This window comes from Apus apus, chromosome 2 (assembly GCF_020740795.1).
Source record: "Apus apus isolate bApuApu2 chromosome 2, bApuApu2.pri.cur, whole genome shotgun sequence".
In the NCBI taxonomy this organism is placed as follows: domain Eukaryota; kingdom Metazoa; phylum Chordata; class Aves; order Apodiformes; family Apodidae; genus Apus; species Apus apus.
In genome coordinates, this window is record NC_067283.1 from 29935734 (window position 1) to 30079912 (window position 144179).

Genomic DNA, 144179 nt, shown 5'->3' on the forward strand with positions numbered 1-144179 from the left:
CACATTTCTTGCTTGCTCTTTCTTTCACTCAGCTCTATCTATCATACTACCCAGTCCAATTAATCTCTGAAGTTTTTGGAGATACTTTCTTTTTTTCTCCTGAACAGCTTATTAAACAAAGGCTCAATAATGTAAGAACGCATCCCTTCCCGATGTTTATTCCCTTTCATCATTTCAATAGGTCCAACAGAATAACCCTTTATACTTGCTCTAAATCTGGAAAAATGGTTGAACAGTCTCTTGTTGGTTTTGGCTGATGGCGTCATTAGCTGCTAGATGCCTTTTTCCTGCTAAAGGAAAGACTTTTCGAAGTGGATCAAGGTAGAAGGTTTATCCAAGATTAAAAGCCTAAATTTGAAAACATGGCTTTGTTTTGTCCACAGACAGATTAAGTACTGAAAGACCCAAAAAAGCCAGAGCTGCTTAGGACTTTTACAAAAAACATTTTCAGTTTTGTATGAAATCACTGTAGAGAGACCAGAATTATTTAAAAAGGATTATTTATTAAACATATTTCTTTACAAAGTACAATCAATGGTTTGCATTAAATTTTGGGGTTTGGTATTTGCCTGTATGTACACAAAAGCTTAAACAGAAAATGTGTCTTGATTTTACACATGGGACACAATACTGAGTTACTTTCATATTTTGATTTCTACCAACATAAGCAGTTGATAATAAGTTTTAGTTTATCTGCTGGTTGGTTTTGATTTGTTTTGTTTTGTTTTTAACTGAAGATGAAGCAACAACATTTCTGCAGAGTGTCAGTGTTTATCTATGTACTCAATTATGACAAAGTAGAAATGAATAATCCTTTGGGAAGTTTCCACTGAGCATGAGTGGAACATGACATTTTTGCCAGGTTACTGGACTATCCTTATGATCCTAAAAATCAGTTTTTGCAGTTACAAGATAAGAAGAATTGAGGAGCTAGGTAAGTTTAATAATACCCTATTAGCAGCAGTTGATAGTAAATGCAACGTAAGGTTTGTTTTGTCTGTCATACAAGGATGTGTCCTAGCAGACACGATTGTATTGTTCTCTACTTGAACAAACTTGAACAAACATGTCTGCCTGTATTGTATGTCTGGAACAACAAAACAAAAATAAAGAGACAAAAAAGCCTTTTATTGTCATGAGAGACTATTGCCATCAGCTAATATGAATGCATTGCTAAAATTAGTGAAGACAGGAAAATGCTGTAAGGTAAATATATACAGAGTTAAAATACATTTCTTATCCACTAGATAGTGATTTTGTGGCACTGTGGTTTTCAGAATATAACATCTGTTGAGAGCAATGTAATTTTCAGTGCAAGCTAAAGCAAAAATACCTGCCTGCTGTCATAAACATGACAAGCAAATCTGGAATGTTCAAAGTAAGTTAGTCTTCCACTTCTCCACTCTTGAGGCACCTTTAAGACATGGCACTTACTGTAAACCATCTAAAAAATCATGAAAAGCACGACACAATAAGCCTGAATTTTCCATAACAACTTTAAAAATCACTGCCAGAGTCACTTGCATACGTAAACGATGCTTGTGTAAGGCTTGCCAGCAAAGCATCTTTCCTGAGAACGGGGCTGGGGGACTCTCTGTGTATCATAAGTGTGCGTGCTCAGAGCTGTGATCGCTGTCGTGGCTGTCGTCGTTCACTAGTGAGTCCCCCGTGTGCTGGAGACCAGCTGCGCCAATGCCGGAGAGCTCGGAGGGGAGCAGTGTGCCCTTTTTCACATTCACCAGTTCCTTCTCCCGGGCTGCTGCCCCTTGCTGGCCCCCTTTTACCCGCTTCCATTTCATTCGCCTGTTCTGGAACCACACTTTTACCTTCACAGAAGAAAGAAAAACAGAAAACAAAGATGAGGTTGTTGAAGGTAATAATCGTCTTTCTAACTGTAGCCACAGCACTTGAGTTATTTATTTATCTATTTATTTACTTTTTCATGAGCAACACACTGCCTTTCTGTCTGTATCATAAAACACTCAAGCAAGCCTTCTCTGAGGAGCAGGTGATCCAGTTTTGGATAGGACTTGAACTGGGGGATGTGAGGTTAGTGACTGCAAAGGAGAGAAGGGGGTTACTGCAAGAAGGCAGCAGGGCTGTCTAGCTACAACAGTTAGCTTCACAGGAAGATCTTCAGGCTCTTTAGAAAACATTGAAAAGCTTACATAGTCCTGGAAAATGTATTAGTGCCATTTCACAGGCAGTAAAACAGAGGCAAAATGGTTCCCATCAACAGACTGCACAGAAGAGCCAACCTTTTGTGTAATAGAGATCCCTGTCTTGTGGTAGGGACCCAAAGTGCTGCCTCCTGTGCTTTTAATTACCCTTCAAAGGAGGGTAGTTACTCTGGAAAGCAACTTGCACAGAAAAGTTTGCATTGCTTTCTACCAGTTTACTTCTTTAAACTGGTGGCAAGTTTCAGGTGGAGCACTTCAAAAGCTCCTTTTTTTTTTTTTTTTTTTTTTTTTAAACTGGCTGAAGTATCTCAAAGATACTACTTACTATCAAAAGTTAAGACTTTCCCACCTATGTAATAAATTTATTTAAGTGATCCTAGCTGACTGATGCTTAATTCTACTACATTTCATCATAGATCCTGGTCGAATTTTTCAGACAAATAAATACCCCCAAAGCTAGAGAGCTAGGCATTTATAAATTTGAGTCAAAATTAGCAAATAATTTCAGATGAGAATGGGAAAGAAATTCACAGCATGAAAGATTAAAAATTTATTTGTATTTAAGTCACGTTAAACCCCAAGATTTAGTCCAGCTGAAACGCATTTCCCCTCCTCCCCTTCTCTGTACAGAAATGTATGAGGAGGAAGTAAACCTAAATTATTTGCACAGTTCTAAAGTACCAGCACAACAAACCACAAGGACCTTTTTTTTAATAGCCAAAAGAAAGGATTAAAAAAAGGAGATGTGCATAGCATCTGTCAAATATATTAGACCAAATTAAAAGCTGATTTCTAATAAAATATTGTCACTGAAAACAAAATTACTAGAAGATTGCTAGATTTCATACACTTAGGATTAATGTTGCTAAAAAACTTCCTGTGTGTGTCTTTGTGCAGCTCTTCCCATGAAGGTTCCACAGAAAAATAAACGTCTGCAGCTCTTCACTTGGAAAGAAAGCAAGAAAGCTTGCAATGTTGGTGTATCCTTTGCCGTGTTTAATGGAATGTGTTTCAGAGTTTTAAAAGAAACAGCAAGGAACAGGCACAGCAGGAGATATTGTACAACATGAGTAGCAGAGCCACAAAAATGCTGTTTTGCTGAATCTGACTTATACATCCAGGAAACATCACATAGTTTAACCTTTACCATCACTCTGAATTGTACATTAAAATTTTACTACAATTGAACTGATAGTTAATGTCACTATCTGTGTGGTCATATGTGGGAAGAGAGGTGTATAATTTTTTTGTACTCTATATTCCTGTTAAAGCCAATGTGAGTCATTAAAACCAATCACCTGGGAACAGAGCAAATTTGTTCCAGGTCAGTTAGAAGGCTCAAAGCACAGCACATCCTTCCCCTTAGCCAACTCATCAAAGCCAAAGAACCTGGCTTGTAAAGTGAAATGAGTGTAAAGGGGAAAGTATTTATTACTGGCTGCTGTGATGTTGGGAATTACCGTACTCAGGTCACGTATCAGAAGTGTCCATGGAAACAGTGTCTTCAGAAGGGTACAGCATCAGTACAGCATTGGCAGCTTTCTGGGGGAAGTTGTCATGTTGTTTATTTTTGGTATTTGAGACAATGAAGTTTCTCTTGCAAAAGACACTACTCTACTGTTGCCAAAAAATTGCAGTAGAGGCAGCTGCAGTCATAATCTAAACATCAAAAATAATATACTTTGGATTCAACCCAGTACCGCAGAATATTATCACTCTTCTGAAATAAGGGCCAAGAAAAAAATTACAAGACTAAAGTGATGTTTAAAAGATCTAAGCAACACTCCGGATATTTTGATGTCCTTGAACATTCATAGAATAAGTCACAGCACTGAAAGCCTAAAACTAAATAAATAACGCGTACAAAAAGTGGTTTCAACAAAAATTACAATGATGCATTTGAAATAAAAATTTCAATGCACAGCCTGCATTCAAACTACTTTAACTGACTGGAACAAGAGAGATCCAGGCAAACCACCCTGCAGACGCATCCCTTTCTTTTTTGGATACTTGAGAAACTGAAGCTAATACTCCTACAGTCATTGTCAGAAACTGTTCTGCCTGGGACAGGCATTAGCAGGATGATCACTGCCTGGTTTCTGGAGGGGCTTATTTCTGTTCTCTCACAGACAGAGCTAAACTCTCACGTCTGACCATTTGACTTTTTTAACTCCAATTTATTTTTTTTTTGTCTTCTATTTTTTCTTACAATACTTTGTTGCTTCTGCTTTTTAGAATTCAGGTCACTTTACAGATCCACAGTTGAGAGAAGTCTCTCTCCATGAGCATTAAATCTAAAGTACCTCTTTGTTCAGATGTCCTGCCTTTAGACTAGCTCATCTGATCATGCCCTGAAATGCCTTTACCGAGAATGAGTCTAGGTCAGCATCTGTATATTAATTGATATAAATTAAAGGATAATGATTTTCCCTTTTTAAGAATAAGAGCAAGATATATTTATAAGTGCCTCAGAGGATCCAGCATGCAACACTGTGTCTGCACATGACCTACTATATGGGAAAAATGGCATTTAAAGGAAGTAGAGTCAAAGATACCCCAGCTACATTTGCATGCACTCTCTTGAGTGTAGGGGAAAGAGAGAAACCCTGGTGCTCCCATAGAAGACTATATACTATTGACTGGCATGTAGCCTGACAGTCAAGTTTCCCATAAAGAGAAAACAGCAAGAATTTAAAAAAGGGGAAAGAAAAGGTAAAAAAACCCAAACAAACAACAACTTTAGGCTTTTTTTATTAATGTCTTCAAATAATCTGCCAAAAGAATATCAAGTAAGGTAATTCTTTATCTGGTATGACATATTATTTTCAAAAGTGTGAAATCAATTATAGTAAAGTTTAATATTAAAAAAAAAAATAGTTTATTTGTATGACATTTGGTGCATTACATTTGGTGCAAGAGAGGGTCTCTTACATGAAGGCATATGTTTATTATTATTTATATATATTTCTTCGTGTTCTCCATTATAAAGTACTGAAATCAACTTTTGATCTGATTCAAAGTACACTAATGTCAGTGTGAGTTTTTCATCAAGTTCAATAGAGTCTAGATGAAGTCTTTAATGCTCATGTGATAGTAATATGAGACAGGTCCTCCACTTGTTATTTCCTCTAGAGATCAATTTTAGGTACTGGAATTCTGACCTGCCTTTGGAGTTGAAGAGTCCATCATGGAGGGTATAGTTGTTACGGAGAGATAATCCATCTGTATTTTAGTAATGCGAAGGAAGTGAAGCAAACTTTATGTGAAGCACTTCAGAGTGCCTGTTTATCTGGATTTGTGGAAAACTGTGCAAGTGTCCCCCAAAACATGCATCAGAACAAAAAGGAAAGGGGAGAAAGAAAGAGAAGAACGAACAAGAGGGAGAAAAAGCAAGAGTGAAAGGAGAGAATGACTAAAAGAAAAATAAATGAAAAATTAAAATGAAAATAAAGGAAAAAAAGCCCTTACTGAGGTGAACTTGAAAAATTCTTGAACTTTTTTCCAGTGAAAGAGCTAACTTGTGCCATTTACAACTTTTGCAGAAACTAAATCCTTTTAAAGTAGATTGAAGATGTACTATTACAAACTTGATACTGTAGGATTCATTAATATTTTTATGTTGTTTTTCAAGTCTAAGTTAGCTCCAGCAGAAGCTGAGAGTGCTCACTACTTCCCAGCGTCAGGTCCTGATTGCCCATTATTTGTTAAAATATACTCCCTCTTCTCCACCCTCTGACCAGTACAACTTAACTGTATAGAGCAAGCATCTGTATGTACAGAAAACAAAGGAAGTGGAGGGAAATGAACTATATTAAAGATGATGGTAGCATTAACAGCTGTTTCTAAATCAGCACTTATAAGCCAATCTATTGAGCACATCTGCTTACTGGCACGAAAGCAGTTTCTTTTCCCTTAGTCAACAAGTTGTTTAGCATCTGCATCCCCACGTCTGATGATTAGACTGTTACTTAAGATGCGACTAAATGATTTCACATCTCCTCATGTACAAGATAAATGTTTTTGCTGTGACCAATTTATTTTAAGGTCTGCTCTATAGGAATCATGGGAGGAGATTAAAAAAGAGGAGGTTAACATTGTTAGTGTCTACATTACTAAAGTAATAATTATACATTTATAATGTATAGGCCTTACTAGGCTTAAAGGACAAATTATTTGCTTTCTCACATGTATATCTTTAATACAACTTCATGCTGTTGATGTGGACATCAACACTTCATTTGGGTTCTAAATTATCATATCATCTAAATGTCTGATTTAATACTCCTTCGTCAGCAGAGCACTTCAGTCACATTGCCTTTAAGAATAATTGACTTCTAGCACACTCTGTAGAACGCAGATGCTTCCTTTTGACATGGGATTTTAGCATTCTGTACCTACAGAGAAAAGCTAAACAGATACCTTCTATAATTCATGAGTATTTCTTTTTTTGTCTAAAAAATTAAAGCATGACTGAATTCAAACTACCTTAGTTACACCATCTGCTCTCTGTCTTCTTTTAAGAATAAATAAATTTTTCTTTTAAAAAAGCTGTTTTTTGAAATTAAAGATTCTTTCCTAAAATTAGGCTTTCTGTTCCAGGTTTTAGTGGCACGAGTCCCAAAGGAGATTAAAATTTGAGGCATGACATCTTGCAAACTTTAAAAATTAGAAACAAGAGTGCTGTGCCAGTTGAAATTGTTATTTTGCTATAAGGGATGCATATTTCTAAGAATGAGACTTTGAAGTCAGTATCCCAAATTCCATTTTTTATTACACCTAAATGATGTGTCAGGAAGACTAAATCACCAAGCCTTTTAAGTGTTCCGCCCCTGGTCAGCCGCTGTCCATTTTCTTGTATTATTATTATTATTATTTTTAACCTGTTAATTTACTTTCCTCTAAAGCAGACAAACGTATGGATAACAAAAATAACCCTGAATTTTCAAAATTTAAAAAAATTAATTTGAAAGTTTGCTTCTCAGCTTTCTTTGGCTCTGGAAATGTTCCTGTTATTTTTAGATAATATACTTATGCTGCCAAGGTTTAAGGAAAGCCAAACTCCTGAACTTTACAGAAATCACTGGTGTTACACAGCTGAAACGTACCTTTTTCACATATATAGAGATAGTATTTTTTGATAAGTTATTCAGCAAACTTTTAGAAGCAAATAGGAATGTACAAACAGTAAAGTTTCTTTTCCTGTTCTAGACTATTAATAAATGCAAGGGTTGGAAAATCAAATCTCTCCATTTAAAATATTTACAGAAAACATAGTCAGAGTTATTAGTTCATTTCAGTAACTAAAGATGACATGAGATTTTAAATAGTTCAGCTGGATTTCAGTCATGCTGGATACATGGGAGAGTAAGTTCAGGCAGTTTTATTCAATTAAACTTAATTTTCTTCCTTGTATGATTTAAAGGAATTCCAATTTCTATTCCAAAAAAAACCCTCTGAAAAATCTTAAATATATTTTTAACTTAAACCCAGTTTAAATAAATCTGAGTATTAAATGTCTTCTTAGGTATTATAAAATAGTACGAAAATATATTAATTGGAAAAAGTATACTTTTCTTTGGAAATTAATGAGTGGTACCAGAACCTTCTGATTAAAATTACTGAAGTCACCTGCTCACTGATGTAAAGCAATTTACACTGTGTTACATTACAGGACCTTGCACTGAATGCACACAAGAACTTTGCAGCAGCTGTTAAGAAAAAAAGGAGGTTTTGGCAGGTGCACAAAGGACAGCTGGAGCTTTTGGCACCCAGGAAGGTGTAGGAGGGAGTTCTGGTTTTTCATTACACAGAAGTCAGTTGAGGTTTGGGTACTACTTAGGTGATACATTCTCCTTTCTACCTCCCACGTTTAGACAGGGATGGAATAGACATTATATTTCAGAAGAAAACAGTGATAGAAGTATTTCATTCCAGTGTCAGAAGTCTTTCAGAGCACTCTGTTTACTTCCCTCTACTCCATCCAAAGAACTGACACCTTCTCCACCAGTGCTCTTTGGAATTAATTTTGTGGTCAAACCGCAAACCATGCCTTTTCAAAACCTCTCTTAACAAGGTTTCAGAGTCAACATACCTTAAGCAGAATGGGACACGCTATTTCAGGTTCTTTCCTCCCATTAGCACATTGTACATAATATAAGGCAGTATTTTTTATAAAATTAGTCTCTCTTTTTTGTCCAGATGAAAAGAAAGGCAGTCTGTGAGGTTGCTGCTGGAACTCCCTCTACCTTATTCTCCTATAATATATCCTATTAGAGTCTACCTTCACACGTCTTTGCATATATATATAAATCTACCAAAGAAACACATAGTGGAAAACTAATTTGTGGGCTAATCTTTGTCTCCTTTGTACAGGCATTTACTGGCATGAATTACTCACCTGTAGAATATTTATTTAATGGAAAAAAAAAAATCTAACATGCATCATTTTGCAGTCATTTTGCACATTGTGAAAATTGAAAGATGATGGGTAATCAAGACTGGCTTTTGGCTGCGTTGATGCTTTTCTCTGCTATTACTTTAGTTTCAAAGGAGTCAAATGCCAAGAAGCAGGACCTGACAGAAATCAACCTCCGACTAGTAGGGCAAGAAAATAATCTAGAGCTCTATAGCTATGGAAGCCATCTCCGTGCCCAAGAAAGAAGCTCTTTCACTTGTATTCATGTAAGCTAGTTGAATAGTTCATAACTTCAAATCTAGAAGGACCTTTTTGCCTTCCAAAACATGCCAGTCCTGAGTCTTTTGATGATAAACTAGCCCCAGAAACAGTATCCAATTTTAAAGCTAGTAAGTCTGAAGAAAGTGCAGCTGTTTTCAGCAAGGTCTGCCCTGAGGAGAAGGAACTAGTGAAAGCAGAAAGAGATTCTCAGTTTTTCAGTGCCCTGCATAAAAAAAAACTCCTCTATTCAACAGTTTCCTCTGCACCTCTCCAACACCATTTGTTCCTCACTGATTTCTTCTCTCTGTTTTTTAAAGTGACTACAAATGACAAACCTAAGAAGTTCCTATCTCTTTAAACAGGTGGCAGGAGAAACCACACGTTTCTTGACTTGCATCTAAGAAAGAGTAGGCATAGGGGATGACAGAGCCTTACTCACTTTGTAAAAGCAGCCATATAAGCTGCTAATATTTCTGTCTATGTCGCATACACTTCTTTGAACAGGCAGAGGTTTCTCCCCACCCAGAACTCCATAGAGTTTCTCTGCAGGTGTAGGTCCACTCACAACTAAAAGCCTGAGGCACTTGGATATTTGCATGTGCAATTGTTTGTTTGAATCTTACTGCAAAAGTAAATACACTGTTTGAGGTTTTCCGTGTACTTTTTTAAAAAACAATTTTGATTGAACAGATCAAAATTAAGCATGAGTTACAATTAAGTTTGCCAGGAGCATTCTTTCCTAAGAAAGAAGAAACTGAGTTAGCACAGCAATTCTTACTGCTGGTATTTATATTGCTCAAGACACATATAAAAGTACTGTTGAGTTTTATTTTATTAAGAGTGTTGCTTTAAATAAAACAAATAATCCAAAGGATTTTAAGCCACACACGCTCATTATTATAGTGTGTATAGAGAACTCTTAACACATGGAAGCTTGGAATGAGCAGCTGCCTTTCAGAGAAGACATGACAGCCAATAAATCAGATAGATATGGCCAAGCTTGTCCCATCAATCCATTCTTTGATTTTGTTTGTATTCAGGTGAATAATTCCCCCATCTAACCTTAGAATTCTAGCTTCCTAAAGTATGATGCTAGTCATGCTTTGTGATATATGGAGAGACAATGACTCTTCGAGAGGTGGTTCAGAACAAAAACCCAGCAAGGAACATTGAACTCTCTGTTTCTCACCCAGGTGATTAAGGGGAGCTAATCTTACCTTACTGATCAAGTCTAAAAAATCCCTGGATTAGGCTCCTGAGCTCTGTGATGCTGAAAAGGATTTGAATAACATCACTTGTGATGCAGGAGAAAGGTTACACAGTCTGGAGGAAACTTTTCTAAAGGAAAACCTAATTTATTATTTGTAAAGTTGTAAGAATGCAGTGCTACAGTGTGGGCTATGGCCCCATTGCCCTAGTAACTATACCAGTTTTGCCCAAATGCATTTAAATGATAAGGTTGCCTGCTTCTCTTTCTGATAGGAAAAGGCATTACGAAGCTTCTTGCTTTGCCACTAATCCCATTTGGTTCCACATACATGGAATACAGATGCAAAAGCACACTTTATTTCGATAAAATTTTGTCCTTTGTCTATGCAAAATCAATGGATTCAGGCCTTTTATAAATAATCGGTAGCTTCTGGGTGGGGGTTGGAAATTAAACTTAAGAAGAAGTAAACCTCATTGCCATCAGCAGAATTTAATCTGACTAGGTGGGATTTTCCGTTTATGTTGGCAAACAGAAGCATTACATATTTGGACTATTTATTCCGGTAACCTTAGCTAGCCTGCAGAACTGCAACATTACTCTTTTGATTAGCTCCATGCAAAAAGATCTTGTGAGGTGGAAAGATCTCCTACTCTTTCTATATTTGGCAGGACCAACTCCATAAAAATGTCCATTTTGCCACGCCTCTGATACCCCACTGCAGCTGCTTCCTCTCCTCATTCCACAGTGAGATATTAAAAAGTTTGCATGGAACCTTCTCCAAGTTTATCTGGATGTACAAAAAAGCCAAGAATGCGCTTGTCAAGGTTACAAATACCTAGGGAGCTAAGATAGTTTTTAGTCTAACTGGCTCTTCAAAATATAATAGAGGCCTGCCAGCTGAAAATTATTAACTGCTGGCTGAGCAGGGATTGTGAGTGCACTCTGTAAGAGATGGAGCAGGAATTATATGTACCTATATGGCTGGAATTCTTACAATACCATAATAGAGCCATCCTACCACCAGATGTGCTTATAATGCTCTCAAAGTGCACTCTTAGTATCTAGGCAATTGAGGCACTTATTCCATTTCATCCTCCAGTCTTGTAACTCAGGTTTTCTTTTTAGGGAGTGATAGGATTACTTCCTTCTTCTGATCCATATGTTGTGAGGGTTTTTTTTTCATTATTATTTTTGTGAAATAGCCTTCCATGAGCCGTTTGTGTTTGAACTGATCTTGTAAGCTGTTTCAAAAGTCAAATGGAGCCTTACTTTGATGACTGTAGAAAACTTTAATACCCTTATATAGCTTTTTAAATATGGCCAGACATATGGTTTTTTCTACATCTTGTTTAAATGCCAGAAAGGTAATTATGAAGTGTTAGTTGGTCAGTGCCTCTTTTAAGCTTTAGCGTATGGTTGGAATTATCACTATAGTCAAGAGGCAGATAGAGCTTTCTTAAGATAATAGGCTCTGTGATTTATCTCACATCTTGGGAAATAACCAAAAGTTGTAACTTCAGGTTGACCCAACAATGTTTTCCCCAGATTTTTTTTTCCCCCAGGAAAACTGTTCTAGAAATAGCAATTTTCTAAAAAATGCTACCTCAGTGGAGACTGGTTGCTTTGCAATTCCATCTATAATTTAAGTCAGTCATAATAATTTTAGAGAAAGGACTAGTTTTGTTGCATGTGTTTAAGACAGGTATCAAATATGATCTTTTCTGTTGGAAGAGTCAGATAAACTAGTAACAGTAATAAATAAGCAAATAAGTGCTGTTATCCCTCTATCATTCTGCTAATGATGGAAAGACAGATCCTGAATATGAGTTCAGTATCTTAACTGGAAAAAAAAGAAATATTAGTGTCACACCAGGGTCACTATGAAGTATTTTTTCTTAAAGTCACTAAAGAAATACTGATGTAAAAAAAGTATGCAAGAAGAGTCAAGTCTTGATTTACTGGATTCAGCTTCTGAAGACTTGCCATATATTATGGAAGACACACCCAGTTCCATGACTATTTACACAATTTTTCCATCAAAGCAATATATTTGAGCTCAAAAAGACGCATTTCTAATTGACAACATTGGAAGTGGTATCATTACTTGGCTTAGTATGAGTCAGAAAGTGAAAAATATGTCCAGAATTTCCTCTTAATTTTCTTTTTGGTTTTGATTAACAATACAGCCTTTATGTTACCGTGTGTTTTTTCACTCAGACCTTTTTATTGTGGCAAGAAACAGAACTGGCCCCTATCAAGGTAAAAATCCTACTGTTTTCCTTTTCTAAGCAAGGGTGGCTTTAAGCGTGTGGGAAGGAAGGAAGGAAGGAAGGAAGGAAGGAAGGAAGGAAGGAAGGAAGGAAGGAAGGAAGGAAGGAAGGAAGGAAGGAAGGAAGGAAGGAAGGAAGGAAGGAAGGAAGGAAGGAAGGAAGGAAGGAAGGAAGGAAGGAAGGAAGGAAGGAAGGAAGGAAGGAAGGAAGGAAGGAAGGAAGGAAGGAAGGAAGGACCTTATCGCTAGAAGTTTGATTGCACTCTGTGATAATCTGGGGAAGCAGAGAATAATTAGATTACATAATGCTTAGAACCAACATTATGTGGCAACTAGAAAAAGCAAGTGCTCTCATGACTTTAATGGTTCTCTGCACTTGTGTAGCACAGGCTGCCTTTTCTTCTCCAGAGACCATAGTCAATATTTATTTGTCCTTTTTCAGCATATTAACTGTTTTTATTTTAACTGCTTCCTTTTGAATAATGAACTGTCACTTCATTTAATTGCATTATTCAACCCAATCTTTGAGGAAAGGAATAAAGAATTTACCAAGGGCAATAGTTAAATTCCAGGCCAAATCCGCCATTATTAAATAAGAGGATATGTTTTCTGAATTCAGCTGATTCCACTCATATTGGCCAGCAGATATTTTTTAAAATTTATGTATAATTATTCAGTTTCACACCAACTCTTACTTTGTCACTGAGACAAGAATTCATTCCTTCTTCCCTTAGCTGTCAAAATCAGGTGTGGAAGTTAAGTTAATTGTCTCAGCTTACCTTAGTCAGTGGAAATGAAAAAGACAAAATTTTTTATACAAAATGATGTGCTTTACAAATATAGAAGACATATTTCAGTAACTGAAAACTACCCCAGTGAAATATGGCAATGTGTTTAAGTCAAACGAGAAATTACTGACTTCTTGACAACTTGGAAGGGACGGGCATTCTCTAGTAGCCTTCAAAGAAAAAAAGTGTTTCATTTGCTTCTGTGTGTAAATGTGTGTTTGTATGTACAGAAAAAGCTGTATTTTCACTGAGACATTTACTTATAGCAGGTGCTAATGAAACTCAAGAAAACTGCAAAGCTTCTCATATCTAGATTTTACAAATTGTGGTGCTATTTTGATACCTTCCCTCAAATATATCATAATCTTATGGATTGTATCAATAGCAATCCCTCTATCTAATATTGATTCCTGAAGGAGGGATGACTATCAGTGGGCAGAAACCTTTCAGTTTTAATGATAAAACTGTGGGTAATATTTAATCAGATTTGGTATCATTTAGTTCAGTATTCTAAATGTTTTTACCAAAACACAGTTTTAAATGTGTATGTCAATGTAATTATTCTTTGAAGTTGTGACTTTACTACCTATTTAGTGTGTTGGGATGAGATCCTAAAACACTTCAGTACATGATTAACATGAATATTTCCATTAGAAATCAATGTGACAACATGCATGATGAAACTTGAGCACATGCAGAAGTGTTTCCTGAACCAGGGTTTTGTGAGCAGGAAACCAACAACAGCAGTAAGAAATTCCATCATCTCCTCTGCTTTCAGAGCGCAGGGTAAGGTAAAGTGGTTAAAAATGCTTGTATTCCAGTTTAGCTGGTGTTCCCATTCTTGCTGCCATCTGGAAACAGGATGTTCAGAAACTCTGGACAAATGGCAACTGCATATATTTCATATACTAAAACAAGATGCTCATATTTGTTGCATGCAGCCAAATCAACTGCTTGTGCATGCAGTATTTGGGACCTACCCCTTCTTCAGCCATTAGTGTGGACAGATAGAAAATAGGTGCACCAGTTTAACAGACATTTTACTCGTGCTTTTATCTTCCATCTCTGCCTACTAGGTGAAACTAATCTGGAGCTGGCATGTATAAAAATATAAATTACTTGAAAAGCAGAAATAAAATAAACATATATATTTTTTCTAGAAACGTTCATTCTGATATATCAACATATCTACTGCTACCACAAACAAGAGCTCCCTTGTGAGGAGCTACTAACCACTTGTAAATATTGAGCAAGCATTTAAAGTCCATACCTGTCTTTCAGTGAGGTCAAGGTTTACTGCTATCTCATATCGCCTCAGCCTGGTCAAATAGTTATGATGAGCAAATTCTGCTTCTAGCTCTCTGATTTGCTCCTTGGTGAAAGCTGTCCTTTCCTTTCTGGGTTTACTGTTGACCTCTGACTTGTAGTTTCCTTCTTGGGAATCTGAAAAAAAAGAGAAAAAATTTAGAAATTGAAGTAATGGCAAGTGTTCCTAAATAGGAAACACACCCAGAGATAACAACATGCTCAAGTTACATTCTCCAAACTTTCTTCTTGGAAGCACACCCTTGCTTTCATACCTATGGATTCTTCACTGTAAATCTGGAAAGCAACAGTAGTTCTGACAGATGTGAGCTGCTGCTTCCATTCACACCCATCAAACTTCTGCTTAAAACCTTCCAGTGTTTCATTTCCTAACAGTTCTCAGTAGGATTTCTGCAAAACTTTGACTCCCCACTTCTGGCAACTCTCATCCAACTAGTACAGGATGTGTATCATCTGATTAGTGTCTTAATGAGTAATACTTCAAGAATCTCTCTCTCCTATCATTTCACTAATGCCTTAAGCCAAAGCTGTATTTTAAGGAATACCCTTTAAGGTTTAGTCCAGTTACACTTACAGGGAAAAGCAAAAGAAAAAGCATAGGAAATTCAACACACATCAAAAAGAGATTGGTGAGCACATCCCATGTGATAATGAGATCTCCTCCTTCTCATGCCATGGTACAGGTAGGGAGGTCATGCCATAGCTGGCATCAGTGTAGGAAATTTGCTACTACTACAGCTCATTACCTAGGGAAAAGTTTGGTCACAATCAGATGAGCTTTGCTGAAAGTTTCATTATCACCCTCCTGGTTTCCTTTTAATTTCAGAAACAAATACATACGGTCCTGAACCAAACTACTGAACGCAGTGACAGTCATTCTGTTGCTGTCAGTGAAGTCTGTTAAAATATATGAAAAGAGATCAAACTGTAAAAAAAACAGAAAAACAAAACAAAAACCAAACCAACCAACCAAATTAAAAAAAAAAAAAAAAAAAAGACCAGACATTTATAAGCTTGGGTATGATACAACACCTATAAATCCAAAATTAGCAGGACATCAGTAGGAGTATCATTAGTCAAATTCTGGCCTCATGAACCATCTTAAAAATGTCACAGAATAACTCACACTTCAGCTGGTGATTTAAATAGAAACCTGCATCAACATCCAAATGAACAGGCCTGCAAGAAATTGCTCCCTGGGACTCTGTCAGATGAATCATCGACATGCCTGAGACTATCCAACTGGCCAGTGAGTCTGGTTTCAAAACTACAGTCAACTATCTACATTTTATAAAGGTATAAAAATGTTTTCACTTTTTGTCAGTTACTCTGTTGCTTGGAAGGGAACTTTTTTTTTTAATGAGAATTGTTAATGCTTGACTCAGTGCTGCAGTCATTAATTCAAAATGTTTTAAAGCTAATGGCTTAAAACTACCAAACTTCTTAACTTGCACTGACATAACACCCAGAACTCTTCTTCAGATGTGCAGGTTGTTCAGATGTGCTTCAGGTGTACTGTGGGTTGTATGACTGAGTGTATCCACCAAAGTTGTTGAGTGGGTTTGAGAGCTGTTCAGCCATAATTGGAATAAAGATTTCCTAGGAGAGGATCCCATTACATTGCCCACCCTAGGGACTGCAGTGCGGGGCCAAAGTCCATTATCCAAACTCAACACAGAAAACTTGACAGATCAAAATCACATTGAGCCTAAAAGTTCACATTTCTTCCTTCATACCGGTTGGTGAACTACAGTCATTGTAACTTTTCTCCATATTTTTCCATTGTAGAAATATGCACATTGCTTTTCTTCCTTGAAATTTCCTCATCTGCCACCTCATTATAAGGTCCCAATACTATGTAGATGACCTGAACTTAAAGACTTAAACCCCTATGTCAGCATTCCAATGAATCACTGAAGAGAGGTATCTGAATAATTATTCTTAGTACTCAGACTTACTGTTCTTAAACCACCAGATGTGCTTCATAGGTGTTTTAAAGCAGGTGGGTATCCATACTCCTTAACTGCAGTAGGACACAGAAGTGCACTTAGTGCAAGTCATTGCTTAAGCCCAATAACTGTCTTGGTAAACCTGTGCTTGTGTGAGGACATGAGTCAAAAAGTCTTCCCAAGTCAGTACTTGCTGTAAGAAAGATCCACAGCTCACTGGTTTCCAAACAAAATATTGTAACCTTAAATAAAAGTAATGCACCTACAGATGACAATGACACCCTATTGAAAAAGAAATACTAGAAATTAAGATGTAAGCAGGGAAATGAAACAGAATGTGGGTTCAAGGGTGTAAAACTTTGGTAGTTACTGCTATCATGAGTGGTCAAAGGGAAAACCTTCAGGAATACCCATCCTAACAGCTCTCAGGATACTGATCTCTGTAAGTGAGCAAGACCAATAAGACAAGCAATTTTTCCATGAGGAAAACAGAATTACTGTACAGCCAGTAAAACCGTAAGGAGCCAAGTCATTGTTCAAGTTAACACTCATGTTTCTGAGTTCCCAATTTACAGATGCACTTAGTACCTACATTCCAGGTTCCTGGGATACTGATATAAGGAAAGGGAAAAAAAGTAGCATTTGTCCTTCATCTTTGCCAGCACAGAGGATGCTAGCAATTTTAGCCCACACAGATTCTGTGTGAATATAGGCATGATTGGACAATTGGTTATTTAGGCATTTCTGCCATTGCTGGATACTACATTTAAGTCAATGCTGGATTATAAGTGCCTGGCAGCCACAGTTTTGTTAGCAGTATGATTTCATAAGGGAAAAGCCTGGGGGTTTTATTTCTTTGTTGTGAATGTAATTGAATGCATTTTTTATAGCCAAGATACTCTGAAAAAAAAACAAACCCCGATATATTCAAATATTGCTGAAAGCAGAGTTTGGGAAGTTATGCAGAAGCCTGAGACAGGTAGACAGAAAACTGACTTGCTGTCAATACTGAGTTTCAAGCAATAGAACAACTGTAATCCTAGGAAATATCTTTCAGCAAAGATCTGGCCAGCAAGACAAGGTATTTTGCTTAATGCATTTGAGATATTTAAAATATATCTAAAAAGAAGCTTAGATAGATGCCAGTTAGGTGAACAGTGGTTAAGAACTCTTACTGTCATTTGACTTTTTCAGCTACAGTGTTGCTCTGGTTCATGCACAGACTGCCCATTTTATTTCCCATTGACATCATGTTATTTGGATAGTAATTTTTGGAAATGTCACTTCCATAAATTTGGGGGGGGTTAATTTCCAAAGCAGTAAATCTAGCAGTAAATCTATTAGTGGTAAATCTATTTTCAGATTGCTTCTTTTTAACAGTGTCTACAGAGCCAGGATTGGGAGCTTCCATCACTTTCTGACCTTCAGGTCTCTGTATCACCTGACTAACTTCTCTTTGGTGGGTGGGAGACTTGGAAGAGATTTTTGGCAGAACTCATGTCAGCCTACATCTGTTTTGCAGCTGTTGCAATTAAGACAAGAAAAAAGTCTCAACAACCTTAGTTCTTCTGCTGGCTACATCTTAAGCCAAATGGTAGGTGTAGAGGCAGAGAACAAAGCCTAGGGGGATCTAAGTTACACTCCTTGACTCTCAAAAGGCACATATAAAATATATACAGATGGTACAAACCACTTGATGAAAAATGCAGCAATCTATATTGTCTGTCTTCTGCCATCTCCCAGGCACATTCTGGCACACTCTCAAAAGATGTAGCCTACATGAAGGTATTAGTACCTTATCAGTCTCTCTTTTGTAAACTTTTGTTCTTTGGATGTCAAGTAATGTGGCAGTTAAATGCTGCTTTGAAGGATGCAGGTCATACCTCTTTCTCAGAACTGTTTTTAGCAATTTTCAAAAATTCCAGACAGCATCATTAATATCTCCTGTTAGACAAAGACACTCTTGGTAGTTGATGTAGAAGGTACAATTTGGAAAGACGGTCTAAGTTATAAATTACTGTTCTACAGATCATTTGGAGTCTTAGATTTTTCCTGAGTTTAAAAATAGCTCATTTAAAACAAACAAACAAACAAACAAAAACAACAACAAAAAACCAAAACCCAAAAAACACACAACAAACAAAATAGTTACTCATCACACTATTCCCTACCCTTAAAAGTTACTTCTACTTCACCTTAAGAAAAAAACTTGCTGTTAACCCTAACATGTGCATTGTCTTGCCTAAATTTGTGTTCCCTTCTGTCTACATCATAGCAAGCAAACACAGAATCTAATTCCATTGTGTAGAATATAAAAAGTGGTCATTTTAATATTTTAACTTTTGATACATGCCTAGCGGGAAAAAGGACAGCTCACAGAATAGGGAAAAGAGACTGGTCAGATGTTCCAAGACACAAAGATCTGCTGCTGAGTAGGTAGGGTCAGAGTCACAGGCAAAATAAGCAAGAAGCACCTGCAACTTTTTCTTGATGAATGCAACAAATGATCATAGAATCACAGAACTATTCAGGTTGGAAAAGTCCCTTGGGATGACCGAGTCCAACCATCATCCCTGCTCTACAAAGTTCTCCCCTAAACCATATCCACCAACACCACATCCAAACGACCCTTGAACACATCCAGGGATGGTTACTCAACCACCTCCCTGGGCAACCTATTCCAGTGTCTAACCACTCTTTCTGTGATTTTTTTTTTCCTAATGTCTAGTCTAAACCTCCCCTGTTGCAGCTTGAAGCCATTCCCTCTTGTTCTGTCACTAATTACCTGTGAAAAGAGACCAGCACCAGCCTCTCTACAATGACCTTTCAGGTAGCTGTAGAGACTGATGAGGTCTCCCCTCAGCCTCCTCTTCCTCAAATTAAACATTTCCAGCTCCTCCAAGCGTTCTTCATAAGATTTATTCTCTAGGCCCTTCGCCAGCTTCATTGCCCTCCTCTGTACTGTAGCATCTCAGTATCTCTCTTGAATCGAGATGCCCAAAACTGGATGCAATACTCCAGGTGTGGCCTCACCAGTGCCAAGTACAGGGGGACAATCACGTCTCTACTTCTGCTGGTCACACTATTTCTAATACAAGCCAGGATGCCATTGGCTTTCTTGGCCACCTGGGCACATGATGTACCTTCATTTCTCAGATGGAAATGAACTTTCAGTTACTACCTACCATGTAAGACCCCAAACAAGGAAAAAAAAAAAAAGTCAGATTGGTAGTGCTCTATTAGAAGTTGCAAATTATTTTTAGATCCTGAGAGTGAGTAGTGACAATCACTAACAATTTGTGATTAAAAGGCTGTTGGGATTTCACCCCAATGATTGTTATTCAACACCTAGGTTTTCAACTTTGACTCACATCTTGCAACACTTATTCTCAGAAAGTCCCTACTATGAACAAACTGCTTCTAAACTTATATATAAATCTATAGTGAAGCTGGATAGATTAAATGGTTTTAATTGCATACCTTCCTGTAAATGATGTTCAAGTGTTTGTAGACAGCAGCTACTGTTTTTTATTTACTTTATAAATTTTACTTACTTACTTTACAATTAAGTAGTCTCTACAAAGAAATCAATGTTACTTGTTACTTGTTACTTTGCTGGTTTAATGTTGTGAGAAAGAACATTGCTTTCAAACTTAATTCCTCCACATTTGTTTACATCAATAACATGTAAACAAGAGCTTCTAAACATTAATAGGACACAACAATGATATGCAATGATATGTGTTTCAAAGCAAAATGTCTTTTTTTTTTTCCCTTTCAATTATTAGCAATATGAATTTAAGGAAAAATACTTTAGTATTAGGGGAATAATCTAGAAAAGGAACATTAATCTGAAATAGAAGTATGAAGAAAATAAGAAAGTTTGTGCTATTATAGTTGTAAAGGGATATTATGAAGGAGAGGACTAGTATACAGCTTAATTCCCTCATCTAATTGTTTCTGATACTTTACAGTTAATTATATTTTCTGACAAAATAAAGTAGTTTACTGAGACACAAGCAAGAACCTGGCATAAAGGTCTCCATATGGTTCCTATTGATTTGCCAGCAAGTACATGTGAGAACAAGATTGAACCAGAAATAGTCACTTTCAAACATTTTTGACATTTAATAGAGAATGCCATGCAGTTTTTCTATGATATTTGTTTCTATTTTAATTTAAAATTTGCTCAGAATTCATATGTAAACTTAGCCTATGTTCAAAATAGTGTCCACTGCTTTATAGGATCCTAATTTAAATCCTTATTTGCTACTTTTAGTGTATTTTTTGTACCAAAAACATTAGTTTAATCCAGGGCTGTACAAAACTACATAGCTGTGCTTACTTTGATGCACTTTCTCTTACTTGCACTGAGATTGTGCAACCAAATGCTGTAGACTTTAATCTATTTTTGTTTCATCATTTTCCCTCTCTTTGAAGCAATTTAAATAATATTCCCAGAAGATTTTGCTCAACTCCAACTACCATTCCAAATAACTGAACATATTCTGTCTGAGTGCTTCTTTTGAGCGTCATTAAAGTATCTCTGGAGCTGCAATTCACTAAATGTGTTTAGAGAATCCATTCTGAAAATCAGAACAAACATTGTCATTTCCATAATTAAAACTGTGCATGTGCAAATGGGCAAAGCTGCACAGTAGCACAATGCCAAAATTACGTGAATCCTTATTTTCATTCTAATGAAAGCAAACTTTTCTTTGCTTATGGAGTTAACACTTTCTAACCCAGTCTGTGACAATTTACAATTTGAAACAGTCTCATATCCACTCCCAAAAAAAACATGAACTGGCACAGCAAAACCTGTGGGTATTCTGAAACACATTACATACTGTCCTAAACCATTACCTACTAGTTGTTGCCAAGTTTTTTTGCTATTAATGCCTCCTGAAAGTACAAGCCTAGGAATTATACTGCAGAATCAGAAACACTGATTCATAACACTGTGAGTGAATGCTCCAGATTCTTGAAGATACCCATGCTGGAAAAGATGTGTTTCTGCCAGGTCATCTCATCGATCTAACTACATAGCCTGTACATGTCACATCTCTTCCAAACCATGCAAATATGCAAGACAACATTTGAATTCTCTCCTATGGATAGTGACACTAGCTAGCAGACCTTCATGTGGAACATGCTACTCTTGGTCCCAAATGTGTAATTGCAGCTCATGTTAGCAAAGAAGACTTGAAAGACACTTTAAGAAATACCTGAAAATATATCTAAAAAGTCAGCAGTATTTCCATTAAGGGAGCCTCACGGGCTGAATTTTAACACAACTTTCTCCAGTGGGACTTCCAATTCCCATTTGGAGTTCTGGAGAGACATCTTATACATGCAGCATAGAATAACGCACACTAGGTGGTTGTTTGCCTATTTACCAAAGCATTTTTATAATTCACTTTCATGTAGAATAGTTGCTTTAAATGAAAGTGAGAGCTGCCAGTAGCATCTGCCAACAAATTAGCCACAAGTCCTCCTGGATAAGAGTTAACCTTCAAAATTAAACCAAGAATTTTCCATGTAGAAATCTCTTAGAAAAAAGACATCCAACTGGAAAAAACAGAAACTGAGATACGAGTTTATATAATCGTTCTTTTCTTGAGTCTCACCTCCTAGACATCTCCCACAGAGGCTCTTTTCTACCCAAAGGAAACAAAATATAAGTAAAGAGCAACCAAACCCACCCCAAACACTGAGTGCCTCACCCATCATCAACAGGCTGATGAAAGCCTTTCCCTGTACAGCAGCTCTATTGGAACCCCACGTAGACATTGAAATACTCCTTCTGGCCCTACTTGGTTGTACAGAAATTCTTAGAAAATTTGATTTTTTTTCTGCAAAGATGGTACATGAGAGATCTAAAGCACTATAAAGTGTAGGGAAGAGAAAAGAGCACAACAAATAACTCAGTTAGATAAACACCTCTCAACAAGTCTTATCTCTCTAAAGTGGTGGATCGTAGTTTTCATTTTAGCTTTGTGAAGCAGGAAGACTCTTGTCCTGCCAAAAATACTAGAGCAGTCAACATAGGCAGTGTTCTGGGACTCAGGTTTAGCAAAAGGCCATATTTAATTCAATTCTGAAAAAGGAAAAAAACAAAAATACTTTAGTGATAAAGAGTGCACTCTGGGTGTTTTAATTCTTTTGGCCAGTAAGCTTTTTGAGGTGATGCCTTCTCACAAGTATGTGTAGATCTGCTTGTTTGTCATAGTTAAAATATGGTTGAGGTTGCTCCACTTTATGTGACATAGAATACCAAATACTTAGCTTAAGATATTGCCAGCAAAAATAGAGACAAGGCTAAGGAATGGAAAAATATGTTGCCATGACTTGCTGCTAAGAAATATATGGAGACGTTATACCGATGCTGCATGCATGATCTTGAATGTAAACATCATTAAAGTAGTTGCATTACCTTTTTTGTCTGCAAAGCCAGACTGCCACTGTTAATATTAAGAATCCAAACTACAGTGAGGATGGAAACCTATGTCAAGCAATGTATTTTACAAACCTTGTTTCTGTATTAACTTCGTTATATAAATAGCCAGTAGTTTTATGTGCTTTCAAATTTACATCCGAAGTCTCTTCCATTTAACACAGCGGCATATTCCTGTCACAGGATGAGTGATGTCTGCTTTGCAAATGGCATTCAGCTCTTGCTAATAATTCTGTTGCTTAGTAAGTTCAGACCTTGTGGATACTATTCATCGAATCTGGGAGTAAAACACTTTTAACAATGTGTTACAAACTTGATTACTCCATGTAAAGATCTCAATTATTTAATTTTCAGATATCACTACAATAAATCTTCCTTGTGGATTTCCAAATAACCTTCTAATAACCAATAGTTGTGTTTTATCCGTATGTGAATAGACTTGATGCTTTTTTACACATAGTCACTCTAGTCAGCTTATTCAAAGGTTGTGGAAAGGAAGGTGTAATTTCCAGACTTCCCAGCTGTATAGCCTTATGCTCTTCCTTCCATAGCTGATGTGCTATATATAGACAGTGCCATTGCCCCCACTCCTCACACACAAGACATTACATTAAAAAAAAAAAGGTAAGTACAAACTGGAATCTATGGTAATACTTGTAGATCTTGTAACAGACCGCATAGTCATGCTACAATATGTACCTTCACTAGAGCAAATGGCCCAGAAAAAAGTATGTCATTTGGGCCAGTTTCTAAGGGCAGCCCAAGTTCTTCCCCAGATTACAGTGGGCAAGCTGGGGCAAGCTCAAGAATTTCAGTGGAATTGCTTCTCAGTCACAAGGGTGTCAGAGCCAATTCTGATCCTTTTATAAGTCCCAGCTTACTTTGTATATGATCATGAGAAGTCTTGAGTTGATTAAATAAAAATATTTTCTTAGGCTCCTACGTATGTATTTTCTCAAAATACGCACGCAGAACCTACAGTCAAAATCTTGCTGACTTCTAAGTTTGCTTTAAAAAAAAATTTACTGCAATTGCATGAGCTCCTGTCCGAACAAAGAAATAAATAGTTTGCACGTAAGCCAAAGAATCCAGGATTTTAGTTTTCCATAGTAAGCAATAAAAGTTGAAACACTTACAGAAGTTTAATGCAGTTGGGAGTTTCTTTAGGGCTCCATATTGCCTTACTCACCCATCTTTCCAAAGCAGGTCTTCAGGATACAGTTACACAAAGGAAAATATAAATTGGTACCAACAATTCTACTTTAACTCTTTCTAAGAATTATTTTGCTGCTACAGGAAACAGGAAGCCTTTTAACAGGGGTATTTTTCAGTGTAATTCTTCCATGTGTGTTTCACTGGCTAATATTTTATTTTTTTTTTCCATTAATCATGGAACAGATTTCTTTGGAAATCCTTAATGATGTAGTGAAAAACTTATATATGTTGAACATGTGACAGAAAAAAACAGTGTCTGGAGAAATTCTAACATCCAATATTTCTGCTTAATTCTATGTTACCATGCCCTTTCTCCTTTGTTTTTTGTTGTGGATTTTTTTTTCCTTCCAATCAGTCTGCCTTCAGTGTTTTTACTCTTTCTGAAACCTGTCCTTTTGAACCATTCATAACTGGCCTCTGCAGTGTGCACAGCACCTTGCAGAACTGCAGGATCACAAATCACCTTCCATTTCACAGGCTTAATGAGTGTCTCAGTCCTCATGAGTGATTCCACGTGGTCGCTCCCTGCCTTGGTGGCTGCCCCTGTTGGACGTGGCTCAGCTAGTGTGGCACTACAGCTTTCAGCATGAGGCACAAATGTAATCCCTGACTGGGTCTTTAAGAAATATCATAGATTTCTGTGTAAATGCATATGCCTGCATATGTTTTAGTGACATGTTTTGTAAATCTTATTATCCCTCAGAAAGCATTAAAATGAAGCCAACAGGCCCAGCTGTGCTCGTAACATACCTTAGTAGATATCCAGACTGTTTTGAAGAAAAGAAAAACACACACACACACTCTTACCAAACAGGGTAGCAGTTCTGAGTGTATCCTACTATTTCATTCACAGTTTACTTTACAACATTGTGCTGAAGTGTAACACTAACTATAAAAATGGAAAAACAGTGGAAACTACTTTCCCACATGCAATTAAATGGAATTACCTGTCTTTCAGGGCAAACCAAAATAAAAAGGGTTATAAAATAAAATTTTTCAGATGCTTAAGCTATTTATACCATTGGCTTTCAGACCAACCATGAAAGTTTCATTTTTCACTTAAAGCTATTACTATCTGTTAATACTAGATAGAAAACCTCCTAAAGACTACTTTAGAGGTCCTATCAGCTGTTTTTGACTTACAAGTTCTCCTACTTAGCAGCATGCCACATTTTCCTTTTTTTTGTGTTTTCTCAAAAGATTATCGTTAATGGCAGAATCCATTAAAAACACCCAAAGGATTTGTCATGTTTGAAGCTAACACAATTTCCTCTTTCAAACTATAGTACGATTCTTAAGGGATGAAAAAATGCTCACATAATTAAACAGAAAACCCAAAATAGGTACCTATATTGGCTAAAGGAAATAAATCTGTAAAAGAAATAAAATCTAACTAACATTGCAAGTTTAATTTTTCTGCTAAATCTATTATACTATTAATTTTATAGTCTAGGTAAGCTTTTTGATTAATATTATTTCTTGACTGCTAACTATCAAACTTGTTGTACAGTTGAAGTCTGTGACTCATAATGGAAAGCTTTGCCAGGCTGCAATAAAAAAAAAACAACCATTCAACTTAGATGTGAGCAAAAATCTGCAACACAATTGTTTGTAGTACTTCCTATTATTTGAAGATTAGAGTGCAAGAAAATATTCAACATGCATCTAAGAAGGGAGGTCACTTCAACTACTGGTTCAAGTATAGCTTTTGAGATGGCAAAATTTTATGCCATCCTTGTCTTCTTGTACTGTCCCCTTTTATATTTAAGATAGAAAGAGAGACTATAGTTAAAGTAACTAAGAGGTCAAAGCCTCCTTTAAACCTCTAAAACGATCTGCTGCTTCTGAAGTATTTTATATTCCCTTACATAGTCTTAATTTTTAATTTGGAAAGAGGAAGTGCAGCAGTAAGGGCCTGATTTTGCAAACATGCCAGTCTGTATAGGAAGTTCAGGTCCCAACTGAGCACTTTGAGAACAGACAAATTTAGAAAAAAAGAAAAGAATCACCCAAAACCCAAGAGCATCCAATAATTAAACCACAAGTCCACAGTATGTTAGTCAAATCAAAAGGTCATATTGTCCCCAGCTTAATTTCCAACTCTTTCTCAGTAATGGAAAGACTTTCTGTGATCACTAAAATAATACAAAAGTAGAAGCATTTATTTTCCCATATAAGAGAGGCCATTTGGCACACAAATGTTAAATAATATAGTCTGACTCTTCCATCATTCACCTCACACAACTTGCTGCATATACGCTGGAAAGTAAGGTCTTCCTGGTAAAGTAATGTGCTAGTGAAATAGTCTGACAGTGCACGTCAAAGCATAGTAAATCCTATAAATGTTTTTCAATCCCAGACATTATTTATTTTACTCTTTTTAAACAATGCACATTTTAAATACCTGCTGCTACTGGGATAAAAAAAAAATTAAGAAACATTCATTATAATAGAAGATACAAGTTAAGTACGTAAAACTTTTTTCTCCAGCCTAAAAGCTTTAACACTGGAAACAAATACAAAGATTGTTTAACTATTTTGTAGAACAACCCACATCTGTCCCCACATTCTCTGTTGGTGGTGTCACTGCCACTAATGGCTGGAAGGCTGGAGGTAAAGCATCATCCCCTCTTTTGACTCTGAAAGTATTGAACTCTACCTTTCTAAGAGATCAAAACTGCTGGTTTATTCCTTTGCTCTTCTTCCCATTCATATAATCTAGAGATGAATGCTCTGCAGTAAGAATAGACACAGTAGTTGAGATTATCTGATCACAGAAAAAGGGCAAAACAGAGCAATAAAATTATTAGCATACCTACTGGAGGATGTAGAAGTGTACTCTAAAAAGCAGAGACTTGGAGCAACAATGAAATCCCAGCACATATCCCAGTAACCAGCAATTCCAGGGCTGGACTTCATGAAACAACTATGAATTCTGCATTTGCCAGTGCTAATGGAGTGAGGAGGGAGAAGTAGAAAAATCCCCCCTCTGGACCTCAGAAAAATACTTCCTGAACTCTGGTCTGGCAGCTCAGAAAAAGAGTAGGTAGCAGCTCTGAAAAGGCACAAATTCAGGAGGTATATTAAGAAATGGAATAAAGGTCTGCAGCTTTCCAACAAAATGAGTTATAGCAGTTAGACACAAGCTCTGGGACATTACTCTTTTCAATATAAAACTTGATTCCATCTAATTTTGAACTACTCAGTCACTAAGTTTCCGCCCAATTAAATAAGATGATTGGACATTATACTATTTTTGTCAAGGCTATCTTATTTTAAAATTGCACAGCTTTGAAAAACCTTAATGTCAAGAAAGGAGCTTTTCCAACCCTTTTTTAATCATTGATAGCCACCCTAAATATGGGCCTCTCGCATCCCTGTTCAGGGTCTTGAGACAAAAGGGACGTCTAAGAACGTGGGGCTGTTTGCTTAGCATAACCACCCCTGCAATATACTTGCCAATAGATATTCTGTCCATTGATATAAAAGAAAACCTGAACCATCTGATCTCAGTTGTCTGTCATATGATGAAGTGTCAAGAGGCAGACATAAAGGACTGAACAACTTCATTCCCTCTCTTACCCACTCTTCTGCTGAGAGCTCCTTAGCAACACAGCTCTTTTAGCATTCATCTGCTTGCTGCCTGGTTATTTAAAATGTCCAACTAGCATGACTTGCATCCCCCTTCCTTTCTACAGTCCCTAGTGACTCCAGTCAGTAGAACAAATGTCACCAAGGCTTGGACCTATTGTAGATGCTGGACTGAGCATGCTCTGATACAGCACAGCCTTATAAAAGTGGTACTCGTCCAGTAACTGCACTGGGTTGTTTTACATTGTTGCAGTCTTCTTCAGGAGATTTATAGGCCTCTGGGGCACTGAAAACATGAAGCAATAGCTTATTTTGCAGATGTAAACATGAGTTTCAGTAAATAGTTAATTTATGCTGGTGATAGAGCATTTGGTGGATGTTCCTAGTCATAAACAAGCTTTCTCCATGTTTCAAAACAAAAACAAAAACTGAATATTGACTTTCTCTGTCATCCCAAATCCCAGCTTTCTTCGTAAGCAAAATTGGACCCTGTTCATTTCACAAATCTGAGACTGAATTCAAAAGGAAAGGAGGTTAAAATTTTGACCTGTCAGGGTTATGACTATGCTGAGCTCATATAAAAGATAAAAGCGCATAATATGCTCATATATCTGATGTTTTTTATGCAAGACTGCCCTGTTTCCATTAAACAGCAAAAAGACAGCTACTGTTTAACTGAAGAAACTGATGGAAAATCCTCATTACTATATAAACAGTGGTTTAGGCGTAAAAAGTGTTTAGTTTATGCATCTGTGCATTTAGCCGAACACTAAGCTTTTTCTAAACACAATTTGGTGCCTTCCTACTCCCATATATTTTCACTTTCTTTCTGAAAGCAGGAAATCTGTGTCTTCTCATGCCTTAAAATGTAAACCAAACAAAATTAATGAATTTTGTATCATGTGTTTTACCTAACTCACCAGACTATCCCAGTACATTGCTCCTAGAGTTATAGTTTCCCTTTAAAGTTTGTTTTGTTGTGGGGCTTTTCTACCTTATTTCTAAGAGAGACTTTGGTCTGCCATCACCATAAAAGACCTCATTGGTTATGTCACTTATTTATTCTATTTTAGGATTTAGAATGCTTGCTTATTTGGTGTTCTGTCATTCAGCTGCTTATCCGTATCTAAAGCTGAAGAAACAAATCTCATAATCATGCAATTACAACTGATTGTTCTCATTTCCCCTCCACTTAGCTTTTAAGTCATATCAATAAAAATGGATACATAAGCCATTTTTTTCAGTTACGGCTTCCTTCCCTGATTCCACAAATTTCACCTCTTTCAAGCTTGTCCAGTCCCTATTGAAAATCTCAATATCAACCTCTTTCTCTTTTCATTCACGTTCATAATGTCAGCCCTTCAAGCTCTTGACATAACCAAAATTGTATTGCAGTAACTGCAAGTTAATCCTCAGCTCAGTGAACAAAATAAGAAGGTATTGGTAAGAGAAGACTGAGAACATCAAAAAACCACTGGTCTTTCCTTCTTGGATTGTATCAATGGTAACTAGGTAAGACGTTCAGGTTAACTATCCTCCTTCAATATTAATAAGCATTAATTCACCCATATGTTAACATACAAATCAAACAGGATTATTTGTGTACATGGTGCCCTGTTTGTATATAGGATCTGCCCCCAAAAGCTACTGAATAGATCCACGGTTGCTTTTGTCTATCTTAATACATCAGAAATGCCTTTTAATCAGTAAAAAACTAACTCTGATTTGTTTTTATTTGATTTGCTTTAACTTGCACTGAATGATGATAGAAGCCCATTTCAGACAGTTTGCTGTTACTTGAAATTATTCATAATTAATTCTCAGAGAAGGGACACTAGCAGGACACTAATCCATCACTCTACTGACCCTAAAGGAAAGAAATAAACAAATACTTTTATGTAATACTACTTGGAAAACACTACAGTTCAATCAAAGACTGAAGGATACCTGCCTCAGCTAGAAAGGCTAGTTCTCTAGCTAGGAGGTTATTTGTTTGGTTGAAATCTGTAGAAAGAGCCCAGAAGGTCTTTTTTTGAATGAAGATATGTACACACAAATAGAAAGAGACAGAGAAACTTCCAAATATATTATTCTTTAGTATTAGTGTAGCACTGTTGCTTAAAGGGCCACTTCATTACACTGGACACTGCATACGAAAAAATAAAAGTCTATGCTCTCAAGAGCTGACAAATCAGTTATCGTGTGAATAACTAATGAGGTGAAAATGTTGATCACATCATCCCAGCTATCATCATCCTGGTTATTATCCCAGAGCAACTTTTAAGGTAAGACTGAGAGAAAACATCAGTTGTGAAATCCTTCAACTTAGTCTCCCTATTCATCTTAACAAAAAAAATCAGTTTCTATCTTGAAGAAGACTTTGATCCTTATTTGAGTAAGGTATGGCGATAACTGGCCAGATTTGTACAGTTACATATTGTTTTGCATTTAAATAGTATCATACAAAATTCACATTTAAAATAACAGACCTGGGGGAAAAGAAGGGCAAGGGAGAGTCAGATTGTGTATGATCTAGTCAAAGGTCTGCAGATAGGGCATCGGATGGTGTTAAGGTCACATCTTGCTGAGATTGAACTGCAGAAGCAATGGCAATGCAGTCTGTTTCTCTGAGTTAACACGGTCTTAAGTAGTACAATCCTGAAATTCCTTACAGTATCCTTATGACAAAAAAGTACAATTTATCTTGAAGGTTGAGGGAAATTAAAGAATCATAGGAACAGGTCAAAATATACAGTGTTCTCAATCTTGTGTTTAGCAAAAGGCTAAGGAAAAAAACTAACATTTTGAGGCCTAAGCCAAGAATGAAAGGACAAAAGCAACATGAAAAAGTATATATAGTTCTCACCAAACTTTAGAAGACCTCTGGGAGAAGGTGAGCAAATCTTTTGTGAGAGCTATGGCAACAGATACTCATGTCCACTGAGCTACGTAGTAATTCAGATGCTTTAACATGTAAAACCACCAGCCTTTGTGGGTATAAATCAGCTTATCTTCTACATGACTAATTGGTAACATGCAATGTGGTTTTGATCTATTCCTTTTATAAATGAATAATTCAAACAGATTAAGAGAACCTTATACACAGAAATCTGACCTAAAACTCCAGAACTATATTTAGGAAGCAGGAATACAAGCCACAATCACCCAACATTTTTTTCAAACAATTTATGGAAGTACAGAATTGTCATTGCAAATGCAAGATAAACATTTATGAATAAGAGAGTTATGAAAATCAGTCATTTATTTTTAGACAACTCATACATCAAGTTACCCCAGGGTAAAATCACTTGTCAGTATTTAGACTTTCATCTTTCTAAGCACATTTAGAAAATAGCCATTTCAAAGCTCCCTTTGCACACTGGAGATGTTCAGGGGAACCAACATAAAACTTAGTAAAAGAACACACATAGTTCATTAGTTCAAATCTAGTTCTGAAAATCTGTTTACAAATCACAATCCCACAAAGCCCTCATACAGGATATAAACAATAAGTTGTTTCACAACTCTCAGCAATGTGAGTGCGAAAATAAGTGGTAGAAGGTGCTCAGAAAAGTACACTGCCTTTTGTACCCATTCTTCTAAGGAAAGCGACCTTTCATGATCCACAGAGCTGTTCCACATTAGTAATTTCTCTCCATCTTCTGCTGCTATTGATCATCAAATATATCTATCCCATTTTTAGCTGGTTATTATCACAGACTTTCCTCTCAGATCCAGAACCTTGTGAATCATTATGAATACAATGTCTTGGAATACCTTTTCTTTCTCAAAGCATTCAATATTTCTACAAAAGTATCTAAGAACCAGTAAGGCAATCATGTTGAGATGCCAAAAATTATGTTCAGCTCCTCGTTAACTCTAAATCAATATTAAGAAAATGTAGGAGATGGTAATATTATATCCGGTACAAATCATCACTTGGACATAGCATAGCTGACTCTAGACAGGACCAAAGTACTTGTCTGAAATGCTTCCTTCTCTCTGAAAGCTTTCCACCTCTCCCCCCCTCCTCCTGATGTTAAGACGTGCAGGCAGATGCCCTTGTCACTGCCTGGCCCCTGTGTATTTGCCTGCATTGATTCTCAGTCTGCTGGACTCTCACTCCAGATGATGAAGATTATGCCCCATCCTACCCGAAACAAACCAGGCAGCAATGAGCAGAATTTGCTAACTGATGTAATGCATATGCAGGTATTAAGTCACACATCCTGAAAAAAGTTTGAGTCAGTACATAAACACACAAGTAGTCTGCTTAGCGTGAAGATTCACATGATATTCCTCTTTCCTTTCCTGCTCTGCGTACTGGCTCCCCCTTGAAGTAAAGCATCCACCTTGAGATCTCTCTCAAGCTGTTTAAAGCCCCCTCCAGAAAGAGCTTGAACAACCTGGCACCTTTTTGTCTCCAACATATGACTTTACCATGACAACTTTGTTCCACTGAAACAACTCTCAAACTTAGTAGTGTGAGAGGCTCACAAACATAGAGCCGTGTCTTTTCTGCCACTAAGACTCATCTCCATTCCCATAAGAAGTGTGGCTCCAGAGTTCATGGCTTACAGGAGCAGATACAAAACTCTCTTAACTCTGATTTAATGAGTTATGCACATACACATAACACAAACAAAAGCAGTGTAGTGCACACAGGAAGAAGTCAATTGTTTTCAGCCATATCAATATACAGAATTCATGAACATGACATCTGTGTGTTCCAGTTAAGTACCTTAAAAACTGATTACTATTTCAATTAATCACACACTAGAAGTACTCCACTAGCATAAATTAAAACAGCGAATCAGCCTTGAAAAACTGTCTGTAGCTCTTCATCTGAACAACCCCCAACTTTTTTTTATGCTTATCTGGAACTCGCCCATTCAATTCAAAATTAGGTTTATGTGACTGGATTAATTCTTAGAAAAGAAGTATCTTTGTGACTGGATTTTAAATGTGTGCATGATACTTTTGGGGGTCAATCTTTTGTTGGAAGACAAACAGGAAACTCCCAAGCATTTAACTGTAACAAAACTAGCTATCAAATCAAAGACAGAAGTTTCAAAGTTTTGAGTTCCAGGATTATTTACAATGGCTTGAAGATCTCATTTTAGCACTACCTCATCCTACTACTGGAAAAAAATCTGTTTCTTCTTTGCATTCTTTAAAACTTCAGAGATATTAAATGAATCAACAGGGAAAGTGATCCCTTATTTGCTCAGTAAAATGTAAAAACATTCTTTACAGTTGTCATATAACCAAAATTCCTTGAAGTTCATGTAATGTAGAGCTAAGTGTTTAGTAGCCCTCAAATTTTCCTTCTTCCTGTAGCAAGGTGCTTTAGTAGTTACATAAATAAATCATCAAACGACATAATCCAAGAACCTTTATGCAATTCTTACTCACACATTCTTTAGGGTATACCTGTGCTTATTTAATCTTATGGGTATTTTTCCCTGCTGTTTTTTCAATAGATCAGCTTGAAAGTGGCAAAACCAGAATTCCCATCCATGCAGAAGGCTACATGCTACCTGACTGATACAAAGATACAGGTCTGCAGATGTTTCTCCCTGTGCCATCAGCTTTAAACTCTCCGGGAAACAACAACAACAATAGCAAGAAAAAAACAAACAAAACAACAACAAAAAAGAGAACTGGAGGTGGAAAAAGGAAAAAATAAAGACATTACTAGACTTTGTACTTTCTATGTCATATTTCCTACATCCCTACCAGCTAGATTTGGAACATAATAATTTTAGCAAATTCAACTTTATTATCTCCCCTGTTCTCTCCAGTTCTTCCCACCATTTCATTCTTTGTTCTTAATGATCCCAGATTGTATCTGTGGACCTAAACAGTTGTGTAGTTTCAAAAAAGTATACACCACTGCCTTTTCAGGACTCGAAGCTACCAAAATCACCTTTAAAAATCATCTCTAAGCCCTTTTTCAGAGTGTGCATGGAGTCATTTCAGGATATTTTAGTAAATGCGATTTGGAACCTAATCCCAGTTTTATAAACAAGTAGTGTATTTAGTAGAAATTGAACTGTCATACATATGTCAGACAGATATATGCCTTTCTTTTCCTCCCTTTTGTTGTTACTGACAAAAACACCACTTGCGTGGGATTAAATGTGAGCCAGGAAATATATATTGTCAACTGGAGCCCCAAGTTATTTCCAGAAGTTTTCCAAATTAGATTTAGCATCTGCGAGTGCCATACTCCTTTTGGTTTAGTTTTATACCATTTTACCATGGCTCTGCTTTTCACATCCCCCCATCACTAGAACAATTAATAATGAACACAGAGAATAAGAAAGAAAGGAATAACAGCAGCTCCTTCCCACCCTCAAATTATAAACTCCTGACTCAGGACAGGGTGTGGTGAAGAATATCTCCCTTGCTCCACACAGCACTGTCTTTCTCTCCAGCTTCCTTCAAGCCTAAAGTACCTTCCCACCAAGGAAGATAGAGAGACTTCAGCACTGTGCTGGGAGCATGCAAACACCCAGTCCATGCTAGGAAAGAGACAGATACAAGAATGTCCCCTTAAGTCATGAATGGTAAAAAATATAAATTTTTTAAAAAGTCCAAATTAACTTACAAAACTCAGTATATATGCAAAACATTGGAAAGCAATCTGAATACAAGGTTTAGAATAAGTGGACAGGATACAACTAAGGCCTGTGTTTATGCTTGCAGTGATTACAAGAATAGTTTCTACCCTATCATGAGTTCAAAATGTGAACTATTGAAATTGCTAGCAATAAAAAATAGAGTGGAATGTCAGCACAAGTCTGAAAATAAATCACTTACAAGAATTTGGATAAGAAAAATTAAAATTTTTATTTATAGGACTAAAGAAAAAAAAAAGCAAACACAACCAAAAACCACCAAAACAAACCAACAAAAAAACCCCACAAAGCCTGACTATGGAACCAAATTCAAGATAGAACTTTTACTGAAACTGTAACAACAGCTTTTCAACAAAGAAAAAGCTGACATCAGAAATACTGATGGTAATACTCTTAACAAGCACCAAATTATTCAGAAACAGGTATAAAAAATTGGATGGATAAAGATTTCAGAAAGGTTTATTTATAAACTATTTTTATTTATAAACTGTGTTGTAAAGCTGTCCTATTCAAAAATTCTCATTAGCTTTCCTGGGCCAAGGATCTACCCCTAACAAAGATCCACTAGAGTTTTCTACGAAAAAGTAATCTTTCTTTTATTATTGATTGTTCCTGTCATAAGTTCAGCTTCCATTAGCAGTTTCTTGTAGTTTTCATATTTACAGACATTTGTACAGGACAAAACTCAGCTTTTATTAGGAAGAAATCTTCAAGGTACTTTGCTGAAAATAACTGCACATTTTTAACAGGAACATTTACTGCACTTTTATGAAGATGATAACTATACTAGTTAACCTAAAAATGAGTTACAGAACCTAAACCCAAGATTTTTTTGCTTTCCCAACTATGCTCACCTGTCAGAAGCTTAAATTCCACAATCTTTTTCAGCAGCAGAAATAGTTCAGCACAGAACAATCAGAATGAATTAAGGACTTTACTAGCTTTTCAAGACTAATTTTTCATATTGAGAAGAGGTAAAAGGTAGACTTAAGACACAGATTGTTGGGAAACAGCCTGAAAAGAAATAAATCCCAGCTCAACAGTAAAAAAACCAGCAGATGCAAACTTACAGGTGAAAACACAGACAGGGCACAGAGATGTTCCCTGTGGAATGTAGTGCCAAATGCAGCAAGCAGAGGACCGTCTTGTTCAAAAAGGGAGTCAGAAAAGTGTGAAGGTCACAAATATGGCACCACGCAAACAACAGCTGACACAATGGACGTCATGGACCTAGAAGAGCTTCCTGGACACTTTCAAATTTCCTCTGTCCCTGTGAAACTGGCTTTCTTTAAGTAGTTTCCAAGGGCCTGCAATTCATTTCTTGGCTAGGCAAGCTCACTTTCACTAAACACAGTAATGTGAAGTTTGTTTTAATTCCTGCTGTGTGGAAATCTACTGTACTTTCTAGCAGGTGTGAGAACACTGAGGCTCCTTCAGTTGCAGCTCATTTCCACTTACTAACTATTTTATCTCTGTGGATGAAGCAAAAGTGACTTTTGTGTTTCCTGGCAGTCTGCTGCTTCAAAGAACCTAATAGTGATTTGTTTATTTCGGAGGAAATGGAGACCAGTCAGTGATGACAGATTTATTGGTTAAATGGACATCACAAAAAAAAATAAATTCGTGCAGTACAGGCTGGCTTTAACCACACTATGAGAACTCATAGTAAGAGGTGATATGCATTCCAGAAATCCAGTCCTATTTAATCCACTTCACTCTAATCTGTACATTTATATAGCACCCTTCACACAATTTCCAAGAGCTGTGTACAGAAATGTAATAACCACTGTACTGAAAAATATCCAGGTATACTGATGGCCTACATTTAGACTTGAATATATAGCAAAAGGAGCCAGACTGTTGAATATCTCCTGGCATTGAGTCAGGCAGCAACAGGCAAGAAAAAACTGAGTGTCCAATCTCTTCCAATTAAATTTCAGGATAGAAGAGAATTTCTTAGTTCTTTAGAGAAAATTCACAATATGCCAGTTCACAATATGGCAATTCACAACAGCTCCGTGCGGAGGAGAATTTTACATCAAAGGAATAAAACATGAAACTTTATATGAAGCTTCACTGAGACCTGATATAAATTGTGCAATATGGCTGATCACATATTCCAACAAAAAGGGAAGGCACAGGGTTTTCAGCAGTTGGTAGGTTTGCAATGCATGAAGGTTTGCTCAGAGAACTGCATGGTCTCATGGTGAAAAATAAATGAAAAAAACATCCCAGAGCAAGATACTACCAAATCTGTTGCTATAGTCTTCAAATGCTAATTGGATGTGGTAATTGCTTCTGACAAAGAAGATTACATAGATTTATGGATAACATATAGGAACCTGTGTTGAAAATCCCAGCTAACTCATAACTGCCCACTTTCTATGAGGGTGAGGAATATTGATCAAGGCAAGCACTGAGATCCAGCCAGTCAGCAGGGCATTCCATTTGATCTGGATTCAATTTCAGAAAAATGTCTGGCTGAGGTTGTGCATCAGCCAAACAAACACACCATTTGGAAAGAAGCTGGAATATTTTGTTGAGGCAGAGAAATATATCTGTACATCACCTCTATACATATGGTTGGCTAAAGCACATCTGCCAATAATTGGCTCAAAAAATCATCAAAATTATAAAAATGCCTCTATTTAGGATAATAAAATAAAAAGTGGTACTTATTCTTTGTAGCCACGTACCTGCTCAAAGGTCTTAAAGGTCTTTTCCAACCAGAATGACTCAGATTCAAAATTACCTTGACTGGTAATTCACCCATCCTTAGTAACTGGAATTATCATTGCATTTTTACTCCTTCCACTCCCCAGTCTTGCTTGACATTCCAAATAGTTTAGCTCTGTTTATACATAAGGAACTGTAAACTAGTTTTGCCCATTTTACAAACTGAAGATCTGAAGTATGGAATAAGTATGGCACTGTGTAAAGATTATTGAAATTACTTTGGAGGAAATTAAATTAGTGGATCTACACAGGGATTCCTGTAGGAAGTATAGTCAGGGTAATTTAGCCAAAATAACATACTTTCTTCTAAGCAGGGGCAGTCTGCCTGGCAAAATCATGAGGCTGACCTGTATGTGCTAACTTCCAGCCCTGCAGACTGCTTGGGCACTTCTGGGCAGTGTTCTAGTAGACAAATTCATACAAGAAGTTGATAGTAGATTTGGGAACTCAACTTTTTTCTCCTCAGTTTCTTTCCAGTGTCTTATTTCAAAGCCATCCATTTTCTCTGCTTTTGTCATACAGTGTAGCATGGTGGCTTATTTATTAAAATTTAGCCTTTTAAGCCTACTAATAGCCCCCTTCCTTTAGTAATTACATCTAAATTTTTAGAACACATAATACAATAATGAAATCCAAAGATACTTTTACATCAAATATAGTATCTTATACAGCCCCCAGCACAATAAAAGTTCAAGCTATATTTTTACAGTGTTTGCATTTGTGTGAGAGTCTGTGTGTACAGAATTTATGTGAAATCAAGAGCTAATTTTTACTGTCCTTTTTGAACTATAAGAAGGTGCACTAGATGCCTTGTTTGATTTTGATTTTACTTGACCCTGCAATTACATATATTATGATCATCTGTATATTATCAAACTTGAAGTATAAGTACAATGACTTGAGCAATGCTATCTGCTAGTCTCACTGGAAAAATTTTATAGGACTAGGAGCTTATGTTATAGAAGAAAGTACACAACCCTGGTTTCTTTAAAATACATTATATTTTACTGGATTGCCAATCTAAAGCAAACAGAAGCATGTGAATATACTGCATTTTAAGCAACCACACACTGGTTGAACTCCTTGAAAATGTATTACCAGAGCATCAGATGCCAAAAAGTAGGTCCCCAGTATGAAAGAAACATGAGGGACACACACTTTCTAAAACTCAGGACATGCTGGAGTGGTTGCAACCCTGCAATATTAACAATAAACCTCTTAATTATAAGCAAATCCTTAAAGGATAGAGATGAAGGACAATTCTGGAATAAAACGTTTACCATTAAAGTTCTACAGCCAGGAAGAGATAGGCTAAATCCTAAAAGCTGCCTCAACACAAAAGGATCAGCTTTCAAGAAAGCTGCATACCCGACTGTTACCATTTTAGGCACCTAAATGAGGAACAATGGGGGCTGCTGGGTTCTGAGCTCTTTACAGCATCTGGTCCAAATTCTTTCTTTCCATATGAATCAAAACAAATGTTTAGGCTACCAGCTTTCCATTGCCCTTTCAGTTTAATGCCAGCTTTTCTAGCTTTTAAATTCCTCAGTATAATAAGATGAATAAAAAACTAACTTAGCAAAATGCCCAGTTAGGTACTATTTGCAATATTTTCTTTTTTATTAGTAGCAGACATGAAGTTTGTATAAAGTCACTGTAAAAATGTATCTTTCAAAACAATAAATTTTGGAACAAGATTTTTTTGCTTAGCATGTTTAAAAAAATATGGATCTATCATTCTTGGGTGTCTAAAAATGGTTACAGATTAATTTACAGATTTGAAGACAGTACAGACTGAAAACCAGCATAAAACAAAACACAGTAGCAGAAACAGAAAATTACTGAGTAAATTATAGAAGAAAACAAAAAGAAGTTCACATGATGTTGTGGAAGTAGAACATAAATTGATGTGTGCTGTGCTACACCATGCTTAGGGAAGTTTTAAGGCTACGTAATTCCTGCTGCTCAGGACAAATATGTCTGTCCTACAGCGATGCAGAGCTGCAATGCTCCACAAGAGCCCAGGATACATCAGTGTGCCTGGATCCTGATACATCCTTTGATGGTTGAAAGCTGTGCTAAGTAGTCATGAGAATTTTTAAGTGTTAGAGGGGAACTACTGAGACAGATAGGCAAATGTAACTGCGTGGTAGTGCCATAACTCTGCAACCAAAGCAGATGATGCAGGAAACTTTCACCTTTACCTGATACTAATCCTGGTAAAGTTAAGTCTGTTCCAAGTCCTTTTCCCACTATGGGAAAACTCATTCTGCAGCAATGTGTTAATTCAAACATTTCAGCTTAAGAACACAGAAATATTGCAGGTTTCTCACAGTGAATACTAAACCATTCAACACTTCCAAACAGGTTCATGAATAGGTAGACTCCACTGGACAAAAGTAAAGAACAACTGGTTATCTCATTTTAATTTTACAATACACACAGCAGCAAAGGAAAGGGCAACCAGTGAAAACACAAAACCATGGATGGAAATCTGTGGTTTTTTCCTAGCTGCTTCAAGAAACACATAAACAGAGCAGGCAGGAAATATCTTTACTAATTTACATGAGCAAATTTAATAAAATGTAGGAGATGGAAAGAAACATAAACTCTATTTTCAGCTTTTTTTATACTTAATGAGTGTTCTTCTCATCAGGTTTTCTTTTCCAAATTATATTCAGGTTTAATGTTTCTACAGCTTAGTGATTCTCACATAAATTATTTTATATAAATGATACTACCCTAAATAGCCATTATGCCAAAGTTATCTCCATCCTTCAGTTGTAGAAAGAGCTTTCATTAAGAAACTAAACTGAAAAATTTTTAATGAATGAGTTGAAGATAAAATCAAAGACTTATCCCTAAACTAGCTCATCCTGTGTATAAGAATGCATGAGAATTGCCTTCTAAAGCCGGATGATGAAGAAAAGGGATAAAATACTTATGATTGTAGTGGAGCATTAGACAAGGTTTGGAGTATTTTAAGATGAGTATCAGGCCAAAATTCCTGTGAGATTTATTACACTATGGAGTCTCTTTCCTGGGACTGCTAATGAAGGCAAGCTATTTTTTTCAGTCCAAATAAACATTTAATAAATGAGTACCACACTCACAAACTGTATACATAACCCATTTTGTCATACAGTATTGAAAAAATCAACCCACACTCAAGCCTTTTAGTCATCACTACTTCACTCCATCTGTCGCTTGTCTAATAAAAGAATATTAATATGGATTGCTGTTTGGCAGGGGGTACCTTTCTTCCCTATAAATAGGACTCCTCTAAGTAAACTGTGTGTGACTTTTTAGCAAGGTTTCCTTTCCTTTCCTTTCCTTTTTTTTTTTTTTAACCTGTACTTCTGTCCTAATGGTCACTCCTAGGTCTGCACAGCTAGACAGCCATGTAATTAATTATCTTCTAATTAATTATCTTGTAATTAATTCTCTTAGGGGTTTTGTTCAACCACCATCCACAGTACCGCATGACCATCATCCACATTCCTTATGCTGGAAATAATGGCATCCCTAATGGATACTGCAGAGTTGGTAGTTTAACCTGTTGTAGAGTAGCATGGAGAATAGAGGAGAACAGAGGGGAAGAGAGAGAGATAAGGGTAGTTTTATCCTCTTTTTAAAGGCTGGAAGCAAGGTGAGAAGGGTAGTGATGAAAGTCAGTATGATTATGACAAAAAAAGATTTCAGCTATTACAGTTTTGCAGCTTTTCCTGAAGGGGGGCAGCCTCTTGATCCTTTTTAATATCCTTATTAGTCTCCAGTTCAAGAAGTGTGTGTGAGGACATGTTTAACTCCCATTGAAGTCAATGGTTCTTAAGCATATGCTCAAATTTTTTTCGCAAATCAGGACTTTAATCTGTTCCTTATGTACATTTAGGATTACAGAGAAGTCTTCTGTTTTTGAAGTTGCTGGAAACATCAGCTTGCTGATGGGATGTGGGGGAAGGGAACAGGCCTCCATCATTTTCAGAAGTCTGCAACTTTTTTGTTTGTATTTTTTCTAATTTTGACCAGAAAAGTATCTGTTTACCAATTTTTTTTAGAACTCCCCAAATGCTGTCTATGACATTCTAACATGAGCTGTAGAAATGTGAGTTACTAACAAAACAAGCTTCTAGGTTTTTATTAGTTATAAAGTAAAAAATATTAAGGTTAGCATCTCCTTCATCTATAAAGTTGGTAGAACTCTTACCAGAACTCAAAGAGATTTATTCCTAGCAAGGGGAAAGAAGAGTGGAGACAAAAGCTATAAAACTGTCTCCCTTCTACACTGCAAATGCACCTCAATTCTGGCATCTAGTGCTTTTGGCTATTTCAGTCCTGGAACAGAGCTCTTTTCACTGAGCCTGAAGGCTGGGCCAAACTGTATGGTGATTTCTGTGATATGGAAAAAAGCCCACTGGAGACTACCTGGAAAGCAGCCAATCTTGTGATCTGATCCTCATGTGAATTTATGTCTCCAGAGTTCAGATTTAATATCTTCTGTAATTTTACTATGCAGTCTATTTGCTGATATTACAGTGAAAAACTCTAGATATTGAAAATAACTACAAAGTTGCCAAGCCCAAGAATTCAAAAGATATCAGCAAGACCCCTGTACCTTTTCTCTCTCCCCGCCTGCAGCTCTCTTATCCTGCCCCAAATGCTTTAAAAACATTTAGGAATACAGTAGCACAGTTGTAACCAAGCACTTGTCCAGTCAAATCCAGTGGGCTACCCAGGTCTCTATATGCTGTTGCTTTAGATTTGATACACACATGCATGCACATACTCACAGACAAGACAAATGTATGTTCATGTCCATTAAATCAATGAAATGGCATCACAAAAAAGTACTTTAGTGTTTTCACAATTTTTCTGTAGAAAACTAAAGTGAAAGGACTAATTGCTAATGCTATTTAAAGAGTTTACAGGCCCCTTCAAAATAAGTCTTTATTTCTTTGAAGCACATTCCTTCTGGCACAAGTAATTATTACCTAAAATCTTGGAATTAAAAGAGTGTATTATAAGAAAGATTTTTTTTTTTCTTCATCCATTTGACTTAGTTTCAAATATTCCCTTTTTACACAAGGCTCTGCTCAACACTGGGTACATCACTGGTATTAAATATTAACCATCAGCACTGTCATGTCTGGGTCATGCTGGATTTCCGCTATAGCTGTTTACAGACTCTGCTCTGTGGTGCACACCCTTATGAAGCTGAAACCTCAAGAAGAGACACCACACAAACCACCTTTTTTATTATTTTTTTTTTAATTATTATTTTTTTCTGTTTACTTTCAGCCTTGCACACTCTTCTTACACACCATAAATGCATAGAAGAGCCATGACTGACCTGCAGGTTACCAAAAGTAAGTTCATAGTAGAACAATTTCTGGTTTGGGGATGGTGGGATAATGACAGAATATTGCTTCTGGATGTTTCTTGAGTGTACATGAGTGGTACCAAAGACAGAGAGGCATGTGCATAGAAAAGGGAAAAATACACTTAAGACAGCACAGAGCAAACATTGGGGTAAATAAGAAACAGGGTCCGAAACATCAGCCGTTAGGTAACCTCTTGCAGGGAAACATGTTTAACTCTGAGACAATAAGCTGGAACCAGAAGAATTCTAGGACAGGAATTTCAACAACGTGTGATTGAAAGATAGATCATTTAATCAGCTTTGGTTTTGGCAGGGCTAAAATTGGAGCCAAGAGAGGACCAGGACAGGAAAACAGGATTTGATTTCTACTAAGTAGTGTAAAAGTAATTTCCAAAACAGTTTGAAAACATGTTGGAGAGAGAGGAGATTGATAAAAGCAACTTGCAAACTCTAATGGCAAAATAAGATCTTCTAAACCATAGATCTCACCCTGTTCAGAACAAGCAGCAGCCCATGACCTTGTACTGGGGAAACCAAGGACAAAGTCATTTTGCCTCTGTAAAAAGATTATGCTTATCTCAGGTCTCTTTTCTGAGCATATTTTTCCTACGTCTGTGCATTCTTGTCCTGGAAGGAAAGGAAATGCTGTTTGCTTTTTAAAGAAACTGACTTTACCGCATAAAGTTAAAACTCTTAGGCTTCATGGTGAGCAGAGATATGCAAGATATTAAATGAAATGTCATGGAAGGTGCAAAGGCTGATTAGCAGGACCTTCATTTTGTGCTGCTTGTGCAACACACTACACACATTATCTGGACTTGGTTCAGTTCCCAAACTTGCAAAAATACTCTTCCAGAGGTATTTAGGGAACATATATCCCCAGCCTAATAACTTCTGAACTAGTAAAGTTCCATGTAGGTTCAGAGAACATGCATTTCAGAAGACCTCAGATAAGAGCAGTACTTTTTGCATTTTTAGCTGAGTGTGGATTTCATCTCCACCTTTTGTAATAGGAATTTGCTGATGCATTAACAAGATCCTTTTGATTAATTGGCCAACAATTACGTGTAGCCAGACTCCAATGTATGAGTAGCACTTATCAACATAATCAAGTCAACCATATGATTCAAGGTTAACATAGATGCAGATTTTTGTTTGCATGTGTGTAAATTAAGACCATCAAAGAGTTGTGTAAACACGCTTGAAAAACACAAGGCAAGCCAGAGCCTCCATAAGTAACATTTTTATGGTATTTACCCATATGTTGGGAAACTACAAACATTTCTAAGACACACTCCATCGAGTTGAAGAAATCCATGGCAGAGTAGCAACCAACATGCCTGCGCTTAAGTTTTTCAACATTATACTGTTAATGCCAACAGAATTATACTCAGTAACCTAAGCTCTGACAGGATTGGAGCAACAGAACACAGACTGGCAAGGCACTGAGTGACTTTTGCAGGAAGGAAGGAAATGGCTTTCCCAAGAACTCTGAAGGATTGGGTCATTCTGTAAGTTACATTTCACCAAACATACTTCATAAAGGCTGGACACATTTGGCCACTGTACTTGAAACACAAAATATGTATCCCAAAAAACTGTTTTGGCGTCATGTCTGGCAAAGCTCTGGTGATATGTTTGAAAATACAAAAACATTAAATCTCTGATACTTCTCATGCCAGCAGACTGCAAACTCTATTGGCGCCTTCTCTGCGTGTCTAAATTTTTGTTTGGAACCAGTGAAATAAAGATAGCTTTATAGGATTTGAATACTGTTACATTTCTGTACATAGCCTCAGATTAAAGTAATATAGATGTTTGCCTTGTGAAGTTGTAGCCATGTTCCAGAGTGAAAAAAGCAGAGGTCAGAAGGAATGGAGAAAAAAACTTAAAATACAAAATTAAATCAATGCTGCAGGAAAGTCTGGCAGAATGTTTCTTCATCATATAATAAACCAATCCAAAACGTTTACACCCTTGTTGCCAGGTTTGTCTCCTGTGTATATTCACATCTTTTATTTATTTATTCATAATTTAAGTTGTTCTATTTACTACTTCTAATAATAATATATTGTTTCATAAAAACAAATAATACATTATTTATTGCCACAATAATACAATCTACTAGCAAATAATGAAATTAAAGTTGTAACAATACAAGAAAAGATAATGCTGCGGATTCAAGACACTTCATGGACAACTGCTAATGAAGCCTGCTGTTTTTATCTGGCTCTGCTTCATTGACCCATAACTGCTTCACCTTGCATTGCCTAACACACTAACATTACCTAACAACACTGTTCTGATTAGAGAATCACTGTTGTTCTTAAGTTATTGTAGGTTAACATGTAATGGAAATTTGATTTTAAGGTGAATGGTAGTATATTTAGTTTTGCAATAAAGAAAGTGCTCATTCTGCAAGGATAAATGGAAATTGAAAGGATGTACAAGCATACATTCCTTCAGAAATGGACTTGTGTGAAAAAAGAAAGGGAGGGAGAGGAGCCCGGAGTGAGACCATTGGTGTGTATTGTTCTAATGTCTTTAGGAATGCAAAGGCTTAACACACAGCTGTGGCTTGAGGTCATTTTGGTCCTCCCAAAAGAAGAATATGGGGGGGGGGGGAAAGGGAAAAAAAAAAAAAAGAGCTTGCAACTACTATGTCACTTCTAAGTCAATCAAATCCACAATTCCAAAATGTGAAGTTCTCAGTTCTCCTTACACCCTATGTAAGGCAAGTATGAATTGTGTACTTTTACTTTTAAAGTCTAGTTTAGAAAATATCAATTTGAAAGGACTGAACATGCCTGAGCCCCCATTAGACTGCTGTTTCCTTCTGGCAGAAAATACTGTCTGGCATTCTAAGCACAAAGCTTTACATGAGATCTTTGAGCGGGTGATGTCGCCATAGCTGCCCAGGCTTCCCTTCTCACCGTATTTTCCAGCTCAGTGTACCAAAGCCTTGCAAAATATGCCCTCATGTAGTTCATCCACACATCTGACTGACTTAGGGCGTTTTTCTTCACTAAACCAACTGGTATTTTTGTTAACTTAGGAGACATCTAGTCACTGTTCCTATCATTCTTTTACAAGTAACGAGCACATTTTAACAAGCAGGTTTTGCTTGTCCACATACCCTATGAGGATGGGACCTACAGCATTCTCATATTCTGCACCAGCTGAAGGAAAATGAAAGGCTCGAAAAGCTACTGAGACCCATGTGCCTGAAGAGCCTTACCCACCCTTTAAAAACACCTCCTTCCAAAGAAGCCTCCATGCACACTCATGGTATGTGGCATACTTCTAGAAAATGCCATTTTTTGCTTGGCAGGTAGAAAACCCCACAGCTCATTCAACTCTCTTCAGAGCTACATTGTCAGCCCACATATGTCTAACAGATTTTTTAGTATCTATTTTTAGAAGGACCAAAGTGGGAAACAGTTTTTTCCGCTTGGTAAATTTAAGTGACTAATGCCTCCAATTCACCAAAATGTGTAAACATACACTGAACTTCAGGTGTGTTTGTACCAAAGTAATATGACTACTTTTGCTGTGAAGTCCTGGCTCCAATCAATAGTTACGTTTGACTTCAGCACACCCAAGGTCTCGTTCATCTCCCAACATACAAAGTTAAACGCATACTGGCATAATCGTAGGATCACAGTCTAAAAATTAAAACACACAATGGTGGCAAAGGCTACTGAAGTGCATCTAACACAATTTATGTAAGGCAGCATTTGTTCAGGCTCACTTGCTAAAAATAAAAAATAACATTAGAGATCTGAGAGAATGCAAAAGGAAGAAGGACTTTTAAAAGCCTGCAGTAATCTGTTTCAGTTTTAGTTTTTCATATCCTATTTGCTATAAAATGATGTTCAATCAACCAATTTTTCTCTAGTCCAAGAAGCAGCTTCACAAAAAAAAAAACAACAAAACAAACAACCAACAACAAAAAACCCATAAAAAAAGATTACTTGGCTTCCAATTAGGGTTTCATAATCCACTGGATTTTATTGGTTTAGTAAAACTATGCTCTTCTATGATAAATGAAAGACTTGACTCATTCCTTTGAGACTGCTATTTGGTCAGTTATGTTTCATTTGGTAAAAAGAAAGATATAAGGAAACACAGGCTCAAGTACAAAAAAACTTTTATTTCAAATGACATTTAAGTTTTCGTTTATGTTTTCTTCTGTTTATGTATTTTAAGGGCCTATTTTCCCAGTACTGCAAGGTTTATTCAGCACAGGTCATTCTCAATATGAAGTTCAGACTGCTTTTTTTTTCTTTGTTTTGAGCGAGAATCTCCAGTGATTTCAGAGTGCCTAGAATTGAATTATTACATTCATCATTAAACAACAAAATATCTAGCAGCCAATTTCCAAACATGATTTCTGAGTTTTCTTTTAATGTGTAATTGCCTGCCTATTTAGTAACATGCAGAACTTCCACTCAAGTAAACTACCCCCAAAACTATTTGTAAAATTAATTATTTCATTTGGAAAACAATCTCGAGTTCCAAATAGGAGGTATGTTACTTTCTTCTGTAAGTCCAAGATCTCAAAATGAAGGACGTACTCCCTAATCTACAATGAATATTGCATCTTTAATAACACTGATGTTAACAATTGGATTTTTGACAGCCTGAGTTGTCTATTTATAACACTTAGTAGAAAAATTCAGAAGCAACTTTTCATGGATAACAGTGAACTGTCTACTACTATATTGTATTATGTCAATGATCTGTTTTTCCCACTAAGCATCACTCAGTGGATGCTAGGATGCCGTGATGCAACTCCGCATTTGTGGTATATTATAGATATATATATAAATTTAGCTACTTAATTACATCAATAATTACATTACATACATTAAATTTTTGTCTATAAAAATACTATTTTTAATGGATATGGTTTAGGTATGCTTATCAAAGGACACAGATTTTGTAATAAAAATTCATAAATAACAAGGGCAACAAATGCCAGAAAACTAAGACTGATGGCAGCACAGTGTTTTTAAACAAGCATTCCTTTGCTGTGTTTGCTGCTGGAAGCATGCAAGACAGCGTGTCACAAAAAGCAGAAGCACTAGCACAGCTAACTGGTCTATCTCCTTCTCCCAAGCTAAGCTACATTCGTAGTAACAAGACATGTCTTAAAATCTGATACTACCAAAAATCAGTGGGAGTTTTGTCATCAATACCTTCCAAGTGAAACTTCCCTTAGCGTGTATGTTTATAAAGCTTTTATTTAAAAAAAGTGTTCAGGATCCAAATACATAAAATACATACAAGACTAGACTATGTGCATCCAACACAATTACATCAGGCTTTTTTTTAAATTCAAACTTTCATCCAATACAATCGAAAAGTAGCTACCTGGTTGTCAGAGACCCTGACACTCACCCCAGAAGTCAAATGACTTCTCATGTGCACTTCTGCAGCCACACAAGCTCATGCTGGTAAAGGTGATGCTGAGTCCTGGGAGGAAGGCTTTTTCTGTGGGGTGGCTGTGCACCATCTCACTCCTACCCTGCCACCAGCAATATTTGAGAAATGTTGATGCAGATCTGTAAGTTTTTAAAGCCTACTAAAATAAGCATGAGCGCATGCACACACACACACAAAGCTTTTCATTAAATAAAATCCTACAGTACTTTACAAATGGCAGGAAAGCACTGGTATTGCCATTGTGCAGGCAATGTCTGTTGGGAAACAGACATAAAAGAATAGGGCACAGGCTTGAGACAGATCATAAGGCTGGGTTCAGTGCCCAGCTGTGCACTGATGTAATGAAGTAGCCTCAAGCACTGTTTATCAAACTTCTCTACCACCACACTATTTTAGTTAGAAACCTTATTAGCGACATATGCAAGTATTTATATTTAAAAAATATGACTTTCCTTTTGCATCCTTTCAAGTTGCGTTCTTAAGTGTATTAGAACAAGGACACAGGATAATATAGCAAAAATAAGGATTGAACTCAACCCCTCCATAGCTATGTTTTGCTGATGGATTTAAACTTTGTTCATTCTAGCAGATAAACCCACATTTCTTTTGCTTCCCTTCCAGAGACTGGCACAACTGCTTGGTAGAATACATTGTGCTACTGAAATAAACATGTTACAGTAACCATTCGTACTGCCGGGCAACATCGTATTTGCTGAAAGCAATAACTGGTGAGCCGTATCAGATTATCAGCAGACAGCAGCAAAGGTAATGTAGTCACCTTTCCTTGAATTTTGTGACACTGAGAGCTCAGTACTACTCCGGAGGACTTCAAAGGTACAGCATATCAAGTCATCGTACCTCTAAAGAATGAGTATTTTCAAATTGCAAACTATATGCAGATTAACAGGCTCAATTAAAAAGCACTTCTTAACTAATTAGCATCTCTCAAAAGGGCAACAAGTCTGCAAAAAATTAATAATAAAATCCAGAATCTGATTACTTATTGTGCAAAATATTAGAGAAGCTACACTGGATATGTTAGGAAAAATTTTATCCTAGGATATTAAACCAAACAAAATTAAAATTCAATTTATATATATATAATACTGAATTGGCAATGCTCTGGCAATCTTAATATTTTGTCAATAAATATATGCAATATTAATAAGGCATTTTTCTTTCCCTACCATGCAATAGCAGTTTAAAAATCCAGAAAGGTAACTACAACCGTGATATTTTGAAAAGTCTTAGTGACATTTTCTCCAATAATTGCCAGAACATTTGGATCTTTAATCCCCGTGTGCCATATTTCCTTCTGCATTTGGTTCTAGTACCACATTTCATACTCCTCCAGAGCCCTCAGTGACTTAGCTTTGACGACTGGGATCCTTGATAATGCTTAATACCAAATAAAAAAAAAAGAGTAACGTGAAATTATATTTTTGTGCCAAATATTTAAAACAGAGTAAGAGACTTAAGCTCCAATGACTTAAAAAACCTTGAGAACTTCAGTAGTTGCACCAGAGTCAACAGACCTTCTTGAAAAAACTTTTGGGTTCCAGTGAACCTCTGGATTGTGACCTCAATGTTTCTAAAAAGACAAGCTGTGAGGGCTAGAAGTGTAAATCCTACTGAATTATATATATATGAACAGACAGAAATACATAATTAAAGGCCATACTTCTTTCTGTCTACACTGAATTACTCTTTGGCTATGAGCAAAAAGCTCTAAGAATGTACCAGTAAAATAGTGTTTAAACATTTCTCAGTTCTAGAAAAATTCCTGATTGTATTTCCTGAGAGTAAAAGTGAGCGTATTGCAAATTTTCGTCTATTAAACAAGCCAGCAAGTTGCCCACTAGGTAGCCCAACATTCGCTAAGCACTCAGCCTTAAAAGTTTTCTCATAAAACTATGAAAATTATTCATTGGATTTTGAACTTTTTTCATTTCTGAAAACTACAAAGGTGGGTTTTTGTTGGGTTTTTTTTGTTTGTCTGTTTGTTTTTGTTTGTTTCGTGTGGTTTGGTGTTTTTTTTGTGGAGGTAGATTTTTTTTAATGGTAAGTGATGCTTTGATACTGGATACCAAACAAATTAACTCTTTCCAGAAAAACTACGCTTTATTATGTATTTTTTCTTGCTTCCGTTTACAACGACGCTGAAAAGCACAGACATATTGATGAATCAGTTACAGAGTTCTTTCTGACTACAAGTGTGCAGCTCATTTTTCTTACTGATGTGTTTCAGAAACCAATCAGAAGACCTCAAACCTCATGATTTCACAGTATTTAAAACCATTTATCACAGTGACCTGCCTTTTAGAGACCTTTTCAAACAAGTACATATGATTTATGATATTTAGATATGTTTAAAATAAACTCCCTGAAGATGCAACTTTTTACTGCTTGCATGTTGAGAATAGAAAGGTCATAAAAGATGTTAAAACACTGGAAAAAATACTATTGTGTTATTTTAATGGGATTTCTCAGTGAACAAAACCCAGCAAAACAGCTATTGAAACACTGGATTCCTGAAATGTTTTGTACGTTTATCAGCATTGTTATACTATTATGTGATACTATTGTAAATACAGTCAAAGATATGAATAGTTGATACTTGATAGCCTTTCCTTGGAAATCTGCATCATATAAAAATATGTTTCCATGTCAAACTTGGGGAAAAAAAAAAAAAAGGAAAAAAAAAAAGAAAAAAAGAAGAAGAAAAAAAGCAGGCTTCTCATGCCTGGGGATATGTGTTTAATTACATTTGCTATGACTGTAATCATCTTTACTTATATATTTATCTATCACAATTAAATGTTTGAATAGCTGTAGTTCTTAGAAGAACTCCTTCAACAGTACTCAGCCTCCCCCTGGTCTTTTCAGTATGGTGCAGATACTGTTTTCACCATAGCATTTTAGGCTTCCTTAAGGCTACCAGATTCACTTTCTTTTCGCATTTCTTAGTAAACCTAGATTACACTTTCATACAGGCATTAATATGCTTTGCTCCTCACTGAAGTTTTAAAAAACCTGGACCTGAGTAAGCCATCTCAGAGAAACACAGTAGTAATTTTGCATTTGATGTGTTCTGCGTCTTCTGAAAGTCAAAATCTACGCTGTGAAGAACAGAAATAAAATGGCCTCAAAAGTCACAGGCAAGTAATGAGAAGGGGAGGCATTAGAGAAATAAAAAATATTCAATTTAGAATAATTCGTACCACTAAGCAGCAAAGCACTCCAAGAATATGCTTTTTATGCACTCAGCATGGTTTTCATCCGCACCTCATTAGCACACAGATAATTCTGACCATTAGTGCACTTTAAAATAAGCGATTTTCTTTATAACCTATCCTGAAATTTAGTATCGTCTTTTCACTCCTACATCCTTGACGTACGCGGAGCTGAGTTACAAAGGCAAGGATGCAGATGCCATTATTCACTGCAAAATGTTAACATCTAAAGATTTGTGTGCATCTCTCCTCAACTCGCAGGCTAGTTTCCTGACCCACTTCTGGGCCTACACAGATTGAAAGGAGTGTTCTGAAGATAGTGAGAGAGTGACTACAAAACCTGGAGACACTGACAGCTGTAGCATGCAGAGGTCGTTGACTAAGTAAGCAGCGTTTCCCTGTCCTTTGCAACAAGAACAGATGAAAATTTCACCCTGTTCTTTAGCAGCCTATTGAATATCTTCAAAGAGAACTTCCCAAACTGCTTAAAACCTGGTTTAGGACAAAAGAAAAGTCAGTTTAAAAAACTACCATGAAAGCATGTTTCACCTTGCTTTGTCAATCCCAAACAAAAGTATAACAGCTTAGTGCAAAATATTTCTGTCCTCCCATTCCCCTACAATATGTGAATTCCAGGGGAAAAGAGCAAGCATAGGGACAAACAAACAGTCCATCATTCAAAATTTTGCTCACCCTCTGGATTTTTGTTTATAATTTTAAAAGATTACACTCCCGCCATCACAACAAATAAGTAAAATGGGGTATTTCTGCTGGTACATTTTCAGAGCATCTGTATGGCTGAGCAAGTTACTGGTTCGGGAAATAAATGATACAAGGAACTTTCACATTTCACTTTTTTTAAACTACCTATAAACTCAGCTTTATGAATCAATGTTCCTGATGTTAAACATTCAGAAATAAAAGCGGAGTAGGGCAAGAAAGGGATAGCCTAAGGTTAATTCAGCTCTGAAACGCGGAACAGATTCAGTGCTCAAGAACACACTGAACATTCGGGTGGCTTGAAGTGATATGCTTAAGAAGAGGAAATATATCTGTAAATAAGCAAGAGCATTAATAATTGTCTCAGAATGCTGGCACTGAAACTGAAACAGTCTTTCTTCACTTCTTAGTTATTTACTATTAGGATTTTATACAAATGCCTATTGAAGTCGTTCCAAGTGTGATGAATATGTCTCCAAAAAGTGGGGAAGGCATGGATGAAATACTTTCAAGTATAGTAATTTGTTTAAAAAACAGATTAATGAGAAATAAAGGTGATGATTTAAAATCAAATTAGGTGCAATTATGGATGACAAACACAGAAACGCAGTGACTTAAATATAGTTCTTGCTGCCATACATTAGAAGGGGATTAAATATCTAGCACCAGATTTCAGGATTAATAAAGGGGTGGGGTTAAATGCTCAGTCCAAAAACTCAGGCTTTTCCTGAAGAAAAAAACAAAGATACAGCAGCTACTCAGTCATTGTCAAAAGATGCCTGTTTTCAGTTTGAGAGATTCACAATTGTGTGAAAGACCATAATATTTTTTTCTTGGAGAAAAAGAGCGGGAAATATTTACCTGCCTTGATCTTCAGAAAGTCTTAGAAAGTGAGGTTCAGAGTACAGCGCAAGATAAGCTTAACTGTGGCTAAAGGCTCAAACCCTTGTACACAGAATCCAGTGGAAGACTGCAGTCACTTCAGGGTAAGGTTTGGGACATTCCCCAGTGGTGTTTTTTTCATTTGCATTGCAAGATGAAATAAACAGAAAGTGATATAGATACTTCCCTGATAGTGAAAGGGGCCAATTTCCTTTTTTCCTTCAGCTTTAAATAGACTGACAAATACAACAAATCCTTACACCAACAGGCATCCAGTTATTTTCCCAGTAGTAATGGGAACTCGAATTTTAATAGTGTGCATACACCTCACTAAATCAAGTAAATCATTTTATCTCATAAAATGTCATGAAGATGCAACAGTAGATTTGGACACGAGTGTTTTAACTCACTACGGCTTTTAATCTTGGAAAAGTTTTCAGCCTTTATACCAGCTGCACAAGATGAAATTCAGTTAAACCCATTCTGAATTACTGAAAATGTTTCTTAACGTAACAGCCAATGAAAAAAACGATGGTATTCTTGAAGGATATTTTTAAAAATAGTTTCTGTTGCTTACCACTTTTACCAAGCTCACAACATTTTGAATGAAAGAGGTCACAATTTCAGCTGTGAAGTTCATTACTATCTGGGAAAGCCTTTCACTTTCTCTTCCTCGATAAGAAACAATTTGCTACGCCTGCTCTTGAGTTTTCAAACTGTTGAGCCTTCTCTTTTTCACGTGCCTCCTGCCTGTCTCACTATAATTTTTATGACCCCCAGGCTTATGTGTGCCCTAACGGAAGCGCCATCAGTCGCCTTGCCGAGTGGCTATTGTCAGAGCGGGACTTTGACAGGCTTTGCCCTTTTAAGAAGCAGAGATTATGACAAGTTCTTGTGCACGCTCGGCGATGCCAAATTACTGTCCTGTAATATCTGCGGGTCTACATGTTTTTATGCTCGCCTTCAAGTAAGAATTGCAGTGATTTTAAAAGTCAGACAGCTCTTTCCTTCCCTCCGCCCCCGCCACCAGCAAACTGAAGTGAAGCAGCTTTCTAAAACCCCCAGTCGCCCGTTTGCTTTACAGACTCCAAATTTTGCCTCATCCACGTTGCGGAGTTGATGCAGGCGCACTCGAATCCTTCAGGGCAGGAAGGCACCAGCTGCTCTCCCTAATCCCTTCTTCCAAGGCAAAGTTTCCAAGAGCTGTGCGCTCGCCTCGGACCCGCAGTCAGCTCCGCGGCTAAGGGGCGGGGGGGAAGGAGCGCGCTGGATTCTCAGTTTTGAAGCAGAGGTGGCGTACGGGGCATGGGGAGGGGGACGCGGGACCAGATGCTAAAATCCTCACGAAAACTACAAACGTTTCTCTCCTTAACTGTAGGAAACTCATCCCCCACCACCGCCACCTTGATTTCATGCTCTGTCACGTGCTGGATTATTACTTTTTCTTCCACCCCCCCCCCCACCCCCCGCCGTAGCCCTAATAAAGCTCGATTTAGTGATGGAGATCCCGAGAGCGCAGTTGAGGGAAGGAGTGACCCCGCAGCCCGGTGTCAGCGGGCAGCGAGAGGAGCGCGGCGGCGGCCAGACCCAGGCCGGGCTGGGACCAGCTCACCCGAGCCCACCCGAGCCCTGCCCAGCCGCGGAGGGGACCCGGGCCCGGCAGTGCAGCTCCCTCCGGCACCCTCCGCCCGGGGGTCCCGCCCCGCAGGGGAAAGCGTGAGCCGTTACCTGAGCTGTCGCTTTTCCTTTTGCCCGACCTCTTCTCCGTTTCCACCGGGGACAGAGCCTGCCTGCCATAGTCCCCTGGTGCACACGCTGCCCCCGTGGGGGTGTTCGTGCCCAGGCTGGAAGAGTTTGAACACAGGACGGGGGGGCTGCTGCCCAGCTCCGGGGGTCCTCCTGAGTCGGGCTGAAGACAGAGACTGTGCCTGGCCGCGGCGGGAGGAGACGACATCTGAGGAATGTGCCAGTTCGTCTGCAAAGCCTGGTGCTGCTGTTGCTGGTGGTGGTGGTGGTGGTGATGGTGATGGTGGTGGTGCCCCCTATGATGCTGGCTGGCAAACATGCCCTCCTCGTTGGGGTATCCCGCTATTATGCAAGAGGAAGAAGAAGAAGACAGATCAGGGTAGGACATGTGGTCAGATCTTCCATGCAGGGCAAGAGAAGACTGGGAGAAAGGGTGCAAGCTCTGCGCAGTGGCATGGGGGCTGCGCAGGCAGCCAAAGAGTGTGTGATCCATGGCATGCAAGTCTCAGGTTCCAGGCAGGAGAGTTTAGGAAAGATCCAACTTCACCACCCTTTGTCAACTTTCACTGTAAACAGATCGGGCTTGGGAATTTTTTTTCCAAAACGGCAAAGACAGATTTTGCAGCAGGCAGCTGAGCTCAAATAATCCCAGGTCTTTAGCCCTAGTGGCCAGTCTCCGCTGCATAAGCACTCGGACCTAGATGAGCCTTTCTCAGAGCTGCTCAGATGTCAAGAAGTGGGAGAGGTCGAAGCCAATAGAAGGTGGTCCCAGAGAACTGCTTGAAGGGGGAAACAGCTCCGAGAGGTTATAAATACAGTAGTGTGTAATGTGAGCTGGGGGCTGGCTTAGCAACACAGCACTGACCACATGCAAACTCCCTCCAAAACGCCAGCGCCGTCCCCGCGCCGAGCCGCTCCGTCAGCGGGCGGCAGCGCTGCGCGCCCGCGCCCCAGGCGCCCGGGCAGTGGCGGGGGGGCGGCTCCGCGGGGGCGCAGCCCGCCTCTCCCTACCCGCGGGCGGGCCGCGGGAAGCACGCCTCCCCTCCGCGACTCCCGGCGGAGCTGCCCCGGGGCCGCCCGCGCCCCTCCTGGCCGGTCGGAGGAGGGGAAAAGGCGGGGGGCTGAGGTGCCCCCGCAGCTACGCGGCTCCGCAGGCCCATCACCGCCCCGTCGGGGCAGACAGGGCTGCTCGGGGGGCCGCCACCCCCACGGGAAGCGGGCCGGCGGCGCAATAAAGATGTGAAGCGAAATCCGCGGGGCTTACTGGGGATGGCGGGCGGGCTTGCGGGGGCTTCCACTGCCCCTTTCTCCCGGGGGCCGGGGAGCGCAGGGCAGCACCTCACCTGCGCGCCCAGGTGGGAGGGCGCAGCGCAGCCCAGCGCGCAGGCGGCCGCGGCGGAGTGCGGAGCTGCGCGGGTCGGGGCCGGCCGCCGCCATCCCACTCTCAGAGTTGCTGGACGTTCACCCCCTGCGTCCGCACCCACCACCCCAGCTCCGGGGATGCGCCGCGGCGCTGCCCTGTCCCCAGCCCGCACCTAACGGTGTCACTCAACATCAGGGCGCGGGTTCGGCAAGGAAACCACCGGAGCTCACCGGGAGAGCAAATCCGGTCGAAGAAAGACAAGTTTCCCTCCTTGCCCCATGCCCCTTCTAAACAAGTATTCACATAATTTTATCTCCTGTATCTTCATTTTCTTCGTTGCGGTCTTTAGTGGCTCAAGAGGGACAACCTAGAGACTCTGGCCTTGGCTTTCTTTTTCATAACATGCATGCAGTGGAATTAGCAGTAGCCACGAAAGCGGCTGTTAACTGGTTTAAATTAGGATAGAGCATTTATTGATCACTGACCAAAGAGGTGCCCACTACGGAAACGTTTTTTATCTCAACTTCTTCCTCGACCTGTCTCCTCATCCTTGTCCAAATCCAAATTAAAAAAAGATAATAAAAGGAAAACACACTGCGATCTTGCAATTAAGTCTTAATTCTTGGGTCCGTGTGCGAAAGATAAAATGAATTTCAATTGCCATTGGAAAAAAATCAGGAATTGTAAGAGATTTGCAAGAGCTAGTTTTTTAAACGGAAATTGAGTCCTATTTTGTGGGAAATTAGTTTTGCAGACTTTCTGAAAAAAAAAAAATCTAAAACTTTTGTTCAGCAGCTGCTCCACTTTTCCCTGCAGTTTCAGACTGAGCTGGAACCTGCAGCAGTCTTTCGACGGTAAGATTTCCCCCCTTTTCTGACATCTAATGCTTTTTTAAAATTGTCTTTAGATTTAACTGTAACAATGTGGTCTTTAAAAAGAGAGTGGTGTCCAAAGCAGAAATTGCTGCCTCCGTGCACTGTTCAAAACTTGGTATTTCTTCAGAATAAAGGAAATATACAGTTACAACACTGATGAAATATTTTGTGCTTTTCATTGTGTTTATCGTTTCAATATGTGCTCTAATATTAAAAGAGAGGAGTACAAAGAAAACTCAATGGCTGAACCCCTCTTGGGGTTGCTAACTCGCCGGGCTGCGAGCACAGGGCTGCTGGGGTCCCTCAGAAACAGCGCAGTGCCACGAAGCGGGACAGTGCCCGGCGCGGTGCCCTGGCCCGTGTCTCCCTGTCGGCGGCGGCCCGAGGGCTGCGGGGGCGGGCGGCGGGGCCGGAGCAGCGGCCCCAGGTGCGAGCGCGGGGAGCGGCGGGGCGGGCCCCCAGCGGCGGCTGCGCTCCCCTCCGCACGGCTCCGCTGCCCTCCTCACCGCTTCCCTCGCCACAGCAGCGCACCGCTCCACTCCGCGGTCCACAACCTGCTGCTGTCTGTCCGCCCGTCCCGGCCGCGGGGGCGAGAAGCCGTCGGGGGGGCCGGGGCCGGAGCCCGAGCCGGATGGGGCAGGAATGCCTGGACCCCTCCTGCAAGGGCCGCCGCCGCTGGAGCCCTGACACCGCCACAGATGCGAAGGGGCCGGGGAAGTCCCAAACGCAAGCCAGTGTAAAAATGCCTTTTTTTAATTGTAGGGGATGGCCGCACAGGATTTAGAAGAAAAAAAAGAAAAAAGAAAAGAAAAAAAAGTGAAATAAGTGAAGCACAATGAAGAAAGTGAGAGGGTGCGAGGGGGAGGGAGAAAGATTAAGTTTCCAAGAGAAATAAGAGACGGAGCCAAATAGCACTTTTTGGGGAGAGGTAGGAGAGGCTACAAAAGGTGAAGAAAAAAACCAATGCACTACCAAAATTATAATGGCACGGAGAAGTGTTTGTCATAAGCTTCGTAATCAAATCTGAATATTCGGGGCTGTGCTTCCTTGTGCTCTTGAGTCCTCTAATACCTACATCAAGTGTTCCTATTACTTCTTTAATAGGAGGTTTTAAGCACGCAAGAACTGGAAATACAAATCTCAGAAGAGCTTTATGCTTTCATTTGAAACTATATAAGGAGAATGCAAATACAGGCAACTAACATTAAGGCAAATAACTTCAAAAGCTTGATGAAATTATTCCGTTTCTGTGAGGAGTTATCAAGTAACTATGGCTATGTGATACCATCCTGTGTAAAAATCTGTAACTTTTCAGCTAAAAAAAGCTTCAGTGCAAAGCTTCTCAGTGAAATAATCGCTAAAGAAAGTGTAAGCAGTTATTATCTCTCAACATTAATGACTGAATTCTTTCAGAGTGTGCGTTAGGCATACATGTGGTACAAAAGCGTAACTTAAATCAATGCCAGCAAGTTTGCCCAAAGCTTATAACAGCAAGTGAAAAAATAGAATGTTTTAAATATATAAGAACAGTAAACCGTTTAACTCATAAAAACATCTGGAGCCAACACGGGTAGGAAGGAACATCATTTATATTTTCATGTATGGGTTAATATTTGCATTTGCTTTGTGTTTTTGGGTTTTGGTGGTGTGTTGGGTTTTTTTAACTTACGATTTACGGGGAAAGAGATCATTTACAATTGACCTGAAACGAACCAGCATTCAATTCCTCCTCTTCAGGACTTTTGTAGTTTTGCTCATTTTTTTACGTTGGAGGCTGAAAGAACCATCTTCCTGCATATTTATTAGAACGTAAGTAGGATTCTTGAACAGTTTTTTCTAGTGTGCTGTTTGCATATTTGGGACATCAGAGTAAAATCAGACAGATAGTCATACTTGGGGACCACCATTTGAGTCATATAAATTGCCCTAACTTTGCTGCAGTCAGCAAAAAGATGGCAATTTGCGCCATTTAAGAATATTCTGCTAACTTTCAAAGGGAAAGCTTACAAATATGAATTCAGTTTATTTTAGCCAAAGATTTTATTGTACTCAAGAGCCTACCAAAGCAAGAGGACGAGTTTTTATTGTACTGTAATTATGATCAGTTCATATTTTTCCATGGCAATTTGGTGAAGGCAGACATCATTATTTAACCTTAGAGTCAATTCAGATTCACAACAGATGTATGTTTAATTCCAGTCTTTTCTTTTTTTCCCTATTTTTTACCTTTTTGACACCCATAGAAACAAAGTAATTAGTTTCTCTTGGTACCTGTGTCGCAAGGGAAACCTACAGATACAAGCAATAATAAAGCTTGGGGATTATGCATCATTTCAGAGATGCTTGAATGCCTTAACTGAAAATCCTTGCACAAAAAATGAAGAATTGTTGACTGACTTGTCAAAAATACTGAATCCCTGACTAGTTAAGAATGATGATAATCATAGTTACCATTCATAAACCTACAGTATACCAATATCTTCACTATACTTCACCATAAAACCATTTGTTGTGAGAAATTACATTACCACAACTCGTACCACATAACTTTAACATTACATTTCTGTGGTGTACTTCCATTTCACCCTGTTTTAGTGATTACATGTGCCATAGTGTAACATTATCAGACACAATTTTTTGCTTTAAAGACTACAACACATCTATAAAAACTTTAAGCCTGAATCCATATTTTCAGCTACTTCTCCTGTATACATATAGATTCTGTTCTAATTTTAATTATCTTCCAGTATTACAAATTTTAAAACTCTGCCAACAATGTAGTATATTACATAAAAGGTGTGCTGAAATATGAGGCCCTCACTGAAAATTATTTACAAGTTTGCATTACATCACTGTAAGTTATTTGAATTGCCAGTCCACTCTTAACCAGTAAATTACCTTACACTTCCTATTTAATTTAAATAAACTGATGAAATATTAAAATGGTTACTTGAGGCTTCACACCTGAACTATGATGTTTCAGGAATGCTTTTAGAGTTTAAGTTATGGAAAACTTGCATTCCACATTAGATACTCAAAAGCACAGAACGAGTTCAAAATTTTGCTGTTTGCTTTAAATAGATAATTTATTTGCAAACTGAACCATTTTGCACAATACTCTTTGTTTCCCAATCTGCGTGTTATATTGCAAATTAACAATTGTTTCATTCTTTCTAGTATTATCTCCACTTAAGGACACCGAACTAAAAAATAGTTATGACAAGCTTCGTAGGTACTTTCATACGTATCTTTAATTTGTATTTAGAAATGTATTCAAAGTGCGTGTGCAGGCAAGTCAATGATGCTTGAAAAGTATGTTTTCTGTTTTGTTTCCTCCAGATCTTGAGTTAGACACTACCTTCAGCACATTCTTTCATTAAAATTACTAATCACCAAGGAAAAAAATGTTTGTATTTTTAAATATTTTTTTTCATTTTGCATATTATTCTTCTTATTATTTGATACAATTTGTATTGTGGATTTTGATCTGTATATGTATTCAAAAGACATTATACCAGAGTCCCCATTGAAAACACAACCATACTAGTACATAGAAGAAAGGCAAAGTGTATTTTCAGCACTCTGCATTTTTAACAATGTTTTCTTCTTACTGTACTGTGCAGTTATATTCTGCTGATTATACTTCGAGATTTAGTCACCCAGAATAAAAAAGTACAGAAGATTCAAGTCTTCATACATCAGATGTTTCACGCTATGACTTATGCCTATTTACTGGGTAAACACGCAGTATGCTTACATTACAAAGGCCAAATCATAGGGAAAACCTACCATTACCTGGAATATTTATTGTCCCCTGGCTGACATTTCTAGGCCCTTGTATGACTAGCAGCAGGGGGCATATTTCATAATTTTGCCTCCATCAGGGGACATTGGGAGAGTGGTAAGTCACTAATCTTCATCACCTCTTTTACACATTAATGAGTAAAAGATTACTCACAGTGTGGATTCCAAGTGATTTCTTATTTTCTCTCCTCTGGAGGGAGAAAAAAACACGTATGCATACATTTGTGCACCAAGAATAACTAACTACAAAATATCTTGGTTTTAATAGTTGCTGGGATTATGTCACTTATTTTGCAGGTGTGTTGGCTTATGATTTATGTTGTGATGATCTCTAGACTTGGAGCAGAAACCCCTAACTAGCTAGTTTTTGGGACAGGAAGATATTCACTGCCCTGAAGAGCGCAGGCTCTGTTCATGTCACCAGATTCACGTAGGAGTACATAGTCCTGTTTGTGTTCATGGCAATTTGCTTGACTAGAATTTGCATTTGCAGAATTGGAAACTTAATTAATAATATCTGTAGGAAACAAGAGCTAAAAATGGCATATACTTTTTGTATGCATAGCTGTGTCATGCTCCTCAAAGCCTAGTATCAGGTAATGCTAACAACAGATACTATATAGGAGAAATTAAACACAAAGTAACATCTGTTTGAAATGATAGTTTTAGATTTAACTGGGTTTTTTTTAGATGCAGGTATTATGGCTTGTGAAGGAATGAAGAAAGGAAAAAACAAACAAACCACAAGCAAGGTAGATTTCTCTAAAAATATGTGCCAAGAAGAACTTAGTTTACAGAAACATCACCAAAAGACAAAATAGTGTCTGTCTCAAAGATTCTGATTTGAGAAACAATTTTAAACTGCTGGTGTCAATGACACTACTGACCTTAAAAAAACCCAAAACACAACAACAACAACAAAACAAACAAACAAACAAACAAAACAAACAAAAAAAAACAAAACCGAAACCAAAAATGGGGGCCGGGGGAGGAAGTTCTAAGCTATCTTGAAGAAAGGTAAAGGTCCAAGTGGCACACCTTCAGGAGACTGAAACCCTCCAAGACTGCATTTGAATAAACTCTTTTTTTGTTTGATTTCCCCAAAACAGAAGGCCTTATTGATGAGCTGTGAAGCTATTATACTGTTTGTTGAAATGAACCTTTCCAAGATATTTGCATTTGTTATGCTTGATTAGGAATCACATATGCTTGTCCTTCGATATAACACAGATAAGTCTCAGGATGGGTTCAATAAACTCTTCCAGTAAGGGACTGTCTTTGGGGCGTTTTCAGATCACCTAAGTATACATATCAGTCTTTGGCACACTCAGTCACTCTCAGGAACCACTTTCCTATCTTGGTCAATGCCTATCTCATATATTTCATTTAAGTTAGATGCCCACAAATAGAAGTGTGAAACTCATTTATTCCTATCCCCTTTTTGAAAGGGAAAATACCTAGCACCGTGAGGTCAGTGAAGCTCAGCTGCGCAACAAAGAAGAGGTATATTAGTTGACATACTTTTCAGCTGACTGAGACACAAATACAAAATACAGCTCATGGGGACACTGCCTGGATTAGTGCAATTCCCTCATAGCCATTTCGTCAGTGAACTTTAAACATTTGTGCATTTGAGCTGTGGAACCTACCACTTCAGGATTTAGATTTTATTTCATAATCCAAGTATACTTCAATACAAGATGGTAAACTAAAAATATGTTCCATTTAACTGTTTCAAAACGCCATGTGCAAGAGAACACAACAAAATGGAATTAACTCATAACATATGCAACTCTTATTTGTGCAAGAGCAGTATATGCCCCTGAATCCAGACTGCAGCATCTGGAGGCATAGCATGTCTCTAATGGAAGAGAAAGGCACGAGACTTGTCAGCTTCTTGGCTGTGTTACACTGAAAGCCGTGCCTTTTCCTTCATGATACCCAATACAACTCTGACTAAAACTAATAAAATAGACACTGTCCAGGTAAACTTCCTTGGAAGCATTTTGGATTTTCCATCTCATTAGTGGCAGGCAGTAGGATTAAGCCGAGATAGATATTTATAATATATTTTTTAAAAAATCTTATCTAAAGATCTTTCATTTGAAACAATGAAGTATGAATGAAAACTAATATTCCATGGTATGAATCATGCATTCATAGTGCATCCAAACATACAAATTCCCATTTGTAGAAGCAAGTTTTGCTGTCACCAAGATATCTGTAGTGCCTCTTTCTTATTACTGTTCTTTACTTCTAGTAGCATTATAAATAATATATTCTTCATATGCTTTTACTACTGTGATCAGCTTGGTAGAGACTCTGGAAACATTTTAAAGAAACAATGAATCCTTTAAATGTTTTACAGAATGAACTGTCATAAGACTTGACCTTGAGAAATGCTGAGTCTTTTCTTTTTCCCATCACCCTTGCAGGACCAACTTCATTGTTAGACTGTAATAGCAACTTCAAAAACTGCACCGAACATAAATACTGTTCTTTATGGTTGAAAAACAAAAACAAAAACAAAAACACCCAACCAAAACACTAAACAACACACTGAAAATTGCATTTTGAAACAAACATGTATGAAAGAAACCTGGTGGATAAAATATTTTACTAATGCATTTTTAAATTTTTATCACGCTAAAATTGTTAAATGATCTGTTATAGAAGTTGAGATGTATAACTTTAAATTTTCTTTCATTCATTTTTATCAGTTAATCTGTTATATTCATAGTAAGCATTGGAGAAAGTATGCCTGCCTTTTGTAGTTATTCTTATTTTCAGAAAATACAAGCAGAAACAGAGAAACTGCATTGCTACAAAGATTTGTTTACTAAACTTCAAAAATCCTAACATGAACACCATACTGGATGTATAAATACACATATGCATGCACTAAATGAGGGTGTTCAACCATGCAAAAATATGAGCATACCTCCAGGCTCTGACTCTTAATGTATGATTAAAACAAATTAAGTTAGTGCCTGCTTTCTTTTAATAATAGGGAGAGTTCTTAGATGCATTATACAAAAATAAAAAGTTTTGCATTAGAGCACACGAAGGAGCGGAAAAAGCTCTTGCATAGATTACCAGACAAAGTTCTAACTGCTTCCTAGCAGAGTAAAATGTTTGGGAATGTATCTAATCTTAACACACCCTATAAAACTGTACAGTAGTCCCCGGCACTACAGCTAGCTGTATGGAAGAAAAGGTCACATCCCAGAGCAAAATTCCAAGATTTTCAGCCTGTGATCCAAAACTGCCTGTTTAATTTCTAAATTTTGTTGCCGTGTACCCGTTTTGGAAAATAGGTAGGCAGTCTTGCGTTATACAAGTATAGTGATTTCATTATGTATGACCTCCTGCAGCTGTGGTAACGAGGCTTGTTTTTTAAAACATACCTTGACTTGCTGATGAGATTATTTTGCTCTAAAAATAAGTCATATGCTTAATTTCGAATATGGCAGGCATGGCGTGTATCCAGGGGTGCATGCAGTAAGCTTACCCTGTGCAATTTGTAGTCGATCAGACTTCCCAAATTAAGTCTCATAAATACGAACATGCACTGCTTGTTTGTTTTGTTTGTTGTTTTGTTTTGTTTCTTTTTATTTTTTTAAAGTTTTCTTTATTGGTATCATACTAGTATGACCCAGATATAAGGAAATAACCATATCATATTAAACACAGGAATACGCTTTCACAGTCGTTTATTGTGCATAGCTAGTAAACATTTCCTGGCAAACAATTTAGAGAGTCCATAAATTCCATCCTAACGCTACTTCCGTAGCTAGATGCAATGCACCATACACGAGGGTATTAGCTCAGTCTCTCTCATCCGGAATGGGTGGATTGGAATTGAAAAATCCCCACCCCCCCATTATAGCACCATATGTCTCGAAAGTCTATCCTCTCTCAGGGCAAACAGCTCTTCTCAGATCCGCCTGATGGATCACGACTAAAATGCGGCTGTCCCTCGCTATTGAATCTAACAGCATTTCTGAAGTAGCTATCAGGAGAGCTCAACGAGCCAAGCATCTCTTTGCTGTCAGTGGCAGCTCCCCGTGCAGAAAATATCAGGGATATAAAATAACAGAGGGAAAAGTTATCTCACAATGCCAATTTGTATGGAAAATTTGATCCTCAAGATAGGGGTAGGGAAAGGAAGAAAGCCTCTCACTCCAGAAAACTGAGCAGTGCTCATGATTCCTTGGTTTCTTATGTAACCAGCTAACCAGTGTTAGCAGAACAGCTTTGCAGCATCTTCAGAGGTACTCAGTCTAGAAGAATTTAAAACAATTTTCTCTAGATATCTTATTGAGGTGTTTATGAATTGAGGGATTATTAGGGGAACAGTTTAGCCATAAAGATTTTTGGTGCATTAGATTTGTCCTCAATCTTTTTCAGTTCTCTTTTCAGTGTGTCTGTCAATTTATAATGAAAAAAAATCCTCTAAATGACACTCAAACCATCTGGCATTCAGAAGAATTTGTGTGAGATGATCATGTTATGGTAAAGTTCATATCATGAGTAGAAGAGATTAAGCTGACATATTTCTGCCAGTTTGTGTCTTTATTACAGGTATACATTAATCTAATTCCTGTTACAGGTATTATTTCCAGATTGTTTTGGATTGAAAACAAAGAGTTAGCAAAAAATCTGGCCTCCTTCCAAATTTCCAGAGACCAGCTCAAAAGGGTTCAGTCACCATGTCAATATTCTGCTTTACAACCTTTAATTTTACAGGATATAATATTAAAACCTCTTCTCTGTACCCCCTGAATCAGAATGTAAGGAGGATTTTGTGATAACAAAGGTAACTAAGGTTAGAAAGATTTTATCATCAAGGAAGTTTTTTTGGTTTTAACTCCTTGCTTTTAAAATCCTCTTTCATTTATTTATATCAAATGCAACCACTATTAAATAACTAGCCCTCTTCTTAGTTACCAGCTTCATTATATATATTCGATAATCCATATATATTATTGCAATCTTTCATCAAATGTGCTCTCCTTTGGAAGATATTATTACCTGAACAACCAACAGCTTTTGTGTTAAAAGCATGATGGATTATTGTACCTTTTGAAACTATTTTAAATGACCAGCACTTCAGGGCTCTAGAATTTCAGATTTTTTTCCATGTGTTCTTTGCCTACTGCTCGTCAGCAGACCTTGCACAAGCATCCCTCATTTTCTGGCTGCTCATCTTCAGAACTGCCCTGTACCTCCCCCTAGTACCTCTAACACGCCAAGTTCAGCCATGAGTCCTTCAGCAGTACTCTGAAGAGAAGTAGTTTGTGGTCTGCAGTTTGCTCAACTTATTGTCTGATGATAAAGCCCAATTCCTTTCCTGGACCAGGACATTCACCAGCTTCCTTTCATTGTGCACATGGGCAAACAGAGCAAGAAGAAAGATAATGCTTCGCTTGTTCAGCAAAAGCCCAGCAATCATTTTCTCTTTTATGTTTCCAGTGAATCTGATTTCTGGCAAAAACTGTCAGAAAAGACAAGTCTGATCAGAAAGAGCATGAGAAGAGAAAGTCCAGTTTCCCATATACTTAGCCTCAAGGACTACTTTGTATGGGTGGTAGTGTCTATTAGTCACTGGGCCTGTTCAGCCTTGGCCTCTCCCAAATTAAACAGGGGTTCCTGCTCATCTGAATGTCCCCTAAAAAGATTTTGCTGTGAATACTTGTCTGATTGGCACAATATGCTGTTTTTCCATATTTAGCATTACGCTCATGCACAGTTATATGAATTTTTTTCTGACTCTCCTTGTGGTACATAATACCAATAACAAATGTAATTCATGTGTTTTGTGTACATTAAATAGTAGGAAATACATATGTGTAGAAAATATGGCTAGTTCCTGTGCTTGCAGAGTCTCTCTGCATTTATTGTATTGAAGCCAAATATATTAATCCATTTAATATTGATCGTATTCTCCAAATATATTTGGTGCTTCCTTTCTGAACTGTGATACATTTATGTCAGTATGGTACGGTCACAAGGTACTGGCATAAAACCATTGAAAACTTGTAATGTGTAGTGTTCTTGGTGAAAAAATGCTTACAACCTCACCAATTCATTTCATATACTGATTGACTGAATTATCAGTAATATTTTGATGGGGTCTCTATGAAGATCTTTGCCCTCTTGTGCCAGGTGTTATGCACTGAATGGTAGAGCTTTGCATCTAAATAGGCTAGAGAAAGGGTAAAATAAATGAAACCGGATCATTATAAGGCAACTGTACAAAAATATGAAATGTACACCATAGACATTTAGTTCAGGTCTGTCATTTAGAATAGTTTGCTTGTGACACAAATAGAAATACAGTATTCCCCTTTAAAAATATTTCTAGGGAATCATGTAGCAAGAAGTAGGAAATACATTCCCTGAAAGCATTCGCATTTAATACCGTTTTTTAACTGGTTTCACTCTCTCAGAGAATGAGATTAAATCATGGTGAGGTAATTGGGAGTTATGGTCCAGTAAGTGAACTTTACACGAAGCTAGTGGCAAGTTAAAACATTGTAACGTGGAACAGCATTTTGTGAAGCAAACTGCTGGAAGTCTAACAGTTTGAGTGCTACTGACTTCAAAGGGGCTGGTATTTCAGACCTGATTTCCAGAATTTTATAACTTGTAATAATTGGAGCTGCATTTTTTTTGTATGTTATGTATTTCTGCTTAAAGAAGTAAAGTGAGCAATCTGCATATGATCCTGTAAATAAACAGAGACTATGAGAAAACACTCTGAATCCAGGTTCACACTTTACACTTACTAAAAACAAACTGCTTCTGTACTTTTAATCTTTCCTGCCTCACAGTAACTGTGTCAATATTTTCAAACCCACACTCTATTACGAAGCAGTAATTAAAACTGTTGTTGTATCAGACATTTTATAACTCACCTTTTTTATGCCTCATTTGAAAGATTCTCATTGCTGTCATATTTGAATAATAATAATTTTAAAAGTCTGTATTTCTTCCATACAGGTCATGAAATATCTTTACATGGAAAAAAATGCTTACAGAGTATGGAATAATATTAACATAAGCTGGACACCTAAGAGTGTCCATAATGAAACATCAGCTACATTAAATAAATAAAAAAATTACAATTTCCCTAGCTGCATCCAACACAGAGGAATTCTCTACTAGACTTTGGTGTGATAGAGGAATCAGAGAATAAAAAATAAGTTGTTTATGTGCACATAGCTACACTTGATTATATTTGTTATGAGCAAATGAATTGAAATCCAATATTTATATATGTTGATACAAGACAGTCAGCTTTTACAAAGTTAACAGTGAGTATGAATCACTTATTTGGAGAAAATATTAACGGTAAAAACAGATCGACAACTTCAATTTGCTAAACACACTGTAAAGGACAACTCAGAAAAGTCATAATCAAGGAAAAACTTCATACACTTTTGTTCTTAATAATAAAGTTACTTTGTATGTGAAGGCAGCTACCAAAAAAAAACCCAAATCAAAGGGAAAGAGGAGAAGGAAATGCAGTAAGTAATGTAAATTAGAAGCTGGACATTACAGAACATTGATCAAGAAAGCCAAAGGTTGCAAAGAGAAAACAGAGATAAAGACAGTATGAAGACGTCTTAAAATTACATGATGAACAAAAAATCCTAACAATTGCCTTGCAGAATTATTAAATTGATATTACCAGGATTTTTTGTTGGTTTGGTTTGGTTTGTTTTTTGGGTTTTTTTTTTTTAAGGCATTCTCAAATACTTTTCTTCTGTATTTTGGGAAAAAGTCAAGTGATGTGTTCATATCAGATTATTATGATGAAGCTCTATTTCAGTAGTAGTGCAGGAGAATGTTAAATAGCAGCTAATAAAACTAGACATTTTTAAAATCAGTAGACTTGAATAATTTACATGAAGGTATTTTAATACATTTGGCAGAGAACCTGTCTGCACGGTTAGTGAGGATTTTTAGTACATCTTGGAGAACTGGGGAGGTTCAGCAGAACTATGCAAACATTTTTGTGAATAGTTAAAAAGAATAAAGGTGATGACCTAAATGTCTGTGAACATGTCAACCCCACATTGATTTCAAGAAAAATAAGGAATGGCTTCTAGGAATATTATTTCATTTTAATCAAAGCAGTGAGAACAGAAGTTTATGGAAAATTATCTTGCCAAAGCTAACTAGATATCGTTTAATAAGAGTATGTATTTGGTAGGATAAAGGTAATTTTAGTAGTATTAAATATGCAGAGGAATATTGGAAAGTATTTTAGTTGTTAATAATAATATTTTTATGAAGAAAAATTTATTAAAATCAATATTGTACCTATTAAATAGAGTTAAACCTCAGTAGTAAGGGGGGAAAAGTAATCATTGGTGTTTATTTTAATGGTGATCCAGAAATACATGGCCCTGTGATATTTTTTTTCAATCTGTGACTCCTTTATCACTGATAAGAAAACATATTTAGAAACTTTGCTCTTGAAATTATTGGAAGATTAGTAAATAAAGAGCAAGCCAAGTCACCGTGGAACACGGATTGCTCAGGAAACTGGCCACAGCTTTACAAAGTGTAAATTTTGGTCCAGACAAGCTGAAGACACTGCTTTAATAACAAGAACTCTACCTCCCTGCTACAAGGTGGGGACCCTGTCCATAGACTGAAGTTAGTCTGAAAAAGCCTGTAGAGTAGATAATTAGCTGGGAAGAGCTGTGAGTACAAGAGGGTAGACACGAATCTGATACAACTTATGGGCACATCACCAGAGAAATATACAATATGGTTGTGTTACCTCTGTCCTTGGCACAGATGCAACTGGTTCTGGAAATACTGTGTCCACAGTTCTAGAGAGATTGTTGAAAAATTGGAAAAGGTTCACAGGAAAGCAACGAGGATGATGAAAGGATTGGAAAACATTCCTTGTAATGAAATACTCAAGGAGCTCAATCTATTTAGGTTATCAGAGAGATGTTTAAAAGGCTACTTGATCACAGCTTATAAATAACTATGTGAGAAACAGAAATTTGATAACACTGGAGTTTTTAGTCCAGTGACAAAGGTATAATAGAAGCCTGTGGTAAGAAGATGTAGTTGGAGAAACACACTGGAAGGTTTAAGCAAGATTGAATGCTTTTCTCCATTAAAATCACACACACACACACACACACACACACACACACACACACACCCCAATAATTCAGAAAAGTTCTAGTGCCCTTTACACAGGGAGGGCAGTCTGAGTAGATGACCATAATAGCCATTTAGTTTTATAGGCCATGAATCTACAGCTTCAACTTCAGGCTTCTCTGATCCGTATTTTCTTACGCCATCACTGGGCAGATCCAACCAGTGTGAAGTTAATCAGAACCAGGTGGAGCCTGTTTTTTGCAGCACAAGGGAGCTGCCCCCTGAAGCTACATTGGTTAAGAGCAGGATTTGACCAGACCAAATGAATTAATATTGTACGAAGAGCGTGTGTCCATCATATTGATGCCTATCCTTTCTAATTATTGCAAAATATATCGATATTTGAGCAAGTATAAAACACTGTCTTGAGGGGTGAAATATGGTAAATTTTATAGCAAAGTTATTTTACCTCACCCCCCGCCCCCCACCTTATCAACTCCAGAGAAATAAAGGGAAATAGAAAATTATGCACAAATGCACAGAGCACTGTTTAGGCAAGGTGGAATACAGGAAAGAGAGCTAACTCGTTTTGCCTGATTTTTGTGCTCTTAAGAGTAGCGTAGTTCTGAACACTTTAATCACAGAAGTTTCTGAATTAACATAGTCGTTAGGAGAGACTGCAGGAGGAGGTGGAGCAACAAAGGAAAGAGAAATGCTAACGGAAAAAACACATATAAACAACATACCATATGTAAGACACTCACCATATGCCAGCCTCACTTTTTTTCCTCTAATGTGGTTCAATAACTCCAGTCATCTAGAGGGTTATTCGCACTTTTGACTCCAGGCATTTGATTTGAGGGTACTTTGAATTGCAGATGCCCACTCTTGCCTACAGCCTCCCGACACCTCTATCTCTGTGCCAGCTACCAGGGAAGTATAAACACCTAGGTTTAGTTCTGAAAACTGTGCCTAAGTTAGGTATCTAAGTTAACCTAAAGCTGTTGTATAAATACCGCTCTTTCCTGTTAACTGGAAAAAAATAATAATCGTTAAGAAAACATTGCTATGGAAAAAAAATAGTGGTTTAAATTGCAGGGATATAAAAGTGCAGGGAAGTTTACAAATTCAAGGCCAGCTCCTTGGCTGGTACAGTTCATATACTGGCATTCAAATAAACAGACTGATTCCCATTTGCCCCGGCAAAAGTGCAGCCTTCAAGTTGGTTTTACAAACCAAGTCAGCCACCTGATTCTGCTGGGTAAAGATTATATGTTTTCATAAAACACAGAAAAGAACATTTTACAATGTAAGCCCATTAAGAAAAAACCCGGGGGAGGGGCAGAAATCTAAAAAGAAAAATTTGTGTAGGAAATGGCAGCTACTGCAGTCTGCAGAAAGCACTTATCTTATAAAAGCAGATAAAAAGTAGCGAGAGATCAGCATCAGGCTTCATAACAATTAAAAATAATGTATTTTTCTGAGGAAATCTCTTGATTCTCCTCTTAAATATATTGTCGTTTAATCTAAAAAACATTCTAAATACTTTTCTGCCTCATATTAGCTAATAGTTTTACTACATACTTCATTATTATTGTGGGGTACTGCAGCCCGCCAAAACAAGCAAAGCGTGCAGATTTCAGCTCAGTACAAAGCTAAATGTTTCACAACAACAGAAAGGCAACTTTGCATAAGTATTGTTGAAAGACAGTGAAGAGAGAAAAGGAAATTCTGCATCTTTAATGCAAGATCTTTAATGCTAATATATATCAAAATGCTCTGTATACTCCTGGAACCCTTTTGTTAAAATGTCTCTAACTCAAGGGACACATCGCATGAGGCAGTTATGCACCATTTAAATGTGAAAAATGCGCACTTTACTTGGAAAAAGATGTGTGATGTGAAGTGTTTTTAAGAATAATTGAATGACTTTGTGATTCATTAAATGCTTTTTTCCTCAGCAAGCAAATAATGGCTTTTCCACTAAGCACCCAAAGGGTGAAAAGTCACAGGACTAAATTTTCCTGAGGAAGATTATAATTTACAGTGTTTTTTGTTTTATTCCTTATCTCTTTTTCATTCCCAGATGAACACAGCAAAGAGGCAGGGGGGAAAAAAAATAACTGCATGTAGGAAATTAAAAAGATTGAATGCTAAAGACAAAGGATATGTGGTAGTTCTCTATTCTTGGGTTTAAGGGGAAACAGAGAAAAATGGTGGCACCTAAGGTTTATTGAATATGGCTTCACATACATATCCCTGCTGAGATCATGGGATCATTTTTTTTATGGGAGAGAAAAAAAAAAAAAGAGCTGTTTTCATATACCAAATATATCTTTAAGCCAAAGTGTAAATCTTCAGGTTCCCCCCCCCCCCCTTTTTTTTTTTTTCCTTTTCTCTTTTTCTTTTTTTCTTTTTTTTTTCTTCTTTTTTAAAAAAAATCTAGGGAAACAATACACACCTTGACTGCTGGAAAAAAGATCTCTGGCAAAATCACAAGACGCCTGCTTAAGTAATACCCAAAAGGTAACTCCATGCATTCCACTGGCCAGAAATAATTCACAGCACGATGAATCCACAAGAAAGTCAATAGCATATTATAACACTCTTAGGGGAGCTGTAGCTGTAAGAGCAATGTGAGGCAATGCCTTAGCATGAGCTATCACTTTATATATGTGCTTTATACATAAGCATGAATTATATTACAACATTTGACACGCTATGGCTTTTGATCTACTGTGACTTATGACCTCTGTCCTATTGTGACCTTTATGCCTAAACCTGTAGACAACAGTTCAAAAAATAGAACATACATGATAGATGACACTTTGATGAGATAAAAGTACATAAGGAATATAAACATTCATGCTCAGAGCAAAAGCTGGCCAAAAACTGCCAAAGATTAGGAAGATACTGAATTTGGGATATGATATTATGAATTTTCTTACACCTTCCTCTGAGGCATCTGGAGCTAAGGATACTAGACTAGATGGACCACTGGTCTGATTAGGCATGGCAGTTCTAATATTTCTGGGAACATATGCTAGTGTGCAAAAAAAAAGCTTATATGGTTAATAGTTCCGCATATGACAGGAAGGAATCTTTGACCAGTGATAAAATCCTTGGGAGCTTTCAGTTAAACTCTGTGTAGATTCTGTTTCCACCCAGGTCAACTGTGATTTCCAGATTATTTCAGTGGGAGCAGAAGGAAAACCGCAAAGAACTCTCTTTGTCTTCTCTTGCATGGGGGAACACTCAGACCCCAGAAGCAACTACATTTTATTTTTAATAAAAAAATATAATAATCCCTGTAGATCTGCTGTCTCATGAGATTTTCCAGATAGCCAGTGCTGGCTCTTACTTCTCTCCCCAGGAGGCAGAAGACAGTCTTGTATAGCTCATCTTTATAAGCCTCTGCTGCTCTATTTTTCAACAGGTTCTATCTGGTTAGTCTGTTCCAGCAGCTTCCAGCTGCAATCTTGGAATCCAACAACTAGCTTCCTGATCGTTAGCTACCTGGCTCCATAGAACAGTCCAGGGACCAGGCATTCAAATGCAATTAAATTTCTCTCCAAAAGAAAGCTGGAGAGCAAAACGTAGTAGTGCTGGCATAAGGCAGAAAAGCAGGAAGACAAAGAATCAACTGACAGTCTATATAGCATTAGAGTCTTTGGCTAAAATTTGGAATTATACTGTACCTTGGAAAAAAGCATGGACAAAAAAAGCAGTCATGGAATGAAGGTATCCATAAGGCCTTGGCTGGAAAAGTTTTCAACATTTTTGAACCGCTGAATATAGAAATATTAGTAAAACTTTAATAATAAATCATATTTTTAATATTAGTTCTAACCTTAAGACCTGAAACTTGCTATCTTTTAATAAAACATAGGAGCTATAACTTGTCTGTACCAGGTGTGAAAGACAATTAATTTAGTCAAATTGCTTTGAAAACAAACAAACATAAAAGTTTGTTGGATAGACTTAGTTTTGCTAAAACCAAATTTGTTTTAATACAGCCCTCACTGATTAGTTAAAGTGAAATAAGCCACTGAAACTGTACCCAGGACTTGTATGCCAGGATTTGTATTTGTTTGAAATAAATCTATTTAAAAATCAAGGACATTTGTGCTGGTAAGACTAGGTCCTGCCACCCTGGTTAGCCCAATTCTCTGCCCTGTGGGAACTCTGCTCTTGCATCACTCTATGGAAGGGGCTGAAGCCTGTGAGTTCAACAGGCAAAGTCTGAAACTGTCGCCTGTGTCTCAGCCCACTGGACTGGCTGTAGGTTGGGAAGAAGTTCTTGGAGAAGGACAAGGAATTTACACAAGGAAAAGCAGGGCAGGACAGAAAGAAAATGTATTAAGCAAGGCCTAGAGATTGTCAAACCACTCCTTCCGGTAGAAAATTGACACATGCGCAAGCTATTAGTACTATCTCCATAGGATGAAATACATGACCCCTAGCTCAAACAAGCCTCAGATGATACCTGCCATCTACACATGCCCTCAAACACAGATATTCCTGATGTGCTGCTCTTGATATGTTGCAGCTAGGGATGTGAAATGGTGTTTGAAAGGGAAACACTGCAAGCAACAAGTTGGATGGTTTGGCTTTTGCTGTTGTTCTCTCATGATAACTGCTGTTATGGGGGATAGATGCTAAGAGTGCCCACTTCCTCTGTCTTAAACCTAGTGAAAGCAACATTACAGAAGACAGAAAAAGTGTAAATAAAGCTTGTTTGAGAAGTTATTAATTTTTTCCAGAAACATTTATTTTCTCAGTAGAACTAGATACTGTTGTGCTGGCTAAATAATACTGCAGCATTACTGGGCATCCTGAACTGAGATTCATCTATATAACTTATTCATTTGTAGCCTAAATGATACTGTGCAAACTTACAGTTGGAAGAAGCAGGTACTCTTAAGCACAACTCATCTGACTTATTGCAGATATTATATTTACTTTATATAAGATTGATCTGCACCCTAGGCTCAACTGACTCCACCTCCGAACAGGCCACTTAGGAGGCCAGTTCTTTCCACTCCAATCAAGGAGCACTCACTGCTGTCACTAGAGTCTCTAGAAAAGACAATACTTCTCTAACTGTTACAGTACCATGAAACATATCTATAAATATCTGGATTGTCATGAGGTCCTATCGATAATCTAGCTAAGGGATTGAATTGTACTATTATCTAAATATATATAAAAAAAACACCTGGGTTATAAAGTAACAGGCTGTCAGCAGTACCTGCCAATCTATTTAGCATGAATTGAGACAGAGATGCATTACAGAAAGAAAGCTGACACCAGTGGAGTTTCTATTTCCCCTATGACACTGAGCACGAACCTTGCCTCCAGACCCTTTGTCTTCACACTTCTCTGACATTGTTCCTTTCCCTGTGCTCCTTTTGTCTCTCTGCTTGTCAAACTGTTCCTTGGACACCTGGGCTTTTTTGATAGATTTCCTACCCAGTGCTTTGGAACTATGCATTTTTGATCTCACAGATGTATGAACTGAGACATCGTATTGAGGTTAAAGAAAAAAAAAGTCAAAACTCAGTACATATTCAGAGCAGAATCAAATGTTACAATCTGTTTCTTGGAAAGTAGTTATGATGTGCAAACGGAGTTTTTATTTTTTCAAGACAAACCAGAAAAAAAATCCCTGAAAAATTAATTCTAATTTAATCAATTGTTTTGTTTTGTTTTCTCTTGTCCAATGTGATGCAATGTACACAGCACTCCACAGATGCAAAATAGTTTCTTTTCATGGATATGTAAAAAAAAAGCTGAAGAAAAAAGGGGTATGATTCACAAAACTGAAGGAGAACTCACAATCTTACTTCTACAGAGAATCAGGGCTGCCATTTATGCCAGGTGAGAAGTGTATTTGATTCCCTTTTCATCCTGTTAAGAGGAGTTAAACCTGTATTAGCTTTGTGATACCATATATCTAGAAATAAGAGATCTGTGAAAGAGATCTGTGGAAGGTAAACAAAATGATTCTGTAAAAAATGAGTAAAAGCTATAATAAACAGTAAAATTAGTGGATAAATAAACCAAAGCTACATAGGGATTTCTTTGAACAAATATAAGGCAAACGATAAAACACACTTTTTAAAACAAATCTTTCACTAAAACCTCATAAAAAACCTAAACAGCCTTGTAATAAGAGAGAAGGTTTTCAGATCTTAATTGGTTAAAGAGACAAAAATAGAATTAAATTGATAATTTTTAAATTAGATGGAGGTCCTGGAACAAAGAAGCAGTATGATAAACATTTATGGAATCGTGAGTGGTGGGAAAAGGGTAAATAAGGAATGACTTCTCCTCCAGTTTAGGAACTTGTGGGAATCAAATTAAGATAGCAGGTACCAGCTCCAAAATTATAGAAGAGAGGTAGCTCTTCCTGCAAAAGGAACAACAGAAGTTGTGGATGACAGAAGTTAGCCAAGGTCACCAGCTAATCCCATGACAATAACCACTGACTACTAAACATAGATAACTCTTTATCTATGTCCAAAGGGTCCGTAACAGTACACCACTGTCTGCAGGTGATTATTATCTCTGCCATAGGCACAGACAGAGCAGGGCTGCCATGTTTGAATCCAGAAGAGTAGTTAGCTCAGCCATATCGCAAGTGAACACCGATGTATCGCTTGTACAGCTACTTCAACCCCAGAAGCAGTGCTAGTTCATTTTCATAACGCTGCAGCCCCGGGGCTACTCAGACCCAACTCAGATGGCTCAGAGATATAATTGTGTTATGGAGAGTACTCATGAACTGTAACAAAAAATCTGTCTATGTACTGAGGCTAGTCCATACGGAATACAGCTGGCACTGAAGTGGAGGTTACAGTGCTGTAAGGCTGAAGGCCTCAAAAGGCTCACCTTCCAGATACACTGACACTGCACACAGCAAATAATGCCCCTGTGCTGCCTTAATGATCCTTCACAGTGGTGCAGCACACTGGAGAGAGAGCACCAGCTCTGCAGGAGGCACCTCAGTCACAGGCTTCAGTACTATGGCTTGGAGCTGATCAAGTTGGGCTTGGGCTGTCTTCACAGCTATCCACTCGACCTTGGCCATGACACAATTCTCAATACCCATCTATGAAAGTTTGTGAATAATTTTGAATATTTCTCCTTTTTAATCACAGATTATAGGAAGTTGCTTAATTAGAACTTCTCATTTTTCCTGGTCTCATTTACGGTTGAATGCTGATAATCCAAAAGTTGTTACAACACTTAAGAAGTAATTTTATATATGGGAGGAAGGGATTAACTCCTTTTCATATAAGCAATTCTAAGAGCCATTGAGACAGGGTTGTGTTTTTTAAAATTTTTTAAAAAAGATTTCCACTTGTCTGACCAGCATAGCTGATCCTAAGCTCACATGGGCAAAGAGAAGAGTGCCACAAGCACCACATCTTATGCTATCAGAATGCCCACAAAATGGAGGAAGTGGAAGTGATGGATTAATTGAGAAACTTTTGTTATGATTCTTTTAGGTTTTAAGGGTAAAAAATTGAGAATGGATCTCCTTGGAGAGGAAGGAGAGAGAATGGTACATCTAAAGGATGCAATCTATCATCCTAAACATTGGTAAGTGACATTTTCTTTGGCAGCTGACGGCTAAATATTTCTGGGTTTTTCAACTTGTGCTGGTAGAAGAAAGAAGGATTCTTATGCCCTCATTTTCAAAAGGATATCCACAATTCAGTGAGCATAGTTTGGAACAAAAGCTACTGGTAGTGTTGTATTTACTATACTTAGCTACCTAGCATTTTCCTGTGTGGATATTTTGGGACGAAGGGAATTTGTTTGTTTTCATGTGTGTTTTGTATGTTTTTTATTTAAGATGCCTGTGATATGTTAGAAAGCGTCATGTGCATAGAAGAGATGCAGCTATTCATGTAAATTCAACCAACTGGTATTTGTTGAAAGCAACCTGTGAACGATTTACCTTTTTCACAAAGAGAGGTGAAGAGAAGGAGAGGGGTGGGAAAACAACAGATTTTTTACATTATATTAACACTCACTACCTGCAAAACCATTTGTAGAGAGTTACCCAAATCTCCTGTGGGCATTTCAGCATAAGTCTAATACCGAAATACACCAGAAAGGAATGTCTAACTGGTTGGGCTACAAGCCAAATTCAGTGACAACTCTATGGTATCATAAAACACGTTGGCCTCTTCCACGAGAAGAAATAATCAAATTTCCATGATTCTGTATTCTTGAGGAATGTGACTTTTTCCAGATAATTTTCATTTTCTGAGTCACTACTAATTTTCTGTAGGCCTACATAGAGTTCAAATTCCTGTTACAATGGGTAACACATTAAGAAAGTACTGAGATGGTCAGAAAGCATCAGGAAAAGAACACTAAAAGCAATTACTTCCTCTAAAAGACACCCACGGTCACTCAGGTGTTTAAAAAATATAACGGGTTAGATTCAACCAGGAGGCTCAGGGAGCCAACCAACACTCTGCCCATGGTTTCCTCTTCAGTGTGGAGCCAGGAGACCCCTAGGCAGGCCCCATCAACAGTTTGCACCACTGCTCTGCTCTGTCCTCTCTCTTCTAGATTATGTCCAACTGGGAATGAATATAGCGTCTTGTTACTGAAGTTATTGCTTTAAGAATCACCACCATTGACAAGTCAGTAAAAATCCCTGCCTGTGTCTTATTCTAACCACACACATTTGTAAGAAAAAAAGACCTATATATTGCTATATAAAGTTGTCCTAGCAATTATTTTAATTAAGTGATTAAGAATGGGCACAGTATTATCTTCCATATTTTATTAGAATGTACAGTAGTAGTCCAATGCTTACAAAGATTTACATTTGTGTTGGAATAATATCCATGAATTGGGAATTAAAAAGCTCACTCAAACGTGCCTTCTCACAGTGGGCCAAATAAAGCAAAGTTGTTCAACAAGGGACTTCTGTGTTAGAGACCTTGAAAATAATGACTTAACAGTATGCTAACTTGTTGAAAAGAATCTCATCAGAGGTCTGTCCAGCTACGACGTGTTATGGATTTACTTTGGACTGAGCCAATGGGCTGAGGTATGCCATCGAGATGAAGGAATACAACTTGAAAGATATATATGTCTGTTTTAAGTAGGAATGTTCATTCATTAGCTCACTGCTTCATTCACTAAGCTGTGCACAAACTGCTGCACAAATGAATGATTCAATACAGATGCCTTTAATCCACCACATAGCAGTAAGCACAGAGCAAGGCACTTGCCATCATGACTCTCCCGGTGAGACAAGGAAGCAATTTCTTCATGGCTGCACTGGGAGGCAGAAGCCTTGAAATGGAAGAATATGGGCTACACTGGGCAAAGTATTCTTTAAACAAAAGTGATCTATACATTCATATGCTGACAATCCTCCCTCACATACTGAATGTTGCAAATTTATTTTGGGGGAACACGGGTTAGAAGAGATTAGTAGGTTCAAGGTCCAGGCTGAGTAAAACTCTCCAGAACAGGAGCTCCAGGGGCCACTGAAATAAATATGCACACTTTCATAGTGCAGTGTATGCTAAAGTGGGTCATACAGTTTATTTCCAGATGTTCCCACCCTGATCGTACTTTTTCATTATACAGATGAAATCCTTAAAATTTTGTGTATGTGGTCAAATCTGTTTAGAAAGGAGCAAAACCTGTGCAGAATAATTCACCAGGATTTAAAACAGAACAAGCAAACCAACAAACAACCACATAGTGCCTGTATTTAGAACTGAAATGACTAAATTTTCACTGTTATTAAAAAAAATTATCAAAGTTTACAGAAAGCAGGTTTTTTTCCCCTGGAAGCTTTCCAAGCTTAAGAAATATTCTAAGTAGAGGAGAAAGTTTAACCAATACCAATCACTGGGAGAAGAAGCATAAGAGGAAACAAAGAAAAGACCAAGCAATAGAAATGATAAAAGCTCCCAGGTAAATAATTGTGAAGTGGTTGCTTATTTGAAGAAGCTTTGAATTTTAACACTATCTTGATGCCATAAAGTGTCTGTAACTAAGACTGTCAAGAAGTCATTTTGGTAAACAGCCCAAGGAGGACATGTGTGTTTAAATATAAACAGGAATATATGCTCAACATGAAGCAGAGCATAAAAACATATATGTTTTGGTCACTAAGGAGAGGTCTGCCTGTTACAATATGAATGAAAGAACAGTGTATTAGATAACATTATATATGGACTTGAGCCAACAGAGTTGCATTTTGGCCCATATGTATAGAACACAAAATATACTGCATATTTGAATCTATAGGCCTTCCCAAAGGTTACTAGATTGCACTAGAAGACTTACATTTCTTAAATTAATGCACGTGCCACTGCTGCTATGAAGCATATTCTGATCAAAGACCTTAACGCTTTCTCTTAGGGAAAAATAAACCAAACAACAACAAACAAAAGAAGTCTTAATGACTCTAGCCTTTCCTTGCAAAATATTGTAGCCATTAATACACCCGTTTAACAATGGACTAGAATGAAGTGCCAGTGGAGAACTTGATTTAAGGAGGACAAAAGACCATAAACACACATGTGGTGTATTTGTATACTTTTTTCAGTCAGACCCATCTGCACTCCAGCTCTTTTTAGAATAGCTAAAGAAAAACTCTCTTTGCCTCCTGGGCACATACAACAACCATATATCAAATCCAGTATGTTTGCAGTGGTCACTGTGTTTGATTTGCAGGCTTTAAATTTAATTAAGACTCATCAGTACAAATTACAAAGCAAATCAGACAAAACTGTACCTAGCAAAAATTACTATAATTGGACAAAGCAAGGGAGTTAGAGGTAGGCTCGGTATCAGAAATATGGTCTTTTAATTGTCAGCTATGCATTAAAAATTGGTCAGCCTTTCTTTGGTTATTTAAAATAATTTTCCATTTCCACTGTATTTTTTATTATAATGGTGGTATTCAGATTACATATGTGCTCTCTTTTTTACCAGAGCATAATTTAGTTACTTTTTCCTGACTGATTTTATAGCCAGGAGATACCTTTTGGTCTTCTAACTTGACCTGCTAGAGAAATTAAAGAACAAGATCCATCAATTTCTGCATCAGCCATAATATCTGCTCTAGACTGGGTGTCTTTCTGAGAGATATGTTACAGTTCAATTTAAGAACCGCAACAGATGGAAAATCCAGCACATTGTTCCGTTGGAATTTTTTCCAAATATTAATTACTATCACTTGATATTTGTGCTCTGTTTCCAGGTCAGAATTGTTAAAATTAAATTTCCAGTAGTTCCATCTGTGTTATTAACTGGGTGATGATGAAGTATCACAAAACAATTTTAAATTAACAATCATTATAAAAGACTTTTTACCTAAACAGAACTGGTCAAAGAACATCTTTCCCCTGAAAGATCTTACTGACTTTGATAAAATCTCCTAATCTTGAGTAAATTAAGCCTCTTCAGAGTCTCAATATAAGGCACATTTCACAGACCTCATGCCTCTGTTGTAATTTTCTTCTGAGCTCATTCCAGTTTGTCAATGTCCTCTCAAAGCTTAAATGTTAGAACTGGAGAGAGTATTCGAGGAATGTTTTCACTAATGACACACACAGAAGGAGTATCACCCTCTCCGTCTGTATTTCCTTACTTAGACATGAAAGCATTGCATCTGACATTTTAATCTTGGCATCATTCTGAGAGCTTACTTTCCAATTATTATTTTATTATTTTATAGAGTACATGCTCTAGAGGATTCAGTTCCCCAATAATAAATGTTAGTAAATTCTTTATTCTTTGGCCTCGGCTTTGGCCATGTAAAAATAGCACGTGTTATTGAATATATTTCAATGAGCACTCCAGATTAGCTCATTCCTCCTACATCATTAATTGTTTGTCAAATGATTTTGTCACCTGTAATTTTTGCTATTGATGATTTTATATTTTTCAGACTTTGCTAAAGATACTGAATGGCACTGGAGAAAGAACAGGTCTTCATAGGACCACACTAGAAACATTTTTCCCTACATGACTACTCTACATATATACTTATTTCTTTACTGTCTCCTTTTTTAGTTAGTCCTTTGTATGATGCTCAACAGATTTTTAATTTAAAAACTTAGCATTAAGTCTTCTGCAATTTACTCACTATTTTGTACTTTAAAAATTATTAGTACACTGGAAAAAAACCCCTACCTTAGTTTGCATCAAGGTTATTATCTGACCCTGCTATAAAAAAAAAAAAAAAAAAAAAAAAGTAGCAATATTTTTTCAGCATTATTTCTATCTACTGTTGGGGCAGAAAATACTATTCACTATCTTCAAGGTAGAATTAGATCTTCCTGTCTTTTTCTAGAAAAAACAGCTGTGTATGAGCACATCTGCCTTTTGCACATCATGATTCATGTTTTTACTATTCTTGCTGAGTACTGGATTTAAACCATCAGTAGGATCTCTATACATTGAAACTATTATTTCTTATTCTCCTCCATCTATAGAGCTTTTCAAAGATAATTTCAACTTCCTGTATCAATTGTCCATATTTCCTTGGAGTCAGTTTTAAACTCAGTGCTATTACTCCTGATTTTAGTTTCGTGTATTTATATGGCTGCCTTCATTTTCTTCTCAATCAATAGTTTATTTTTAGGCTGAAGATATTCTTTAAGTATTGGGAAGTAGTGTGTCTTTTGACACTGAATTTATCAAATCTGAATTGTATTTCATGTTTTCATGTTTATGTGTTTCCTGCCACATAATCTTGCTCACAGTTTTTCTCAGCCTTGGGAAACCAGTTTTTTAAAAGATGAAATACATACATTACTAGTAAATTATTGCCAAGGCAGATATTGGCAAACTACATAGATATTTCTGATGGGAAAAAAATAACAATCTCTTTCTTCCCTTCCCCAAAATACACATCAGAATAAGTCTAACTGTAGAAACATTCTCAGTTGTTGGGGTTTCTTTACTCAACAAATTAAATTAATAAAGTTTTGTTCAGTTTTTGAACAAACATCTAGCAGTTTAATTCATTGCTTGCACTGATTTGTCCTATGTCAACATTAAATGCAAGATCATTTAGCCTGCTCTCACTCATGTGATCTGGAAAATGTCCTTTATTCTCTCTGTAACTCAATTTCCCAGAAGGAAAATTGAAATAACAGTTTTCTAATAGCAAGAGATACTATATACATATGCACAAAAGTATGCAATGACTGGGAAAGTATGCTGAGAAAAGTATGTAAGTATCTCTGATTAAAAATCAAAACCACTAAGTGGATCTGTATCCATCATAAGGTTAAGAGCAGAAACATCCTAAAATTGCATCTAGTCTTCTTTTTTTATTTATATTTTGGAAACTACAGTTTGGAAAGGACAGTTGTGTCTCTCCTCCATTTCAGAAGTTCTGAACTTCTTAAATTCAAAAGTAAATATTGCATGTGCATGCATACAGCCAATAGTCCTAAGGATTTTTAAAATTTACTTTCCTTCTCTATGAAAATCTCAAAAACTGGAAAACTGGATAAATATATTCTACAGGCTTTTTAAAGGATGAATTAGCAGCACTGTAATTCATTTAGGCATCAGTGGATTCTCTGACTTTGCAGTGAGTGTCAGAAAAAGGAAGCTTGGAGTTTGTTGTCTGGATGTTTAATTTAACCAAAGCATGTGTTAAAGAGTCCATCTAGATAGATATGTGACAACCTTGCTAAATAGCCTGAAGAGCAGAACGTGCTGCTTCCAAAATCAACAGTGAACTGGGATTAGATTCTCCCAGAATTAATGGCGCAGAAACCATTTATGTGCTTATTAAAAATAAGACCTAATCACTTGAGGCCAAGCTCATACTGCCTCTTGGAGATTCACCAGTGGAACTGGAAAGAAAATAGAGACACATCCTTTACAGAATCACAGAAAAATTGTGAATGTAAATGTGAAATACTGTCTGCCATAACCTTCAAATTCTCAATTTTGTAGCTGAATTCATAAAGCAAGTTTGTCTTTATATGCTTAATTAAAGTGTACATAAGACAAAGAGTAACTGTTTTACCCAGGCCACCAAAACACTTCCTCTTCTGCTACTCCAGAAGTGACTTTTGTGATGATGTCTAATTTCTTTTTTTTTTTCCTTTAGAAAGAGAGAGCATTTAGGGAAACACCTGTCACATAAGCATTTCAGTTTTTAAAGGAAGATTTTGTCTTATTTCCTACCAATTGGCACATATTTTAATTCCAATCAGAATATGTAACTCTATAAAGTACACAAAGTTCAAACTCCAGACCCAAACATCTTAGACCCTAGCATCTGATCCAGATTTCAAATGCTGAAGTACTAGAGTTTCCATTCCACCTTGAGGTTCTGTGCAACAAAGAATCTAGAACTTCAGTGTACACAGCTTTTGTGTACGTGTGTGTACATAAACATAACCAATTTTCACATGGTTAAATGAAAATGAGCTTATAGAATCAGTAACTTGGTTACTTCACTTATATGAAGTGAAATGTCTTCACTTAAAAATTTGCCTTTTTGGCTGAGAATACCTTATTAATTTTAGTTCACTAAAACATAACGTGGCTGTAAATTGACCCATTTTGAGCAGCTTTACTTAAACTGGTGTTATGTTTTCAGTACAAAAGACTGATAACTTGATAGCTCCCCAGGGTTTGCTGGTTAAGTACAGAGTTGATACTACAAATTATTTTTCTGGAAATCCCAGCAGTAATATTATAGATGAGATACTGGTATTTGGAGATATATTCAATGATTAAGTTACAGTGTGGCTATCTTCAAACATACAGCACCATTCACTAACGTGTAATTTTATTCATTTTCAGGTCCCTTTAATCTTATGAAAATGGAACTCTAAAACCTAACGAAAACAGCAGTTCAGATGTATTCCTTGGGCCAAGCCAAAACCAGACTGCATTCTGTCATCCTTACTCACAGTGAACAGTAAGTTACTCTGTAAATAGTCCTTATGATTTCAATATGAATAAAGGTCACCCAACTTGATGCTTAGGGATTGCATGATAATTTTTCATCTGCAGTTCTCAACATTTTTAGAAAGCATGCATAACTCATTCATTCTTATTTCACAGTTGGGAAGCTGATGTAAAGTTAGATCAAATGAGTTATCCTATATTGTTCAACACATCAAAGGGAGCCAAGAACAGAATCTCCTTTCTTTTTCTGACCAGATTTCAATAGAACAGGGTAGCATTCTATCAGCATTTCTTCCTGGTTATTTGCCATTTCCAAAAAGCTACATTTTGAAGAAAACAGAGGCCTCCCCTATCTCTTTTTACTGCTGTTATTTCCTAGCCCATCAATGGATGCAAACAAAGATACTCTCTAATCACGACAAACTCTTATTCCAAATGCAGAAGAAAAATATTACCACAGGTAGCAAATCTGTGAATCTGAATGATTTAAGACCTTCATGCAGATTAATGGAGGGTTTTATTCTATTTCCCAGAATTTATGTGTTTGTTTTCTCATAATAAAGGAAGTTTCTAGCTTCTGGTTGTGAAGATAGCCTTGAAAATGTAAACCAACATACTTTCATCTTGTAGAGTCCTCATCCTTACCAGCTAAAACAATAGCATCAAGCAAAGTTAACTTCCCCCATTCATCTTGCTGGAGTGTCAGCCTTGATGCATAAACATGCACACTTAAGTACCAACATTGTTAACCAGTTTATTGCTTATTATCTGATTAGAAATAACTAGTCAGCAGAATTAGACAGTGGCTGGATGTTTGTGATGTTCTTGACAAGCTATCACTTGAAAATATTTAATATACTATTGATAGGAAAACAGAGAGCAATCCAATTACTTTAGGATCTATTTTACTAAAAGCAAGTCTATGTGCAACGTTGCACACTTAAGTTTTGGAATGCTTTTTAAACACTTCCTTCTTCTGCATATCTAAAAATTTCCTAAACAGTGATTCTTAAGATTTTCTCACCTACTCTCTGTCTGCCCTGTCAGAGAATTCACTTCACTTGACTTCACTCCATATATGTGTACAACTTCTTTGAGAGAATGCTAAGGAAGAATTGGCCCAAAAGCACATGGAGACTAATTTATTCTGAACTGATTGAAACAATCAAGCAGAAATTATAAAAAACACAATAACACCATCTTTACAGTATTGCAAGGATGAGGGAGGACACAATGGGACCACAAGAAACCTGCTCTCTCTTCTAAAACATCCTCAGTTATTATACATCATATTTTCTCTCAAGAAAGAAAAACACACATTACTGATTGCTTCTGCAATGCTATCTGCATACATTCTACAGCTGAAGAAACTGAGGCATTAACCTGAAGAGGTCATTCAGCAGCAGAGCAATGGTAGAGACAGGAAAAGATGTAAAGTCCCAAGACAGCTCTCAGTTTATTAAATCACTCTGCCTCTGGCCAGGTGGCATCTTAAGCATGCACTGAAAACTCTGTTAACAGCTGCTGGGGAAAAAAGCTTATCTGCCCTCTGCCCCCTTACCTTGCATATCTGAATGACAGCATGAAACCATAGCCACAGCAACAAACAGAAAGGCAAAATCTTACCTTTGCTACTAGAATGTAAGCAATGCTGTTATCCTTGCTTCACCAAGCTGCCAGAGGGTAAGGCTGGTGTAGGAAACCAGCCTCTTCAACAGAAACACTTCATAAAGTCCCCAAACAATGAAAATGGAGTGTAACAGGAACAAAAAAAAAAAAAATGTATCACTGATTCCTCTCAGTGTTGTTCTTTATACTTTGGTTTTGACCAGGAGCAATGTAACTTAATTCATACAGACCACAAGTACCTGACTCCTAGAAGTCTATCATGTCTCCCACTAGGGATTTTCCTTTTCTTCTTACCTGCATTCATTTGCTGGACATAATTTATTGTCAGTTTTTCTCAAGCTTTTTTTCTGCCTATATGTCCCTTCCTCTGCCTCTTTCCTGAAGCCTCTTTCAGACCAGCTTTTTTAAACCAGATATGTAGGTAAACACCTAATAACTTAAAAAATGAGAAGGTGGGATGTATTGCTTACATAACGACAGTGAAAACACTTAGAGTGGGTGGGTATTTTTAAGAATAAAACTGTATTTTCTGATGTAATTCTGAAAGAATGCTTAAGCTCCTGTGTTTATTGAGCGATACTTGGCAAACACTCATTAAACAGCCAACACGACAGCACTAAATTAAAGTTCATGCGGCTTTAAATAATTGGAAGCCTTTAAAAATATAAAATTCAAAAACTGTATCTACTTTCCCCGGCAAGTGCTTACCTATTGCACAAGGATTCTTTCTAGCTATTTTTATTTAGAAGGCACTTTTCACTTTCAAAGCAGTTATTTTGTCACTGCAGTTATGTTTAGGTACATCAAGAAGGATGCATAGGCCGCAGAATAAATTAAGAGCATGAACCAAGGCAGGAGAAGATACCAGGCAGGCAGTGGTCCCAAGCTGCTCACATGCTGATCTTCAAGACAGCACATGTGGGTGCCACATGAGCAGGTGAAACCGTGATTCTACATGTGTGGAAAGGAGGATAATAATTAAACAATCAGATGTGCTAAGTGCATCATGCTGGGACATCGCTATATTTCAGATGGGTTGTGAGGTTTGAAACCAAAGCCCTAACTTGGGAAGTGGCCAAGTTGCAGCTGTAATCATTAAGATTTTCTGCGTGGCCCCTGGAGAGCCACGGTGCGAGTCTTGTCCCCACACACTCCCCAGTAGCATGCCAGACACGTCGCAGCCTAAGGTGAGCATTCGACATCTTTCAGCTGCTAAGACACTATGATTTTCGCTCAGGATATACTCCAAGGCTCCTCTCCCTGCGTGCCTCTACATACTGAAGCACTTGGAGACCGTTTGCAAGGTTCCTTGATACTGTCTGATCCCAGGCACAGTGACTTGCCCCTTGCAGTGGGGCAAGCTTGGCGGGACAAGGCCGGGGCTGGGGGCTGACGCCATGGACGAGGATGAGGATGGAGCTGGGATGAGGAGAGACCGGGACTGGAACCGGGGCTGGAATCAAGGTTGAGGCTGGGGCCAGGCCAGGGGCCAGGGCTGATGCTGGGGCTGAGCTCTGCCCTCTGCTGCGTGCACAGCCTCCAGAGCGGCACTGACACAGCCCTGGGGCAGCGGCGGTGGAGGGGCGCGGGCAGCCCCAGCAAAGTGTCTTTTCAGTCTGGTTTTAATTGTACCTACTACAATAGCTCCAAATACTAATGCACAGGAGTAGTTACAGCCTGCCCTCAAGGGTTTTATGAGCCATTGAAAGCTTTCATTGCCCTTCAGTATGGCTTTCTGCACCCTGATTTGTCTTTCCTTCTCCATTTTGGGTGACAGTATATGCTTGAGTGTTGTTTTAACTGTAATGTGATAGATTATTTTACTACTACTACTACTACTAGTAGCAGTACTACTACTACATTTCTTTTGAGGTAGAGGCTATACTGTGTGGAGAACATGTATTTAGTCTTTGCACCGTAACTGAACTGTTCCCCTGAACTGTATGGAAATACTACACCAAATAGCCATGCATTTGTTCAGCTGGTTCTGGCCCTTTTTAAAGCAAAACCTTGGTAGTTTCTCAAGAAGAGCTACAGCAGGGGTCACAGAGGGCACTCGCCCCTCCGTTCCCGGGCCCTGACCTGAGGAGCACCATGGGGCCCTCTTGTTTCTCCTGTCCAACACACACACAGGGCTGCTGAAGGGACCTGTACGGCTGCACGGTCATGTCAACATGCAGCTGTGTGTTTCCATACGGTGTTTCCACTCGCAAAAGTTTGAAATTAAAACAAACAAACCCACCCTCATGTGTACTGAAAGTCACAGCTCACACCATAGGCCTCAGCCTCTGGGACCGCTCCTCCTTCCACTGCTGCCACTGGCAGTTTTGTGGCTTCCCTAAGTTGCTTGTCTTAAACGTCTGTTTCCCTTTCCACCAGGTCTGAGGCATCTGTGTTTTAAATTATAAGCTCTTCTGGGTGAGGATGATGTCTGTCTACACACTTGTAGAGTGTATAGCACAACAGCCCTGATCTCTTGCATAACTTCTAAGACCTATGAGCACCACTAGCAGTAAATGCACATGGGAGAGTATTTTACTCCATTGTCTCCAGCTGAATACAAAGCAACAGAGAGCTTTGCCCGTTGTGAGAGAAATCTTGCCTCGCATGAGCCCAAGCTATTTCACAGACCACCTGCCTTTTCTTAACCATGTGTAGAATTGACTACTAGGAATCCCAACGTGTTTTATATGTTATTAATAAAGTTAACATTTCTATTAAATACTACTCCCTTCTGGGATTCTCACCCAACCTTGAGCATAATAATCAAGAAAAAAACTTTCTGTCACATTATTAAATGTTCAGTTGCAACAGTATAGAAGACTCTTGTTAGCATAATGCCACATTGGCACCTTTCCAGTATAGGAAATTTTTTCCATAGGTTGTTGGGTTGCTTTTATTCAAGTCAATTTATTGCAAAACAGTTGCTTTCTGTAATATCACAGATTTATCCAGAGTTTACAATGCAATCATTGCTCCTTGCTATTGGAAAAGATTTATTTAGTCAGTTTTGGCCTTCATGCCAGAAGGCTGAATGCCAAATCATTACAGTATATCTGGTGTTCTGTTGTCAGAAAATATGATCTAGCATTAAGATACTATTCAGAGACTCTAAAAGCCAGAGAAAATAATTGTGGTAAATCAAAACCTCATAAATACTTTATAAAGTTGTTTTTAATGTCTGTCCTCATGTGTGACAAAAAAGTACCAGTTAGCATGCAACAAGAATACATGAGTTTTGAGGCTTCATTTCCTATATCGTCTAAGTTTTAAAAGAATATTAAAAGCTATCCCATAAAGATAGTTGTCACATTATATTTTCTGGTACTACTGCATTTTAATAAGCCAAAAACCAGCAAACTGCTTCTGTAGACTTAATTCCAAATTACCTATTTTTTTTTCTTAAAATACAAAACAAAATGAAACACACACATACAAAAAAACCCAAAAACAAACAACAACCAAAAAACCCCACTGAGAGGCTAAGAAACATATATATAGCTGTAAAGCTGAGGCTACAACAGTGCAAGCACATGCACAGGCAACGCTCAATGTGGTTAAAGAAAAGCACATGCGAAAGACTTAGGAGCAGCTGGCCCCAAATTTTGGCCTCAAGACACCATGTGAAATTGAACATATGTGTGGACTAGGTTTGACTCCCTTCAGATGCTTCTGGAACACAATAATATCTCACTGGGTAAGAAAGCTGTTCTGTCTTCCAAGCTACCTATGCCAATAACTTTTTATTTCTCCACCAAAAAATGCAGAACAATTTTCCTGTGTAGCTGCACATCAGTGTGACAGATAACAGTGATTGCCAGAAGCTCAGAGATGGCGGTGTATCTGGAATGGATATTAAATTGAGTCTGTCTAGAGACATGGGAAGCATGAAGGAGCAACAGCCAGAATAATGAACTCAAGAAAAGATCATGTCCAGATCTTGCTCTGTAAATATTCTACTTACTTATTTTTGGAGCCCCAGAAATCTATCAATAATTTACCTTTCAATGTTGTAAAATTACATAACCAGGGAATCTGCTACCTCACATCATTTGGCTTAAAAATCAGAAGCAGTTAACCAATGCAATATGGAGAGGTGCTTTTTACAAAGAGGAAACCACAGAGGCCAGGAGGGAACACTGGGTTGAGAAAAAGGGCTGAGCTTGGAGGTAGCACTGGACCTGATCTAACTCAGTTGCCTCTGAGCAGTTTAAACCATGGCCACATTCCAGAGGAAAACAGAACCTATTTATACATCACTGGTGGAAGAAACTGACGGCTATGAAACCTTGCAAGCTCTGATGCTCATTATAAGCTATAGAAATAATAGCATTTTTGCACAGCTAGGTTTATTTTTCTTGCTGGTGAGAGAGGAGACTGATCTGCATGTTCTGAGGTGATCAATTACTTTATGGTCCTGGCTCAAAGATTTTCATAAATGCAGTGTTGAGCACTTTCTGAATATTAGGCAATTTTGACAGTGTTTCATGTTGAATACTCAGAACCTGACAATATTCAGTTTAGTTAATTTTGAAAATTCTGGCTGTCATATGGACCTGTTTATGTTAAGAGTAGAGAGGGCATCTCATCAAGAAACCCAAAAAGAGGAAGAGGTAATCTGGGAAACACCATATACAGTGAGTCTAATGATACCCTCCCATGTGCTTTGTGGATAAGTCAGCCCCTCTGCTGACTCTGCAATGACAGTCTCATTGTTAAAAATCTCCCAGAAGTAGTGAGCCTTAACAAATCTGGAATCAAACACCGAAGTTCTCCAAGAGCTTGGTTTTGAATTGAATATTCTAGTGTAGCAGACTGCAAGTATAATTACAAGTGGATTACTCCCAATTTAACAGGACTGTGGAATAAGAACTCTTCATTTCGACGCTGTCTTCAACAGTCCTGTATTTTGTTAGGATCTTTGTTTCATTGAAGATATTCTTACTAAGCATCTTGTGAATATTTCATTTTGTCTATGTAATTCAAAGTGTGACTTCATGTCACATTTCGGTACACTGCTCAGTCTTAATCGGAAGAAAGAATTTTACTCTCTCAGTTGATTGTTGTTCTGTGATGATTTCACAATGGCATTCATTTGTATAGTGTTGCAGTCAGCTACCAATTATGATAATAACCCTGAAAGTTCAGGGGAAATGACCACCCTCATTCTTACTCAGACGTAACAGAAATACAGACAGAGCTAGAGCTGGCAGATCAATTTCAGACATGTAGGAATGATTTTTTAAGACAGTCTATCACAGAAAGTACTCTATAGCTTCTAAAATCACAGTTCCCCATTCAATTTAGCTTCAGTTTTGAGCATTGAGTAGTTCCGCAGCTTGGCCCTCCATAACCTCTGCCCCAGACACCCAGAAAGCAAAGAGCACACAGTTTCTGACTGCCTTTGAGAAGCCAGTTTTAATAGAGTTGCCTGGCACCACCTCCCAAGAAGCAGAGATGGGAAGAGAACCCAAATCATGAGGGCACCATGGAGCTGCTGTACATGCAAGATGGTATTTCTACCTTCTGCAGTTCCTGACTTATTCAGCACATCTCCCAGCCTCTGCAACAAGCAGGAAGGACTCACACATTGCTACAAAATCCTGATTCACTGCTTAATTACTTCACCCTGTACATTGACATTTTCTCCTGCTAAAATAGTAGATAAACATGTAAGCAAAGTCTTTTACAATCAAAGATGCCGAAAGTATTCAGGTTATCTCTGTGCTCCATGGGGAATTCTGCAGTTAAGAAACATGGAAGTTGCCCTGCAAATCTATATAAAAAAGAAAGCTCTCTGAAGTTGATCTGTTTGTTTTGATTTAAGCTTTTAAAACTGTTTGTAGGTTTTAATATTGTATCTAATTCAAAATAAGAAACAAATGACAAGAAATATCAAAGCACTTCATTCTGAAAATGGGGAAGCAAAACCATGCAACAGCATCAAAGCACCTTTTCCTCCCCTGCCACCAAAGGAAATCTTTGAAATAAGCAGATATTACTATAAATTATCTGCAGCCTCAGTTCTAATACAACCAACATTTTGAAAAGTTCATATGAAAATATTTTTATGTTGCTTCTGTATGTATTTTCTCTTAAAAATGCAAAGCAGAAAATCAGAAAAAACCCCCGACAGCTGGTATAATATTTTCAACCTTATGATTAAGAACAGGGTTTGAACACTGAGATCTTTTGCAGACTTCAGCCACCGGGAGTTGGTGAGGGAGCTAACAGCCATAGGAACATTTGTGTTGGGGTTTTGTTGGCTGTCAAAGAAGAAATGGTGACACTCAGGAGTTCAAGACTCAGTCAAGACCCTGGAAGAAAGAATTGGCTCACAAAACAGAAAAACAACCAAACAGCCAAACAAAAACTGAACCAAATCAAATCAAAACAAAAGCAACAACAAAACAACAAAAACCCACAACAAGCTTGCCTTCCCATAAGGCTTCATTCCTTCATCTTGCTGCTTTGTCATGTTGTTCTGTTCTTTTATCTGAGTTCCGTCCCTGACTTTGAGGAATCTCTGACATCCTACAAAGTTATAGTGGAAGACAGTGGTCTTATGTCTGAGCACAATCGCTGTTCTTGATGATGAGCAGAAATCCAGTATTATTCCTGAATACATCCTGCTCTGTTGTCTCCACCAAAAGCAGGCATCAAGTCTAGCTCAGTACATTTTCAGAGGGCATATATTGAAAATACATACTTTAATTTATTCAAGACTGGTGTTGCTAATGGTGTTCACACTAAGAATACAACATCCCAGTCACAGTAGTTACTAAAACATTAGGAAAATAAATGAGATTTCCCATTTTACTCTCTAGGAACCCAAAAAACCAACATGAATTCTTGATACCTGAAGGTGGTACCATCCTACAGGTCAAGTTCAAGTAGCAAAGTTTGCATAACACCTGCATAAAAGTAAAAATATATTTCTTAACCTCTGTCCCTAACTTAGAAACTGTGAGCAAAATTCATTAATTATTCTACATTTCTTGTTCTTTCATCTCACCCAGTCAATGAGAAATCCTAGGATGAACAGAAACTTCCATAGTATTATAGTCTATAGGTATTCCTACTTAGTAATGATTTTTTGCTGGTTTCTTCAGAACCCACAATTTCCTTTTGGCGTTCCCTTAAAATACTATTTGACTTGAGAACTATTTTGTCTTTAGAAAGAATTAAGATCAAGTTCAATGAGCCCACTATAGACTGAATATTTGCAACTGTGTGTGCATTTTTATTCCACTGTATACTTTCTTCTGGCACAGCACACAGCAAATGGGCTCCAAGTGTAAAAGGCAAATCTGTGTTTCACATCCTCTGTGAAAAAAATCCATAATTTATATATATTAATATATTGGCTAATTGTCAATGTCAAAGGCATTTTTTCTAGTGCTGTGAAAGCTTCTAGTTTGAGAAAATCACTATTCATGCTAAAGCTCTAGGTGTTAAGCCTTAGAAAATAGTTATAATCTTGTCAATCTGCATACAAAATTCACAATTGTATAATTCAGATTCTAGCTGTGAGGAAGCCAGTGTTTGCCCACAAGGATATCTGTTGTTCCTTAAGCCAAAGTCCTGTTTAGGACAAAAGACAATAGTCAACAAACACATTGTACAAAAGTATCTTTATTTTCTGCCCAGACCTTGTATAATCAGAAGTTTCCCATGGGCAGAATTGTACTTTTAACTGCTTTTCATCCAATTTTCGTGTTTAAAACTCTCTTTCATGACAACTGTCCATGTTCAGTGAATTATTTAATTTTTTATAAAGAATATTAGAAGAATCAAGGGGAAAAAAAGTGGCAAAACCTGCCCTAAGCAAGAATTGTCATGATGCACTGTAATTGTACTCTGGCACTTTGGCAGGCAATAAGGAGGATATACATACTGAGACAAGGCACAGTAAAGACTGCTCGACTTGCAGCAGTGCACCTGGCCCCAGGTTTTCAGACAGCACCATTTAATCTCTGCACCCTTCCTTGCTCACCAAACAGATATGGCGTAGCCAGGTATTCTAGCCCACAGGTGGAAATGGAGACACAAGATAATGATGACATTCTCCAAGGAATTAATGCAAAACAGATTACATTTAAACATTCTATTTGTTTTGTGCCACAGGAGGAAATAATAAGATAAGGACCAAATTACAAAATTCCCACCTGAGGGAATTCCTAGTTTCTGTTGAAGTCGTCTTTTTTGAGTTTTGAGTGTTTTACAAAAGCTTACAGGAAATGCTGCTGCTGATAAAAATTGCTTTTAGTTGTTAGTTATCAGTTAATATTTCACAGAGGGGGTCAATAGATGCAGAATGAAGAGAGAATGAAAAAAAGGGGGAAAGACATTTTCAATGAACTCTAATACTTTTTTGATTTCAGCTGACAGTATTGAAGCACTTATGTAATTTTATGCGAGATGTGGTAAGATTATTATTATCATACTTTGTTTTGGTCAGATTCTTAATTTTTAACCTCAGAAAAAAAGCTGCAACATCCGTCCAAACACAATGCTCTCAGTCCAGAAGAAAAATGAGCACTAACACAGTAGGTGGTCTTCCCACTGAATCACAATTGATGCCTACACCATCTGGGTTTTCCTTGGAGGCCTCCTATCCAAGAACTGACAAGACCCAACCTTACTTAATTTATGAGACAAGATCTTAGCCAATGATGATATGAATGCAAGCATGTATAGTAGCATTTGTGAGGTGTGCAAACACTATATGAAACAACTGGTGCGTAAGTGAAGTTTTTTAGTCTTATAACACCCTTCTGGAATTCTGTGTCAGTGAACTTTCATGGCCTATTCAGTTTACACAGTATTTGCCTGGGAAAAGTACCCAGTAAAGAAAGTAAGGTTCCATTTTTGCTGGAAAATATACAAAAACTTTATTTACTACACATGGATTATATTTTGAAACTCCAGTATGTGCCCAGTTTTTTTCCTCCTGTAGAATATCCAAAAAGCAGTAGTCAAGTGGTGGCGTAGTTGCCTACAAAAAGTGAGTTAAAGTATTAGAAAGAGTTTATGCATAAATTAAGCAAAAAAAATTGTATCCAAAATCTTAATATTATTATGTACATTAACATTTTACTGCAATTTAATTTTATCCTGTTGAAAATTTACCAGAAAAAATGTCTATCCATGTTTAAAGGCCTTTAAAGAATAATACTTTTAAAAAACCCAGAAACAATGTGTATAGAAGAACCTACATTACAAAGAGAGGTATATAGGTATGAAGAACTATTATTTATAACTGAGAGCAGCAGCCTTTTCAAATCTGTGAACAGTACAGCTGACTCACAAATACCCCATATAACTCAGAAGGAAACTGATATATTTAATGATTCATAATTTCTCACCGAAACTAGAAAGGTAGGGGAAAATCAAGTTCAGAAGTTCATATCCAGGTTTAATACAAACCAAGTTGAATTATGAGTCACTATAGTTCTGACTTTCTACTCACTCATTAATTTTTCATGGTACCAAAATTTTTTCTTCCTACCCTTTTATAGTTAGTAATTTGGCTACTTTCCCATAGAAGCATTTTTCTACTAACCTAAATATTACTCACCGGTTTCTTATTTTTAGTTCCTCTTTGTTATTTTCTCATTTAAATTATTTTTTTTTTTTTACCCTCCTTTTTAATAAAAAGATGCACTTTGCAGACTTTCACAGTTCCCTAGAATATGCAATAAACTAGATGAAACTTTAGAGCCAATGTCCAGCAATAATAGGCAAGTTTTCACTTAATTTCCTCTTAAAATCAGAAATATATCTGGCTTATCTAGACCCAGACACAGGATAAAGACTTCAGGCAATCAACTTAGGAACACTAGCTTTGCATAGAGACAATAGAAGAAAGATTCTGTAGTTTCTACAGCTTCATGATAAGAAGACTTCCCTGCAGTTGAACCAGGCCTCAAATTTTGAGAAATAGCTGTAATACCTGCTAGTTGAGTGGTGCTAGGGATTACATTAAAGACTAGACCTAACAACTGGGAATCTCCATGAGCAGCACTGCCAGCTGTTCCTGGGCAGCTACTCTCAAACATGCCCTCTTGAGCCCAGCTGCCTGGTCAGCATGGGTTTATGAAAGGCAGGCCCTGCTTGACTAACTTGATCTCCTTCTATGCCAAGCTGACCGGGTGAGGAACAGGCTGTGAATGTTGTTTACCAGGACTTGTAGCAAAGTGGGTGTTGGTCTCTTCTCACAAATAACAAGAAATAATACAAGAGGAAATGGCCTCATGTTGTACCAGGGGAGGTCTAGATTGGATATTAGAAGAAAACTTTTCACTGAAAGGGTTACCAAATACTGGAATAGGCTGCCCATGGAGGTGGTTGAATCACCATCCCTGGAGGTGCTTATTAGACATGTTGATGTGGTGTTTAGGGACATAGTTTAGCACTGGACTCAGTAGAGTTAGGTCAGTGATTGGACTCAATGATCTTAAAGGTCTTCTCTAACCTAAATGATTCTCTGATTCTTTATATATCAAGCTGGACACTTCATCCTACAGTCAGCAGATCACAAGGATATTAGAGACACATTTAAATTTGAGATTTCGTACATGAGTTTTATCCAGGTCTAACTCATCCACTTTTCCTTATTAATGCCACAGATAGTTGTCTCTTCTGTTACATACTCAGTTATTTCCAAAACTGTTTTCAATTATTTGGATTGTCCTGTTTCAGTTCCTGCAGTCTACTACAAATCCTAAGCAGCCTTCTTAAATTCGTAAACAGCTATTAAGAATTCAGGTACTTACTGGTTTGAGAAGAAAAGTCCCAAACAAGCAAAAGTCTGTGTGCTCATTGCTAGCAGATGTCACTGGACATTTTGTTTCTGACTGACATAGGTGCTGACAAAATGCAAGTTCAACTTAAGAATCCAGTTAAGGGGAATAGTATAGGGTAAATAATATTTAAAAGAAATAAAGCAGTGTTAATTCCAGCACACCTTGTATTTTAAATGCTAATCTTTAAAGTATTATTTCTCTCTGCATTTGTACAAGAAAGCAGCTAAGAACTACAGGTAGAGTTATGACTTCTTGCAAAGGTACCATGAGTTGCATTATTTAAAAGTCATTGGGATAGAAAGCAAAATTTTACTCCTCTCTAGTATTTTCTTTAGGTAATATTACAGAATTGTCACGATTGGAAGAAATCTCTAAGATCACCAAGTCAAACAGTCAATAACCCACAAATAAAATTTAAAGAAAAACAACAAACAAAACAAACAAAATACCCCAAACAAAACCGTTTACTAGAGCATATGCCTCATCTACGTAGTTTTTAAATACCTCCAGGGATGGTGAGTCCTGGGCAGCCTGTTCCAGCGCCTGACTACTCTTTCAGTAAAGAAAATGTTCATAATATCTAGCCTAAACCTCCCCTGGTGTAATTTCAGGACATTTCTTCTAGTCTTACTGTTACTTACTTGAGAGAAGAGACCGACACCCACCTCCCTACAGCCACTGTCCAGGTAGCTGTAGAGGTCAATGAAGTGTGTTCTCAGCCTCCTCTTCTCCAAACTAAACAATCCCAATTCCCTCAGCCTCTCCTCACAGGACTTGTTTTCCAGCTCCTTCACCAGCTCAGATGTAAATTGTCTAGCCATTTTTAAGCCAAGACTTGCAAACACACAGCTAAAGACTATCCAAATTTAATCATACATTTTCAGGAAGAGTTCTGAGCAGGAAGGCTGCTCTGTCATTCAGAAAGGAAAGCTATAGATAAATATGGTGTTCACCTTTTCATTTGCAGGTACACAACAGGGTAAGGAAAGAGCGTTTTGAAAAACACAAGTTTGTTTTAACATGAAAGTCAAATGCAGCTCCTGTTACTGAAAATACATCTCTGATTTACGGGTATCGTAGCTATGTTGCACAGAGTTGCATTATGTAAATGCATATTCCTTCCTTTTGCTTCAGTCCCAGGCTGATTCAGACATATGGTTTGCAGAATTCTTGCAACTGTCTCATTTTTGGCACTTCAAATACAGGAAGCAATACGTTATTTGTATATTCTGTTAGGGACTAATACAATACAAAGCCCACTGAAACAGCTCAACTTTGGATCATACCCTTCAATTCTCTCCTGACTAGTCTACATTGTTTCCTGAAAAGGCATCACTTAGACTTTTTTGTAAAGTTTGATTTTGTAGTTTGATTGCTGCTATACTGTTTATTACCAGTCTTAAGGCTTTTCCTGCATTGTTCTGCGTTTACCCTGAAATTTTTTCCATCACCTCTGTGTTAGACTCCAGACCTGATCTCAGTGAAGACAACAGGAATCTTTCCATTACTTCATGACAAACAGTTTAGATTGGAAACCAGCTCAGTTCTCCAGGGTGAGAAGTGAATTGTACGACTTCAACCAGAGAGGCTCCAGTCTGGATCAGGACACTTGGCTATCCCAACCACACCCCAGTTTCTGAGCACTTGTATGAAAGCTACAGATATGCTGTATCAGCATGTTAGGCAGCAGTGCTTGTAAGGACAAGACATAAAATATGTTTCTCTGATTCAGTGTCAACAATACTTATATGTCATTTCCAGTTACATTTTGTTCTAATATGGCTTAAATTTGTGTCATTTAATCACAATTTTATTTTTACTCTCTTTGCATTTCAGGCCCAGTAAATTTGCCTTCTTAAAAATCTGATTGATCTCAGAGAGCACAGCAGTACTACATATTGCACCTTACTCTTTTTAAGCAGTGCCCTTGGTCATTAATTTACCCTTCGTAAAAGGACACTTTTTTTTTTTCCAGTTCTGTCTTCCAAGATCTACAGTAAGGTCTTTTCTTCTAGGAAGAAAACAGGTTAATAAATAATCCACAGTCTGAGGTTTATTGGCCTTTTTTGTCATTCACCTCCAGTGGGAATTATAGCAAGGAACAGTTGCCCTTGTTAACCTGCAAACATTTTTCACTCAGTTAGGTCATTGCCTCTGGCTCAAGGGTCCAATTTTCCTTTCATTCATTAAGCACATTGGGAAGCGGAGTTCCTAACCCTTTCCAGTCTAAATGTGGAACAATCACATCCCCTCACAATCAAGTGCCAATGTGCTGGGACCTTTACGTTTCACTGTGATCTCTTAGTGACGCAAGTTTTTAACAATTGAAGGATATTAAGTCAAAAAAGTTGTTTTCTAATTGGAGGAGCTCAGGGGATTTCAGATAATGAGCTCTTATAAACTGGAAGCTGGTACATGTGCCTTTCCAATTATTTTTGTTTAAAATCAGGCAGAAGGGCACTGCTAACCTCAGAAAGTGGATTCCAGAAGTTCTGCCTAGGAATTTGGGCCATGAAGTGTAACAGTTGAGCAGGCATAAACCAGTATTACTCTGGGGAGATGAAATGACACAGTCTCATGTGTCATTTTACTGGATAGTGTAATAGCTAAAGAACAATGTAATTCCAGTTTTTAAAATGTGTATTTGGTATAGTTAATTCATGGTTTCCTTTTGGAGCATTCATAAAGAAAGGATGGAGATTGACTGTTTCCTTTTAGTAAAGACTTTCCTACAGAGTCTGGCTGCAGAGATGGATGAATGATGGATGCAATCTGGTAGTTAAGAGCTGAACATTTGAGTTCTTAATAAATAGATTTATCTGCACATCATTGCCCAAAATATTTAAAAACCTTATATCTGGTGTAAGTTAGCAGCAGTGTTTAAACGAGGTCAGGTCTACAAGATAAGCAATATAATTGGAGATTTTGTGAGGAAGAATAAATTTAAAATGGAAATGAAATAGCTAAAAAGGGAAACCTGTATAAAATTGCTTAGAAGAGGCTTTGAGATATCACAAAAGAAGACAACTGGGTGAGAGAAACGTGCATTATGAAAAAGAAGAACTTCAATTTCACATCTTCATCTGATTTCTACTCCAAGTGGTCATGAAAAAGTACAGGAAGGATTTCTCATGAGCCATATGTAATTATTTCATGGCATAGTGTGGAGGGGTAAACTGGAAAAGAAATGTAGCTAGAACATGAGATAAGCACAATATGAACCAGAATCTTGGCAATGGAGGACAAAGGGAAAGGGATGCAGACTGAAGACTGAGCAGAGGGAAACAATACACAAGGGTCCAGGATGTGTGGGATGCATGTAAATATCAACTCAGCTGCAGATGGAGGAAGAGAAAGGTTGATATTACCATTGACGTGAAACACAAAATAAGAAAAGAGCTGATGGTCAGAGGCTGGCAAAGAAAAGCTGCTGTGGATCTGTGAATTTTTGTCATTGAGTTTATTGTGGTCTGCCTAAAGATTCCCAGAAAAATTAGCAGATATGTCAGGGGAAGTAGAATATTATTCAATGGGGAGAGATAGAAAGAGAAATTTGGGAATTATGTCTTAGGCAATTGTTGAAGAAATTGGAACTAAGTCAAATTTTCAGGGAGGTTCCCAAAGAGAGGGAAAAGCAAAACTGGTGTTTTTCAAAAACACACACATCTAGCTTCCTTATTACTTGTACAACTTATGTGTCAAATGTCAACATTTTGTTATTTCTAAAAAAGGAGGGAAGAAACATGTTTTGTTTGAACCACGTGACTGCCTACACGCAGACAGCAGAAGTGAAGACTTCACCTAGAGAGTGTAGGGTAGTTGGACACACATTTTTGGGGGTTTTCTGAATAATTCCCAGTGAAGGCAGGCTGTTCAGCACTTCTTACACTCTCAGAAGCTCAGACCTAAGTTAGGCAGGAGGCTGGTCAGCAAGAGGTCAAGTCACAAAGATTCAGAAACAATTTTTTTCTTCAGTTGGCATTTTTAAAATTAAATTCTTAAAGTTTATATGCGTAAGTACATTTAAGTAGATAATCAGAAAGAGACATCTGTATCTGTATGGTCATAGAGATGTAATTCTCATCTGACATTACTGTGCCAGATACCAGCTAGATTCTGGAGCAGGCTGTAGTCTCCTGTTCAACTGTGTTTGCATCCAGCCCAGCAGAAGCATCCCCAGGTGAATCGGGAGCCAGAAGAAGCAGCTGGAGGATCCTCACTCCCACACTGCCTGTCCCATGGGGTCCAGGCAGACTTCCCCATGAGCTGGAGCTTCCAAAGGCTTCTAGACTATTACCGAACTATTACTAACTTCAGAACATTTTTATTTATTTTTTTTTTTTCTTCCAAACATTGAAGTCTTTCCCACAGTGGAATGAAAACAAAGCTCCTCAAATTTGTGTGTGGCAGATTTATACTGGAGGAACTTGATTGTCTCTCACATGGTGGTTGTTGCAAAAATCTGGGACATCAGAGTTTCTAACTCTTGCTCTGATACAAAAAATAGCTCTTCATCCATATTAAAAAAAAAAAAACACAAAAAAACAACAACAAAAAAAAACAACTGAGTGGGACCTGTTTCTTTTTTCCAACCTGGACCACAAATATGATTTCTCCTATATGTTGCCCCTCCAAAAGCAACAGAACAAACCTGACATATTTCTAAAAATGTTTATTTTTTACAAAACACTGTATTTTGGGGAAGCTCCTGTGCGGTGAAGTTTTTTAACTCCTCTACTCAAAACTCTTTGGAGTGTTTGAAGGCCACCATGTGGCCAATGCCATTTTCCAAAGTGTTCCCTCTGAGTACAGACTTCAAGTAAAGCCGTCTGAAGACAAGCACAATTTTGCAACAGTTAAACTAAATTTAGAAATATCCAGATACTCTGAAACAGAATTTATTTTTTCTGCCCAGTTCTAGTCATGCACATAAGTGTTACTGGAAGCTCAAGGGCCTTGGATAGAGGATAAACTGAGGGATAGAGAAAGAATGATGTTGCTGTCAACTGTCATCCCAAAACCTGTAATGCTGTTTTCAGTGTCAGCTGTTACTATAATTTTACTGCAAGTCTGTTGTTGTTTGGTGGTGTTCCTAAAAGCCCAGGTTCAGGAGTTTTGCAAAGACACTTGAATTTAAGTGTAATTTTCCCCTCTAAAATACATTTAGGTTTGCATTGACTGCAGTTTTAAATTAGTAGCCAAAATGCTCAACCATCACACAGTAAATGGAAAGACCTGTCTCTTCAATTTTTTTTAATTTTCTTTTTCTTTTTTTTTTTTCTTTTTTTTTTTTTAAGTTCATTAACTCTAAATCAGTTTGTTGGATTTCTGGAGCCCAGTTCATACTGTTTCAGTGCTCAGGTTTGGCAAGACTTGATTTTTTCGTTGCCCACACACAAGCTGGTATAAGCAAGTAAGGAAAAAGAGCTGAATACATCTAGTTGTATGATTCCATCAAACCTCTGTTTGCTGAGAGGAGAAGCGTTTTCGAAAGGCCTAAGAAACACTGAAAATCTTTTTGCCAGCTTAAAAAAAAAATAAAAATCTAACTTTCACCTCTCTATTCCAGGTCACACAGACTGAAATCATTTCTGAAATGGAGATTACACAGAGAAGAATGTCCTCAATTACATTTGTTAAAGCACTGAAATCCAAATGCAGGAGTGATTCTTTACATTAGAAGTCAATTTTACAAAACAAACTACATTCTTTGAGTGTATACGGTAATAACAGCAGATTGTTCAGGAAGAAACACTTGTAGGTTAAGCTCTTGTTCACATTGAGAAAGTATTTAAGAAACACTGTAAAAGCTGTTTACGCTTTCCATGTATTACACATAAATATTTGTTTATGGAGCAACTGTGTGGTGCTTTGCCTTTGTCAGCAACTGGAAATTGTTACTAATAACTACATTCAGGGTTATAAGTGCCATAACCCCTATCTGACTCCATGCAGTACTTTCCAAGAAATTGCAAAGTGAGAACTCTGGCCTGGGCTTCAAGGAAAACTTATGCTGAGATACACAGAAGTGTTCTGTGAGAAACTTAAGTGCTTTCCATACAGCCCATTAGCCCCACCTCCACAGCCATGTAGAGGACACTCTGTAGCTGTACACAAAGTTGTGGTTACAATGTTAGCCAGAAGTTTGAGCCCATTCTTAAAAGCAGACCTAACCCCTAGCATACACTACACTACCCCATCATTCTTCTCTTGTCTGTCACCCATTTCAAGCTTCTCCCTTCACTGAGGACCTACGTCCTTGAGCTAACCAGCTCTGTTGGCAGTACTGTCATATAAATACTCTCAAAGGCCCCAGACTTTATCCTCCCCTTACCTTTTCACATTTGATTCTCAGTTCACTGCAGTGACTGTTTAATTCTAATTAATACATGTCACACAACAAGGAGCAGAAAGTCTGAAGTGCATGCTTAAGACGTTAGCAATCACTTTAAAGACTAAAGTGTGGGCCAAAATGGAGCATAATCAGAAAAATTCCTTTCTCATATTCCAGATAACAATATCAGACTTAGGCAAGCTATTTGGATACTCACTCAAAGGCCTAATGAATTAGCATTTTTGTACAGTTTTAAGACACTAGGTCTTACTACATTAGCTTGCCAGGTGAAAGACCAGCAGTATGCAGAAACCTTATGCAGCAGGATAGACAAATGAGCTCAGGAAAGCATTCTGAGCATTCTCCTGTACAGTAAGGATCTGTTCTCCTTCAATAAGCAGTTCCCAGATTCCAGAATATATCCCAGAGAAATTAGTACAGTATTTGGTCCATTGTTAGCATACTACGCTTAGCAATCTCTAGCATAGAACAATACCCAGTGGATTTTGTGGGTTCAGCTTTCTACAAAACTATTTCTTCCCTTTGTACAAAAAGGGACAAAAAAGAAGAAAACATGTAGGCATGGGAAAGTAACTTAGGCAGGAAATAAGTCTGTATTCACATTTGTTATCCAGAAGAAAAATACATTTGAAAAAACCAAAACAACAACAACAACAAAACCCCCCAAAACAAATAAAAAATAAAAAGATACATACTTTAAAAGCTGAACATTTTAGCTTAATTTTAATTAGCATTTATTCAGAGTTCTACAGGAAAGAAGAATTAATGCTGTCTAACATATCTGGTGCTGGAAAGCCCTGAATATCCTCAAACCCATGTTGATTAAAGTAGGAGCTGGAAACTTGGGAACTGAAGGTCCTGCTCAATATTTTTATTTATTACTGTAATCTAGGCCACAATTTTATAATAGTTAAGTGAAGCATTAAGGTATTTGTATAATATAAAAATTCCTAGGAGAGGAATCCTGTGCAAAGAGTTGCTTTTAAGGATCTAGAAAAGATGCATCTCAGCTGCTCTAAGTCATTGTGTGCAGTCAGTATGCTTTATTGTAAGCTAGATCTTTCTCGTTCACGTCTCCAGGACCAATAAATGGAAATGCAGGGATTCTAGTAGATGTGTCTCAGTTAATCTTATCTGCCATTAGAAAACCAGTTTCAGAGTAGTTTTGTGTTAAATTATATTTTAAAAGGCAGTTTATAGACTTTGGATGCAACATAATCCACTGTTGTTCATTTTGTGCTTGTTATACTTCATGGTAACTAAGGGGAGTCTGATTAAGTCCTCATAAATCAATAAAAAAGTGAATTACATATGAAGTGACTATACATGAGAATAAAACTCAGAAGTAACTACTGTTGAACTCATCCATATTTCTTACTACTTTCTTATTAGTAGGTAGTTTCAGTTTCTTACTACTAGGTACATCAAGTCCTAGACCTCAATAGATAAATAATTTAGGTTTTTCCTCTCCACCATATAATCACCCAAAAGACTTCTCACTCTAGTTGCAGAAATCCCATCTGCTGGCCACTACCATAACAGGTAGAAAAATTCTTCGTGGTCCCTCCCTCCCTATGTTCTGAAGACTTCCCTTTGTAAGAGAGGCTAACTTTAACAGTAAGCATCATTCTTTTTGGCAAAACTCTCACATTATTAAAATCTTACCTGCAACACCACGTCACCTTTATTTTAAGAATGATCCCTGTCATCCCTCAAAATCACTTTTTTCTTTACATTGCATCATGTGGGAGGGCATTGCCCAGTGCTCAGTGTGGTTTGGAAAATCAGTACCACACACTGGAGATCTCTCTTGATTTTCTAGAATTCAATCTGGTCTATAAGGGAGCTGACAATGTACAAAACAGTCTCTGTTCTTTTTGCACAATCTGAAGTGTGCAAAAAGATTAAATACTATAACTCGATCTGATAGGGGAGCAAGAGTGCTATCATACACACTCCAACCACATCATTCTATTTCTGAGCAGTCTACACAGTAGGCTCTCTGGCTGGGGGAGGTTACAGCACAGATCCTAATTTGTTCATCATCAAAAGGCATCAGCTGAGAAAAAGAGCTTTCTCTGCATATATATCTGTATATATCTGAAGGAAAAAAAGAAAAAAAAAGAAAAAAACAGAAAAAAGGAAGAAAAATTACCATTCCAGTGAAGACCTGCTTTATGGAATCATGGCAGTGCTGACAAGATACTACTAAAACGGTGTGTGTGGTTCTATGGGCACTGGCAATAGTTGATGCTTAATCGGAATTCTGTTTTTTCTAATATGGGTTTGTCAGTAGCAGGGTGGAACTGTAAAGTTCAAAATATTTCCTGAAACACTCTAAAGTTCTTTCAAAATGAAAATAATTTTCAGTAAGTAGGAAACTATTTGATACATATTTCCATTAAAACAGACTTCGGCTTTGAAAACAACGTAATTATCAGCTACAGGCCCATTCTCCAAAACTTTATCAGAATTAAAGGATAGAGAAAATGAGTTTATTTTTCTCATTACTCAAAATTAGGTTCTACACCTAATTTTGGACTAATAGGGGAGAAGAAAAATCCAGTCGCCTTCAAGACAGAAAAAAATGCTCCAGATCTCTAAGTTCCGTCACCCTCGCTCTCAGATATTCTGTCAGTTTCAGAGAGAAGGTGCACCCCTCATTTAAATCAGCCTAACTCTCTCAGAGTAAACCTGCTGGGTGAACAGCAAAATCCCCTTCATCCTGTCCTGGATAGGATGCTCAATCAACTCCTAACTTGTGAATATTTTCAGAATTTACCTAGAATTAATGCTGAAGACAAGCCCCATAATGTATATCTGCATTACCTTGACAGCTAATTAGGTTTTGAATTCACACAAACTGTATACTTACCAGGTTTTCCAATGTCAGCTGCTTCAGGATTCCTTTCAAGATTTTTTTTTATTGCTTTGATTCATGTAATTCCAAAGGTCTGCATTTTTCCTTATCCTATTTCCCTTTCCAGCAGCTGTTAGCTACCTTTGATCTGTGAACAGAACTTGATAGACTAGTTTGCTGTGTTCTGGTTCCTATCCCCCAGTACCAGAGGGGTCAGCCATCCACCCGTGCTTACTCCTTAAATGCCCAAAGGTAAATAGCCATAATTTTGACAGTCTGTGCCTGTGTTATCTTTCTGCTTTTCAACAATTGGTAAAGCATTTGGATAATTTTCACATTGAATGCTCAGAGTTTTCTAAATTACTATCACTGTATTTCACATTAGGTGTGCAGACCATCTTGAAGAAAGAGAAAGATTTTTTTTAAGCTCAAATCCTAATTTGTGAGCATAGACTTTATCCTCTGTCAGCTGTGCCTACAAATGTCCAGGGGAAAGAGCATGAGTGTCAAACTTCAGCATGACAATCTTACAATGCTATCCTTTGGGATCAATCAATCCATCCCAACTGTGCAACACCTGAAAAGCCAGCATCTATTTTCTGCTCTTTGGAGCTTTTGTGTCCTTACCACATCTCCCTTTTTCTGTCCTTTCTTTGTTAGACTAAAACTGAAGCTACCCTTTTCTCATTCCTATCCAATTGCTTCTTGGACAATATATTTATTTCTTGTTTTTCATGTTTGCATAAGAATCTTGTAGCACTCAAGTAGAAACACTGAAAAATAGAGATTAATCACATAAACTGAAAACTGGGAAGAAAAGAGTCAACTGAGCTGAAAATGTTTAGAGTCCTGCAAGGGTTTAAAAGGTTACAAACTGAAAGGACAAGGGTTTCTGGAAGCAGACTTATGAGTAAACAACCTCACTATGACCTCGTACTCATATAAGGAGTGAAGAGGAGGCGATGGACCCGTTAGGCAGGAAGTTACAAGAAATTTGCTGAGCTAAAAACCAACAGAGAAAATAATATATGGAGGTCTGCAGTTGAATCTGAAGAGGAGGAATCTCTAAGGACTAACCGGAGAGAAGAAACTACATTACAACATTTTCCTGGCCCATAAGTCCAAGTTAGGAAGTAAGCAAAGTCTGGACCCGGTGCCAGATCACTGGGATACACTGAAGCTTACTGTGTGCCAGAACATCCTCCAAATGGAACAAGACAGAAAAGAGACAACAATGACCCTTTTTTTCATAATCTTTCTTAATTAGGAGCTGTAAAGCAGCAAAACCTAGGGACTGGCCTGGGGATGGTCCACGTGAATCTGCTGAGCTATCCACAGGAAGAAAACCCAGAATAATGCACCAGAGGACTGAGGAAAAAGGGATTTGGATGGCTATCTAAATGTAGAGAAGTAGGTTCGTCTCTCTCCTACCAGACAGGATACCCAGTAGTGTTTGAAAGGAATTTCTGCAAATTGACCTTATTATTTTTCTAGCGTGAGAAAACGTGCCAGGTACCTAACAAGCAAAGAGACAATACCAGTTCAAGGAACATCTGACCTTAATATAACATGACACCAGAAACAAAGACTATAGGGAGAAATGACTGGAATGGCAATCTGTCCATATTTATTTTCAATTGAACTGGAAAAGGGGTCCAAAGAGATACTGAGGAAATGAGGTTAACTGAGAAAGCACTATGCTAAAGTCAAAAGGAAGTATGAGAGCCAGGTTAAGAAAGAATAGGAACTAGATGTGAGCAAAAAGCTTAGAAGGAAAAAAAATGTTACAAGAAACAAACAAACAACAAAAAAAAAGAAGCAAGGAGCCAGGGAATGGAGTTTCAGTAACAAATCCATTGCTGTTTTAGGGTGCAAAGAGTTCCATGACGGATTAACTTTTAAATAATGAATGTAATTAAATACACTCAGCCTCCTCAGAGTAACGAGTTGTTTTCATGTGGTGATCTAGACACATAAAGGTAGCTGTATTATATTCTACCCAGAGTAACTCATGGGTTCAAGTCATTCGTTCCTTCACAGTTTCAAACAATTGTACAGCAGGTGTTATACTAGAGGGGGTTCATCCAAAATACACGCAGTGCCATATACACCTGTGCTTTCAAGCTGAAAAAACGCCCACTTTCCTGCATCTTTATATAATTTAAACTTGTGGGGAAAAAAAAAAGGGAACTGGGAGAAGACAGTGTGGAAGCATACCACACCACAGACCTTAGCCTACGGACAGGACCCTGTCTTCCTCCCTGATATTTTCACAGTGAGTTGAGAAGGACAGGCAGTTGTCAGGCAGTTTTTCAGAAGTGATCTCTAGATGAGTCCGTATCCTCTACGTATCCTCCTTACATGAATACATGTAAGGAGTTTGGAAAAACTAGTGTTCCAGGCTGGATACTTCAGTTGAGTGTTCGAGGTTAGACAATGTGACTATCTACAAAAAATCCCTCATCTCAGTTATGGGGAAACAAGCCTGACTTCAGGTGTCAATTCTATGTAAACTAAATCCTCTAGTCTTTATAGTATGACTTTGATGAAGGTTCCTATACACAGAGACTACATAAGGTCAGCATTTATGTCCCACAAATGAGTCCCTTAAAAATTCTCCTGTGCTCTTGAAATGGTTTATAGAAATATTTGTTCCACATGAACATTTGCCTCACCACACTTGTCCCAGCTTGTTATATATTTCTTTGTTCAAAGGCTTGGCTTCTCATTTCACAGCAATCGTTAATATAAAATATAAATATAAAAGCTACAGGGTGTATGATGCATAATTGCTTCCCATTCTTGAACTGCCAGGTTTCTCCCCCCATGCATAGTCATGGCACTCATTTAACAACGAGATGAAGAGAGAAATCACCTTCCTGGAACATTGTAAATGTCATTGAAGCTAGTCAGTGAGACAGAAGGGCCAGTATGGGATAAGATTGGAAATAATAACCTCACAGAGTTGAAGCACACGGAAGCTGAATGGTGGACTTTCACAGCAGCAAGTTCAGTGAAGCTAATGAAGTTGTTAGTGAGTGAGCAGGTAGGTAGAGCATATTAAGGCAGTAGTGTGTGTGTACACATACACATGTGTTTGTTTATTGTAGATGAAGGGACAGACTGAATTCACAGAGTGAATTCAAAGCTCTATAACTCAAAATACAATGAGCTGAATTCATAACACGTATTTTTGTGGCAGTCTTTGCTGCACATGTCATATCTGAAATAATCTGGGGTCCAGATGGCTGGATAATGAGAGCCCACTGGCCTGTCCTGGTTGAGGTTCCCAAGTCTCTTCTCACACGTGTTGACTCAGGGAGTTGTAGCTGCTGTGCCGGTAGGCGCACCACAGTGCAGGCTAAATACATATATATGTTTGAAACAAGAGTGACCTTCACGAATTAATCCACCTAGGGTGGATAGGACTGGAATAACACAGACTAGAGTAACCTTCCTGACAGTGACATGTGAAGGGACTTTTCTAAAGGAAATATTTCACTGTTAGACTAAAAAAAATGTGATACAGCTCAGAAGAAAACTACAATATGAGTTTAAATAATTGGTTCTCTGTGAATTACCAATAGCTGACTGCTCAGCAGTCAAAACTGTGGTGAAGAGCCATGAAAACACTGTATCAGAACTTGGGTCCTTTAACCCTATTCATTCTTTTTTAAAAGTGCTGTCGGGCTGTTGGCTCTGCAACAAAAATAGTATCAGCTAAGGAAAGACATGTGAAGTCAAGCTTGAAGCAGCATTTAAAGGGAAACAGACTATACAAAGTATTAAGGCTTGTGGTGGTGATGGAGACACATACACACAAATGCTGAGTCTATTGGCTAGCCATTTTCTGTAGGTGAAATACACTACAGTCCTGTTATTAATATTATTAATTCATTCTGGATCACCCTTTGAGCCAGCTCCACCTATCATTCACACTTCATGTGTAGTTCAATTAGAAGTACTAGCAACTGCCAGCTTTATAATGCTAAAAGAAAACAGTTGTTATTAAAAAAGAAAATAGCAGCAACCCATATCATCAGACCACCATAACATTGCACAGCTTGGCACAAGTCTTGAAGTCTGTCCTCTACTGAGGCCTTGTCCAGACCACACACACAGCTTGAAATAGAATATAAATGATTTTTTAAAATATGATAAAAATAAGATGGTATGTCTTAAACAGAATTTGCAATATAACCATCTGCTTTGCCTAATCTGTAAGTGGCATGGCTGATCAAAAGTGGAATTTCCATCCCAGAGGAAAATCTGATATTTGGGTATTTATTTTTATAATTAACTGAGACAAAAGTTTAAAATTTCTCTTTATTCTTTTTCAGCTCCTTAGCCAATTCAATATCGCTGAATCAACGTATTTTATATAATCTGTCAAATCCGAACTGAAATGAAAGGATCTATTCTCTCTGCTAGCATGGATCCCTAGGGACTGACTGCCATGCAGTATGGAAAACATAGTCCAGATGCTCAGCATCTTTTCTTTTGGGAAGAAAAGCATGAAAGATCCAAAGCAACTATTTCTATATGTCATTGCTAAGCTTATGCTGAGGCAGAAATTAAACACGGACAGAGCTGAAATATTTCCATCTCCTGTGAAATCTTCAGAAAGGAAGGGGAAAAAAAAAACAAACAAACCAAACCAAAACAAAAAAAACTTTCCTATGAAAATTTCTATTTTTATAAAGCCACATTTACGGATATGAAAAATCCTATGCAAATTTAATTACCTCACCCATTAAAAATACTGTCAATTCTATATGAATATCAAGAATGGTCACTTACAAATATGTATACATATACCTTACAACAAAATCAGAAAGCTATGATAAAAGACCAGTTCTAGCAGTTTCAACATTGTGCATGCAACTATTAAGAAGTCTGCAAGTGAAGCGTTTCAACTGTATTACAGATCTCTTGTGCTTGCACATCATGATACAATCCTTAATTACACAAAACACATATTACTTTTTTCATAAATCCCCCCTACCCCCGTTTCATTCCCTGCACAGAGTGAAAGGTGATGCAGAAATGAATCAGTGTTCTGCAGTGAATGAGCCCATTGTCTGTTGGTCCCTCGCTTCGCTCGCTGCACAGCTTAGAAGGTGTCCAGTAAATGAGGCAAAGGGCTGCAGGAAGAGAATTGTTCATCCTGTGCTCAGTGTGCCTCCTAAAACTGCTGTCTGCAGTTATGCCATTAAACATACTAATTGCAGTTCTCATGCACAAGGAGACTGAGTTGATGTTATCTATAAAAACATAATGATCATTTCCTAACTTTTGAAGAGGTAAATTTGCAATGTTGTTTTATATACAGATCAGTAGGACTTCAGCACTTGATACCAGACTTCAGCTGGCTCAAGATTCAGCAGAGAAAGAGACCATTCACTGACAAACCTTAATTCACACAGACACAAAATAAAAAGACGAGTAGGGGGAGGGTTTGAAATAAATTCCTGTAGTACTTGAACGAAAGTTACTCAGCCATTAAAGAAAGTGAAATTCAGTTTATATACCACTGCTGCTAAGAGGGCAACCATTCATTTCAGTATCAGAAAGCTTGTTACATTGCGTCAAGCTGATGTCGCAGAAGACTACTGAAGTGCTGATATGTGAACCTAATTCAGAGGATTTGCAAGCTGTGGAACTAGTAAGATCACAGATAACAAGGGGATGGATCTATTACACACTTTCTCTGGTTTCATCATGACATAATGCTCCAAAAATCAGAAAGTAAAATACAGAGTTGGCTCCAGTCCAAGCATCCCAAAATGTTAACTGCAAAGCTGGATTCTGGATTCGGGGATCCAGTATCCAAAGAGTTTATTTTTTAAAAAATAATTTTATTTTAAAGAATATTAAACTTAAGCAACAGTACTGAAAGCTAGAAGTCCTTGTTAAACAGACAATACAGGCTTCTTCCTAGGGGATGACTGTGGTGGAAACTCAGGAGGGCTATTGTGTTCTCTCTTTCCTTTTCCCCTCCAGTTAGCATCACTTAGCACACCACAAACTCTGGGTCACATGCAGTCATATGGTTTGCAGAACTCCACTTCTCCTTCCCCTCTCCGCATCACAACTGTGCTTAGCCCCTGCCTTCTGCTGCAACATACCTCTGGCCTGAACAGAAAAGAGAATTTCTACAATCAAGCATGATGTTCTGGCTCAAAGTCCATTCAGGCTTTGGCTGCCTTAGGAAGCTGTCAAAAACTGTCAAAACCTAATGGAAGTGTGTTGCATTTAGTGTAATGATTTTTGTGTTGTAAACACCTGGTCTTGATGGCACAGATATTTTGTACAGGCTGCATAATGACGATTTGGACTGCTGCTGACTTTGAACTTTGAATATGTTACAAAAAGACTATTGAAGGACCTATATTAGAAGCTGGGTAAGAAGAGATAAATTTTTAACATTTTTTAAATTTATTTTCTGAAGATTTTCTTAGGTAGAGCTTGAATTAAACAGATACCTTTTAGAGTATTTTGGGAGAAAACAGCAAGAGAGTGTCACTAGAACAACCAGTGTTCCTCGATGATGCAAAAGAACCAGGCTCAAATCACCACCCTGAATCAATGCACCACAGACTGAGAGTTTTTTCCCCAAACTGAGGGTAAGCACCCCAAGCATTTAGCCATCATCACATCCAGTGTTTCTGGGTTGGGTTTCTGTAACTAGAAATTCCATCTTAAACCTGCAAAGACTCTCCCAAGAAAAAATTCATTGAAACTAGCATGAAACTTGCTGCAAAGATTGATTTGGTTTCTGCACTTTCCAATAAAAACAATCATGCAAAAGTATGAATTGCATTATAATCTATATCTCATTTATTATCTTGGCACCCAAATTACAAATAAATATACTTGCAAGCATAAGAATCTCTGAACTCACCAGTTTCCTCAGCAGCCAAACTCCTGAGTTTTGTCGACTTCTAATCTTTAATCTGATGTCTTGGACCAAAAATATGAGAAATAAGACATTTCACTTCTATTTCCAGTTCTGTCACTGAGTCTCTGTTGCAACTTGGGTAAGTCATTTAACTTCTCTGTCCCACAGTTTCTTGATATACTAAACAGATACAGCAGTAAGCAATTTGAGTGTGTTATAAAGCTAAAATAAGCCTCAAACAAAAGGTTCTAAGTGTCATTTCCCTTTTTTTGTTGTTGTTGTTTGTTTTGTTGTGGTGTTTTTTTCCTAGTTATAAGATCAAAGAGTGAGAGAGGGAATGTATCACGTTTATGAGCAGTGAACATCTGATAAGGTTTATGGTCTATGCCAATATCACTGTACTGCCCTTTAAACCTAGTGTCCCCAGTCACAAAAAATAGTAGTAAGAAAAAATCCTATAAGCAAACAACAGTGAAAAAGACATCCCAAGGTGTAAAGGACAGCTATGTATATGTGCATCTCATTAACCTTGGTGTGAGTGTAACCATTACTGCAAGCCACAGCATGCTTTCCAGCCCCCAAAGTTTTCTGATTGTTACCACCACACAGCTTCTCAGTGACTGATGTAGACTCCCTGTTACCAATCAGAATCACTTTGCTTGACTTCATTTTTATGTTTCTTAGATTCATTAATCCCTCCCAAAACTTAAGACAAAATGGCAACATGAACACACTTTTCTTAAGTTCCAAATATAATTGGTTGTGCCATGCCATGTTGATGCTGCAGTTGTGTATCAGAACTTGTAGCTTTACACACAGATGGATAATAAGGAACATTACTACCAAATCTGCATGGAGTTATACAACTGAAAATTGTTCCCATACACACTTCCATCTCTGATTTAAATGTTTGCCGTATGTCTTTAAAGTGCATGTCAACAGAATCTGGAAGCATACACTTATTCACATTGTCATCAGAACACTATCATGTCAGAAATATTCATACCTCCACTGAAATAACTACATCAAATAACATTAAGTGTATTACACAGAATAAGTAATTTCTCTCTAATTTAGCACTGCTACCTAATAAAAGAGCTTCCATCTTGTTAACTGCTGCAGGCACAGTGGTTTGCACAGTAGAGTAAGTCTTTAACTGGAATCCGCTTGCATTGTACTTGCAATACAGACACCCAGACCACATGTGTTGTTTCCAGATTTTTTTCATGTAACCTATACAAATCTATATATTCTCTAGCTAATCACATTGATCAGGTTGGACCTGGCTAATGCGGATAATACTTGGATGATTATCCACAGGTTCTGCCCTAATTACTGTGATACATCTGATCAGCACCTTTCACTGGTCTTGCTTTTCCAAAGTTTATGATTTTTATTTTAAGAAAAACTTCCTGAATTCTTCTTGTCACAGGAGCCAACATTTCTGTATTAATACATAAGAACCTCAAATCTGTTATAAATCCAATGTGAACTTACTTTGACAACCAGGAGGTTACCTGCACTCTTGTTATGCCCCTACGTTTCTACTTCCTGCAAGACACAAACTGATTTAAACCGTTCCTTTAACCCACAGAATTTATAATTGGTCTTCACTTCCTGTCATGTCCAAGAGGTGAGATGGATTCTCTTCCAACTGAATTAAGCATGATACCATACTGCTTTCCCTGTTTTACCCTTCAAATTATCAAGAACTGCCCACAAATGTAAATGGACTCTGAACATTTGTCTTCTGTCCTAGCCAGGGAAAAAAAAATGCTGAAGTCACTGCTGACTCATAAAGTACCTGTTACCAGAAAACAACCTGTTTCTTCAAGAATGAAATTTTCCAGTATAGCCACTGATTTTTTGTATTATGATAAGAGCCTAAATAATCTAGACTGAAAAAAAAAAAACACAACAAAACAAACACAACAGAATATGGACAATTAAAACAGAGTAAGAAGAAATTTCCTCAGCCATCAAAACAGTGTCTCAAAGAAGACCATACTGTTCAAGATAAGAATCAAATTTTACAAAGCTTTATGAATATCTAAAGACTGATAAAGACATTCACTGATATGGGTATTGCAGATTTCAGCTAGGTCATATTGGGAGCTTACAGCCTAGACCTGAAGGGCCAATAGTGAAAAGCTCTGTGAATAATCTTTTTGCTGTCCTCACCAAGAATTTTATGGAACCATCCAGTTCTGGCACCTGCTCCCCTCTATATCCTGTCACATCCCAATCTTTCCTAACAGATCTTCAAAATAAATACATAGTGAAAATGCTGTCTTGGTTGGAGCATCACTTAAGGCAAGTTTCAGGCACAGAATATAAAGTCCCCAAGAAGAAGTTCATTATTGTAGATCATTGCATCAATCTCATGCTGTCTCTTCCAACGTCCATGTCTCAGGGCATTTATAAAGCCACTTCAAGTCTGGGGTGAAGACTGTTATTTAACAACTGTCTTCCTCTGGAACAGTGCAGGTCTCTACACTAATTAAAGTGTTTATCTAGGCAAGAGACGAGATTTTCTCACAGACCTTTCAAAACTGTGGAATGGGACCACTCACCAAGTAATAAACTTTAGAAATCTCTCCACTTCTTACTCTAAGGTCAAAGTACATTTATTTTAGATGGGCTTGTAAAACCAGAACTGTATCTATTAAAAGACAAGAACCAATCAAAAGAACTGCTACCAAAACAAATATAAACATATTTTTCCCTATGGGAATAAGAGTCTAAAAGCAAATATCCCATGGTATTGCTCAGTGTCTTATTGAGGGTGCTCAGATACTGAATTAAGGAATTAGATAAAAGAACTAGGTCTGAAAGTATACACATACAAAAGGTACTCGTACAAGAAGAGTATCTCAAGGTGAAATATTCCTAGATCAGAAATGCTTACCATTTAACCATATTTATTGTTTGACCTCTCACCCCTAGGTCAAAGTTCTGAATAGTTACAGATTTAAAAGGTTCCAAACAAAACAATCCAATATTACATGTGGAAATACCTTTTCAAATACTCTTACATACTTTTGCATTAATGCACTTTCAGTTGTTTTACTAGGCAAGTCATATTCCTTAGATTTAAGCTATGATCCATCTTTCAGAGCTTTTTTACCTAAACTTGGTTTACCTGAATCTTTATTGCATCTGGAATTTTCAAGGACCAGACATACCTTTTATTGTAAAAAATCCTATGCCTAGACTAGAAGAGATCTAGTAAGCAAAATTATTATGTAATTTCTATCTAAAGATTCATATAAATTCTCACTAATATCGTAAGCCCATCTGCTTCATTTGACTTTATCCCTTTTATTTTCTCTGGTGGTGTTTTAAATCCCCTGTCATTTTCTGTTTTCTGCCACATGTCTGCCATATGTATTGCTTAAAAATAAAGGTTATTTTTCTACCATCCACCTATAAAGACTGTTCAGCTACCAGAGTGTGCTGACAATTCTGCTTGGGAGTTTACTCTAAACTGAAAATCAACCTGTGAAAAGCTAGTCTACAACGTACAATAAGAATGCTAAAAGTTGGCAAATGGAAGATAACCACTTGACCAAACAAGCATGTTATTTATTACCTGCTCTGGAATGAGTATCGGGTCTCCAGAGATGAAGAGCTGGTGCACTAAGCCCTGATTCTAGGGCTGGAAAAACTATTTGCCTCTGCACTTTGTTTACTGAATTTAATCCTTTGTTTCCTGGTTGTCCAAAATTCAAAGCACAGCTTGGCTGTACTGAAGCACTAAAAAGTTCTGGCTTCAGCTGGAATTATTCTACTTAATGGATGTGTCACACTTGTGGAGATTGCCATTATCTGAGACAGAGGGTATCTTCATTCTGCAGTGTTCATACAGCATCCCCACTTTGGACAGCACAGAGCTAGAACTATCCATGATCTCAGATTTTCTCTCCATTCCTTCCTTGAAAAATTCATACAGACACAGTATTCCATATTCCATGTGAAAGTCCAAGTTCTGAACAGAATACACTACTACAATGCATTATTTCAGTGGGTAAACCACTAAAAAATGGGGTTTTTTTCAGTTATGTCCTGGAGTGCAAAACGACAAACAGAGCAGATCCTTTAAATAACAAATGTGTACATTTTTTGTCTAGATGTAGCTCTTTATATCAAAAAATAATCTTCTTGCTTTGGTGAGATAAGTCTGATGACACAGTCTTGAAATATACTTTTGCTCTATGCCACTTTTATCTACTTTGTAACATTCTCTAATGTGACTGCTAGAATGCTGTTCTAATTTAGGGGATAATTTTCTATAAGAGAACTGACAGAATAAAAATAAATTCAAAGATCCAGGAAATAATGAGTTCCCGATTATGTCTGATTACTGTCAGCTCAAGGAATGTACAGACTTCAGAAATGGAGGACACCACTTCTCCTTTCACCAAACTGGGAGCCCTGAGTTGATGGCACAGAGAGAAGGCTTTCAAGCACTTTTAAATCCTCCTCAGTTCTACATGAGAGTTATTTTGAGGTCATGTTCACATTTCTAGACTGAATAAGATTCTCTGGTAGAGACATCTGAGTCTTATCTGCTTATTTCTGGCTTTGTTTGAGAATGTTTATATTATTCAATGTGGGAGACTTGAACTCATGACAAGGAACATGATAAATTTTCTTAATCAAACTGGGTATCAAGAGGTGGTCTGTCATCATTTCCCTTTTGTTGCACTGTGAAAGAAAGCAAATAAGGAGCATCCAGTGTGATCCCCACTTCTGTTTCAAGTCTCCCCACCAAGTCATTAAACATTCTCTGGCCTTTGTCAACAGCCTGGTAAACATCCAGAGAAGGAATCAGAATAAAATAGTTTATTTAACATTCCTCTCTTCCAACTGCTGATTAGGATAAATAGTTTGGATAAAAAGCCTATCTGATCCAAAAATCACAAAAAGGAAGGATTCAGCTATCAGCAAAGCTTAGATTTAGTTTACAGCAAAAGATTTTTTTGTGCTCTTTGATATTTTCTCCATCTTCAGCACATCATGTTAGCACCGTGTCAAAGCAAAACATCAACATCAAATGATCACTGGGTAAACTCCAGTGAACTAAAGTGAAAGGCTGGAGGCTGAAATTCCAGGCACAATATAAAATTTGGAAAGACGCCAGAACTGAGTTCTTTTTAAACTGCCTAAAAGGCCGAGGAATTGATACCTAGCAAATCCTTTCATAGACCTAATAGTTTAGAAATTGCTAATTCTGTTCAGACTGATGAGTCCTTTGAGCCAGGATCATTTCCTCTGACAGGGAAAAGTGTCAAATGATTCAAAGAAAAACAGAATCTTCTTGCTCTGACCACCATTGTGCTCATCCGTAACAAAAACAAAGCTACACTATGCCTAACAGAAAGCATGCACCTAATACACAGAAATTTGCAGCAGGCTCAGGAAATGAAGCAGAAGAAATCAGGGCTGGTTTATATTTTTATCCTGGACAAAGTGATTTTTTTAATCCTAATCTCCTTGCCTTAAAATATTGGGAGCAGGATATTCTCCAGTAGTTACTTATGTGCTCTGAAAAAAATTCTTCTTATCTATAGTAGTCATGTTTCCATTTAAGTTTGCCAACTGTGCCATTGCTCTTGAATTATATCACAGTAAACAGAAACAGCCAAATGATCTTCACAGTTATGGTGTGAGATGCTTGGCCAGCGTAGATTAGAATATCTCTATTGCATTCAACCATCATTTAAAATACTGAATGACTGCTAAAGTCTTAAATGCCCATTCTCTGTGTTTGCATTCTGTAAGAAACAGTCAATCAACAGCTATTTTTACTGTATGCCTGATACGTTTAATATCCTTTAAACACTGGGTCAGATCATCAGTTAACATAAATCAGCAAAGCTGAAGTTACTGGATCAATTTACACAACTGAGAATATTGCCTGTGGCTCTCCCACAGTAATAAAGTTAGACCACATACCCACTTTGGCTGAAATATTTGAAAACATCCAAATGATCTGCATGCTTAGCTCCCTTTAACAGGAATTGGGGATAATCTTATCCATCTACCTGATGGGTCATTTCTGTTTGTAAAGAACAGATCCCCATGGTGCACACACACACCAGAATGACAGAAGGCAAGAAAAATCCACAAAAGAGCTTCACAAAGGAATGTTTATATATATATGTGTGTATATATATATATATATATATATATATATATAAATCAAGAAACTGTAACCACAGAATATAATTACACTTCTCAAGTGAAAACTGCTACTGGAACTTAAAATGGTGAGCTCACTTCTAATGTTAAAAAATACATAACATTAAAATTCTCTTGAGAAAATATTGCACAATATTGGCAAAATAAATAATGCGTGGCTTTAGATTTCATGGTTAATATACCAATAAAACAGGAATAATAGAACAACTTATGAGCCAAGAAGCATTTAAAAATAGGTAAAATTTCATTTTGCTATTGTTTATGAAAAAAAAATGAGGATTATGTTTTTCAAAACCACTTCTAGGAAGTGGCTACATACCTGTACCAGTTGACTGAAGCAGAGAGTTTATCACTAAATTCATCAGTGAAAATAATTAATATTCCCACAGTAACTCTGAACCTACAGTGCAAAAGATTTAATAACCCACATCATAGGATGTAGTCACTTAAAAATATTACAGCTTTATCAATAGTCTCCAAAATATTTGTGATTTTCCTGAAAGCTACAGCTGGTTTCTCTCCTTTGTTGTCTCTCTTTCTTACAGTTTTAGGAGAGCTGGCTGATAAGGTGACCAGAACAAACTGAACAAATGCTGGAACCAGAATCAGTGACAGAAAAATGCCTTCTCCTAAAAAGTCACGTTTGAAAGACAACCATCCTCACAACACCAGGGAGCGCTAATGAGGATCTCACCAGGGTGGAGAGAGCAACACCTATTGGCTACTTCGTGCAGAGAATGTAATTTATAGTAAGGCCTGTAAAATAGCTGTGTAAGGACAGCACAGTCCCATTGCAGTGAGACTGTATAGAAGCAGTTTCATTATTTTGAAATCAATTCTGAATCAGAGAGAAAACAGAAAAATTATTCAAGAAATATGAAGTTTGAAACTTGTCATGTCAGAGTCACCCTCCCATACTTCAGCATTTCATTTCATAAACTACTGCAGCTCATAAACTACTACAAGGCAACTCAGCCACAAGAAGAGAGCCCAGCACATCACAAGAGGTTTTTCTGGGCTGGCACAAAGAAAGTGTGAGAACTCCAGCTCATCCTAGTGAGCTGAGGAAACAATAAATAAATAAATAAGAGAATAAAACAAATAAATTAAGATAGAAAAAGAAAACCAAATAAGTTATCTTCTTCATACAAACAGGGGGAAAAATTAGTTTTGACTCAAGTTCAATATTTCTGCTTTAACATATCAACTCCTCATAATCACCCTTTTACAATTGAGAAGAATTTTTTTGCTGAATTTAAAAAAGGACAAAAACTTTTGTGGTGGTATGGTTTGTTTGCAATTTTTCAGCTAGTACCATTCAAAACAGTGGTTCTATGAAGAAAGAGAAGCAGCAGCTGTATGCTGCCATGGAAGGTGAGGAATACCATGATACAGCAGTAGCATGAAGACAGCAGAAGAGAGAGGAAGCCAGGTATTATTTCTTATCCGCACAAATCAGCCTGGAGCTGGATCTTCTGGAGAGCGTTAAAAAAGGACTTTTATTTTGTCTTTTTCAGAAAAGGCAGGATGATTTGAACACAGAAAAAGCACTGGAACAGAAATACAGAAGCTATTAGGTAAATTGGGTTATTTTAGTTTGGAGCTAATAGCCTGGAAAGACTTTGTTTAAATTGCTATATGCCATCTGCAAAATTATCACATACGTGTAAAACAACCGTGGGGAAAAAGGAAAAAGGGAGAAGAACTGACCAGTAGAATGTCTTGTGAAAGTATGTTCAAAAACACTGAGGTTTAACACAAACCCAAAAAAAAAAAAAAAAAAAAACAAGAAAAAAAAAGAAGCCAGGAAATTCTAACTTAAACCTAACAACTCCATCCTGAACCCATGCTGCTGAGAAAAATAAAAGGAACAATGCTGAGATTTCAGAACAGATCTGCAACTTTAACTGAGCTTCCTGGTTCCTCTCCCTTTGTTAAACACTTCTAATGTTAACATTTAAATAAATAGCTAACTGCATTTATCACAGCTCTTAAAGAATAAGTTTTGCAGCCTTACAACAGGGTTTGTTCATTTGTTGCAACCAAAGCACAGGGTTTAAAGACTTTTCATGATGTTTCTTGTGTAAATAAACATCAGTGAAACTTTGTGAAGGTTCAGTTCTGTGGCAGCTTCTTAACATGGTATCATACCAAAATAAACTAGGGCTTGTTCAGGGATGATTTTTCAGTTTTTTTCATTTTGTAAAAATTCATACAATCATTGAGTAATAATTTTATTTCTATGCCAAAATTATAATCTCTAGTTGTATTTCTACTGTTACAGTGATTTTTTAAACGGTTTTTTCCTCCTAGTAGAACCATTGGCAAATATTAGTATGTGGGCATTTTCTTTTCAGCTGTTAGAGATTTGCTGTTTGATCCTGGACAAGCTACAGGCATAAATGTCCTCTGCAATGTGCTGATCAGTGCTATTTAGATGATATTTATGATGAGGATATTTATTTTGCGTAATATTTGTTTTCTTTTCTGATAATTATTTCACTCACATTCAGCACTCAGAGAAAAGAAAGCTTAAAGCTTGCCCAGTCAGCTGAAATGTGTATTTAAAAATTGTCCAATAAAAGTGGGACTGTTCATGCTCATATTTTGACTTAGCAGCAATACTGATCCAGTCAGAAGACAGATGTAAAACCGTGCTATTCATCTGCCAGTCAACAAGAAGCAGTATTATTAAGCAATATGAGCTTCCAAATTCAGACAGCACATTGCAGCTTATTTATGTATTTATCAACTAAATACATTTACATACATCTACAAAATGTCACATCATTTCCATTGGTATACTGAAAGTAGAAAATGACCAAAAAATATTAATCTGAATTATCTGCTGAGTTTTATCCTAAACCCCCATCAGTGACTGACCCCTTCCACAAGACATGGAGCATTTCAATAGCTCTCTTCCCAAAGCACATGCCCATATGAGCTGATTTTTAATCACTCTTCAATCAACATTTAAGAACCTGAATACTCATTTGCTTCACTCACAGATAATTTTTTTAACTTGTTTTTCTCCTATTTAACCACCTGTTTGCTATTATGCTGAGTTCAGTGTAGGTCTCAATGAAAACATTTCTACTGTTGGCTGACCAAATGGACACAGATTGTACAGTAGCTGCAGCTTGATAGGTGCAGGAGATCAGCCTGTGTAAAATGTGGCAATGTGTTTTGCAGACTTAAAAAAACTACAAAAAAACAATCAAACAAACAAAAAAACCCCAACAAACCTCAAACCAACACTTTCTTGACAAGCAGACACTTGGTCAGCAGTATTATTGTGGTAATTTATGTTTTATTATGGTAGGCAATACATGAATATTAAGCATAAGACAGTCTCTTTACTGAAATTAATATAGGCAAGATATCACAGAAGAGAGCAGAAAGTAGCATCAGGGGCACACATCATTTCAGCCCCATGCTTTTTGAAGGACAGAGTAACTAAGACTAGCTAAGTAGGAACACAGAACTGAGCACAGAAAGCAGAGACAATACAAATCAATGATGACAAGGGCATCTGTGAAAATACTGTCAGAGGATCGAACGAAGCACAAGAAACTTGGAGCTATGAGTCTATTTGCTTAGTGAGAGAATCTAGTCAAAACTATTAAAGATTCAGCCAAAATCATCATAATTTTCGTTTGGTTTATTAGGTTTTGTTTGTCAGTAAGAGTAAATGCTGCTAAACTGCTATACTGAAGAACAAACACATTTTCACATACGGAAGCCTCACATACATTTTTTTAATACCTCCAAGTATAGGATAAATATGATCCAAGGGTGAAACCAAGTTCTGCAAAGAGAGAGAAGAGAGAAATTATACATTCCAGAAGTCTGTTAAAATATCATAGTGGCATCTAGACAGCAAAGCATCTGTTTCTATTGGGAATAAATTCAAATGTGGTATTGGACACTGAATTAGCTAGAAAAAGAACTCAGTGGAGTTAAAAACACCACATCCAGTAATTAAAGGATGAACCATACTTCTGACCAGAAACTACATCACCTGAGGGATTAATGTGTAGGTTTCACCATAATAAAGAAAGTAAGAAATGGAAATATTCCTGGGCCACATCACTTCAAATATGCCAGCAAATTAAAAAAAAACAAACAAACACAAACAAACCAACAAACGAAAAAAAAACAAAACAAAAACCAACCAACCAAAAAACAAACACACAAACAAACACACAAACAAAAAATAATTAAAAATAAAACCAAATTCTATCTCCTCCACATTCTCAGTGGCTTATTTTAGTAACTTCTCTCTGCCTACATGGAGAAAGAGGGCTATATTTTCACAGATGGAAATAAGTTACTCTCCTCTGCCAGGATTTGGCAACTGCTGCCCCATATTGGAAGATCTGGGAACTAACTGCAACAAATTGTGCAAAATAGATGTTATAGACAGCATAGTTTGTCTTGTAAAGAAGCAAGATATTCAAGTAAAGAGAACTGTTTCATGTAACAGCTTGGAGAAAATTCTACAACAGCTGCAAGGACTTATTCAAACTTCTTTCTCAAAATGCTGAAATATCACTACAGACCTTTGCATGATCCTATAGCTGAACATTAAACAATGTAGTAAATATGCAGTCTTCCTGAGGATTTTTATTCATCCCTGGGCATTTCTAGTCCTTAAGCTGCAGACCCACCCAGTTCTATGTGAATATATAAAATTATTCCATGCTTATGTACTACAGCACATGGATTGAAAACGTGCTTTTCAGTCCCACCATATCGACCATATTATGCACATGGGGGGATTCAAAAAATGGCAAAAGAAAAAATACAACATTTTTGTTGTAAAAAAATATGAAATTGCTGGTGGGTCTTGGGGCTTGCTTGTGGTTGGATTACAATTATACTCCTTTCTGCAATGAATTGAAAGAATATATTTAAATTAAAACAATACTGTTATGCTGTAGAAAAGTTGTGCATAAAAAATATTCTCTGTGTGTTTTGTCAGCAGTTCTCTAGGTATTTAACAAGCAATTTATCAGCTGCCTTTTACACATAGGGAATCTAAGACATTTATCAACTGTTTCCTCAGGTTCATAACACAGAGTTTTGGCAAAGCTGAAATCAATTCTCATTTCTGCTTTCTCCCTTATTACATAACCATCACAGTGACAGACCTGGCAGCTCATCTGAGCTAACCCTATAGAGTCTTGATATTGATTATTTTTCTACCTTTTAGTTTTATGTTTTTCTTGCATCTACTGGGTTCCAGTCCTTCTTTCTTTTTGGAATAGGAGAAAAGAAAACAAGTAACTAATTAATATAGAAAGGAGAGCAAGGAAAGTCCAAAACCATAAAGTTACCTTTCTTGTTTACATCACACCCTGTGTTACCATTTTGGTCATGCCCAGCATATGAAAGACCCGCTTTCCTTCCAGCACTGAGCGATGAATGAAACATACTCCTATGAGGAGGGTGCACCTTTGGAAGCTTTGGAATAGCTATTCTGTAACTTTGCATTTCTATCCAGTTTCAATAGATTTCAAACTATAGATAATGAGGTTGGATCTAGTAACAGAAGGTCTAACCATCCCCAGCTGGAACATGGGACTCTAAACCTAGAAAATGGTAGGCTTGTCTAAGATTTAAATACCAAGAATGAAGCCTGTGTCTTGTTGAGATCATTTGGAATTTTTGTTACTATAAAAGATATTCTGAAGAGCTTAATGTCAGACAAAAAAATACTTTCTTTGGATGTATAAAACTGAGAATATTAAGAAATTAGAAGGGAGTAATCCAGCTGCTGTTATGCACAGCACTCAGAAGGCAAGTACTTGACCGTACTTGTGCCTGTGCTTTGGGGAAGATATCAAATCTTGAAGTTCAAAGGAGGGTCAGATAAATTACATAGGGCCTGGAAAACAAGACTTTTCAGTAAGGGCTTAAGGAGAGCTGCTTATCAGGCATAACCTCGAGCCCAGACTACAGGCACACACAGGGAGAAATTCTGCAAAATAACAAGAAGCTTTTCAGCCTTTCTGACAAGGACTTTGCAAGAGTCCTTTTCTGAACACTAACGCAGTAAAATTCAATCCTTAAACATGACAATAGGTTATCTGTGAAGATGATTAAACATAGAGAAAGACTGGGCCTACGGTATCGAGTATCTAAGGTGAAACTAACTCTCTAACATAATTTTTCCTCTCATTGAGCTTTAAGGAAAAATTCTTTGGCCTCATCATCCACAGATAAGTATGTTGATGTAAATGAAAAGGCAGTGGGAGAAAACTGTGTCAAATGGAAATGCAGACTGTTCAGATGATCATACTGATGGACCTGTATTTCCTACATCCCTTCACCTTAGTTACAACCGTAAATACTGCACCTCCATAATATGTGACACATTTCATGCTTCAAGCTTTCAGTCCCTTACGTAAAAGTCAGGAAGAATTATTTAATCTCTGCTTTAATTTCCTTTTTTTTTTTCTTCTTTCCCTCACACCCCCCACCCCAGCCTCCCCACCCATTTGTCACCATTCTCTTACACATGAGAAACAGCCTACACCTGGGGACAGCAGAGAAATAAAACTATCTTTCTCACCCTTGTCTGGTTCATCTTGCTTAACACCCTCATTCTGCTCACAGGCCTGGGTGTCAGGGCACACCGGGGGCTGCGGACTCTCACAGGAGAGCCTGGAGATGGACGGGGTTGAGCCTGGCAGCCAGGGCCAGTTCCAGTGCCACAGCCAGAAGCAGGGCAGTCGAGCTGCAGCAGGGGCAGCTCCAGCCCCGGGCATCAGGCACCTCCTTGGGGAACGAGCCAGGGCTGGGATGTGGGCCCCTGGTGGGCCTGACTCAGGCAGGCAGGGCTGTGGGGAGCTGGAGACTGGCCCTGCTGTGGCATCACTGGGGCAGGGACTGATGGCTCTGGGGCATTGACACAGGATCCTGGGCTGTGGGCAGCGTGGGGGAGCCCCAGTTGAGCCCAGGAAGAGACAGTCAGGCCTGGTGGGACCCGCAGGGCCCTGACATTGGGTCCAGCAGTAGTTTCCTGGGCCACGTTACTGTTTATGACAGGAACCCTTATGAGGCATGTAGCTGGCTTGCTAGGAGCATACCAGCATTTTTAATCCAATCAGTTCTGTGCCATTTCAGGTCATTAGCTATTTGTGCAGCTCCTCCTTCACACAGCTTTCTGCTGAGACTCAAAACATTTTGTGCAACTGCTGTAAGGATGTGGGTGAGACCTATGGCAGTCAGCACTAGCAGTGCAAGGCCAAAGGATGCCTTACCCTAATAGAGTTCCCAACCCTTCTCACACACCTCTTGTATCCCACACAATATGAGATAAATTTTGAGTAATGACATTGTGTTAAACCCTGACATTTTCTCTCTGCATTAGCCAGAGCGCTCACATAAATGAATGAAGTGCAATGGCATTTGTAGCAACCTCTCCAAAGATGCTTTTAGCATGGGGAGAATCCAAGGTGATTCTATCATTTTGCAAGAGAGCATCTCCATACAGTTTAAGAGTAGCAGTGATTAGTGATTGACTTGCTTGATTAGAGAAGTCATCAGGCAAACTTAGCAGTACAACTGTGTTCATACCAAGCAAAGAAAATAAGATATTTAGTGGGAGGATTGAAAACATAGGCATCTCCACCAGATGTTTACAGAGAGCCAAGAAAAGAAACAGGATACTAAGCCCCTTCTGTACTAGCCAAAAGAACAAATTCTGGCTGCAAAAAGCAGTTGCTTTCTTTCCTCCATTGGTTGGGTGATGCAACATCCTTGCCCTAAAGCACACTCTGCCAGAGTCCCCATACAATTAATCAAAAAGCTTCTTAGCACACATACCAACTCTCAGCTAGGGTGCAGACCCCACTTTGCTTCATATCAGCCAGACAAACTGGACATGGCAAAAATTAACCAAGACAGTCAGTTTTTGTCTCTGAACAGGAGGCAATAATTCAAAAGTTATTGAAAGGAAGTTGAACCAGTAGTGTCTAAACTATTTGATTGTGAAACCAGTGATGGCCTGTCAGTTCTTAGGCCAACTCTGTCCTAGTTTACAATGCCCAGGCAGGTCCAAAGCATGCATGCCGATTGCAGTCCCCAGTGAGACTGTTTAGTTATTTAAACTAAAAATAATTGGAAGTAAATAAATTAATTAAAATGCTGCCACTTTGTGAAATCTTAACTTTAGCTTTGGCCTCAGGGAGCTCGAGCTGCCAAGGGAAGCTCCAGGCCTCATCCACTGAGGCCAATTTCCAAACCCCTTTAGACAGCTGCAGCTTTCCAGGACCTGTTTTGTTTCTTCAAAGAGTACCTGAACTTTCACTAGTAACCCTCTCTTTCCAGCTCAAGGACACAGGCCAATGAGCCTGACAGTACTCTGAGAGAACAACAGGCAGCAAAAAAAGCTTGTGCTTCCCTAGCTGTCTTTGTTCCAGAGTCTTGTTAAAAAATACATACATGACAATGTAAACATTAACTAATAAAATAAACCAATTTTGTGTCCTTTTCTATCCATTGAAACTTTTTTCCAAGCTACTGTTAAGAATCATACACGTTTGCAATCTCTGTGGAGAATCAAATGCTGTATGACATGAAGTTAATTATTTGGCAAAATGTGACAGATTTCACAGTGGAAACACTGAAGCTATTTTGTTTTTTTATAATCAGATTTCCTTTGTTTCTTAATAGTGTAAAAAGCCAAAGGAAAAAGAAGTCACAACCACAGTGTAAGAGGCACTTAAAATTTATAACTTTTTGACAGTGATCACAAGGAGTCACAGGAAGAGAGAAGATTTGAAGTGTTGATAACCTGGAAAAATGCATATAAATAACAGTGCATGCCAAGAGGTATCTCCTTAGGCTTCTACTCATCTTTCAACCTCTTTTATTAATAATTGACTTATATTCTCACTCCTTGGAACACCTTCCTCCCTCTTAATAGTATCAGCAGCATAGACCTCTCTGAAAATGTCAACTGGAGGCCAGGAAGGAGGTCACAACACAGGCCAAGTCTGAATTCTCAGCTCTGTTCAAAGCACAGGATAACACTTTCATTAATGAATGTGTTAGCTACTGAATAGTTTAATGATCCTGCTTTCATATTGATCTTTCCTTCTGTTATCTCTGTACCCTTTTTTTAAAGCTCAGAGAAATTGTTAAAGAATACCATCAAAGTCAAAATTGATGCTTTATGAAATCAAATTTGAATCAAAAGGCAGGATTTGAAAGGAAAAAAAAACCACACACACAAAAAACCAGAACAGAACAAAACAAAAGACAAAAGCCAATATTCCATAGAAATAAAGTTATTGAAACAGTACTAAAAGGTCTCCCTTTTTATTTCATGTAATAGAAAAATTTAGATTTTTTTTTTCCTCCACCATCAAGTTTTCAGCATTGTGCCAGTTCATAAGGAAAATAACAGGGTGAAAATTAACATGAGGAGAACATGTCAAACAATACTGTGTCTAAGTTCAGACATGGAAGAGAAATATCTCAGTGACAGGTAAGTTCAGTGACCTAAGATTTACATTAAGTACATTGCAGGGTTTTGTCTTCTTGGGTTTTTTATGGTTAAGAACCAATGCTCCTTTAAGAAATAAGGGTGTATTTCAACCCTAAGGATAGAATCACAAAGAAGCCTCCCAGCATAGTTTGATTAATTAGCCTTTTTTGAAAAGCAGTGGGTAGAATCAAGATTAGACTGCAGGATCAAACATGAAACAATAGCTTGCTTTATTCCCAGCAGTTTTAATGCACGGAGATGACAGTCTCTTCACAAATGTCTCACTTAGATGGTGCTTCCAAGCCCCAGGTCAGAATTAGAAAAAACAGAAGAATGAGTAAATCAATGGCACTAATAGTCATGCCCTTTGATTTCATGGCAGTTACCCACAGATTTGCATTCTAGGATTGTATAATATTTTTCATGGATTGTTTCTGTGGTTTCCAGTGACAGCTACAGCCAGAGGAATATCAAATAATGCTTCTGCTGGAGACCTGTTGTGGTCAGAATCCACTGACAACTACAAAGTTAGTGTGTAGTTTTAGTTTCTGAAGCATGGATTTTGCTTTTCAGCAGATTGCAGGATAGCTGGTATTAATGAGGGTGTTAGTTTAGCTCACCAATGAGAAATAATAGAAGGATATGGAATTATATGGGTGAAAAACAAGACAAGAACCTAAAAGGGTGATTTAGGAAGACTATCAAAAAGGACATTTCAGCAGACACTTAATGACAGATAGGAGAAGTTACTACAGCACTGTGCTAGGATCCAAGGAATCTCCAGTTTAATTCTAGCCACTTATCTGCCAAACAGCTTGGCTTGATTGCCTAAGCTTCTTGATCTACAGAATAGGCCTCAGGATAGGGTATTTCTGTAAAGTGCTTTGAGGTTTTTAGGTAAATACTCTACATAAAGGTGACTTGTCTCATAGACAAAGCCATTAGAGATGAAATTCAATCTCTACATAAATCAATCACAGTTTGCCAGCCTTTCAGGTTTTCATATTTGAGATTTACTGTGTATGGAACAATGCCGCATTTGCAGGCTGGCTCAACAAGAGTTCTTTTTCTGGTGTGTAATTTCTATTGTTCACTTCTATTTATTGTAAAGGAAATAGATCATATTGTACCAGGCCCAAAGGTAGTATTAGCTAGTAGGCGCCTTTACTATTGAGGTAATAAATTACCAAGTTTTTATATCAGCTTTACTAAAGAGGCAACTCTGTGTTCATATGCTGAACAAATGGAGCATTGTTCAAGAGAAGACATTCTGATTCAGAAGGGATTCCAAATTTCATTGCACTGAACTGATAAAAGAAACAGTTTTGTTCCTTTACTACATAATATTGTACAATTACACAAAGGAAAAGCACACAGAGCTAGATATTCCCACTAGTGTACTGACTTGAAAGAAGTTGGGAAGTGGCTGGAACATCTCCATTTATACTGCCACCATCCCTCTACATTTCACCTTAAAACAAATATTCCTGTTGATATTGTATTCAAACCCCTTATCCAGGCTATGGATGCAAATAGATATGCTAAACTAAATGTGCTACAGTTTACACAGTGAGTATGCTTCCTTTTTCCTCTCACTCTTTGGCCTATGAAATTTTATTTCCACACAAAGAATGTGGCCCGTTGGTGCATTACAGAGAATTCAAAGGACTAACTTTTTAGTGTTGGGAAACAACTAATGCTCCTGCCAGTGAGCTAAAGCTGGAGTATCCCTTTGTCATGGCCAAATTTATGACATGGATCAAAAACTATAAAAAGCTGTGTTGCATCCTGCCATTAAGGAGAATTAATATTTTCAGTGGTATGTTAACCAAAGTTTTTCCAGTGTCTCTCGTTAAAAGCAGATTGTTGACTTTTCATCCTGGTGTGCCAAACATTTTCACTGAAACCCTAACAAGACTTTCATCTTACAACCATTATTTCTTAATGGACTTGGATAGGGGCAGTGTACAGGAATGGATTTCCTTTTCAGCTCGGTGCAATGGCCCATCATTAGTGTGCTGGGTCTTAGAGAACCATTACATATGCAAACATTTAAAGCATTTCCAGGGTAACTAGTTTTCTTTCCTGAAATGCAATTCATGTTTTGTCTATTATATTTAAGCCATATTTTGGTCACATTTCACCTTTCAAGTATCTCTACTATGATCGCTTCTCATTCTGCTGTATAGTAAAAGTCATAATGGGTGAGATCATACACAAAAACATTCTTTTATGAACTGGATTTTGTAGAACTTTCCTCTCATCATGGTCAATAAATCTGTCTCTGAAAACCACAAAGCCCAAATGCTGACCATTTGACAAGAATACTGTATGACAACATCACTCGCCACTTATTTCTTATTATTGGGTAGATTATAGCCTTCATATTTGACAATAAATAAATAAATAAGAAAAAAAAATCTGCTGTTGGTCTTTTCAGTGCTTCTATATTTAATGATTTTCTATTCATTCGTGTTTTCCTATTGGTGATGCCCTGATACCAGTCACCAAAGAGCACTCACTTTCTTTGCAGGAATGCTTTTTTTTCTCCTCAAGCTGACACGAGCAGTGTCAACTGCTTCCAAAAATTGCCCACTCTTCCCATTAAGCCCTCTCATTCCTAATATGTACTTCTCAAGATTCTTTAACAATTACATACACAGATGCAGTTTTGGAAACTTTCAACCTTTGATGGTATTTTGAATCACAGCCCTATTGGCAGCAAATGAACTCAAAGTAACAATCCTGGAGTGTGATACCATCAGTTCTAAGAAGCTGTGTAATATTTATATGTCTTCATTCAGACTTTATATCAAATGTAACAGGCTTTGCAACCTTCATTAAGAAAAGCTGGCACCCAGAGGTTACCATATGTTCCTCTTTTTAGGCTAGTGTTTAAGTATATTTATTTTTCCACTCTACGGTCCTCCCTGAACTGTTCTTACTGCAGCTTTAATGAAACCATTGCTTTAATTCCCACTGGCCTTCAGGGCACATCATATGGTCCTTACTGTTTAAGAATTCTTTTTAGTGTGTTTTCTATTTCCCTACTTCTGCAATATTTATAAAGTCCTGGTTCAAGAGGCTTTGCTTTTTCTACAGGCGTCAGGAAAACTAAGACCTTGGTATCACACTGAAGGTGGAACTGTAGCCAGATCTGCCTAAGTCAGCTGCAGAACACTTTTTCCCCCACCCTTTCTCATTTGCCCAGCAACTTCTCAATTAGCTGAACCGTCCAGGACGGACTTGTCTTGTTAACAGACTTGTAAGACATTTTTAAGTCAGGCTGCTCACCATTTATTCCAAAGGTTCTTCTTGTATTCCAGCTATTTTTTATTTATAAAACAAAGTTACTGTAGATTTCTGAATTCTGAACTCAATGTTAGTACTGAAAGTGTCTGCAATAGACACTAGCCACTTTCTTTACAGCAGATGGATGAATCTAAAATTCCTATTCTTTCTCTTTCTGCATTGTAACATTTCCACATTTTCTTCAGGCCTGATCCAAACACAATCTGAATTATTGAAAACACCACAAATATAGTGGGAGTTTTTTTTACTTTTTTTTTTTTTTAATAAGGAACATATTCCAAGTCATTTGAACTATGGACCCCATCCCACTGGCTTGATTCACACATGTAATGTTTAGTCAGAAGAGCAAACATAGGGCATGCTGGAGACCTCAAGGATATTGCAGAAAATAACAGCTACAGATTTGGCCCCATTCTCTTCTTTCCCTTTTCTGCAGTGGATGTTTCGCAAGAGATGAATTCCTCTGTGCTTGGTACTAGTCTATAAGATTAGACTTTTATACTATATTTTATATTTCAATAAATCCCACTGAACTCATTCTGGTTTATGCTTCTTCTTAGAGGAGACTATTATATGTAAGCTGAATCTCTTAACTATATCAAATCCAATATAAACACCCTCTTTATAAGACACACCTCACTCTAATACTCAGTGTGGAACTCCTAACAAAAAATATAAATGGAGTGCTTTGTTCAGGCATTTAACTCTTTCATTCCTAACCACAAATCACAATGCTTAAGCTGTTTTTATTTTGCACTAGTAAATAAATATAAAGGGAAGCTGTAACTTAACCCATATGAAGTGTTTGAGCAAATCTAGGTGAAGATTTGAACAAGAGATGAAAACTTAGGATGTGACTTCAACAAACTTCTGAGGTTTTTTAATCTCATTTTTGGAGGGGTGTCTGGGAAGGAGTGGGGGGAGGGGAAACGTGCTAAAACTTTGCTAATTGTTGGAGAATTCAAACCTGTTTTCATTTATTTGAAATTATTACATAATGGAAGCGGGACGCTATAATTCAACCCAAATGGACGACTTCAATAAGCGGGTGGAAATGATTCAGTACATTAAAGAGAAGCTGTTTCAATAACAAATCTTTATTATAATCAGGAGTGAAGTGGTTAATTTAAGTTTTTACTGAAAAACAGGCTGGCAAAAATGTTTCCAGGGATGTGGGGATTTTTTTCCTTTTACTCAGTAGGGGTTTGGAGAGGAGGTTTGGAAGGGAAGGAGGGCTTCAGTTCCAGGATCCCCGCATTCCCACGAGTTCCATTAAGGAAGGGGGAAGGGCTTCCTGCTGAGGCAGCCATCTGCAGCTTTCTGTGAACAGCAGGAACCAAAGGCCTGGTAAAAGGAGAGTAAACCCAGGGTGACAATTTTGTCTGCATTCAAAGCCAGAATGTGGCTGATTTTTTTAATTATTATTAGTTGTGTTGTTTCTACTATTATTAATAAGTAGGAGGGAGGGTTTCTCTGACAGAATTAGCAGGTCTATAATGGAATATTAATTGCAAGCAAACAATAGTGTTACAGGCAGAACAGTGTCCAGTGCAAACACACCCTGACAGCCTCTCCTGGAATGTGCTGCCAACAGCAAGCTGGGATTGTCATCATCCAAGCTACTGTCGCTCTGCTGCAAACTATCTGGAGTCCAAGGATGCATGTCTGAGGTCCCCTTAAGTTATTGCTTTCTAGGCTAGAGTAAATTAGACCTGGATTTTTGTAAAGTGCTGTCACTTAATACCTATTTTATTAAGGTTATTTTTATGCCCATAATTTGAGGCTAACACATCTGTTATTTCCTCCACTGCCTCACTTTGGTGAACGTTGCCTATGGAAAGTAACAAAGAGTGACACTGGAAAAAATAACAAGGGTGTTTTAACTTCCAACATCTGGAGAAAACAATATTAAGGAAACAGGAACAAATAGGTACGGAAGCCTACAAAGCAAAAGTCCGCTTTTCAACAGCAGTGCATAGTTTATATGGTACAGTAGATTTTTATTATTTTAGTCTGGGCAATCTAAAAGAAAAAATAATCTTGAAAAATCTCATTAAAGAAGCAGCAGTTCCAGCTCTTGTTTAGGTCATCCAAATTCCCAGGTACAACGTGAGAGAGAGGAAAAAAAGAAAAAAAAAAAAAAGAAAAAAAAATACTAATACCCCTTCCAGAAAAGTTTCAAAATTCCACCTCTAAAGCTTCGTGTTATGTTGTTTTCAATAAAGTTTTATCACTGCTACATATATGTCCCTGGCTGCTACCTACAGAGATGCAGAAAATTCTACTGTATCATATGAAACTTGAAAACTGAATTAAGCATTCCTGTGGAGTGAAAAATATCAAGATTAAGAGAGCAGTGGTAGTTTTCCAAGGGAAAAAAAAAGAAGACAAGCATAAAACCTCTTGATATTTGCATTCACATTATTAAATATAACAAAATAAACCAGAAAACATATCAAGTAATCCTATAGGGAAAGGGATGCACTTACCATACAAATATCTGTTTGGAAGTACCACCTTTCAATACTACTGTTTTCCTTTTTAAATTTGATAGATTTATTTTCACAATGTACATTCCTAAACCTTCCCATTTGTTGTACGAATTCCTGTTTGTGACCTTGGAATTCCAAATTTATTATGTCATCCTCTGCCTTTTTTTCCGAGGGCATTGTATTAGAAAATGAAAACAGTATGAAAATACTTCCCTGTCCCTTCACGCCCTCTCCTTTTCTCCTGTTAACAAGTATTGCCTTGGCCTCCATTTAAAAAATAAATTTATTTTTTTAATAGAATGTTAACTCAGACTTACAAGGCTCTGCAAAACAGGAGGCCTATCTGTTTCACAAACATTACAGGATGTGTGTAGCAGAAGCTGCTCTTTCCTATCTACTGTTTTGGGGTATGGAGATTTCTGCTTTCATTTCATGTTTTCTTTTAAAGAAAACAACATGTAATGCTGCTGAAGAGTTTCTACATTTTTGTTGTTTTTTTGGGTTTTTTTCAATTTTAACTCCCCAAAAGGAGGACTCCTGCTTCCAGTGGCACATAATTGTTTTAGCAGTGTTCCTCATATAAAGGCTAGTTGTAAGTAAAAACTGTTTCTCCCACCATTAATGAGAAGTAGATAGATGGTAGTGAAGAACAGATGCTCCTACTGGCTGAACCATTGCTTGTGACAGCAAAAGCCAGAGCAAGTCATTACACACCTAGACAGTAGATGTGCTCTTATTCCCAGTACAAATCACATGTGCCCTGGGGTCAATAAAGCAATCCTGCATTTGAACAGGATTGCTTTCCTTGCAAAGCTAAAGGTGCTTTTCTAAGTAGGTTTTCTGTCTGGATACATATCCAGATACTGGCTGAATATCCCGGCTGGGCTGCAAAATGACAGGGTACAATGCAGGAGAAATTCAGAGGGTCACAAGAAACTATTCTTCCAAATGATATCTGATTGAAACCTTAGTGTAATACGAAAAATGATATAATGAATGCCAGCCTAACCCAGAAAATCCTCCTTATTTTAATAGGTGTTACAAATACTCAGCACCTCACAGGATTAAGTTCAAAGTAATTTTTACAAATGACATTTCCTTCATAATCCCAAATTACTAATTTTTCTAAAGAAACTTTGGAGCCCAAAACCACATAAATCAAATAATAATAAAAAAATTTGTCTGCTTTAAACACTACCAACTGAGACCACAATGTTTGCACACTATTAAGAAGGATATGAGAACCTGCTTCTGTCTTTACTTCATAAAACATTGTTTTCCTCAAATGAAGCTATAAATGTAACTCATTTGTCCAATGCTGAAATCAAAGTGCTGCAGCAACATAGGTGCTGTGCTATTTTACAAAAAAAAACCCAACCAACTAAAACCCAACCAACACAAAAAAGAAAACAAAACAAACAAACAAAAACAACAACAACCAGAAAAAACAAACCCAGAACACAACAATGAAAAAAAACAACAACCAAACAGACAGCTACAACTTTGCCTTAACGGCTTTGCTTTTTAAAAGCCAACTTGATTCTTCCAAAGCAGGAAGATCTTCTTAGTTGTTCCCACTCCTGTTCCCCACAGCAGCTTCCCAAAGTTGATAATCCATGTTCAGAGATGGTTCCCTTCTGGAGAAACACCAATCTTACAGAACTTTAGATATTTAATGTCATGATGCCAGTTGTTTCTTCTATATATGTTGATACCAGTTTCATCTGTGATCGTTGTATACGACCTGGTGCAAAAAACATTGTTTCAGTGAACTGAAAACATAGTAGGCATTATTGATTAAAGGTATAACATCTGTTTAAAGGGCACCTAGATTTTTTTCAGTTGCTTAATAGTGTTATCACTTTAGCTATCAGAGGAATGTGGTTGGTACCTGTGGGTAGCACTCCAGAAAAACATGCAGGTATAGTATATGCATTTATAAATGAATAAACTTTATCACTGGATATACAGGTATCAGGAGACCTCTCTATCACTGAAGTCCTCAAAGTAAGACTCTAATGGGATTTGAAAAATGTGTGGGCTCTTCTCCAGCCTTATGAGGTGAATTATATCTAGTGAAACAACAGATATACTGGTGCAGACAGGTGCAGGCAGTTCCCTTGATTCCTCTGTGTCTCTGGTCCCAGCCAGCAGTGATCCAGCTGCATTCCCAAAACCATGCAGCACATTTAGCTGAGCAGCAGGGTGCACTGGCTCGAGCACAGTCAGCCTCCAAACATGCTAGCTAAGAATCTGCCAGCTAGTTCATGAGATGAGTTTTTTGTTAAAGTTGTTTTGTATGCACAACCCTGCTAAGAAATCAAATTGAAGTTATGATATCTTTTTAAAATTGATCAAAATATTAAAAAAAAAACCCATGCAGAGCAATACAAAAGGCTTTAAAAAGGTATCAAGACTGTTCAGTGAGCATTTTGTTACATTTCTGAAAAAATGGACTGAGTTTGTTTTTTAAAGATATCCAGTCTTCACTAGAAAAGAAAAGAGGTCAAGAAGCCAGCATTTCTTTTAAATTCTCATATTCCTCATTTATAATATGTGCCATAAAATAAAGTGGAATAGGTAAATTAAGCAGTGAGCACCTAACAGCTTTTCTTGTATCAAAACAAATAACACTGTATTTTGCTTCATATGCTGGTAATTCACCAGTTCAAATACTGACCAATGACTGTAGTGCAGTAAAGTACCTAAACAGGTATTTAAGAATTTTCTGAATGTGTAGTTTGCTAAAGTACTGGACTTCTGAAATACTTTGCTAAATTGAAACTTTACTGATAACACAAATTACAGTTGCAAGGCACACAGTTGTTCTACAGTTTACTCTGAAATTATTCTAAAAGCCTATCACAGAAATATGAGTAATTCATAATACTGGAAAGTCAACAGGAAGACCAATGTCTGTCAATTGGTGTTTGGAGCAAGATGTTGATTCTCAAGTGGAGCAAGGTTAAAATGTTATAGCAACATGATCTGGCATGATTTTTCAAAAATTTACATGCAAGGGAAATGCAGCAGAGAATGCACCAAGGGAGCATTAAGCCATGCTTCTGAGGAGTCTGGAACTGAGGATAGAGCTCTGAGGAAATCACAAAGAAAAAAGTAATATGTCTTTCAGTCTCCAAGGATCTGCCTATGAATTTATAGCCAAGGAGATGAACTTCTATGGTACTTGTGCTTCAGCAATTTTTTTTATTTTATTTTTTTAAATTTTTTTCTAAGAAAATAATTCTATTCATCAGGAGGCAGGAACAGGGTCAAAATTACTTTAGCCCCTTTTACTTTCCCATTTGACTTTTAAAGTGAGATAAGCTGAGGGAAAAGATCACTCAAAGATTCGCCCAGAGAAGTTGTGGAAGCCCCATGCCTGGAAGGGTTCAAGGACAGGTTGGATGGGACTCTGAGCAACCTGGTCTATTGGGAGGTGCCCCTGCCCATGAACAGGAGTTGGAACTAGATGATCATTAAGGTTTCTTCCAAATCCAACCAGTCTGTGATTCTATAATTCTGTGATTTCTGAGATGAAAATCACAGACTCAGCAATCTAACTGAGGAGAATTTGCAAGAGCTGTGACACTTCTGAAAGAACTGTGCAGTGCAAAAGAAAATGGAAACATTTACTAATCCACAGGCTGTTGTCCACTAGTGTTTTCAACTCACTCGCAATTATTCCCTTCTCATATTCCACTGTGATAAAATTCAGTTACAGAATAAACCACAGGAAAGTTAAGGGGTCATGATTCTGTGTTTGTATTCGACCTGGCTTCTTCTTATTTTCAAAATATGAACCCTGAAACAAATACCCATTTCCTTTGTGCCATGGGAAGAGGAGGTCTTTTAAAGCAGAACAAGTAATTGAAAAAAGATATTTTTCTGGTTTTAATAAGAGGTAAGCCAACATGATATAAAAAAGCCCTATGTTTTGCAACACCTGTCACAACTTCAAAGAAAGTAAAGAGTGGCTATTGAGAAAATAACAGGTGTCAGCCTAGAGATGTGAGGTCCAATATGTGGCAGAAGCACAGCTATTCAGGCAATTGCTGTTAAGAGAACACATAACCCAAACCTCCCTCAAAAAGCAAAATGGAAAAAAAAAAACCTTTATGACCCACAAGAGTGGAGATTTTTAAAACACTGCATTTTCATATTATCTCATAAGTAATATCTCACTGAAGTATGCAAAAAAAAAAAAAAGATTTAAAAATAGATTGGAATAAATATGAGGTTGAGAAATCAAGCATTTGGGGCCAAGAAGGTGAAAAACTAAGATTAAGATTTGATTTTGTCTTTTAGAATACATTTGCAAATGTTGTAAATGGATTTTTTAAAATGTAAAAGGGATAATTAGATTAAAACCAATAAAGCTTGCTTGATTTGGGAGATATTGAATCTCAGAATATTAAGTTTCCTGGTTGTAAGTGATTTAAGGTATCCAAAAGCCTCTAAACTGATAAATCTCTGATACAGTCCTGAAAACCAGACAAAATCATCTCCTTAGTCCAAATGAGAACACACTGAGTGACAGAAGCATCGGGGGTATTACAGGTCTGGTCCTAACAACAAATTACCAGTTAACTGCAATTTGTATAGGAGGTCATGCCTTACAATAAGCTATGGATCAAGAGACCAGGATGGCTCATTTATTATTATCATTTGCTTATGAGACCATATTTTTTAGTTTACTGTCACTAAATCTCTGCAAACAGCATACATTTTATTTTTGAAGGTTAACAATATAAAAATTGCTTTGCTTTCTTTCTAACTCTCCAAGAGGGACAGAGAGAGTAACATCTGATTAGTAACCACACAGCTTCTGTGATGCTAACTTTGAAATATGTAGCTGGCCCAGAGTATTAACAGAGAGTATGTGCTTGAAGCATAGAAACAGTCTGGATTGTTCGAAACATAGCAACAGACTGGGTTACAGGGTCCTCCCTCACTGCTACCTAATTTGGCCTACTGAGGGTTATTCATGGTCGGGGTCCCCTGAGGAACTGTCATGGTGACTCATCTAAACTCCATATCCGGTGTCTTTGTCATCGTGCTGTTGTATATGAGAACAGAACTACTCTCAATTCAGTGACAGGCAGATGTGAATCTGATGCAAGGTTTTCAGGACTGCTTAAGTAACTTGGACATCTACTCTCATTTTTTAAAAATGCACCTGGGGAGGCTATCTAATGGTAAAGCACAGTCACTGAGATGCTTTGGAGATCCTTACCCCAGGTTTAAAAGCACCCTGTTCTTAATGATGAGATTGAAAAGTGTGAACCTGTGCAGCAGATGAACAGCTGTTTGCTTCCCAGGAATAAGAAAGCAACAGAAACAGCACTTGGGGCAAGTTCAAACCACAAAGTGTAAATCTTCTAGAATTAAGATAAGTTCTTGTCACTGTTTGACTCAGGTCCGACAACAATGCTCTCAATCCCCTCCACGTCCCACCCAGGTAAGGAAGGAGAGAGAAAAAGAGAGAGACTTTGCTGGATTGAAAACTAAACTACACAGCTTTAATTAAATACTAGTGATGGAAGGACGGAGTCCTCCCCAGACACCAGCCATGGACGGAAGAGAAGGGAAGACGAAGCAGGAAGTTGTCTTCTGTGATCTCTGACCTTCCTCTGGGCTTACGTAGATATATGGAATGGAATATCTCTGGCTAATTTTGCTGTCTGTCTAATTCAGCCTCCTAAGGGGGGGGGGTGGGGGGGGGGCGGGGTGGTCATAGATCTCCCTGTAGTGTCTTAGTGTCTGAGCCAGCAGAGTAAAGATGTGACCTTGAAGACCCAGCAGTTACAAAAACATTCCTCTCTTTTCAGCCTTAGTTGGAAGACTCTGTGACTAGTTAAAAGAAAGCTTACTGAAGGGAAAAAAAAAAAAAAAAAAAAAAAAAAAAAAAATCAGTAAAAGGAAAATTGGCTTCATCCTGGTTCAAACCAGGACAGTTCTTACTATTTTTAATGAGCCACCTTTTTTTCTTCAGTGCCATCTCTTAACACATGTCTTCTCAGTTATCACCTTTTTTGAGCCAAAATACTAAAGTTTCTAGTTTACCTGAGTATTATCCCTTCAGATTGGTAAAAATGAATGAGGGGCATTCACTGCCTTGTTCTGTTTTACAGGAAGTACAACACTGATTGTCAGCTAGGTGAATGTGAGAAGAAAGCCTTCCTAAGACATAATTATGTCAGATGCTTTGCTTCTTTGTTCCATGCAGCTTAGAGCAGCATCCATTTCAGACAGTGCTTTCTACTGAATAGACAGTGCCCAAATAATCCCATTAAATCTGTTTTCAAATGCTGAGAATGTAAGGCTGTGCCCAATTAATTAAATTAATTTTGTTCCAAAGGTTTAACTGACAACAAAAAAGACCCCACCTTTGAAATCCATATCTGAGCCTCATTTTATCAGCACTCTGCAGCATGTGTGGAAATTCTAAAAGCAGAATTTTATTAAGGTCTTATTTTAATTAATTTAGAAATCAAAATGTTCTATAAAAGTAGAAAGAGTACAGACAACAGCATATTGTTTAAGCAACCGTGGTCAAAATCCTTCTACTTCCTTCAAAACCCTCAGTCAATGTTATCCTTTAAAGTTATGTTCCATGATCCAAGCTCTTGAGAATTTAAGTTCTTTGCTTCTTTGCCTGGCTTAACCAGCTCAGTCAGGTCTTTGTCAGCAGCTGGGAAGAATTGCAAGGACAGAGCTGCCAGTTAAACTTTGGCAAAGTTATTGATGATGAGCAGGAACTTGCTCTCCTTGCACTAGTTTTAATAGGAATTCAGTAGGAGAAAATGCTGCAAAAGTCTGGTGCTTAGCTGACAAATTGATACATTTACCAAGTATCAGGTCTGTAAAATGCAACTCCAAAACAAAAGTATCAGATTTCACTACAGTAGCCAAGAAGGTAACATTTCCTGATCTCTTGAGAGGAATTCTCAGCATTGTATGCAACTTAAACTTTTTACCTAACAGAACCCTAGAAACGACAATATTCCAGTTTGAATAAACGGAAAGAAAATAGCATCATGACAAGGGGAGAGCTGAAGACTTGCTCTCTTCTCAGCAGAGGAATACCTCTTGTAATGCTATTTTACTTCAGTAAGGACATCCTAGCAATCTTTTCTCTCTGTTTCTCTCATATGTATAAAGAGGAAGATCAACATAATGAGAAACATTTTACAGAAAAATTGTTTGACCCAGGCTTCTTAATGACACAGACCCTGAAGAACCTCCCTGGCAGTGAAACACAGGGAGGAAACAGGTGTGAGACTGAGCCATGCACACACTTCCCTCTACAGTGGCCACAACATTCAGGCACAACAGCCAAACCTCACTCCTGCTGAAGCAATGTCTGTGACATAATATCAAGTAGTGTTTGTGGCAGAATAGCAATAGTGTGAGGAACCTTAGTGTGAAAATTAATAACTTCTTTGATGTTATATGATAGTCAGTCTTCATAGAGCTGCTAAACTCAGTCGTGTTCACCTGTAGATTATAGAATGCTTCAAGGATCCTTGATCTGTTGTATATTTCCACAGCATCTATCAAAATTGAGTTTTACTTCAAGCTTGGGTCTACAAAAAGTGATAAAGTCCATCCAGAGCTATGCCTGCTGTCACTGATCCTTAGGTTCTCATTAACATACCACAAACTGAAGAGTGTATACAAAAACTTTGAGCAGTTTTTCCAAAATATTCACCTACAGCTTTCTCTTTTGATGCAGACTGAAACAATGTGCAATATGTTTCCATTCTGGACATTCTAATAATTCTAAAAAGTTTTTGTTTTAGAACCCAAGGTAATTTTTATTAGTAAATGTGGGTTTTTTCTCATCCAGCGTGTTCTTCAAGTGGTACACAGATGTGCAATCTTCACCTTTTTACGTAAAACCTTCCCCATCACCTACAGAGCATTAACTCCTAGAAAATCTGTGTTCTTTCTGTATTGTGCTTTGCTGAGATCCTCCCAGGCAGACACTGCCAGTTTTTAAAACCAGAAAGGAGATGGATCTTCTACACAGATGGTAATTTCTAAGCCATAACAAAATTAACTGACCAAACTGTGTAATATTCTCTGCATTCACTCCCTACATTATGATATTCATCACCCACCCTCTTCCTTCCTCCACAGACTCTCAGAAGATTCACACTATATCCATTTCCAGCACTCCTCTCAGATTCCCCAGGCAAATGCCAATCAAAGCTTCCTTTGTTGGTGATATGCACATTCCTCCATGAGCTATAAAGGGTAAGAATGTCCCAACTTTCTACGGGTTATCATAGGCACGTGCAATATTATTGTCCCATAGTTTATCTTACCATACCCCAGAGAAATCTCATCATCCTGTTTTCTTTATATGGACTACAGATGTCTTAGCCAAGCTTCCTCACCACTGAGTCACCAGCCAGGATTGTTTACGTCTTCATAATGAGTCACCTTCAGGATTTGGCTCATTGTCAATACATGGGCTGACAGCTTCTGCTAGTCTCTGTTTTGTCTCATTCTCCTTCATCTTGTCAATGTAGTTCTACCTGTTGGGAGTATGAACACAAAATGGCTCCCTCCTCCTTTTGCTTTCTTAATGCCTTTTTATGTTGACTGATGTCACTTTCTATGTCTAGATTGACTGCTGTTCCAAAACTTTGACTTTAATGTTGTTCCAAGTTCCTGTGCCATAGGAAATGCAATTCAGATTTCTTTTTTGCATCCGAGAATATCACTTGACATGCAAAAGTGCTATATCTTTGGTCAGATGTCAAACTACGTTTAATATGTGTCTTTCATCCTCCTCATTTATAAATAGGAATATTGTGAATATTGCAAATATCTAGGATGCTTTAGAAGTCATGTTGCCTTTTTCCATACAGTATCTTTTCACTTATTGGAATGTGCAAATGACTAAGAATGCTGCTAGCCCAAGAACTTTCCTTTATGCACTATCCATCACCTTGAAGGTTCATTTTATGAATGTTCTGTATTTATTAATACTTTCCCTTTCTAATCACTATGTTTAGTATGTCCACTCAGTGCCTAACTCCCCCTAAGATCTAAACTCCTTGCAATCAGTGGTTGGCTGGGCTCCCAGAGTTAGTCAGATTCATTTTCACCTTCAGGCTTTCAGACCTATTGTAGTTATTTTTCCAAAACAATAGAGTAATATTAATATTTTCTTTATCTAATTAATTTCTAAATTTGTACTGTAAATATATTTTCATAATAATTCCTGTACTTTAAAAGATTTTTTTAATAGGATTTAAGAGCTTGATAAGGTCCCTTTAAAGGTCTTTCATAATTCCTCTCTTTTTCTAAAGTGGCATTTACTTTGTTGCATAAAAAAGCCTTATGACAAGTAAATTGGGGTGAGAGGTAAAATACTACCATGAATTAGAAACAGGCTAAGAAACCAAAAACAAAGCCTTAGAATTAATAATCAGTTTTCAAGGGAAAAGGTTAACAGGAAGGTGACCAGAACTGAACTCGATTTACCAGGTGAGGGTAGAATATAAATACGTGAGTAAAAAACATTATTGTGTTTAATTATTA

General features: G+C 37.6%; 1 protein-coding gene and 1 long non-coding RNA gene across 3 annotated transcripts; one reads left to right on the forward strand and one right to left on the reverse strand.

The window, feature by feature from the left end:
- Nucleotides 1–483: 483 nt before the first annotated feature.
- Nucleotides 484–55359, reverse strand: MEOX2 (mesenchyme homeobox 2). Its single transcript, XM_051612372.1, has 3 exons — nucleotides 54433–55359; nucleotides 14394–14566; nucleotides 484–1826 (listed from the first exon to the last, which is right to left on the reverse strand). Exons 1-3 carry the CDS (start codon nucleotides 54941–54943, stop codon nucleotides 1602–1604), a joined length of 909 nt encoding a protein of 302 aa, XP_051468332.1. The 5' UTR covers nucleotides 54944–55359; the 3' UTR covers nucleotides 484–1601.
- Nucleotides 55360–56628: 1269 nt separating this feature from the next.
- On the forward strand, nucleotides 56629–103065 carry LOC127381170 (uncharacterized). Of its 2 annotated transcripts, none has more exons than XR_007888659.1 (4): nucleotides 56629–56667; nucleotides 77139–77232; nucleotides 84454–84571; nucleotides 102568–103065. It is a non-coding gene; the product is annotated as an uncharacterized LOC127381170 (long non-coding RNA). The 2 variants fall into 2 exon arrangements; XR_007888660.1 differs by lacking the exon at nucleotides 56629–56667 and adding an exon at nucleotides 75376–75504.
- The last annotated feature ends 41114 nt before the right edge of the window (nucleotides 103066–144179 follow it).

Excerpts from the sequence above, each read along its gene's own strand:
- MEOX2 (XM_051612372.1), bottom strand. The coding sequence starts at position 54,943 with ATGGATCACACACTCTTTGGCTGCCTGCGCAGCCCCCATGCCACTGCG. Across the intron at positions 14,567-54,432 it reads AAGGAAAAGCGACAGCTCAG|ATTCCCAAGAAGGAAACTAC; the intron begins GTAACGGCTCAC and ends CTTTTTTTTCAG. Across the intron at positions 1,827-14,393 it reads TTGACCTCACTGAAAGACAG|GTAAAAGTGTGGTTCCAGAA; the intron begins GTATGGACTTTA and ends TCTTCTGTGAAG.